At 34.7% G+C, this 124,390-nt stretch overlaps 2 protein-coding genes and 1 long non-coding RNA gene across 3 annotated transcripts; 1 reads left to right on the forward strand and 2 right to left on the reverse strand.

Moving 5' to 3' along the window:
- Positions 1-47,721: 47,721 nt before the first annotated feature.
- On the reverse strand, positions 47,722-50,949 carry LOC146730258 (uncharacterized). The gene is made up of 2 exons (XM_085494072.1): positions 50,392-50,949; positions 47,722-50,283 (listed from the first exon to the last, which is right to left on the reverse strand). The coding sequence occupies exon 2, from the start codon at positions 50,254-50,256 to the stop codon at positions 47,722-47,724; it is 2,535 nt and encodes an 844-aa protein (XP_085350198.1). The 5' UTR covers positions 50,257-50,283; positions 50,392-50,949.
- A 3,689-nt stretch (positions 50,950-54,638) lies between these two features.
- LOC100369034 (phenazine biosynthesis-like domain-containing protein) lies at positions 54,639-68,460 on the reverse strand. The gene is made up of 9 exons (XM_002735379.4): positions 68,300-68,460; positions 62,806-62,908; positions 61,924-62,022; positions 60,305-60,414; positions 59,316-59,345; positions 58,880-58,968; positions 56,360-56,556; positions 55,425-55,487; positions 54,639-55,024 (listed from the first exon to the last, which is right to left on the reverse strand). The coding sequence occupies exons 1-9, from the start codon at positions 68,408-68,410 to the stop codon at positions 54,912-54,914; spliced, it is 915 nt and encodes a 304-aa protein (XP_002735425.2). The 5' UTR covers positions 68,411-68,460; the 3' UTR covers positions 54,639-54,911.
- A 2,646-nt stretch (positions 68,461-71,106) lies between these two features.
- Positions 71,107-110,064, forward strand: LOC144353287 (uncharacterized). The gene is made up of 2 exons (XR_013420770.2): positions 71,107-71,241; positions 109,697-110,064. It is a non-coding gene; the product is annotated as an uncharacterized LOC144353287 (long non-coding RNA).
- Positions 110,065-124,390: the final 14,326 nt, after the last annotated feature.

The raw sequence follows: 124,390 nt of genomic DNA on the forward strand, positions 1-124,390 counted from the left end.
TAATATTGTTAGTGATTGATGTGAACCTCAATAATATTGTTAGTGATTGATGTGAAACTCAATAATGTTGTTAGTGATTGATGTGAATCTCAATAATATTGTTAGTGATTGATGTGAACCTCAATAATATAGTTGGGGATTGATGTGAACCTCAATAATATTGTTGGGGATTGATGTGCACCTCAATAATATTGTTAGTTGTTGATGTGAACCTCAATAATATTTTTGGGGATTGATGAGAACCTCAATAATATTGTTAGTGATTGATGTGAACCTCAATAATATTGTTAGTTGTTGATGTGAACCTCAATAGTATTGTTAGTGATTGATGTGATCCTCAATAATATTGTTAGTGATTGATGTGATCCTCAATAATATTGTTAGTGATTGATGTGAACCTCAATAATATTGTTAGTTGTTGATGTGAACCTCAATAATATTGTTAGTGATTGATGTGAACCTCAATAATATTGTTGGGGATTGATGTGAACCTCAATAATATTGTTAGTGGTGGATGTGAACCTCAATAATATTGTTAGTGATTGATGTGAATCTCAATAAAATTGTAAGTGATTGATGTGAACCCCAATAATATTGTTAGTGGTTGATGTGAACCTCAATAATATTGTAGGGATTGATGTGAACCTCAATAATATTGTTAGCGATTGATGTGAACCTCAATAATATTGTTGGGGATTGATGTGAACCTCAATAAAATTGTTAGTGATTGATGTGAACCTCAATAAAATTGTTAGTGATTGATGTGAACCTCAATATTATTGTTAGTGGTTGATGTGAACCTCAATAATATTGTTAGTTGTTGATGTGAACCTCAATAATATTGTTGGGGATTGATGTGAACCTCAATAAAATTGTTAGTGGTTGATGTGAACCTCAATAATAGTGTTAGTTGTTGATGTGAACCTCAATTATATTGTTGGGGATTGATGTGAACCTCAATAATAATGTTAGTGATTGATGTGAACCTCAATAATATTTTTGGGGATTGATGTGAACCTCAATAATATTGTTAGTGATTGATGTGAACCTGAATAATATTGTTAGTTGTTGATGTGAACCTCAATAGTATTGTTAGTTGTTGATGTGAACCTCAATAATATTGTAGGGATTGATGTGAACCTCAATAAAATTGTAAGTGATTGATGTGAACCCCAATAATATTGTTAGTGGTTGATGTGAACCTCAATAATATTGTAGGGATTGATGTGAACCTCAATAATATTGTTAGCGATTGATGAGAACCTCAATAATATTGTTAGTGGTGGATGTGAACCTCAATAATATTGTTGGGGATTGATGTGAACCTCAATAATATTGTTAGTGATTGATGTGAACCTCAATAATATTGTTAGTTGTTGATGTGAACCTCAATAAAATTGTTAGTGATTGATGTGAACCTCAATAATATTGTTAGTAGTTGATGTGAACCTCAATAATATTGTTGGGGATTGATGTGAACCTCAATAAAATTGTTAGTGATTGATGTGAACCTCAATAAAATTGTTAGTGATTGATGTGAACCTCAATATTATTGTTAGTGGTTGATGTGAACCTCAATAATATTGTTAGTTGTTGATGTGAACCTCAATAATATTGTTGGGGATTGATGTGAACCTCAATAAAATTGTTAGTGGTTGATGTGAACCTCAATAATAGTGTTAGTTGTTGATGTGAACCTCAATAATATTGTTGGGGATTGATGTGAACCTCAATAATAATGTTAGTGATTGATGTGAACCTCAATAATATTTTTGGGGATTGATGTGAACCTCAATAATATTGTTAGTGATTGATGTGCACCTCAATAATATTGTTAGTGATTGATGTGAACCTCAATAATATTGTTAGTTGTTGATGTGAACCTCAATAGTATTGTTAGTTGTTGATGTGAACCTCAATAATATTGTTAGTGATTGATGTGATCCTCAATAATATTGTTAGTGATTGATGTGAACCTCAATAATATTGTTGGGGATTGATGAGAACCTCAATAATATTGTTAGTGGTGGATGTGAACCTCAATAATATTGTTAGTGATTGATGTGAACCTCAATAATATTGTTAGTGATTGTTGTGAACCTCATTAACATTGTTAGTGATTGATGTGAACCTCAATAATATTGTTAGTGATTGATGGAAACCTCAATAATATTGTTAGTGGTTGATGTGAACCTCAATAATATTGTTAGTGGTTGAAGTGAACCTCAATAATATTGTGAGTGGTTGATGTGAACCTCAATAATATTGTTAGTGGTTGATGTGAACCTCAATAATATTGTTGATGATTCATGTGAACCTCAATAATATTGTTAGTGATTGATGTGATCCTCCATAATATTGATAGTGGTTGATGTGAACCTCAATAACATTGTTAGTGATTGATGTGAACCTCAATAATATTGTTAGTGATTGATGTAAACCTCAATAATATTGTTAGTGGTTGATGTGAACCTCAATAATATTGTTAGTGATTGATGTGAACCTCAATAATATTGTTGGGGATTGATGTGAACCTCAATAATATTGTTAGTGATTGATGTGAACCTCAATAATATTGTTAGTGATTGATGTGAACCTCAATAATATTGTTAGTGGTTGATGTGAACCTCAATATTATTGTTAGTGATTGATTTGAACCTCAATAATATTGTTAGTGGTTGATGTGAACTTCAATAATATTGTTAGTGATTGATGTGAACCTCAATAATATTGTTAGTGGTTGATGTGAACCTCAATAATATTATTAGTGATTGATGTGAACCTCAATAATATTGTTATTGGTTGATGTGAACTTCAATAATATTGTTAGTGATTGATGTGAACCTCAATAATATTGTTAGTGATTGATGTGAAACTCAATAATGTTGTTAGTGATTGATGTGAATCTCAATAATATTGTTAGTGATTGATGTGAACCTCAATAATATAGTTGGGGATTGATGTGAACCTCAATAATATTGTTGGGGATTGATGTGCACCTCAATAATATTGTTAGTTGTTGATGTGAACCTCAATAATATTTTTGGGGATTGATGAGAACCTCAATAATATTGTTAGTGATTGATGTGAACCTCAATAATATTGTTAGTTGTTGATGTGAACCTCAATAGTATTGTTAGTGATTGATGTGATCCTCAATAATATTGTTAGTGATTGATGTGATCCTCAATAATATTGTTAGTGATTGATGTGAACCTCAATAATATTGTTAGTTGTTGATGTGAACCTCAATAATATTGTTAGTGATTGATGTGAACCTCAATAATATTGTTGGGGATTGATGTGAACCTCAATAATATTGTTAGTGGTGGATGTGAACCTCAATAATATTGTTAGTGATTGATGTGAATCTCAATAAAATTGTAAGTGATTGATGTGAACCCCAATAATATTGTTAGTGGTTGATGTGAACCTCAATAATATTGTAGGGATTGATGTGAACCTCAATAATATTGTTAGCGATTGATGTGAACCTCAATAATATTGTTGGGGATTGATGAGAACCTCAATAATATTGTTAGTGGTGGATGTGAACCTCAATAATATTGTTAGTGATTGATGTGAACCTCAATAATATTGTTAGTGATTGTTGTGAACCTCAATAATATTGTTGGGGATTGATGTGAACCTCAATAATATTGTTAGTGATTAATGTGAACCTCAATAATATTGTTAGTTGTTGATGTGAACCTCAATAAAATTGTTAGTGATTGATGTGAACCTCAATAATATTGTTAGTAGTTGATGTGAACCTCAATAATATTGTTGGGGATTGATGTGAACCTCAATAAAATTGTTAGTGATTGATGTGAACCTCAATAAAATTGTTAGTGGTTGATGTGAACCTCAATAATATTGTTGGGGATTGATGTGAACCTCAATAAAATTGTTAGTGGTTGATGTGAACCTCAATAATAGTGTTAGTTGTTGATGTGAACCTCAATAATATTGTTGGGGATTGATGTGAACCTCAATAATAATGTTAGTGATTGATGTGAACCTCAATAATATTTTTGGGGATTGATGTGAACCTCAATAATATTGTTGGGGATTGATGAGAACCTCAATAATATTGTTAGTGGTAGATGTGAACCTCAATAATATTGTTAGTGATTGATGTGAACCTCAATAATATTGTTAGTGATTGTTGTGAACCTCAATAATATTGTTTGGGATTGATGTGAACCTCAATAATATTGTTAGTGATTGATGTGAACCTCAATAATATTGTTAGTTGTTGATGTGAACCTCAATAAAATTGTTAGTGATTGATGTGAACCTCAATAATATTGTTAGTGATTGATGTGAACCTCAATAATATTGTTAGTGATTGATGTGAACCTCAATAATATTGTTAGTTGTTGATGTGAACCTCAATAGTATTGTTAGTTGTTGCTGTGAACCTCAATAATATTGTTTGGGATTGATGTGAACCTCAATAATATTGTTAGTGATTGATGTGAACCTCAATAATATTGTTAGTTGTTGATGTGAACCTCAATAATATTGTTAGTGATTGATGTGAACCTCAATAATATTGTTAGTTGTTGATGTGAACCTCAATAATATTGTTAGTGATTGATGTGAACCTCAATAATATTGTTGGGGATTGATGTGAACCTCAATAATATTGTTAGTTGTTGATGTGAACCTCAATAGTATTGTTAGTTGTTGCTGTGAACCTCAATAATATTGTTAGTGATTGATGTGAACCTCAATAATATTGTTAGTTGTTGATGTGAACCTCAATAATATTGTTAGTGATTGATGTGAACCTCAATAATATTGTTGGGGATTGATGTGAACCTCAATAATATTGTTAGTGGTTGATGTGCACCTCAATAATATTGTTAGTGGTTGATGTGAACCTCAATAATATTGTTAGTGGTTGATGTGAACATCAATAATATTGTTAGTTGTTGATGTGAACCTCAATAATATTGTTAGTGGTGGATGTGAACCTCAATAATATTGTTAGTGATTGATGTGATCCTCAATAATATTGTTAGTGATTGATGTGAACCTCAATAATATTGTTAGTTGTTGATGTGAACCTCAATAATATTGTTAGTGATTGATGTGAACCTCAATAATATTGTTGGGGATTGATGTGAACCTCAATAATATTGTTAGTGGTGGATGTGAACCTCAATAATATTGTTAGTGATTGATGTGAATCTCAATAAAATTGTAAGTGATTGATGTGAACCCCAATAATATTGTTAGTGGTTGATGTGAACCTCAATAATATTGTAGGGATTGATGTGAACCTCAATAATATTGTTAGCGATTGATATGAACCTCAATAATATTGTTGGGGATTGATGAGAACCTCAATAATATTGTTAGTGGTGGATGTGAACCTCAATAATATTGTTAGTGATTGATGTGAACCTCAATAATATTGTTAGTGATTGTTGTGAACCTCAATAATATTGTTGGGGATTGATGTGAACCTCAATAATATTGTTAGTGATTGATGTGAACCTCAATAATATTGTTAGTTGTTGATGTGAACCTCAATAAAATTGTTAGTGATTGATGTGAACCTCAATAATATTGTTAGTTGTTGATGTGAACCTCAATAGTATTGTTAGTTGTTGCTGTGAACCTCAATAATATTGTTAGTGATTGATGTGAACCTCAATAATATTGTTAGTTGTTGATGTGAACCTCAATAATATTGTTAGTGATTGTTGTGAACCTCAATAATATTGTTAGTGATTGTTGTGAACCTCAATAATATTGTTGGGGATTGATGTGAACCTCAATAATATTGTTAGTGATTGATGTGAACCTCAATAATATTGTTAGTTGTTGATGTGAACCTCAATAAAATTGTTAGTGATTGATGTGAACCTCAATAATATTGTTAGTGGTGGATGTGAACCTCAATAATATTGTTAGTGATTGATGTGAATCTCAATAAAATTGTAAGTGATTGATGTGAACCTCAATAAAATTGTTAGTGGTTGATGTGAACCTCAATAATATTGTTGGGGATTGATGTGAACCTCAATAAAATTGTTAGTGGTTGATGTGAACCTCAATAATAGTGTTAGTTGTTGATGTGAACCTCAATAATATTGTTGGGGATTGATGTGAACCTCAATAATAATGTTAGTGATTGATGTGAACCTCAATAATATTTTTGGGGATTGATGTGAACCTCAATAATATTGTTGGGGATTGATGAGAACCTCAATAATATTGTTAGTGGTGGATGTGAACCTCAATAATATTGTTAGTGATTGATGTGAACCTCAATAATATTGTTAGTGATTGTTGTGAACCTCAATAATATTGTTTGGGATTGATGTGAACCTCAATAATATTGTTAGTGATTGATGTGAACCTCAATAATATTGTTAGTTGTTGATGTGAACCTCAATAAAATTGTTACTGATTGATGTGAACCTCAATAATATTGTTAGTTGTTGATGTGAACCTCAATAGTATTGTTAGTTGTTGCTGTGAACCTCAATAATATCGTTAGTGATTGATGTGAACCTCAATAATATTGTTAGTTGTAGATGTGAACCTCAATAATATTGTTAGTGATTGATGTGAACCTCAATAATATTGTTGGGGATTGATGTGAACCTCAATAATATTGTTAGCAAATAACACCGAATAAACGGCAAGGTAAAGACTATGTCTAATTATAGTAAATACGTACTGCGTGCGTGACTCGAACCGGCGCTCGCGTACGGCACCTAATCGCCTAGCTTCACGCCACTACACGTCTTCCCCTCGGCCACCGGGCATCCCCAAAAAAGGATGCTTAATAACCGAGCTTATTACGTGCAGAGAACGTGAAACCCGTCCACGCGATACGCGATACGCGCCACACAGCATGGCCAGAATGCGGCAAAGGCCTTCAGATCTGGCTGTAGTAGGATGGTGAAAGTAATGGTACAGCATTTTAACAGTGAATAAGTACTGAGAAATAATTTTTAAACTCATAGTTGCTGTCGACATAGGAAGTAAAGTAAGCAAATAACACCGAATAAACGGCAAGGTAAAGACTATGTCTAATTATAGTAAATACGTACTGCGTGCGTGACTCGAACCGGCGCTCGCGTACGGCACCTAATCGCCTAGCTTCACGCCACTACACGTCTTCCCCTCGGCCACCGGGCATCCCCAAAAAAGGATGCTTAATAACCGAGCTTATTACGTGCAGAGAACGTGAAACCCGTCCACGCGATACGCGATACGCGCCACACAGCATGGCCAGAATGCGGCAAAGGCCTTCAGATCTGGCTGTAGTAGGATGGTGAAAGTAATGGTACAGCATTTTAACAGTGAATAAGTACTGAGAAATAATTTTTAAACTCATAGTTGCTGTCGACATAGGAAGTAAAGTAAGCAAATAACACCGAATAAACGGCAAGGTAAAGACTATGTCTAATTATAGTAAATACGTACTGCGTGCGTGACTCGAACCGGCGCTCGCGTACGGCACCTAATCGCCTAGCTTCACGCCACTACACGTCTTCCCCTCGGCCACCGGGCATCCCCAAAAAAGGATGCTTAATAACCGAGCTTATTACGTGCAGAGAACGTGAAACCCGTCCACGCGATACGCGATACGCGCCACACAGCATGGCCAGAATGCGGCAAAGGCCTTCAGATCTGGCTGTAGTAGGATGGTGAAAGTAATGGTACAGCATTTTAACAGTGAATAAGTACTGAGAAATAATTTTTAAACTCATAGTTGCTGTCGACATAGGAAGTAAAGTAAGCAAATAACACCGAATAAACGGCAAGGTAAAGACTATGTCTAATTATAGTAAATACGTACTGCGTGCGTGACTCGAACCGGCGCTCGCGTACGGCACCTAATCGCCTAGCTTCACGCCACTACACGTCTTCCCCTCGGCCACCGGGCATCCCCAAAAAAGGATGCTTAATAACCGAGCTTATTACGTGCAGAGAACGTGAAACCTGTCCACGCGATACGCGATACGCGCCACACAGCATGGCCAGAATGCGGCAAAGGCCTTCAGATCTGGCTGTAGTAGGATGGTGAAAGTAATGGTACAGCATTTTAACAGTGAATAAGTACTGAGAAATAATTTTTAAACTCATAGTTGCTGTCGACATAGGAAGTAAAGTAAGCAAATAACACCGAATAAACGGCAAGGTAAAGACTATGTCTAATTATAGTAAATACGTACTGCGTGCGTGACTCGAACCGGCGCTCGCGTACGGCACCTAATCGCCTAGCTTCACGCCACTACACGTCTTCCCCTCGGCCACCGGGCATCCCCAAAAAAGGATGCTTAATAACCGAGCTTATTACGTGCAGAGAACGTGAAACCCGTCCACGCGATACGCGATACGCGCCACACAGCATGGCCAGAATGCGGCAAAGGCCTTCAGATCTGGCTGTAGTAGGATGGTGAAAGTAATGGTACAGCATTTTAACAGTGAATAAGTACTGAGAAATAATTTTTAAACTCATAGTTGCTGTCGACATAGGAAGTAAAGTAAGCAAATAACACCGAATAAACGGCAAGGTAAAGACTATGTCTAATTATAGTAAATACGTACTGCGTGCGTGACTCGAACCGGCGCTCGCGTACGGCACCTAATCGCCTAGCTTCACGCCACTACACGTCTTCCCCTCGGCCACCGGGCATCCCCAAAAAAGGATGCTTAATAACCGAGCTTATTACGTGCAGAGAACGTGAAACCCGTCCACGCGATACGCGATACGCGCCACACAGCATGGCCAGAATGCGGCAAAGGCCTTCAGATGTTGCTGTCGACATAGTCTTTACCTTGCCGTTTATTCGGTGTTATTTGCTTACTTTACTTCCTATGTCGACAGCAACTATGAGTTCAATAATATTGTTAGTTGTTGATGTGAACCTCAATAGTATTGTTAGTTGTTGCTGTGAACCTCAATAATATTGTTAGTGATTGATGTGAACCTCAATAATATTGTTAGTTGTTGATGTGAACCTCAATAATATTGTTAGTGATTGATGTGAACCTCAATAATATTGTTGGGGATTGATGTGAACCTCAATAATATTGTTAGTGGTTGATGTGTACCTCAATAATATTGTTAGTGGTTGATGTGAACCTCAATAATATTGTTAGTGGTTGATGTGAACATCAATAATATTGTTAGTTGTTGATGTGAACCTCAATAATATTGTTAGTGGTGGATGTGAACCTCAATAATATTGTTAGTGATTGATGTGATCCTCAATAATATTGTTAGTGATTGATGTGAACCTCAATAACATTGTTAGTTGTTGATGTGAACCTCAATAATATTGTTAGTGATTGATGTGAACCTCAATAATATTGTTGGGGATTGATGTGAACCTCAATAATATTGTTAGTGGTGGATGTGAACCTCAATAATATTGTTAGTGATTGATGTGAATCTCAATAAAATTGTAAGTGATTGATGTGAACCCCAATAATATTGTTAGTGGTTGATGTGAACCTCAATAATATTGTAGGGATTGATGTGAACCTCCATAATATTGTTAGCGATTGATGTGAACCTCAATAATATTTTTGGGGATTGATGTGAACCTCAATAATATTGTTGGGGATTGATGAGAACCTCAATAATATTGTTAGTGGTGGATGTGAACCTCAATAATATTGTTAGTGATTGATGTGAACCTCAATAATATTGTTAGTGATTGTTGTGAACCTCAATAATATTGTTGGGGATTGATGTGAACCTCAATAATATTGTTAGTGATTGATGTGAACCTCAATAATATTGTTAGTTGTTGATGTGAACCTCAATAAAATTGTTAGTGATTGATGTGAACCTCAATAATATTGTTAGTTGTTGATGTGAACCTCAATAGTATTGTTAGTTGTTGCTGTGAACCTCAATAATATTGTTAGTGATTGATGTGAACCTCAATAATATTGTTAGTGATTGATGTGAACCTCAATAATATTGTTAGTTGTTGATGTGAACCTCAATAATATTGTTAGTGATTGATGTGAACCTCAATAATATTGTTGGGGATTGATGTGAACCTCAATAATATTGTTAGTGGTTGATGTGCACCTCAATAATATTGTTAGTGGTTGATGTGAACCTCAATAATATTGTTAGTGGTTGATGTGAACATCAATAATATTGTTAGTTGTTGATGTGAACCTCAATAATATTGTTAGTGGTTGATGTGAACCTCAACAATATTGTTAGTGATTGATGTGAACCTCAATAATATTGTTAGTGGTTGATGTGAACCTCAATAATATGGTTTGTTGTTTATATAATATAATTATTCATGATTGATGTGAACCTCAAAAATATTGTTGGGGATTGATGTGAACCTCAATAATATTGTTAGTGATTGATGTGAACCTCAATAATATTGTTGATGATTCATGTGAACCTCAATAATATTGTTAGTGATTGATGTGATCCTCCATAATATTGTTAGTGGTTGATGTGAACCTCAATAACATTGTTAGTGATTGATGTGAACCTCAATAATATTGTTAGTGATTGATGGAAACCTCAATAATATTGTTAGTGGTTGATGTGAACCTCAATAATATTGTTAGTGATTGATGTGAACCTCAATAATATTGTTGGGGATTGATGTGAACCTCAATAATATTGTTAGTGGTGGATGTGAACCTCAATAATATTGTTAGTGATTGATGTGAATCTCAATAAAATTGTAAGTGATTGATGTGAACCCCAATAATATTGTTAGTGGTTGATGTGAACCTCAATAATATTGTAGGGATTGATGTGAACCTCAATAATATTGTTAGCGATTGATGTGAACCTCAATAATATTGTTGGGGATTGATGTGAACCTCAATAATATTGTTGGGGATTGATGAGAACCTCAATAATATTGTTAGTGGTGGATGTGAACCTCAATAATATTGTTAGTGATTGATGTGAACCTCAATAATATTGTTAGTGATTGTTGTGAACCTCAATAATATTGTTGGGGATTGATGTGAACCTCAATAATATTGTTAGTGATTGATGTGAACCTCAATAATATTGTTAGTTGTTGATGTGAACCTCAATAAAATTGTTAGTGATTGATGTGAACCTCAATAATATTGTTAGTTGTTGATGTGAACCTCAATAGTATTGTTAGTTGTTGCTGTGAACCTCAATAATATTGTTAGTGATTGATGTGAACCTCAATAATATTGTTAGTTGTTGATGTGAACCTCAATAATATTGTTAGTGATTGATGTGAACCTCAATAATATTGTTGGGGATTGATGTGAACCTCAATAATATTGTTAGTGGTTGATGTGCACCTCAATAATATTGTTAGTGGTTGATGTGAACCTCAATAATATTGTTAGTGGTTGATGTGAACATCAATAATATTGTTAGTTGTTGATGTGAACCTCAATAATATTGTTAGTGGTTGATGTGAACCTCAACAATATTGTTAGTGATTGATGTGAACCTCAATAATATTGTTAGTGGTTGATGTGAACCTCAATAATATGGTTTGTTGTTTATATAATATAATTATTCATGATTGATGTGAACCTCAAAAATATTGTTGGGGATTGATGTGAACCTCAATAATATTGTTAGTGATTGATGTGAACCTCAATAATATTGTTGATGATTCATGTGAACCTCAATAATATTGTTAGTGATTGATGTGATCCTCCATAATATTGTTAGTGGTTGATGTGAACCTCAATAACATTGTTAGTGATTGATGTGAACCTCAATAATATTGTTAGTGATTGATGGAAACCTCAATAATATTGTTAGTGGTTGATGTGAACCTCAATAATATTGTTAGTGATTGATGTGAACCTCAATAATATTGTTGGGGATTGATGTGAACCTCAATAATATTGTTAGTGGTGGATGTGAACCTCAATAATATTGTTAGTGATTGATGTGAATCTCAATAAAATTGTAAGTGATTGATGTGAACCCCAATAATATTGTTAGTGGTTGATGTGAACCTCAATAATATTGTAGGGATTGATGTGAACCTCAATAATATTGTTAGCGATTGATGTGAACCTCAATAATATTGTTGGGAATTGATGAGAACCTCAATAATATTGTTAGTGGTGGATGTGAACCTCAATAATATTGTTAGTGATTGATGTGAACCTCAATAATATTGTTAGTGATTGTTGTGAACCTCAATAATATTGTTGGGGATTGATGTGAACCTCAATAATATTGTTAGTGATTGATGTGAACCTCAATAATATTGTTAGTTGTTGATGTGAACCTCAATAAAATTGTTAGTGATTGATGTGAACCTCAATAATATTGTTAGTTGTTGATGTGAACCTCAATAGTATTGTTAGTTGTTGCTGTGAACCTCAATAATATTGTTAGTGATTGATGTGAACCTCAATAATATTGTTAGTTGTTGATGTGAACCTCAATAATATTGTTAGTGATTGATGTGAACCTCAATAATATTGTTGGGGATTGATGTGAACCTCAATAATATTGTTAGTGGTTGATGTGCACCTCAATAATATTGTTAGTGGTTGATGTGAACCTCAATAATATTGTTAGTGGTTGATGTTAACATCAATAATATTGTTAGTTGTTGATGTGAACCTCAATAATATTGTTAGTGGTTGATGTGAACCTCAACAATATTGTTAGTGATTGATGTGAACCTCAATAATATTGTTAGTGGTTGATGTGAACCTCAATAATATGGTTTGTTGTTTATATAATATAATTATTCATGATTGATGTGAACCTCAATAATATTGTTGGGGATTGATGTGAACCTCAATAATATTGTTAGTGATGGATGTGAACCTCAATAATATTGTTGATGATTGATGTGAACCTCAATAATATTGTTAGTGATTGATGGAAACCTCAATAATATTGTTAGTGGTTGATGTGAACCTCAATAATATTGTTAGTGATTGATGTGAACCTCAATAATATTGTTGGGGATTGATGTGAACCTCAATAATATTGTTAGTGGTGGATGTGAACCTCAATAATATTGTTAGTGATTGATGTGAATCTCAATAAAATTGTAAGTGATTGATGTGAACCCCAATAATATTGTTAGTGGTTGATGTGAACCTCAATAATATTGTAGGGATTGATGTGAACCTCAATAATATTGTTAGCGATTGATGTGAACCTCAATAATATTGTTGGGGATTGATGAGAACCTCAATAATATTGTTAGTGGTGGATGTGAACCTCAATAATATTGTTAGTGATTGATGTGAACCTCAATAATATTGTTAGTGATTGTTGTGAACCTCAATAATATTGTTGGGGATTGATGTGAACCTCAATAATATTGTTAGTGATTGATGTGAACCTCAATAATATTGTTGGGGATTGATGTGAACCTCAATAATATTGTTAGTGGTGGATGTGAACCTCAATAATATTGTTAGTGATTGATGTGAATCTCAATAAAATTGTAAGTGATTGATGTGAACCCCAATAATATTGTTAGTGGTTGATGTGAACCTCAATAATATTGTAGGGATTGATGTGAACCTCAATAATATTGTTAGCGATTGATGTGAACCTCAATAATATTGTTGGGGATTGATGAGAACCTCAATAATATTGTTAGTGGTGGATGTGAACCTCAATAATATTGTTAGTGATTGATGTGAACCTCAATAATATTGTTAGTGATTGTTGTGAACCTCAATAATATTGTTGGGGATTGATGTGAACCTCAATAAAATTGTTAGTGATTGATGTGAACCTCAATAATATTGTTAGTTGTTGATGTGAACCTCAATAAAATTGTTAGTGGTTGATGTGATCCTCAATAATATTGTTAGTGATTGATGTGAACCCAATAATATTATTAGTGATTGATGTGAACCCCAATAATATTGTTAGTGATTGATGTGAACCTCAATAATATTGTTAGTTGTTGATGTGAACCTCAATAAAATTGTTAGTGATTGATGTGAACCTCAATAATATTGTTAGTTGTTGATGTGAACCTCAATAGTATTGTTAGTTGTTGCTGTGAACCTCAATAATATTGTTAGTGATTGATGTGAACCTCAATAATATTGTTAGTTGTTGATGTGAACCTCAATAATATTGTTAGTGATTGATGTGAACCTCAATAATATTGTTGGGGATTGATGTGAACCTCAATAATATTGTTAGTGGTTGATGTGCACCTCAATAATATTGTTAGTGGTTGATGTGAACCTCAATAATATTGTTAGTGGTTGATGTTAACATCAATAATATTGTTAGTTGTTGATGTGAACCTCAATAATATTGTTAGTGGTTGATGTGAACCTCAACAATATTGTTAGTGATTGATGTGAACCTCAATAATATTGTTAGTGGTTGATGTGAACCTCAATAATATGGTTTGTTGTTTATATAATATAATTATTCATGATTGATGTGAACCTCAATAATATTGTTGGGGATTGATGTGAACCTCAATAATATTGTTAGTGATGGATGTGAACCTCAATAATATTGTTGATGATTGATGTGAACCTCAATAATATTGTTAGTGATTGATGGAAACCTCAATAATATTGTTAGTGGTTGATGTGAACCTCAATAATATTGTTAGTGATTGATGTGAACCTCAATAATATTGTTGGGGATTGATGTGAACCTCAATAATATTGTTAGTGGTGGATGTGAACCTCAATAATATTGTTAGTGATTGATGTGAATCTCAATAAAATTGTAAGTGATTGATGTGAACCCCAATAATATTGTTAGTGGTTGATGTGAACCTCAATAATATTGTAGGGATTGATGTGAACCTCAATAATATTGTTAGCGATTGATGTGAACCTCAATAATATTGTTGGGGATTGATGAGAACCTCAATAATATTGTTAGTGGTGGATGTGAACCTCAATAATATTGTTAGTGATTGATGTGAACCTCAATAATATTGTTAGTGATTGTTGTGAACCTCAATAATATTGTTGGGGATTGATGTGAACCTCAATAATATTGTTAGTGATTGATGTGAACCTCAATAATATTGTTGGGGATTGATGTGAACCTCAATAATATTGTTAGTGGTGGATGTGAACCTCAATAATATTGTTAGTGATTGATGTGAATCTCAATAAAATTGTAAGTGATTGATGTGAACCCCAATAATATTGTTAGTGGTTGATGTGAACCTCAATAATATTGTAGGGATTGATGTGAACCTCAATAATATTGTTAGCGATTGATGTGAACCTCAATAATATTGTTGGGGATTGATGAGAACCTCAATAATATTGTTAGTGGTGGATGTGAACCTCAATAATATTGTTAGTGATTGATGTGAACCTCAATAATATTGTTAGTGATTGTTGTGAACCTCAATAATATTGTTGGGGATTGATGTGAACCTCAATAAAATTGTTAGTGATTGATGTGAACCTCAATAATATTGTTAGTTGTTGATGTGAACCTCAATAAAATTGTTAGTGGTTGATGTGATCCTCAATAATATTGTTAGTGATTGATGTGAACCCAATAATATTATTAGTGATTGATGTGAACCTCAATAATATTGTTAGTTGTTGATGTGAACCTCAATAGTATTGTTAGTTGTTGCTGTGAACCTCAATAATATTGTTAGTGATTGATGTGAACCTCAATAATATTGTTAGTTGTTGATGTGAACCTCAATAATATTGTTAGTGATTGATGTGAACCTCAATAATATTGTTGGGGATTGATGTGAACCTCAATAATATTGTTAGTGGTTGATGTGCACCTCAATAATATTGTTAGTGGTTGATGTGAACCTCAATAATATTGTTAGTGGTTGATGTTAACATCAATAATATTGTTAGTTGTTGATGTGAACCTCAATAATATTGTTAGTGGTTGATGTGAACCTCAACAATATTGTTAGTGATTGATGTGAACCTCAATAATATTGTTAGTGGTTGATGTGAACCTCAATAATATGGTTTGTTGTTTATATAATATAATTATTCATGATTGATGTGAACCTCAATAATATTGTTGGGGATTGATGTGAACCTCAATAATATTGTTAGTGATGGATGTGAACCTCAATAATATTGTTGATGATTCATGTGAACCTCAATAATATTGTTAGTGATTGATGTGATCCTCCATAATATTGTTAGTGGTTGATGTGAACCTCAATAACATTGTTAGTGATTGATGTGAACCTCAATAATATTGTTGGTGATTGATGGAAACCTCAATAATATTGTTAGTGGTTGATGTGAACCTCAATAATATTGTTAGTGATTGATGTGAACCTCAATAATATTGTTGGGGATTGATGTGAACCTCAATAATATTGTTAGTGGTGGATGTGAACCTCAATAATATTGTTAGTGATTGATGTGAATCTCAATAAAATTGTAAGTGATTGATGTGAACCCCAATAATATTGTTAGTGGTTGATGTGAACCTCAATAATATTGTAGGGATTGATGTGAACCTCAATAATATTGTTAGCGATTGATGTGAACCTCAATAATATTGTTGGGGATTGATGAGAACCTCAATAATATTGTTAGTGGTGGATGTGAACCTCAATAATATTGTTAGTGATTGATGTGAACCTCAATAATATTGTTAGTGATTGTTGTGAACCTCAATAATATTGTTGGGGATTGATGTGAACCTCAATAATATTGTTAGTTGTTGATGTGAACCTCAATAAAATTGTTAGTGATTGATGTGAACCTCAATAATATTGTTAGTTGTTGATGTGAACCTCAATAGTATTGTTAGTTGTTGCTGTGAACCTCAATAATATTGTTAGTGATTGATGTGAACCTCAATAATATTGTTAGTTGTTGATGTGAACCTCAATAATATTGTTAGTGATTGATGTGAACCTCAATAATATTGTTGGGGATTGATGTGAACCTCAATAATATTGTTAGTGGTTGATGTGCACCTCAATAATATTGTTAGTGGTTGATGTGAACCTCAATAATATTGTTAGTGGTTGATGTGAACATCAATAATATTGTTAGTTGTTGATGTGAACCTCAATAATATTGTTAGTGGTTGATGTGAACCTCAACAATATTGTTAGTGATTGATGTGAACCTCAATAATATTGTTAGTGGTTGATGTGAACCTCAATAATATGGTTTGTTGTTTATATAATATAATTATTCATGATTGATGAGAACCTCAATAATATTGTTGGGGATTGATGTGAACCTCAATAATATTGTTAGTGATTGATGTGAACCTCAATAATATTGTTGATGATTCATGTGAACCTCAATAATATTGTTAGTGATTGATGTGATCCTCCATAATATTGTTAGTGGTTGATGTGAACCTCAATAACATTGTTAGTGATTGATGTGAACCTCAATAATATTGTTAGTGATTGATGGAAACCTCAATAATATTGTTAGTGGTTGATGTGAACCTCAATAATATTGTTAGTGGTTGAAGTGAACCTCAATAATATTGTGAGTGGTTGATGTGAACCTCAATAATATTGTTAGTGGTTGATGTGAACCTCAATAATATTGTTAGTGGTGGATGTGAACCTCAATAATATTGTTAGTTGTTGATGTGAACCTCAATAATATTGTTGGGGATTGATGTGAACCTCAATAAAATTGTTAGTGGTTGATGTGAACCTCAATAATAGTGTTAGTTGTTGATGTGAACCTCAATAATATTGTTGGGGATTGATGTGAACCTCAATAATAATGTTAGTGATTGATGTGAACCTCAATAATATTTTTGGGGATTGATGTGAACCTCAATAATATTGTTAGTGGTTGATGTGAACCTCAATAATATTGTAGGGATTGATGTGAACCTCAATAATATTGTTAGCGATTGATGTGAACCTCAATAATATTGTTGGGGATTGATGAGAACCTCAATAATATTGTTAGTGGTGGATGTGAACCTCAATAATATTGTTAGTGATTGATGTGAACCTCAATAATATTGTTAGTGATTGTTGTGAACCTCAATAATATTGTTGGGGATTGATGTGAACCTCAATAATATTGTTAGTGATTGATGTGAACCTCAATAATATTGTTAGTTGTTGATGTGAACCTCAATAAAATTGTTAGTGATTGATGTGAACCTCAATAATATTGTTAGTTGTTGATGTGAACCTCAATAGTATTGTTAGTTGTTGCTGTGAACCTCAATAATATTGTTAGTGATTGATGTGAACCTCAATAATATTGTTAGTTGTTGATGTGAACCTCAATAATATTGTTAGTGATTGATGTGAACCTCAATAATATTGTTGGGGATTGATGTGAACCTCAATAATATTGTTAGTGGTTGATGTGCACCTCAATAATATTGTTAGTGGTTGATGTGAACCTCAATAATATTGTTAGTGGTTGATGTGAACATCAATAATATTGTTAGTTGTTGATGTGAACCTCAATAATATTGTTAGTGGTTGATGTGAACCTCAACAATATTGTTAGTGGTTGATGTGAACCTCAATAATATTGTTAGTGGTTGATGTGAACATCAATAATATTGTTAGTTGTTGATGTGAACCTCAATAATATTGTTAGTGGTTGATGTGAACCTCAATAATATGGTTTGTTGTTTATATAATATAATTATTCATGATTGATGTGAACCTCAATAATATTGTTGGGGATTGATGTGAACCTCAATAATATTGTTAGTGATTGATGTGAACCTCAATAATATTGTTGATGATTCATGTGAACCTCAATAATATTGTTAGTGATTGATGTGATCCTCCATAATATTGTTAGTGGTTGATGTGAACCTCAATAACATTGTTAGTGATTGATGTGAACCTCAATAATATTGTAAGTGATTGATGGAAACCTCAATAATATTGTTAGTGGTTGATGTGAACCTCAATAATATTGTTAGTGGTTGAAGTGAACCTCAATAATATTGTGAGTGGTTGATGTGAACCTCAATAATATTGTTAGTGGTTGATGTGAACCTCAATAATATTGTTAGTGGTGGATGTGAACCTCAATAATATTGTTAGTGATTGATGTGAACCTCAATAATATTGTTAGTGATTGTTGTGAACCTCAATAATATTGTTGGGGATTGATGTGAACCTCAATAATATTGTTAGTGATTGATGTGAACCTCAATAATATTGTTAGTTGTTGATGTGAACCTCAATAAAATTGTTAGTGATTGATGTGAACCTCAATAATATTGTTAGTAGTTGATGTGAACCTCAATAATATTGTTGGGGATTGATGTGAACCTCAATAAAATTGTTAGTGATTGATGTGAACCTCAATAAAATTGTTAGTGGTTGATGTGAACCTCAATAATATTGTTAGTTGTTGATGTGAACCTCAATAATATTGTTGGGGATTGATGTGAACCTCAATAAAATTGTTAGTGGTTGATGTGAACCTCAATAATAGTGTTAGTTGTTGATGTGAACCTCAATAATATTGTTGGGGATTGATGTGAACCTCAATAATAATGTTAGTGATTGATGTGAACCTCAATAATATTTTTGGGGATTGATGTGAACCTCAATAATATTGTTAGTGATTGATGTGAACCTCAATAATATTGTTAGTTGTTGATGTGAACCTCAATAGTATTGTTAGTTGTTGATGTGAACCTCAATAATATTGTTAGTGATTGATGTGATCCTCAATAATATTGTTAGTGATTGATGTGAACCTCAACAATATTGTTAGTTGTTGATGTGAACCTCAATAATATTGTAGGGATTGATGTGAACCTCAATAATATTGTTAGCGATTGATGTGAACCTCAATAATATTGTTGGGGATTGATGAGAACCTCAATAATATTGTTAGTGGTGGATGTGAACCTCAATAATATTGTTAGTGATTGATGTGAACCTCAATAATATTGTTAGTGATTGTTGTGAACCTCAATAATATTGTTGGGGATTGATGTGAACCTCAATAATATTGTTAGTGATTGATGTGAACCTCAATAATATTGTTAGTTGTTGATGTGAACCTCAATAAAATTGTTAGTGATTGATGTGAACCTCAATAATATTGTTAGTTGTTGATGTGAACCTCAATAGTATTGATAGTTGTTGCTGTGAACCTCAATAATATTGTTAGTGATTGATGTGAACCTCAATAATATTGTTAGTTGTTGATGTGAACCTCAATAATATTGTTAGTGATTGATGTGAACCTCAATAATATTGTTGGGGATTGATGTGAACCTCAATAATATTGTTAGTGGTTGATGTGCACCTCAATAATATTGTTAGTGGTTGATGTGAACCTCAATAATATTGTTAGTGGTTGATGTGAACATCAATAATATTGTTAGTTGTTGATGTGAACCTCAATAATATTGTTAGTGGTTGATGTGAACCTCAACAATATTGTTAGTGAATGATGTGAACCTCAATAATATTGTTAGTGGTTGATGTGAACCTCAATAATATGGTTTGTTGTTTATATAATATAATTATTCATGATTGATGTGAACCTCAATAATATTGTTGGGGATTGATGTGAACCTCAATAATATTGTTAGTGATTGATGTGAACCTCAATAATAGTGTTGATGATTCATGTGAACCTCAATAATATTGTTAGCGATTGATGTGATCCTCCATAATATTGTTAGTGGTTGATGTGAACCTCAATTACATTGTTAGTGATTGATGTGAACCTCAATAATATTGTTAGTGATTGATGGAAACCTCAATAATATTGTTAGTGGTTGATGTGAACCTCAATAATATTGTTAGTGGTTGAAGTGAACCTCAATAATAATGTGAGTGGTTGATGTGAACCTCAATATTATTGTTAGTGGTTGATGTTAACCTCAATAATATTGTTAGTGGTTGATGTGAACCTCAATAATATTGTAGGGATTGATGTGAACCTCAATAATATTGTTAGCGATTGATGTGAACCTCAATAATATTGTTGGGGATTGATGAGATCCTCAATAATATTGTTAGTGGTGGATGTGAACCTCAATAATATTGTTAGTGATTGATGTGAACCTCAATAATATTGTTAGTGATTGTTGTGAACCTCAATAATAATGTTAGTGATTGATGTGAACCTCAATAAAATTGTTAGTGATTAATGTGAACCTCAATAATATTGATAGTGATTGATGTGAACCTCAATAATATTGTTAGTGGTTGATGTGAACCTCAATAATATTGTTAGTGGTTGAGGTGAACCTCAATAATATTGTTAGTGGTTGAAGTGAACCTCAATAATAATGTGAGTGGTTGATGTGAACCTCAATATTATTGTTAGTGATTGATGTGAACCCCAATAATATTGTTAGTGGTTGATGTGAACCTCAATAATATTGTAGGGATTGATGTGAACCTCAATAATATTGTTAGCGATTGATGTGAACCTCAATAATATTGTTGGGGATTGATGAGAACCTCAATAATATTGTTAGTGGTGGATGTGAACCTCAATAATATTGTTAGTGATTGATGTGAACATCAATAATATTGTTGGGGATTGATGTGAACCTCAATAATATTGTTAGTGATTGATGTGAACCTCAATAATATTGTTAGTTGTTGATGTGAACCTCAATAATATTGTTAGTGATTGATGTGAACCTCAATAATATTGTTGGGGATTGATGTGATCCTCAATAATATTGTTAGTGGTTGATGTGCACCTCAATAATATTGTTAGTGGTTGATGTGAACCTCAATAATATTGTTAGTGGTTGATGTGAACATCAATAATATTGTTAGTTGTTGATGTGAACCTCAATAATATTGTTAGTGGTTGATGTGAACCTCAACAATATTGTTAGTGATTGATGTGAACCTCAATAATATTGTTAGTGGTTGATGTGAACCTCAATAATATGGTTTGTTGTTTATATAATATAATTATTCATGATTGATGTGAACCTCAATAATATTGTTGGGGATTGATGTGAACCTCAATAATATTGTTAGTGATTGATGTGAACCTCAATAATATTGTTGATGATTCATGTGAACCTCAATAATATTGTTAGTGATTGATGTGATCCTCCATAATATTGTTAGTGGTTGATGTGAACCTCAATAACATTGTTAGTGATTGATGTGAACCTCAATAATATTGTTAGTGATTGATGGAAACCTCAATAATATTGTTAGTGGTTGATGTGAACCTCAATAATATTGTTAGTGGTTGAAGTGAACCTCAATAATATTGTGAGTGGTTGATGTGAACCTCAATAATATTGTTAGTGGTTGATGTGAACCTCAATAATATTGTTAGTGGTGGATGTGAACCTCAATAATATTGTTAGTGATTGATGTGAACCTCAATAATATTGTTAGTGATTGTTGTGAACCTCAATAATATTGTTGGGGATTGATGTGAACCTCAATAAAATTGTTAGTGATTGATGTGAACCTCAATAAAATTGTTAGTGGTTGATGTGAACCTCAATAATATTGTTAGTTGTTGATGTGAACCTCAATAATATTGTTGGGGATTGATGTGAACCTCAATAAAATTGTTAGTGGTTGATGTGAACCTCAATAATAGTGTTAGTTGTTGATGTGAACCTCAATAATATTGTTGGGGATTGATGTGAACCTCAATAATAATGTTAGTGATTGATGTGAACCTCAATAATATTTTTGGGGATTGATGTGAACCTCAATAATATTGTTAGTGATTGATGTGAACCTCAATAATATTGTTAGTTGTTGATGTGAACCTCAATAGTATTGTTAGTTGTTGATGTGAACCTCAATAATATTGTTAGTGATTGATGTGATCCTCAATAATATTGTTAGTGATTGATGTGAACCTCAACAATATTGTTAGTTGTTGATGTGAACCTCAATAATATTGTAGGGATTGATGTGAACCTCAATAATATTGTTAGCGATTGATGTGAACCTCAATAATATTGTTGGGGATTGATGAGAACCTCAATAATATTGTTAGTGATTGATGGAAACCTCAATAATATTGTTAGTGGTTGATGTGAACCTCAATAATATTGTTAGTGGTTGAAGTGAACCTCAATAATAATGTGAGTGGTTGATGTGAACCTCAATATTATTGTTAGTGGTTGATGTTAACCTCAATAATATTGTTAGTGGTTGATGTGAACCTCAATAATATTGTAGGGATTGATGTGAACCTCAATAATATTGTTAGCGATTGATGTGAACCTCAATAATATTGTTGGGGATTGATGAGAACCTCAATAATATTGTTAGTGGTGGATGTGAACCTCAATAATATTGTTAGTGATTGATGTGAACCTCAATAATATTGTTAGTGATTGTTGTGAACCTCAATAATAATGTTAGTGATTGATGTGAACCTCAATAAAATTGTTAGTGATTAATGTGAACCTCAATAATATTGATAGTGATTGATGTGAACCTCAATAATATTGTTAGTGGTTGATGTGAACCTCAATAATATTGTTAGTGGTTGAGGTGAACCTCAATAATATTGTTAGTGGTTGAAGTGAACCTCAATAATAATGTGAGTGGTTGATGTGAACCTCAATATTATTGTTAGTGATTGATGTGAACCCCAATAATATTGTTAGTGGTTGATGTGAACCTCAATAATATTGTAGGGATTGATGTGAACCTCAATAATATTGTTAGCGATTGATGTGAACCTCAATAATATTGTTGGGGATTGATGAGAACCTCAATAATATTGTTAGTGGTGGATGTGAACCTCAATAATATTGTTAGTGATTGATGTGAACATCAATAATATTGTTGGGGATTGATGTGAACCTCAATAATATTGTTAGTGATTGATGTGAACCTCAATAATATTGTTAGTTGTTGATGTGAACCTCAATAATATTGTTAGTGATTGATGTGAACCTCAATAATATTGTTGGGGATTGATGTGATCCTCAATAATATTGTTAGTGGTTGATGTGCACCTCAATAATATTGTTAGTGGTTGATGTGAACCTCAATAATATTGTTAGTGGTTGATGTGAACATCAATAATATTGTTAGTTGTTGATGTGAACCTCAATAATATTGTTAGTGGTTGATGTGAACCTCAACAATATTGTTAGTGATTGATGTGAACCTCAATAATATTGTTAGTGGTTGATGTGAACCTCAATAATATGGTTTGTTGTTTATATAATATAATTATTCATGATTGATGTGAACCTCAATAATATTGTTGGGGATTGATGTGAACCTCAATAATATTGTTAGTGATTGATGTGAACCTCAATAATATTGTTGATGATTCATGTGAACCTCAATAATATTGTTAGTGATTGATGTGATACTCCATAATATTGTTAGTGGTTGATGTGAACCTCAATAACATTGTTAGTGATTGATGTGAACCTCAATAATATTGTTAGTGATTGATGGAAACCTCAATAATATTGTTAGTGGTTGATGTGAACCTCAATAATATTGTTAGTGGTTGAAGTGAACCTCAATAATATTGTGAGTGGTTGATGTGAACCTCAATAATATTGTTAGTGGTTGATGTGAACCTCAATAATATTGTTAGTGGTGGATGTGAACCTCAATAATATTGTTAGTGATTGATGTGAACCTCAATAATATTGTTAGTGATTGTTGTGAACCTCAATAATATTGTTGGGGATTGATGTGAACCTCAATAATATTGTTAGTGATTGATGTGAACCTCAATAATATTGTTAGTTGTTGATGTGAACCTCAATAAAATTGTTAGTGATTGATGTGAACCTCAATAATATTGTTAGTAGTTGATGTGAACCTCAATAATATTGTTGGGGATTGATGTGAACCTCAATAAAATTGTTAGTGATTGATGTGAACCTCAATAAAATTGTTAGTGGTTGATGTGAACCTCAATAATATTGTTAGTTGTTGATGTGAACCTCAATAATATTGTTGGGGATTGATGTGAACCTCAATAAAATTGTTAGTGGTTGATGTGAACCTCAATAATAGTGTTAGTTGTTGATGTGAACCTCAATAATATTGTTGGGGATTGATGTGAACCTCAATAATAATGTTAGTGATTGATGTGAACCTCAATAATATTTTTGGGGATTGATGTGAACCTCAATAATATTGTTAGTGATTGATGTGAACCTCAATAATATTGTTAGTTGTTGATGTGAACCTCAATAGTATTGTTAGTTGTTGATGTGAACCTCAATAATATTGTTAGTGATTGATGTGATCCTCAATAATATTGTTAGTGATTGATGTGAACCTCAACAATATTGTTAGTTGTTGATGTGAACCTCAATAATATTGTAGGGATTGATGTGAACCTCAATAATATTGTTAGCGATTGATGTGAACCTCAATAATATTGTTGGGGATTGATGAGAACCTCAATAATATTGTTAGTGGTGGATGTGAACCTCAATAATATTGTTAGTGATTGATGTGAACCTCAATAATATTGTTAGTGATTGTTGTGAACCTCAATAATATTGTTGGGGATTGATGTGAACCTCAATAATATTGTTAGTGATTGATGTGAACCTCAATAATATTGTTAGTTGTTGATGTGAACCTCAATAAAATTGTTAGTGATTGATGTGAACCTCAATAATATTGTTAGTTGTTGATGTGAACCTCAATAGTATTGTTAGTTGTTGATGTGAACCTCAATAATATTGTTAGTGATTGATGTGAACCTCAATAATATTGTTGGGGATTGATGTGAACCTCAATAATATTGTTAGTGGTTGATGTGCACCTCAATAATATTGTTAGTGGTTGATGTGAACCTCAATAATATTGTTAGTGGTTGATGTGAACATCAATAATATTGTTAGTTGTTGATGTGAACCTCAATAATATTGTTAGTGGTTGATGTGAACCTCAACAATATTGTTAGTGATTGATGTAAACCTCAATAATATTGTTAGTGGTTGATGTGAACCTCAAGAATATGGTTTGTTGTTTATATAATATAATTATTCATGATTGATGTGAACCTCAATAATATTGTTGGGGATTGATGTGAACCTCAATAATATTGTTAGTGATTGATGTGAACCTCAATAATATTGTTGATGATTCATGTGAACCTCAATAATATTGTTAGTGATTGATGTGATCCTCCATAATATTGTTAGTGGTTGATGTGAACCTCAATAACATTGTTAGTGATTGATGTGAACCTCAATAATATTGTTAGTGATTGATGGAAACCTCAATAATATTGTTAGTGGTTGATGTGAACCTCAATAATATTGTTAGTGGTTGAAGTGAACCTCAATAATAATGTGAGTGGTTGATGTGAACCTCAATATTATTGTTAGTGGTTGATGTTAACCTCAATAATATTGTTAGTGGTTGATGTGAACCTCAATAATATTGTAGGGATTGATGTGAACCTCAATAATATTGTTAGTGGTTGATGTGAACATCAATAATATTGTTAGTTGTTGATGTGAACCTCAATAATATTGTTAGTGGTTGATGTGAACCTCAACAATATTGTTAGTGATTGATGTGAACCTCAATAATATTGTTAGTGGTTGATGTGAACCTCAATAATATTGTTGATGATTCATGTGAACCTCAATAATATTGTTAGTGATTGATGTGATCCTCCATAATATTGTTAGTGATTGATGTGAACCTCAATAACATTGTTAGTGATTGATGTGAACCTCAATAATATTGTTAGTGATTGATGGAAACCTCAATAATATTGTTAGTGGTTGATGTGAACCTCAATAATATTGTTAGTGGTTGAAGTGAACCTCAATAATATTGTGAGTGGTTGATGTGAACCTCAATAATATTGTTAGTGGTTGATGTGAACCTCAATAATATTGTTAGTGGTGGATGTGAACCTCAATAATATTGTTAGTGATTGATGTGAACCTCAATAATATTGTTAGTGATTGTTGTGAACCTCAATAATATTGTTGGGGATTGATGTGAACCTCAATAATATTGTTAGTGATTGATGTGAACCTCAATAATATTGTTAGTTGTTGATGTGAACCTCAATAAAATTGTTAGTGATTGATGTGAACCTCAATAATATTGTTAGTAGTTGATGTGAACCTCAATAATATTGTTGGGGATTGATGTGAACCTCAATAAAATTGTTAGTGATTGATGTGAACCTCAATAAAATTGTTAGTGGTTGATGTGAACCTCAATAATATTGTTAGTTGTTGATGTGAACCTCAATAATATTGTTGGGGATTGATGTGAACCTCAATAAAATTGTTAGTGGTTGATGTGAACCTCAATAATAGTGTTAGTTGTTGATGTGAACCTCAATAATATTGTTGGGGATTGATGTGAACCTCAATAATAATGTTAGTGATTGATGTGAACCTCAATAATATTTTTGGGGATTGATGTGAACCTCAATAATATTGTTAGTGATTGATGTGAACCTCAATAATATTGTTAGTTGTTGATGTGAACCTCAATAGTATTGTTAGTTGTTGATGTGAACCTCAATAATATTGTTAGTGATTGATGTGATCCTCAATAATATTGTTAGTGATTAATGTGAACCTCAACAATATTGTTAGTTGTTGATGTGAACCTCAATAATATTGTAGGGATTGATGTGAACCTCAATAATATTGTTAGCGATTGATGTGAACCTCAATAATATTGTTGGGGATTGATGAGAACCTCAATAATATTGTTAGTGGTGGATGTGAACCTCAATAATATTGTTAGTGATTGATGTGAACCTCAATAATATTGTTAGTGATTGTTGTGAACCTCAATAATATTGTTGGGGATTGATGTGAACCTCAATAATATTGTTAGTGATTGATGTGAACCTCAATAATATTGTTAGTTGTTGATGTGAACCTCAATAAAATTGTTAGTGATTGATGTGAACCTCAATAATATTGTTAGTTGTTGATGTGAACCTCAATAGTATTGTTAGTTGTTGCTGTGAACCTCAATAATATTGTTAGTGATTGATGTGAACCTCAATAATATTGTTAGTTGTTGATGTGAACCTCAATAATATTGTTAGTGATTGATGTGAACCTCAATAATATTGTTGGGGATTGATGTGAACCTCAATAATATTGTTAGTGGTTGATGTGCACCTCAATAATATTGTTAGTGGTTGATGTGAACCTCAATAATATTGTTAGTGGTTGATGTGAACATCAATAATATTGTTAGTTGTTGATGTGAACCTCAATAATATTGTTAGTGGTTGATGTGAACCTCAACAATATTGTTAGTGATTGATGTGAACCTCAATAATATTGTTAGTGGTTGATGTGAACCTCAATAATATGGTTTGTTGTTTATATAATATAATTATTCATGATTGATGTGAACCTCAATAATATTGTTGGGGATTGATGTGAACCTCAATAATATTGTTAGTGATTGATGTGAACCTCAATAATATTGTTGATGATTCATGTGAACCTCAATAATATTGTTAGTGATTGATGTGATCCTCCATAATATTGTTAGTGGTTGATGTGAACCTCAATAACATTGTTAGTGATTGATGTGAACCTCAATAATATTGTTAGTGATTGATGGAAACCTCAATAATATTGTTAGTGGTTGATGTGAACCTCAATAATATTGTTAGTGGTTGAAGTGAACCTCAATAATAATGTGAGTGGTTGATGTGAACCTCAATATTATTGTTAGTGGTTGATGTTAACCTCGATAATATTGTTGATGATTCATGTGAACCTCAATAATATTGTTAGTGATTGATGTGATCCTCCATAATATTGATAGTGGTTGATGTGAACCTCAATAACATTGTTAGTGATTGATGTGAACCTCAATAATATTGTTAGTGATTGATGTAAACCTCAATAATATTGTTAGTGGTTGATGTGAACCTCAATAATATTGTTGGTGATTGATGTGAACCTCAATAATATTGTTAGTGGTTGATGTGAACCTCAATAATATTGTAGGGATTGATGTGAACCTCAATAATATTGTTAGCGATTGATGTGAACCTCAATAATATTGTTGGGGATTGATGAGAACCTCAATAATATTGTTAATGGTGGATGTGAACCTCAATAATATTGTTAGTGATTGATGTGAACCTCAATAATATTGTTACTGATTGTTGTGAACCTCAATAATATTGTTGGGGATTGATGTGAACCTCAATAATATTGTTAGTGATTAATGTGAACCTCAATAATATTGTTAGTTGTTGATGTGAACCTCAATAAAATTGTTAGTGATTGATGTGAACCTCAATAATATTGTTAGTAGTTGATGTGAACCTCAATAATATTGTTGGGGATTGATGTGAACCTCAATAAAATTGTTAGTGATTGATGTGAACCTCAATAAAATTGTTAGTGGTTGATGTGAACCTCAATAATATTGTTGGGGATTGATGTGAACCTCAATAAAATTGTTAGTGGTTGATGTGAACCTCAATAATAGTGTTAGTTGTTGATGTGAACCTCAATAATATTGTTGGGGATTGATGTGAACCTCAATAATAATGTTAGTGATTGATGTGAACCTCAATAATATTTTGGGGATTGATGTGAACCTCAATAATATTGTTGGGGATTGATGAGAACCTCAATAATATTGTTAGTGGTGGATGTGAACCTCAATAATATTGTTAGTGATTGATGTGAACCTCAATAATATTTTTAGTGATTGTTGTGAACCTCAATAATATTGTTGGGGATTGATGTGAACCTCAATAATATTGTTAGTGATTGATGTGAACCTCAATAATATTGTTAGTTGTTGATGTGAACCTCAATAAAATTGTTAGTGATTGATGTGAACCTCAATAATATTGTTAGTTGTTGATGTGAACCTCAATAGTATTGTTAGTTGTTGATGTGAACCTCAATAATATTGTTAGTGATTGATGTGAACCTCAATAATATTGTTAGTTGTTGATGTGAACCTCAATAATATTGTTAGTGATTGATGTGAACCTCAATAATATTGTTAGTTGTTGATGTGAACCTCAATAGTATTGTTAGTTGTTGCTGTGAACCTCAATAATATTGTTAGTGATTGATGTGAACCTCAATAATATTGTTAGTTGTTGATGTGAACCTCAATAATATTGTTAGTGATTGATGTGAACCTCAATAATATTGTTGGGGATTGATGTGAACCTCAATAATATTGTTAGTGGTTGATGTGCACCTCAATAATATTGTTAGTGGTTGATGTGAACCTCAATAATATTGTTAGTGGTTGATGTGAACATCAATAATATTGTTAGTTGTTGATGTGAACCTCAATAATATTGTTAGTGGTGGATGTGAACCTCAATAATATTGTTAGTGATTGATGTGATCCTCAATAATATTGTTAGTGATTGATGTGAACCTCAATAATATTGTTAGTTGTTGATGTGAACCTCAATAATATTGTTAGTGATTGATGTGAACCTCAATAATATTGTTGGGGATTGATGTGAACCTCAATAATATTGTTAGTGGTGGATGTGAACCTCAATAATATTGTTAGTGATTGATGTGAATCTCAATAAAATTGTAAGTGATTGATGTGAACCCCAATAATATTGTTAGTGGTTGATGTGAACCTCAATAATATTGTAGGGATTGATGTGAACCTCAATAATATTGTTAGCGATTGATGTGAACCTCAATAATATTGTTGGGGATTGATGAGAACCTCAATAATATTGTTAGTGGTGGATGTGAACCTCAATAATATTGTTAGTGATTGATGTGAACCTCAATAATATTGTTAGTGATTGTTGTGAACCTCAATAATATTGTTGGGGATTGATGTGAACCTCAATAATATTGTTAGTGATTGATGTGAACCTCAATAATATTGTTAGTTGTTGATGTGAACCTCAATAAAATTGTTAGTGATTGATGTGAACCTCATTAATATTGTTAGTTGTTGATGTGAACCTCAATAATATTGTTAGTTGTTGATGTGAACCTCAATAATATTGTTAGTGATTGATGTGAACCTCAATAATATTGTTGGGGATTGATGTGAACCTCAATAATATTGTTAGTGGTTGATGTGCACCTCAATAATATTGTTAGTGGTTGATGTGAACCTCAATAATATTGTTAGTGGTTGATGTGAACATCAATAATATTGTTAGTTGTTGATGTGAACCTCAATAATATTGTTAGTGGTTGATGTGAACCTCAACAATATTGTTAGTGATTGATGTGAACCTCAATAATATTGTTAGTGGTTGATGTGAACCTCAATAATATGGTTTGTTGTTTATATAATATAATTATTCATGATTGATGTGAACCTCAATAATATTGTTGGGGATTGATGTGAACCTCAATAATATTGTTAGTGATTGATGTGAACCTCAATAATATTGTTGATGATTCATGTGAACCTCAATAATATTGTTAGTGATTGATGTGATCCTCCATAATATTGTTAGTGGTTGATGTGAACCTCAATAACATTGTTAGTGATTGATGTGAACCTCAATAATATTGTTAGTGATTGATGGAAACCTCAATAATATTGTTAGTGGTTGATGTGAACCTCAATAATATTGTTAGTGATTGATGTGCACCTCAATAATATTGTTGGGGATTGATGTGAACCTCAATAATATTGTTAGTGGTGGATGTGAACCTCAATAATATTGTTAGTGATTGATGTGAATCTCAATAAAATTGTAAGTGATTGATGTGAACCCCAATAATATTGTTAGTGGTTGATGTGAACCTCAATAATATTGTAGGGATTGATGTGAACCTCAATAATATTGTTAGCGATTGATGTGAACCTCAATAATATTGTTGGGGATTGATGAGAACCTCAATAATATTGTTAGTGGTGGATGTGAACCTCAATAATATTGTTAGTGATTGATGTGAACCTCAATAATATTGTTAGTGATTGTTGTGAACCTCAATAATATTGTTGGGGATTGATGTGAACCTCAATAATATTGTTAGTGATTGATGTGAACCTCAATAATATTGTTAGTTGTTGATGTGAACCTCAATAAAATTGTTAGTGATTGATGTGAACCTCAATAATATTGTTAGTTGTTGATGTGAACCTCAATAGTATTGTTAGTTGTTGCTGTGAACCTCAATAATATTGTTAGTGATTGATGTGAACCTCAATAATATTGTTACTGGTTGATGTGAACCTCAATAATATTGTTAGTTGTTGATGTGAACCTCAATAATATTGTTAGTGATTGATGTGAACCCCAATAATACTGTTAGTGGTTGATGTGAACTTCAATAATATTGTTAGTTGTTGATGTGAACCTCAATAATATTGTTAGTGATTGATGTGAACCTCAATAATATTGTTGGGGATTGATGTGAACCTCAATAATATTGTTAGTGGTTGATGTGCACCTCAATAATATTGTTAGTGGTTGATGTGAACCTCAATAATATTGTTAGTGGTTGATGTGAACATCAATAATATTGTTAGTTGTTGATGTGAACCTCAATAATATTGTTAGTGGTTGATGTGAACCTCAACAATATTGTTAGTGATTGATGTGAACCTCAATAATATAGTTAGTGGTTGATGTGAACCTCAATAATATGGTTTGTTGTTTATATAATATAATTATTCATGATTGATGTGAACCTCAATAATATTGTTGGGGATTGATGTGAACCTCAATAATATTGTTAGTGATTGATGTGAACCTCAATAATATTGTTGATGATTCATGTGAACCTCAATAATATTGTTAGTGATTGATGTGATCCTCCATAATATTGTTAGTGGTTGATGTGAACCTCAATAACATTGTTAGTGATTGATGTGAACCTCAATAATATTGTTAGTGATTGATGGAAACCTCAATAATATTGTTAGTGGTTGATGTGAACCTCAATAATATTGTTAGTGGTTGAAGTGAACCTCAATAATATTGTGAGTGGTTGATGTGAACCTCAATAATATTGTTAGTGGTTGATGTGAACCTCAATAATATTGTTAGTGGTGGATGTGAACCTCAATAATATTGTTAGTGATTGATGTGAACCTCAATAATATTGTTAGTGATTGTTGTGAACCTCAATAATATTGTTGGGGATTGATGTGAACCTCAATAATATTGTTAGTGATTGATGTGAACCTCAATAATATTGTTAGTTGTTGATGTGAACCTCAATAAAATTGTTAGTGATTGATGTGAACCTCAATAATATTGTTAGTAGTTGATGTGAACCTCAATAATATTGTTGGGGATTGATGTGAACCTCAATAAAATTGTTAGTGATTGATGTGAACCTCAAAAAAATTGTTAGTGGTTGATGTGAACCTCAATAATATTGTTAGTTGTTGATGTGAACCTCAATAATATTGTTGGGGATTGATGTGAACCTCAATAAAATTGTTAGTGGTTGATGTGAACCTCAATAATAGTGTTAGTTGTTGATGTTAACCTCAATAATATTGTTGGGGATTGATGTGAACCTCAATAATAATGTTAGTGATTGATGTGAACCTCAATAATATTTTTGGGGATTGATGTGAACCTCAATAATATTGTTAGTGATTGATGTGAACCTCAATAATATTGTTAGTTGTTGATGTGAACCTCAATAGTATTGTTAGTTGTTGATGTGAACCTCAATAATATTGTTAGTGATTGATGTGATCCTCAATAATATTGTTAGTGATTGATGTGAACCTCAACAATATTGTTAGTTGTTGATGTGAACCTCAATAATATTGTAGGGATTGATGTGAACCTCAATAATATTGTTAGCGATTGATGTGAACCTCAATAATATTGTTGGGGATTGATGAGAACCTCAATAATATTGTTAGTGGTGGATGTGAACCTCAATAATATTGTTAGTGATTGATGTGAACCTCAATAATATTGTTAGTGATTGTTGTGAACCTCAATAATATTGTTGGGGATTGATGTGAACCTCAATAATATTGTTAGTGATTGATGTGAACCTCAATAATATTGTTAGTTGTTGATGTGAACCTCAATAAAATTGTTAGTGATTGATGTGAACCTCAATAATATTGTTGATGATTCATGTGAACCTCAATAATATTGTTAGTGATTGATGTGATCCTCCATAATATTGTTAGTGGTTGATGTGAACCTCAATAACATTGTTAGTGATTGATGTGAACCTCAATAATATTGTTAGTGATTGATGGAAACCTCAATAATATTGTTAGTGGTTGATGTGAACCTCAATAATATTGTTAGTGGTTGAAGTGAACCTCAATAATATTGTGAGTGGTTGATGTGAACCTCAATAATATTGTTAGTGGTTGATGTGAACCTCAATAATATTGTTAGTGGTGGATGTGAACCTCAATAATATTGTTAGTGATTGATGTGAACCTCAATAATATTGTTAGTGATTGTTGTGAACCTCAATAATATTGTTGGGGATTGATGTGAACCTCAATAATATTGTTAGTGATTGATGTGAACCTCAATAATATTGTTAGTTGTTGATGTGAACCTCAATAAAATTGTTAGTGATTGATGTGAACCTCAATAATATTGTTAGTAGTTGATGTGAACCTCAATAATATTGTTGGGGATTGATGTGAACCTCAATAAAATTGTTAGTGATTGATGTGAACCTCAAAAAAATTGTTAGTGGTTGATGTGAACCTCAATAATATTGTTAGTTGTTGATGTGAACCTCAATAATATTGTTGGGGATTGATGTGAACCTCAATAAAATTGTTAGTGGTTGATGTGAACCTCAATAATAGTGTTAGTTGTTGATGTTAACCTCAATAATATTGTTGGGGATTGATGTGAACCTCAATAATAATGTTAGTGATTGATGTGAACCTCAATAATATTTTTGGGGATTGATGTGAACCTCAATAATATTGTTAGTGATTGATGTGAACCTCAATAATATTGTTAGTTGTTGATGTGAACCTCAATAGTATTGTTAGTTGTTGATGTGAACCTCAATAATATTGTTAGTGATTGATGTGATCCTCAATAATATTGTTAGTGATTGATGTGAACCTCAACAATATTGTTAGTTGTTGATGTGAACCTCAATAATATTGTAGGGATTGATGTGAACCTCAATAATATTGTTAGCGATTGATGTGAACCTCAATAATATTGTTGGGGATTGATGAGAACCTCAATAATATTGTTAGTGGTGGATGTGAACCTCAATAATATTGTTAGTGATTGATGTGAACCTCAATAATATTGTTAGTGATTGTTGTGAACCTCAATAATATTGTTGGGGATTGATGTGAACCTCAATAATATTGTTAGTGATTGATGTGAACCTCAATAATATTGTTAGTTGTTGATGTGAACCTCAATAAAATTGTTAGTGATTGATGTGAACCTCAATAATATTGTTAGTTGTTGATGTGAACCTCAATAGTATTGTTAGTTGTTGCTGTGAACCTCAATAATATTGTTAGTGATTGATGTGAACCTCAATAATATTGTTAGTGATTGTTGTGAACCTCAATAATATTGTTGGGGATTGATGTGAACCTCAATAATATTGTTAGTGGTTGATGTGCACCTCAATAATATTGTTAGTTGTTGATGCGAACCTCAATAATATTGTTAGTGATTGATGTGAACCTCAATAATATTGTTGGGGATTGATGTGAACCTCAATAATATTGTTAGTTGTTGCTGTGAACCTCAATAATATTGTTAGTGATTGATGTGAACCTCAATAATATTGTTGGGGATTGATGTGAACCTCAATAATATTGTTAGTTGTTGCTGTGAACCTCAATAATATTGTTAGTGATTGATGTGAACCTCAATAATATTGTTAGTTGTTGATGTGAACCTCAATAGTATTGTTAGTTGTTGCTGTGAACCTCAATAATATTGTTAGTGATTGATGTGAACCTCAATAATATTGTTAGTGATTGATGTGAACCTCAATAATATTGTTAGTTGTTGATGTGAACCTCAATAATATTGTTGGGGATTGATGTGAACCTCAATAATATTGTTAGTGATTGATGTGAACCTCAATAATATTGTTAGTTGTTGATGTGAACCTCAATAAAATTGTTAGTGATTGATGTGAACCTCAATAATATTGTTAGTTGTTGATGTGAACCTCAATAGTATTGTTAGTTGTTGCTGTGAACCTCAATAATATTGTTAGTGATTGATGTGAACCTCAATAATATTGTTAGTGATTGTTGTGAACCTCAATAATATTGTTGGGGATTGATGTGAACCTCAATAATATTGTTAGTGGTTGATGTGCACCTCAATAATATTGTTAGTTGTTGATGCGAACCTCAATAATATTGTTAGTGATTGATGTGAACCTCAATAATATTGTTGGGGATTGATGTGAACCTCAATAATATTGTTAGTTGTTGCTGTGAACCTCAATAATATTGTTAGTGATTGATGTGAACCTCAATAATATTGTTGGGGATTGATGTGAACCTCAATAATATTGTTAGTTGTTGCTGTGAACCTCAATAATATTGTTAGTGATTGATGTGAACCTCAATAATATTGTTAGTTGTTGATGTGAACCTCAATAGTATTGTTAGTTGTTGCTGTGAACCTCAATAATATTGTTAGTGATTGTTGTGAACCTCAATAATATTGTTAGTGATTGTTGTGAACCTCAATAATATTGTTAGTGATTGTTGTGAACCTCAATATTATTGTTAGTGATTGTTGTGAACCTCAATAATATTGTTAGTGATTGTTGTGAACCTCAATAATATTGTTAGTGATTGTTGTGAACCTCAATAATATTGTTAGTGATTGTTGTGAACCTCAATAATATTGTTAGTGATTGTTGTGAACCTCAATAATATTGTTGGGGATTGATGTGAACCTCAATAATATTGTTAGTGGTTGATGTGCACCTCAATAATATTGTTAGTTGTTGATGTGAACCTCAATAATATTGTTAGTGATTGATGTGAACCTCAATAAAATTGTAAGTGATTGATGTGAACCTCAATAATATTGTTGGGGATTGATGTGAACCTCAATAGTATTGTTAGTTGTTGCTGTGAACCTCAATAATATTGTTAGTTGTTGATGTGAACCTCAATAATATTGTTAGTGATTGATGTGAACCTCAATAATATTGTTAGTTGTTGATGTGAACCTCAATAATATTGTTAGTGATTGATGTGAACCTCAATAATATTGTTGGGGATTGATGTGAACCTCAATAGTATTGTTAGTTGTTGCTGTGAACCTCAATAATATTGTTAGTGATTGATGTGAACCTCAATAATATTGTTAGTGATTGATGTGAACCTCAATAATATTGTTGGGGATTGATGTGAACCTCAATAATATTGTTAGTGATTGATGTGAACCTCAATAATATTGTTAGTGATTGATGTGAACCTCAATAATATTGTTAGTGATTGATGTGAACCTCAATAATATTGTTGGGGATTGATGTGAACCTCAATAATATTGTTAGTGATTGATGTGAACCTCAATAATATTGTTGGTGATTGATGTGAACCTCAATAGTATTGTTAGTTGTTGCTGTGAACCTCAATAATATTGTTAGTTGTTGATGTGAACCTCAATAATATTGTTAGTGATTGATGTGAACCTCAATAATATTGTTAGTTGTTGATGTGAACCTCAATAATATTGTTAGTGATTGATGTGAACCTCAATAATATTGTTGGGGATTGATGTGAACCTCAATAGTATTGTTAGTTGTTGCTGTGAACCTCAATAATATTGTTAGTGATTGATGTGAACCTCAATAATATTGTTAGTTGTTGATGTGAACCTCAATAATATTGTTAGTGATTGATGTGAACCTCAATAATATTGTTGGGGATTGATGTGAACCTCAATAATATTGTTAGTGGTTGATGTGCACCTCAATAATATTGTTAGTGGTTGATGTGAACCTCAATAATATTGTTAGTGGTTGATGTGAACATCAATAATATTGTTAGTTGTTGATGTGAACCTCAATAATATTGTTAGTGGTTGATGTGAACCTCAACAATATTGTTAGTGATTGATGTGAACCTCAATAATATTGTTAGTGGTTGATGTGAACCTCAATAATATGGTTTGTTGTTTATATAATATAATTATTCATGATTGATGTGAACCTCAATAATATTGTTGGGGATTGATGTGAACCTCAATAATATTGTTAGTGATTGATGTGAACCTCAATAATATTGTTGATGATTCATGTGAACCTCAATAATATTGTTAGTGATTGATGTGATCCTCCATAATATTGTTAGTGGTTGATGTGAACCTCAATAACATTGTTAGTGATTGATGTGAACCTCAATAATATTGTTAGTGATTGATGGAAACCTCAATAATATTGTTAGTGGTTGATGTGAACCTCAATAATATTGTTAGTGGTTGAAGTGAACCTCAATAATAATGTGAGTGGTTGATGTGAACCTCAATATTATTGTTAGTGGTTGATGTTAACCTCAATAATATTGTTGATGATTCATGTGAACCTCAATAATATTGTTAGTGATTGATGTGATCCTCCATAATATTGATAGTGGTTGATGTGAACCTCAATAACATTGTTAGTGATTGATGTGAACCTCAATAATATTGTTAGTGATTGATGTAAACCTCAATAATATTGTTAGTGGTTGATGTGAACCTCAATAATATTGTTAGTGATTGATGTGAACCTCAATAATATTGTTGGGGATTGATGTGAACCTCAATAATATTGTTAGTGATTGATGTGAACCTCAATAATATTGTTAGTGATTGATGTGAACCTCAATAATATTGTTAGTGGTTGATGTGAACCTCAATATTATTGTTAGTGATTGATTTGAACCTCAATAATATTGTTAGTGGTTGATGTGAACTTCAATAATATTGTTAGTGATTGATGTGAACCTCAATAATATTGTTAGTGTTTGTTGTGAACCTCAATAATATTGTTGGGGATTGATGTGAACCTCAATAATATTGTTAGTGATTGATGTGAACCTCAATAATATTGTTAGTTGTTGATGTGAACCTCAATAAAATTGTTAGTGATTGATGTGAACCTCAATAATATTGTTAGTAGTTGATGTGAACCTCAATAATATTGTTGGGGATTGATGTGAACCTCAATAAAATTGTTAGTGATTGATGTGAACCTCAATAAAATTGTTAGTGGTTGATGTGAACCTCAATAATATTGTTAGTTGTTGATGTGAACCTCAATAATATTGTTGGGGATTGATGTGAACCTCAATAAAATTGTTAGTGGTTGATGTGAACCTCAATAATAGTGTTAGTTGTTGATGTGAACCTCAATTATATTGTTGGGGATTGATGTGAACCTCAATAATAATGTTAGTGATTGATGTGAACCTCAATAATATTTTTGGGGATTGATGTGAACCTCAATAATATTGTTAGTGATTGATGTGAACCTCAATAATATTGTTAGTGATTGATGTGAACCTCAATAATATTGATGGGGATTGATGTGAACCTCAATAATATTGTTAGTGATTGATGTGAACCTCGATAATATTGTTAGTTGTTGATGTGAACCTCAATAATATTGTTAGTGATTGATGTGAACCTCAATAATATTGTTGGGGATTGATGTGAACCTCAATAATATTGTTAGTGGTTGATGTGAACCTCAATAATATTGTTAGTGGTTGATGTGAACCTCAATAATATTGTTAGTGGTTGATGTGAACATCAATAATATTGTTAGTTGTTGATGTGAACCTCAATAATATTGTTAGTGGTTGATGTGAACCTCAACAATATTGTTAGTGATTGATGTGAACCTCAATAATATTGTTAGTGGTTGATGTGAACCTCAACAATATTGTTAGTGGTTGATGTGAACCTCAATAATATTGTTGATGATTCATGTGAACCTCAATAATATTGTTAGTGATTGATGTGATCCTCCATAATATTGATAGTGGTTGATGTGAACCTCAATAACATTGTTAGTGATTGATGTGAACCTCAATAATATTGTTAGTGATTGATGTGAACCTCAATAATATTGTTAGTGGTTGATGTGAACCTCGATATTATTGTTAGTGATTGATTTGAACCTCAATAATATTGTTAGTTGTTGATGTGAACTTCAATAATATTGTTAGTGATTGATGTGAACCTCAATAATATTGTTCGTGGTTGATGTGAACTTCAATAATACTGTTAGTGATTGATGTGAACCTCAATAATATTGTTAGTGGTTGATGTGAATTTCAATAATATTGTTAGTGATTGATGTGAACCTCAATAATATTGTTAGTGATTGATGTGAACCTCAATAATATAGTTGGGGATTGATGTAAACCCCAATAATATTGTTAGTGATTGAGGTGAACCCCAATAATATTGTTAGTGATTGATGTGAACCTCAATAATATTGTTAGTGATTGATGTGAATCTGAATAATATTGTTAGTGATTGATGTGAACCTCAATAATATTGTTGGGGATTGATGTGAACCCCAATAATATTGTTAGTGGTTGATGTGAACCTCAATAATATTGTTAGTGATTGATGTGAACCTCAATAATATTGTTGGGGATTGATGTGAACCTCAATAATATTGTTAGTTGTTGATGTGAACCTCAATAATATTTTTGGGGATTGATGAGAACCTCAATTATATTGTTAGTGATTGATGTGAACTTCAATATTATTGTTAGTTGTTGATGTGAACCTCAATAATATTGTTAGTGATTGATGTGATCCTCAATAATATTGTTAGTGATTGATGTGAACCTCAATAATATTGTTAGTTGTTGATGTGAACCTCAATAATATTGTTAGTGGTGGATGTGAACCTCAATAATATTGTTAGTGATTGATGTGAACCTCAATAAAATTGTAAGTGATTGATGTGAACCCCAATAATATTGTTAGTGGTTGATGTGAACCTCAATAATATTGTAGGGATTGATGTGAACCTCAATAATATTGTTAGCGATTGATGTGAACCTCAATAATATTGTTGGGGATTGATGAGAACCTCAATAATATTGTTAGTGGTGGATGTGAACCTCAATAATATTGTTAGTGATTGATGTGAACCTCAATAATATTGTTAGTGTTTGTTCTGAACCTCAATAATATTGTTGGGGATTGATGTGAACCTCAATAAAATTGTTAGTGATTGATGTGAACCTCAATAAAATTGTTAGTGATTGATGTGAACCTCAATATTATTGTTAGTGGTTGATGTGAACCTCAATAATATTGTTAGTTGTTGATGTGAACCTCAATAATATTGTTGGGGATTGATGAGAACCTCAATAATATTGTTAGTGGTGGATGTGAACCTCAATAAAATTTTTAGTGATTGATGTGAACCTCAATAATATTGTTAGTAGTTGATGTGAACCTCAATAATATTGTTGGGGATTGATGTGAACCTCAATAAAATTGTTAGTGATTGATGTGAACCTCAATAAAATTGTTAGTGATTGATGTGAACCTCAATATTATTGTTAGTGGTTGATGTGAACCTCAATAATATTGTTAGTTGTTGATGTGAACCTCAATAATATTGTTGGGGATTGATGTGAACCTCAATAAAATTGTTAGTGGTTGATGTGAACCTCAATAATAGTGTTAGTTGTTGATGTGAACCTCAATAATATTGTTGGGGATTGATGTGAACCTCAATAATAATGTTAGTGATTGATGTGAACCTCAATAATATTTTTGGGGATTGATGTGAACCTCAATAATATTGTTAGTGATTGGTGTGAACCTCAATAATATTGTTAGTTGTTGATGTGAACCTCAATAGTATTGTTAGTTGTTGATGTGATCCTCAATAATATTGTTAGTGATTGATGTGATCCTCAATAATATTGTAGGGATTGATGTGAACCTCAATAATATTGTTAGCGATTGATGTGAACCTCAATAATATTGTTGGGGATTGATGAGAACCTCAATAATATTGTTAGTGGTGGATGTGAACCTCAATAATATTGTTAGTGATTGATGTAAACCTCAATAATATTGTTAGTGATTGTTGTGAACCTCAATAATATTGTTGGGGATTGATGTGAACCTCAATAATATTGTTAGTGATTGATGTGAACCTCAATAATATTGTTAGTTGTTGATGTGAACCTCAATAAATTATTAGTGATTGATGTGAACCTCAATAATATTGTTAGTAGTTGATGTGAACCTTAATAATATTGCTGGGGATTGATGTGAACCTCAATAAAATTGTTAGTGATTGATGTGAACCTCAATAAAATTGTTAGTGATTGATGTGAACCTCAATATTATTGTTAGTGGTTGATGTGAACCTCAATAATATTGTTAGTTGTTGATGTGAACCTCAATAATATTGTTGGGGATTGATGTGAACCTCAATAAAATTGTTAGTGGTTGATGTGAACCTCAATAATAGTGTTAGTTGTTGATGTGAACCTCAATAATATTGTTGGGGATTGATGTGAACCTCAATAATAATGTTAGTGATTGATGTGAACCTCAATAATATTTTTGGGGATTGATGTGAACCTCAATAATATTGTTAGTGATTGATGTGAACCTCAATAATATTGTTAGTGATTGATGTGAACCTCAATAGTATTGTTAGTTGTTGATGTGAACCTCAATAATATTGTTAGTGATTGATGTGATCCTCAATAATATTGTTAGTGATTGATGTGAACCTCAATAATATTGTTAGTTGTTGATGTGAACCTCAATAATATTGTTAGTGATTGATGTGAACCTCAATAATATTGTTGGGGATTGATGTGAACCTCAATAATATTGTTAGCGATTGATGTGAACCTCAATAATATTGTTGGGGATTGATGAGAACCACAATAATATTGTTAGTGGTGGATGTGAACCTCAATAATATTGTTGGGGATTGATGTGAACCTCAATAATATTGTTAGTTGTTGATGTGAACCTCAATAATATTTTTGGGGATTGATGAGAACCTCAATTATATTGTTAGTGATTGATGTGAACCTCAATATTATTGTTAGTTGTTGATGTGAACCTCAATAATATTGTTAGTGATTGATGTGATCCTCAATAATATTGTTAGTGATTGATGTGAACCTCAATAATATTGTTAGTTGTTGATGTGAACCTCAATAATATTGTTAGTGGTGGATGTGAACCTCAATAATATTGTTAGTGATTGATGTGAACCTCAATAATATTGTTAGTGATTGATGTGAATCTGAATAATATTGTTAGTGATTGATGTGAACCTCAATAATATTGTTGGGGATTGATGTGAACCCCAATAATATTGTTAGTGGTTGATGTGAACCTCAATAATATTGTTAGTGATTGATGTGAACCTCAATAATATTGTTGGGGATTGATGTGAACCTCAATAATATTGTTAGTTGTTGATGTGAACCTCAAAAATATTTTTGGGGATTGATGAGAACCTCAATTATATTGTTAGTGATTGATGTGAACCTCAATATTATTGTTAGTTGTTGATGTGAACCTCAATAATATTGTTAGTGATTGATGTGATCCTCAATAATATTGTTAGTGATTGATGTGAACCTCAATAATATTGTTAGTTGTTGATGTGAACCTCAATAATATTGTTAGTGGTGGATGTGAACCTCAATAATATTGTTAGTGATTGATGTGAACCTCAATAAAATTGTAAGTGATTGATGTGAACCCCAATAATATTGTTAGTGGTTGATGTGAACCTCAATAATATTGTAGGGATTGATGTGAACCTCAATAATATTGTTAGCGATTGATGTGAACCTCAATAATATTGTTGGGGATTGATGAGAACCTCAATAATATTGTTAGTGGTGGATGTGAACCTCAATAATATTGTTAGTGATTGATGTGAACCTCAATAATATTGTTAGTGTTTGTTCTGAACCTCAATAATATTGTTGGGGATTGATGTGAACCTCAATAAAATTGTTAGTGATTGATGTGAACCTCAATAAAATTGTTAGTGATTGTTGTGAACCTCAATATTATTGTTAGTGGTTGATGTGAACCTCAATAATATTGTTAGTTGTTGATGTGAACCTCAATAATATTGTTGGGGATTGATGAGAACCTCAATAATATTGTTAGTGGTGGATGTGAACCTCAATAATATTGTTAGTAGTTGATGTGAACCTCAATAATATTGTTGGGGATTGATGTGAACCTCAATAAAATTGTTAGTGATTGATGTGAACCTCAATAAAATTGTTAGTGATTGATGTGAACCTCAATATTATTGTTAGTGGTTGATGTGAACCTCAATAATATTGTTAGTTGTTGATGTGAACCTCAATAATATTGTTGGGGATTGATGTGAACCTCAATAAAATTGTTAGTGGTTGATGTGAACCTCAATAATTGTGTTAGTTGTTGATGTGAACCTCAATAATATTGTTGGGGATTGATGTGAACCTCAATAATAATGTTAGTGATTGATGTGAACCTCAATAATATTTTTGGGGATTGATGTGAACCTCAATAATATTGTTAGTGATTGGTGTGAACCTCAATAATATTGTTAGTTGTTGATGTGAACCTCAATAGTATTGTTAGTTGTTGATGTGATCCTCAATAATATTGTTAGTGATTGATGTGATCCTCAATAATATTGTAGGGATTGATGTGAACCTCAATAATATTGTTAGCGATTGATGTGAACCTCAATAATATTGTTGGGAATTGATGAGAACCTCAATAATATTGTTAGTGGTGGATGTGAACCTCAATAATATTGTTAGTGATTGATGTAAACCTCAATAATATTGTTAGTGATTGTTGTGAACCTCAATAATATTGTTGGGGATTGATGTGAACCTCAATAATATTGTTAGTGATTGATGTGAACCTCAATAATATTGTTAGTTGTTGATGTGAACCTCAATAAATTATTAGTGATTGATGTGAACCTCAATAATATTGTTAGTAGTTGATGTGAACCTTAATAATATTGCTGGGGATTGATGTGAACCTCAATAAAATTGTTAGTGATTGATGTGAACCTCAATAAAATTGTTAGTGATTGATGTGAACCTCAATATTATTGTTAGTGGTTGATGTGAACCTCAATAATATTGTTAGTTGTTGATGTGAACCTCAATAATATTGTTGGGGATTGATGTGAACCTCAATAAAATTGTTAGTGGTTGATGTGAACCTCAATAATAGTGTTAGTTGTTGATGTGAACCTCAATAATATTGTTGGGGATTGATGTGAACCTCAATAATAATGTTAGTGATTGATGTGAACCTCAATAATATTTTTGGGGATTGATGTGTACCTCAATAATATTGTTAGTGATTGATGTGAACCTCAATAATATTGTTAGTGATTGATGTGAACCTCAATAGTATTGTTAGTTGTTGATGTGAACCTCAATAATATTGTTAGTGATTGATGTGAACCTCAATAATATTGTTGGGGATTGATGTGAACCTCAATAATATTGTTAGCGATTGATGTGAACCTCAATAATATTGTTGGGGATTGATGAGAACCACAATAATATTGTTAGTGGTGGATGTGAACCTCAATAATATTGTTAGTGATTGATGTGAACCTCAATAATATTGTTAGTGGTTGATGTGAACCTCAATATTATTGTTAGTGATTGATGTGAACCTCAATAATATTGTTAGTGGTTGATGTGAACTTCAATAATATTATTAGTGATTGATGTGAACCTCAATAATATTGTTAGTGGTTGATGTGAACCTCAATAATATTGTTAGTGATTGATGTGAACCTCAATAATATTGTTAGTGGTTGATGTGAACTTCAATAATATTGTTAGTGATGGATGTGAACCTCAATAATATTGTTAGTGGTTGATGTGAACCTCAATAATATTGTTAGTGATTGATGGGAACCTCAATAATATTGTTAGTGATTGATGTGAACCTCAATAATATTGTTAGTGATTGATGTGAATCTCAATAATATTGTTTGTTGTTTATATAATATAGTTGATGATTCATGTGAACCTCAATAATATTGTTGGGGATTGATGTGAACCTCAATAATATTGTTAGTGATTGATGTGAACCTCAATAATATTGTTAGTGATTGATGTGAATCTCAATAATATTGTTTGTTGTTTATATAATATTGTTGATGATTCATGTGAACCTCAATAATATTGTTGGGGATTGATGTGAACCTCAATAATATTGTTAGTGATTGATGTGAACCTCAATAATATTGTTAGTGATTGATGTGAACCTCAATAATATTGTTAGTGATTGATGTGAACCTCAATAATATTGTTAGTGATTGATGTGAATCTCAATAATATTGTTAGTTGTTGATGTGAACCTCAATAATATTGTTGGGGATTGATGTGAATCTCAATAATATTGTTGGGATTGATGTGAACTTCAATAATATTGTTAGTGATTGATGTGAACCTCAATAATATTGTTAGTGATTGATGTGAACCTCAATAATATTGTTAGTGACTGATGTGAATCTCAATAATATTGTTAGTTGTTGATGTGAATCTCAATAATATTGTTGGGGATTGATGTGAATCTCAATAATATTGTTGGGATTGATGTGAACTTCAATAATACTGTTAGTGAACCTATAAACCTATAACATCTTATCAATACACAATACTTTGATTTTTTATATAAAACCTAATCTAATTATTCGCCAATACGGACAAAAACAGAGATTGCAAACCGAGTGATTCTGGTACTTTTTACGCATTAGACCTCATAACTAACCACACTCTAAGACAATCGTTGTAAAACAATGACACAGTATTACTAAATAGCATGGAATATTGTACCCCTCCATCTGCAACTTTTTAACTTGTATTTCACACAATTAAAAAAAATATTGCAGCTAAGTAAATTAAATTAAATATACCGGAAATGTTGAAGGAAATTCAAGGCTAACAACAGAATACTGTGATAGGTATATTTGATGGTTAAAACCTTTCACTTAGGTAACCGGGATTCGGTCGTTTCCACGCTAGGCTGACAAAAGACACACACAAGCTTCGTTCATGTTCCCAAAACGATTCTCTGCCAAGTCCCTGGTTTTTCACCCGAGATAGCATTAAATCCATCTTTATTTCTTGTCACCCCTTAACCAATTACAATCAGTATAAGAGACTCCAAGGCCTTGCCTTCAAACAAACAACCAATCACATGAAAGTTTTACACATCATAATCAATTAATTACTCGTCAAGCTGTCTAGAGAAAACATTTCTATACATTGTCAACGCTAACTAATATTGATGGGGTAATAATCTCGCACTAACATTCCACCAAGATACTACCTTTTTTAAACTCGCAAACAACATTGGTTTAGAATTACAGCTACTGTCTTGTATCTTAAAAACTGCAGAGTCATAAGATGTTTTTGGTTGATTTCGACCAGCTCGCCATCTGGTCTTGTCATTAACCTTTATCAGTATATGTCATGACAACCACTGTCAAACTGACTGAAATATAAATCATGATACAACCCCCTGTTTTACATTCTGCATGTTCTCCGAACATACCGTTCCAATACCAAGGATGTCATCACCTTTATATTTCACACGTCAAATACATCAACAATTGTTAAGCAAGTAAAATACACTCTAATATAACAAAATACATAGTTTCAAATGAGTAAATACAATGATTACATATGGTAATTATAATTTCAAATAAAAAGCTATAAATTTAAACACTACTGTTATGATTCTAAAATACAATAGTTATATATATTTAAATAAAAAGATTATGAGGTTAAATACATTGGTTATATTTTCGAATATCCTACTCTATCAAGGAGAGGTGCCAGCACTTCACTTGCTATCCCAATTATTCAGTATTGGGTTCCCTATCTACTGCATACTAATAATATCCCTGGGAATCTCGGTATATACTTCAGATAGACCTACCAATAATCTATAATGATTCCCCACCCCTTCCACAGCCATGCACTTACTATCTTTCCACTTTGGTATCTTAACGGCTTTGGGCAAAGGAATTACACGTTCTACACCATGAAATTTGTATTTTAAATCACCCCATTCGATATTCAACACGGACGAAATTATACCACGTTCAACTGTTAAATTCTCGATCACGGGTCGCTTTGCAAAGGCCAAATGGCTCGGAGACACGTACAGGGTCATAACATTTACCAAGACATACAGCTTGTCATTGGATATCTCTAAAATTAACTTAGTACGGGGCAATTTAGGTGCACGATACATTATAGAGCGATTACGGTAACACTTGCACAATCGAATAACCGCCAATATTAATAAGAATCCTGAACACATTAAAATCAGAATTAACGTTTCATTTCGAAGTTGGATCATGGAACTCTTCAAATCTCGCAAGGGGTGGTCCGTAATTAACTCGTCTACTGGCAAATATAACGTTTTAGCCCGGGCCCTGGGAAGGGTTGCAATCAATATACTCAAAGTTCTCACCTTACAAACTGTATATACTGACAAAATCAGTGACCCTGTGCTTATAACAGCCAGAATGGTTTCAATTATAGTAATAGTTTTGACTTCCAAAAACGGTAAGGCAGGGGTTTCATCCGTAATGTCGCTAAATAATTTGTCTACTTTTGAATAATAAATTGGTTTATCTTTTCTTAATAAATCTGCCGTTCTGTTTAAATCTACCACCAAACGTGCATCAGAACGTACAATTTCCTCGAAATTCCCTCTGTTAATGGTGATGTTAGGGAGTTGTACTCGCCACGGGTTTTCATACATCGATTCCCCCGTAATTTCTGTCAAATCATCTGGGTCATAAAAGGGTATTAAGAATGGCAAATTTACCGGATGCAGAAACGTGGGGGCCTCGTCTTCTGTGCAACTGGTTAACAATGGCGATACATAGAGATTGTCGGATTTTATAGCGCATCCACAGGGCAATTTAATTATACACATTGTACAACCTTCAATAGGCTCAGGGCTTTTATCCCCGCATGCTATTAACCATTTAGTATCATTGCTATTTACCAAAATATTCCCCTGTCCGATTTCGAGAATCTTAGGGTCGTATACTGGGTTGAGTATTAAATCTATTTTACATGTGTTACGAATTTCCTCTTTATTATCATAGAACAAGGCCTTCGTACACGACGACTTACGCATATTTATCATGGTAATCACAGAGGGACAATCTTTTACTGTCAGACCAGTACAAGACGAAATTTGGTCTGCACTCATTTCAACGTAGTAAGTTTCATCTTCATTAACCCCAAAATACTCTGCAACTGACGTTACCTTCGTGCGCCCGTTCTTTGCTGTATTATTGTCGAAATGCTGAGGTTTATCACCTAAATCATAAGGGAGGGGCATAGGCATGACTATCACTTTATACACTTCGAATATGTCGTTTTTTATAGTAATGGGAATTCCAACCTTTATGTACACATTATTGTCTGTACGCCGAAATGTCACTCTCGCATTATGGTAATAATAATTCAAATTCGTGTATGCTATATCAAAATTAGGATATTTCTTTCGTAGTTTCTTTCGCACTGCCCTTAAAGCATCCCCTAACACTCTCGGTCCTATCAACTGCAAAGGTAACCTTTCTTGTAATAACACGTCAATCGAACTCACCCTACGTTGTGTCTCCCTTTCAAGTAACTGTAACGCTTGTAGGCGTTGAATAGCATATCGAAACATTAAATGTGTGGATCGCCGTTCATAATTTAATTCTTTTTCTAACGCCTCTTGATTTAGTTCCATTCTGTTCAAGCGCTTTCTCCATTGCGATAAATCAGATACGATCGAATAAATGGCCTCATGATTTTCCTTAATCCCATTCAGAGCATTCCCTATTCTTTTATTCGTTGTGAAAACATATGAGTTTAAATCATCTTCGTACGCAACAATTTGATCTGTCATAACCTCGGTGGAACTTTCCAATGCCGCTACATGCCGTCTCAAAATATTTACGTCGTTCGACGTGGCCGTTCCGAATAAAGATTTCGATACCTTCCCTACAAAGTCTAATAATCCCCTCTTCTGCCGTTCATTTCCCAACTTCCTTTTCTCTATCTTTGGAAATAACGCACGAATCGCTCGTTCATCTCTCGAAATATGATACATATAGAACTTATTCTGTTGTTCGACTAACTTCAAAGTTTCCCCGTATTCCTCACAAAACTTCGGAATGAGGTGAACTGTTTCGTTCGAACATAATGACTCATTCACACTCATCATAGGAATATCTAAATAAGGTATTGCGAACGTATGATGCCAGTACGTTAGGCTGTTATCGATGTTTGCTACCCGTTCAAACAATACTCCATAATTGGGGCGCAGAACATAATCTCTCATCTGCACAGACGGTTTCCATCGTACGACCAGTAATACACTAATAAATATCAACGCTATTCTCATCTTGACATCAATTTCTCGGGAGACGCACTATAAATTAGTAATGAAATGAAAAGAAAGGGGTATGACACATGATAAATGAAAAATTCGTGGCCAATTCTCAATTTGCGTGGTCGAATGGTAGAATTAAGTACCCACCTAAAGCGTTTCCTATGTTCTCATCAAATTGTCCCTGGCGTCACCGCCCGGCGTCTTCATGAAAGTGTGACCCCCAACACCAAACCCGTACGTAGCTATAGTGCGGACATAACACTTCCATGTAATTTAAACTTAGGCTTTATCATGGATTCTTTCCACGCTCCTTGAGAAATTATCTCGTATGAATGAATTCGTTAAGTATTGTCGTTAGTAATGAATGATGTGCGTCCCAGGGCCTAAATAACACTCGTCTTGTCACACACTAATCTCTTTTTAATATACTTCTAAACCATTAATCAACTTTTCCCGCCTTCTTTTATTCGCTCTTGTCGATCCCATAAGGGGTATCGGATGGTCTTCTAAAAATAATCTCGCCTGTTCGTTTAAATTCTCATAACATTCCCAAGAATTTTGATCTTTTGGGTACCCCACCCATTTAATAAGATACTCTTTTCTACCGTTCCTTAGCCTACCCTTAATAATCTTTTCGATACCAAAATATCCGCTATTCTTACTATTCATCTCTGTGTCTCTGGGCATACATACAATTCAATACCACAAAAAAAACCGGTAAAAAAAAGATAGAAAAGTAAGCAATACATTACATTACTGAGCAATAGGGTTAGGGTTCTGGAAAAGAGTTCAACGTCCTTATTGAGTTACACAGTGTCAGTTACAGTGTCCAGCGAGCAGTTCTCTAAGCAATACACAGATAGCTAAAGTTCTAATTCAAAGTCTATATAGCGTCTTCTTCTCTTGTCGTCGCGTTAGTCCGGGTCGTTATTTGTCATCTTCTTGTCTTTAATGTCGCTCAATTCTTAATTATACAGTCCTATCCGGTACTGGTCCTTCCGAAGGGGTTCTGAAATCTTCATCTCTTCAGCGTTGCACATCGGTGCCATACTGGTAACGGTGTTAGTCGTCGAGCGCGGTTTCTGAGTCGTCTCTGCCATGGAGCTGTTAGTTCGGTTCACAAGAAAGACACCTCTTCGTCATTTCACTTTTCTTCACAGGATGATTTTTGTGTTGAACACAATGCCCGGGTTCTCCACCACGTGTGATAGGTATATTTGATGGTTAAAACCTTTCACTTAGGTAACCGGGATTCGGTCGTTTCCACGCTAGGCTGACAAAAGACACACACAAGCTTCGTTCATGTTCCCAAAACGATTCTCTGCCAAGTCCCTGGTTTTTCACCCGAGATAGCATTAAATCCATCTTTATTTCTTGTCACCCCTTAACCAATTACAATCAGTATAAGAGACTCCAAGGCCTTGTCTTCAAACAAACAACCAATCACATGAAAGTTTTACACATCATAATCAATTAATTACTCGTCAAGCTGTCTAGAGAAAACATTTCTATACATTGTCAACGCTAACTAATATTGATGGGGTAATAATCTCGCACTAACATTCCACCAAGATACTACCTTTTTTAAACTCGCAAACAACATTGGTTTAGAATTACAGCTACTGTCTTGTATCTTAAAAACTGCAGAGTCATAAGATGTTTTTGGTTGATTTCGACCAGCTCGCCATCTGGTCTTGTCATTAACCTTTATCAGTATATGTCATGACAACCACTGTCAAACTGACTGAAATATAAATCATGATAATACTCTCAGATAAAAGAGCTCGGAAAAATGTACGAACATGTAATTTACAGTAATGTAATGTAATTTAATTCACTTTTCATCAAAATATGTAGTCCGACATCTTGTTTTTTAACAAAGGATTATGGGTAAAGTATGATATCATAGAATCTGTTGTTAGAAATTGAGAAAATTATTTCATTTGCCAGCTTGTTGTTGTTTTTTCGGTTCCCAGTTCAATTTATTACATTTATCGATATCATATGCAAGAAAAATACCTAGAACTTTAATGGTTTGGGTAGACTATTTTTATTAACAACATTTATGTTTCCACTTTCTACAGCTACCAAACCACACGGCTTCGGATTTTTCCTCCTTCACCTTCAACCCGAACAGCTCTCAAAATCCTTCTTAATATTCCGTACTTCAACAACTGCTTCAATTTACTGTTTTATACACAAAATTTTGTATCATCTGAAAGTTTATCGATACATGCTCCATTTACTGTATTTCTCGGCGGCAATTCTGAACTATGACGCATTTTGAATGTCAGTAATTCAACAAATAGAACAAACTGTGCATTGATGGGGGAAACCACTCGTCGTTATTAACACAACCACTATACATAACTTTAAAACACTTTTCAAACACTTCCCTAAAAATAATATACATACATTCATTTCGTATGTAACCCCCAAATCGACACGATTAAAAGATTTTTTTTAAATCAATGTATAAATTATACTGTAAAGTGTAATAAAAGGAATCTTGGATTAGTCTAACTACTTCAGCAACTCTGTCTTCTCCTATACCCAACCTAGTCTGGGTTTTTCAAGAATGTAGCACAAGTTTCACCCTATTTATCATTATAAAAGGTAATATATTTTAGTCTGTATATAGACGACTGATAGGCCGCCAGTTCTTCAACAACTGGGGTTCGTTTATCTCAACAAACAAGGTTATCGTATCCCTACGCTGTATATTATTAGTCTATGTTGTTGACAGTGCGCATGCGTTGAAACATTTAAATGAAAGTACGCCAAGCAATGGCCACAACAAGGTGATTTATACTTTCCACACTCCTCACTGAGTTCACGCACTCTAATTCAGATATTCGCTTATCTCATTTTGTCTTTTGTTCTTTGTTTAATCAAATTAATATTACCTTTAATGCATAAGCTTTCCTAGAAGTCTGAAATGTCATTGGAGAATGTCACACGACCCTGTACCATATAGGCCCGTGATTTGAGCACAATAAATTGATTTACCCGACTCCTTTTCCCATTTCTTTTCCTCAGCTGGCAAATTGCGTGTTTCACGTAGAAACAACATTGTCTACCCCATTAACTATCATTTCCATTATCTGTAATCCTTCAAACATTACCAGTCACACAAGCTAAACATTGACCAGTCACTGTCGTCCGAACCAGAGGAAGCAGATAACTCAATTGAACGTCTTCTCTTGTATAATCCCCGTTCCACAGAACTAGATATCACGCTTAACTTATTTGTATTCTTTTCAAGAATATGTCTGAGGCTAAAGTATTTCTTTAGATTATTTTTTGTGTTTTATTGCCGAAATGATTTCCTTCTATCACTTCTTCTTCGCCCAAACTTTGTATTCCACTATGCAAATCTTGTCGGGTCAATACTTGTTGGCGTACTTTGTTGACCTTTAGAAAAGCTGCTATAGTATACACCTCGATGTACATGATATCAACAAAGTGATCACCCAGATCGGTTAATGCTTTTGGACACTGTTATGCCATGTGACCTAACTGTCTAGCACCACTTTCCATTTTGACTCTCATGTTCCGATGTCCAACTATCTTTCAGTGATAACACGTGTATAGCGCTTTTTATGTGCTCGTTTATCTCTATCTCCAAAGGTATATCTCAATTGTGAAATGTGGGAATTAGTTTATTAACTTTTAGCATAAATTATCCATTGTTTACCTTTTGGCGGATATTGCAAGACAATTATACGACTTGTACCAACCACCTGTTTCATACTTCTTATAACTTCAAGCTCTTTCAAATTATTTAAACTTTTACTGACGGTTTCGGAATTTTACCATCAGACCTACGTCTTTTAAACACTTCTCTTCTCGCTAGTCCGACCTCCGTTTAAATCTACCCCATCGCTCTTCTTTTGGCGCAATTGCGTTATGGACTGGCCTTACATTTATCCATTGGTCAATTCCGGCTAAAGATAGCAACGTAGATCAAAAGCAGCTACGATATGTGCAGAAAAAGGACAATATTGTTGTCAAAATCCGGTAAAAACTTCCGAGCACCCAATATCGGCTTGTTACCACTTAGCCGGACATGGGTGAGAAGATGTACATTTTTCTTCTCCTGTTTGACACTTGTTTGTTGATGAACACATTGGATTATGTTTTATCATGAACTAAACGTTGTGTTTATAGCACACAATCGAGAATTTGGTTAGTGAAACAATGCTATTTCCAAAAATGCATACGCATGGCACGCAAACGAACCGTGCATGTGCATATTATTAATCTTTCAGTGAACGAGTATACAGTATGCTGTGGAAGTGTCAGTTTACGATAAATCATAATCCAACAATATTAAAAATCACATATACTTTAGGTCCAGGAAAACAGTTTCTGAAAAAAGCGAAGCGGAACCGTTTCATTTTAATTTTTTTAATTTTTTATTAAAATTGTTTTCTTAATTCTATGTTTGTGAAAATGTTTTCTTTTTTCTTTTATATTTTCTAAAACTAAAAAAATATATATAATGCTGTGACACGCTAATTTTTCATCGATGCAATAGAAACCGTTATATTCTTGTCTTGGCAAGATTGTGCAAGATGTATGGACGATAGCATTTCACTTCGCCTTTGACTGGTCACAAAGAAAAAGTCCTACAAAAGAGTGTATCTGTATATTTTCACTATCGGTTATAAAGTAAGTTGGGCTTTCATGACTATAACTGCATGTCCGCAGATATCAACACGGTTATCATCTCGGACGACGATACGTAGATCGCCACCACGCGGTGAACATTGGCGAGCTGCAACAGAATAAAATGGTAATGATTTAGAAATAAACATTGAGGATCGTCAACTACGAGAACTGAGTCGGAATAACGTGATCGTTGCTTGTACGCATCCTACTGTGGGGGCGCCTGCAATTCATCATGTGTCTCCTTCAACTGTGGTTGATGCATTGTACATTATGAAGCATCCTTGTTGTAGCCAGTTAGACAACACCCACAGATTAAGCATTAGGTGCAATATTTTAGTGGGTGAAATAACTAGATAGTTCGACATTTGAAACAAAATCACGCATCAAAAGTCACAAGTTGCAGAGTATGACTCAAAAAAACATAACTGGGAATAAATCGACGAAACAATGGAATTGCACCCACTTGGCGATTTGCTCAAGTAATAAGTACATTAACACGTACGTACCGTATAATTGTTTCTTCTCTAAAACGTTAGACCAATAACCAGCAAGAACGGCATGAGCGGAGCCTAGAACCAACCAAACACGCCATCCATTAGAGGGCTGTACAGGCTGAATGTATTTCGAGCAAGTTAATTTGAAAGACTTATGATTGCGTAGAATGGTAACACACCCCCTGGAATTTCTGGTCTCGAGTGGCAGACACTCCAAGCCTCAAAAGCTCGGGATCTGATAAAGTCTCAGCATTGTATCATTGGGCTTTCTGGACTTATTTGTTTATTGAAAACGTGCGTAGCCTAGTAGTTGTGTGTAAACATTATTCTACATCACTTCGTGAGTGAACTAAACGCTTCAACAAGAAGCATTTTTTCTTGTATTTTTTTTTTTCTGGTAGAGAAAATAGATGTTGTGTTTTGCAGTCACGTCACAGATTTAATGTGCTTTAATCAGTACGACGTTTTTAACAAGCTTTTTTGATTTGCCCAACACAAGTCTACTCTTCCTGATTTTTTGCCTGTTGCAAGTTGCACTTTCTGGCAACGAACAATTATCATGAATGGGCGTCGTTCGTTAAAGTCCATTAATAAAAACACTGTTTTTTAATAGATTGGTTATATCTATAATTTATTTTCTAGCTCACTCGAAACTTCGCTTAAAATGACGTAGTATTGCGATGCTGTTTAATTCAGGTGTAGCTAGGCCATTTCACTGGCGCATTTTTTCTGTACCTTCTGGGGTCACATTTTCTTCAGCTTGGACATGTGCAAACAACTCACAAACACTTTGACGTTGACAACAATACTTCTAACTTTTTGTTGTTTTATTTGATTGCCGTTACCATTGACTAAACAAGGCTCTCAATCAGAGAACTCTCGGAACGAGCAAAGTTAGCACACACCGGGTACCATAACTGGTCGGTGGTGGCGCACTTCAAGCGTACCTGTCACAGGATCTTCTGAAATTCCAGCCCATGGAGCGAAGTAGCGAGATATGAAGTCGTACACTTCACCTTCATCATCTACGCATCCACCTTGTTTTGTTCCCCGCAGCGTTACCATGACACCACGCACGTGACTTCCATCTTCAATATTCAGTAAAGAATTGCTGTCAGGCCGCTTCATACTTTCTAGGTCGTTTCTGAAAATAATAATATTGTTGGGTCATCCCAAAAAAAGACTATGCCTGATGATCAATGACGCCGTTACTGTAAACTCATTAATTAATCACCAGTTTTTAATTTCGATATTTTCGCTGATGAGTAAAATTCGCTAATTAAGTCCAGGTCAATACGTAAAATACCAATAGATGTTTCTGTTTCCCTGCCAAATACGGAACTGAGAACCCAGTTGAAAAAATATGGTTTTACAGTATTGTCTTATTGTTTATGTTATTGTTGTTTGCTGTTGTTCTTGTGCTTATATACACCAAATTGAGGAGTCACGTGATAGTAAACAGGAAAACAGAAATTTACACATTTGTTTGCGTCTATATGTTCTTGGTATGTTGATAGTTAAGTATCGTACTTAATGTATGTTATGCTGCGTTTCGTGTGTGGATTAGTGAACACTAGTACGTGAATTGGTGAACACTAGTACGTGAATGGTGAACACTAGTACGTGAATTGGTGAACACTATTACGTGGATTGGTGAACACTAGTACGTGAATTGGGGAACACTAGTACGTGAATGGTGAACACTAGTACGTGAATTGATGAACACTATTACGTGGATTGGTGAACACTAGTACGTGAATTGGTGAACACTAGTACGTGAATTGGTGAACACTAGTACGTGGATTGGTGAACACTAGTACGTGAATTGGTGAACACCAGTACGTGAATTGGTGAACACTAGTACGTGAATTGGTGAACACTAGTACGTGGATTGGTGAACACTAGTACGTGAATTGGTGAACACTAGTACGTGGATTGGTAAACACTAGTACGTGGATTGGTGAACACTAGTACGTGAATTAGTGAACACTAGTACGTGAATTGGTGAACACTAGTACGTGAATTGGTGAACACTAGTACGTGAATTGGTGAACACTAGTACGTGAATTGGTGAACACTAGTACGTGAATTGGTGAACACTAGTAGGTTGATTGGTGAACACTAGTACGTGAATTGGTGAATACCAGTACGTGGATTGGTGATCACTAGTACGTGAATTGGTGAACACTAGTACGTGAATTGGTGAACACTAGTACGTGGATTGGTGAACACTAGTACGTGAATTGGTGAACACTAGTACGTGGATTGGTGAACACTAGTACGTGAATTGGTGAACACTAATGCGTGGATTGGTGAACACTAGTACGTGAATTGGTGAACACTAGTACGTGAATGGTGAACACTAGTACGTGAATGGTGAACACTAGTACGTGAATTGGTGAACACTAGTACGTGGATTGGTGAACACTAGTACGTGAATTGGGGAACACTAGTACGTGAATGGTGAACACTAGTACGTGGATTGGTGAACACTAGTACGTGGATTGGTGAACACTAGTACGTGAATTAGTAAACACTTGTGCGTGCATTGGTGAACACTAGTACGTGGATTGGTGAACACTAGTACGTGGATTGGTGAACACTCGTACGGGGATCAGTAAACACTAGTACGTGGATTGGTTAATACTAGTATGAGGATTGGTAAACACTCGTACGAGGATTGGTAAACACTTGTACGTGGATTGGTTAACACTTGTACGTGGATTGGTTAACACTAGTACGAGGATTGGTGAACACTCGTACAAGGATTGGTAAACACTAGTACATGGATTGGGTTCACCAGATAATTTGAGAAATAACTATCTTTGCCAAATTATAGACTTGTACAAAAATGTTCAGTCTATTAACGTTGTTTGCGCCCTCCAGGGATGAAACGCGTCTGAGAAGTGAATGGATGTTGGTGGCGTCGTCGACAGCGTACATCTTGTTTTTATCTGCAGTCATCCGCCAATAAAAGTATTATTTTTGAGAGATTGTAAAAGCGCTCACAATATCGACATTATTATGATCTGTGAACTTCTGACGATAAAAATAGTTTTGTTTTAAATGTTCTCTATACTAAATGATTGATGACTACACAACAAATCACCTTCATTCCTTTCACCCGTCATGGTAGGGCTTTGGTGGGCAATACATCATTTCTATAATTCGCGCCCTGGAACGTCAAAATGAATCGCAAACTGGTTTTATAATCTTTCATCACTCAGAATATAGTAAAATTTCTCAAAAACCACATTGATTGGTGAACGATTACAGATAAAAACTATAGCGACGATTTGAACGGCTTTCGTGTTACCCTTTCACGTTGAAAAGGTGTGTGGGAATCATGGTGTATTGGCGTAGAATCACAAAACAATATAACTTGAAATGGCAGCGGGAAAAGTAAATAAATGAGAAGTAAAAGAATTTGGAAGGCAAACTCTGTAAGGATGGGAGGACGACATTACCTGGTAACAGTGTTATCCAGTCTCACTAATAGTTTTTTCATGTCAGGATTATAATGAATTTCACTGACCAGCAAAGAACCGACAGTTGCCTGAGAAACGGTATAATGTGAGAGTTAATGGGCGATGACGTGACGTGAATTTAAAAAAAAATGAACATAAATGGTTCTACAAAAACAACTCAAAAGTCAGGTGTGCAGACAAAATCTTAAATGGAAAATACTTCAAATCGAATATTAATTTTGTTATATAGTACGTCGTGTGATTTGGTAATTCGATGCTAAGATTCGCAAAACATAATTACAACGGAATCTTCGAAACTACTCGGTGATGTATCTTGCGAAAGACCTTTATGCAAATTACGCGTTTAGAATACAAGCACAATGTTGACAATAACACAACTTGAATTCCAATTACATAGATGTTCAGTTTTACCTACCTTGACAACTGACAATACTTCTTTTTCGTCCTACAAATATTAACCAGATTGCCTATTATAGCCAGTCACGTGGCATTGGAAAAGCATCGATGGATTCGTACATGTACTCAGAAATAAGCACTCTAAGCGCCCTCCAGCGACAACGCGCTTCTATGACGCAAATGGGAGACTCGAAGGTCGTCATTTTTGTGATTTGTAGCCTTAGTCAATGACAAATATTGTTTTGGAGGGAATCACTATATTTTAAATACTGAATGGTTACACAACCAAACACAATTGTCACTTTGAATAACATTGGCTTTTCAAGACATAAGCGACATTTTGCCTCCACAGAAACACATCATCGCTAGGAGCGCGACTCATAAGAAAGATGTGTTGATAAGATGTTATTCCATATTGCTAATTCTCTGAAGTTTAACCTATAGAAATTGCTTACCGCCAAATGTTTGTGCAACATTTATCATATTTTAACTGATTTTTCTATAATTTCTTTGTTCATTTTTAGACCACCATCGTGTACATGCCTTGGTGATTTTTTGTTAATGGAACAAGAGAAAATATGACAAACAAATATTCAAGTTTATTTAGTGAAATTCGATAACAAGGGAATTTGGGTGCCAGAGTTGCACAGTTAGCCCAGTACACTTGGGACTTTCATGAACGTCAATTTTGATTAACACTACGAGGTTATTTGACGATTTGATAATGACGTCATCTGACTTTCCGTATTCTGATCAAGATATCACAAACTGACAATAACCTTATTCATAAATGGCCGTCAAGATCTCGTTGAGAACGATAGAGCAACGAGACTTGTTCCACAGATAGTGATCTATGCTTAGCCGCCATCGTGACACCGGTTACGTTGGCGCGGTCTGCGGAACAGTGAACGTGGTGACGACAAAGTATGAAACACAATTTTGTGGGAGCGAAAAAAATCTCGCAGCTCTCCCGCACTCAGCGAGATCTCGAAGACTTTTAACAGATACCTGAACGACAGTTGCGTATAATGGCAAATCTAGAACTATACCCTGATCTTCTTTTCGTGCAAGTAACGTACCACTCAGCGTTTTGAAATGTAAAGTTGTGTTCACGTTACCTGAAATAGAATAGATAACGTGTATAAATAATTAGGACCCGACGACTATAACTATATTTGCAAACATTGGACGTTGGCGGCGTTTTCGTGATTTGTTAAAATTTGAGTTCTACGTACCAGATTTGCGCAAGGTCTTTGTATACAAAAAAAATCGAATATTGATATGCTTTACAAACTATTAAGATACCGCAAAGTATGTACTCAGACAGAGTGTCATGATTGGTCGATGTAATCGTGTAATCCCCGAGTGCACATATCACATTTATCATAAATAATCTCAATCCAATTGCTTGGTGATCCCCAGAACCGAGCAAGTTGTTGAAAATAAATCACAATTTCTACTGAAATAATTATTCATAAAAGTAAAATACAAATTCATAATTAATATTGCCAGTCATTGTTAACAAAGAATGGCTAAAATGGACATTTTTTCAAAATCCAAATGTCGATGTTTCACATTCCAATTTAAATAGAATACAATCTAATAATATTCATATTCTTATTTAGATATTCAAGAGATAATATTTCGATTTTTCGTAAAAATGAAAAATATAACATTACAACTTATCATTGCTTTCTCTAGCTAACGAATTTTATCAATTATGTACATTTTGCTCGGTGAAAATCATATCCTGTTTAATGACGAATTTTTCAAACTATATTTCTTTTGAGTAAAATAATACAAAACAGTCCAGTGTACACCAGGGTACAGGCAGACTGAACTAGTGTAGGGGTTCGTACATTACAAAACATCGTCCGATTCACACGGCTTCGCTTGAGCCGACCTTCTATAGCCGTCCTTGCGAATGGGGAGGCGACGACCGAATGAGTAAACCTTGGTTGGCGAAGACAATTTCAACATTCAAGATACTTTCGTTACTGGCGAGTAGGGGAGGGGAGAGTCATTATCAGTTAGAGGTCATCGACCATTGAAACTGTCGCATAGGAAAAATAAATCATTCGAAACTGGTATCTGAGAGGAGTTTTTAATAGTATATATATATATATATATATATATATATATATGATATATATGTATAATAATTAGCTAATTTGCATACGAATAATTCGAAACTTGGTACTTACATACTGCATACTGAATTGTGTAGTTAATTGTCTTGTAATATTTTTCAATATTAGTAGGGTATGCTTATTAATTAGATAATTTGCATACACGTATTTGACTATTTTATCATTTTGCATCCTATTCAATAGTTTGAAATCATTCTATGCACTCTATGTTAAATTTACTTTGGAGCACTTTTTGTTGTCTTTAGTTATTATTTCAAGTTTACATATGGTGAGTTTTCTTTTGATTTTGGGGGTAAATTAATTTTTATTTTGTTTTGTTTATAATCCTGACAGAAGCGTTGATGATACAGATTTAACTGACGCGAGCAATGAGTAATGCATTGAAGATTGTTGGGGACATTGTTATTTGTCGGTACAACGTAACGTGGGGACTGCAACGAGAGTTGTACACATTCAGTAAGCAACAAGGAATCTCACCTTTACAGTGGAACAGGACAGCTGCCGAAGCCAAGGTTGCATGACCACAGAGAACAACTTCGTTGGTCGGAGTGAACCATCGTAAATTAAACCAACTGCCTATTTAAGCGAAAACAAACCGTCAAGTTCATTAAATGGACATCAGGTTTCAGGCAATATCATGACCAGTCATCGCCACGAGCAACGCAAATTTGGAACACAAATCGAGGGCCACTAACAATAAAGGCGTTTGAGTTCGAATCCCAGTGGAATCGTTCGCGGGGAAACTTCAGATTGTTTGGTTTCGCGTATTGTATTATGTGGTGACGTTCACGTACAAAGGGCTGATGGAGTGGTTAACGTACTTGTGTGCTAGGGTAATAAATAAGGTAACACAGTTCTCATGGTAACTGTCCTTGCGATTTATCATCACCGGATGAGGGCTTTTAGAAATAAAAATACAATTCAAGAATGTACAATTTATTACCATAGATACCATATGTACTTTATAGAAATGTATAACACGGGGTCCGCCATTGCCACACTTACAAAAGCACATTTAGAAAGTAATGACAATGCTCATACCACACGACAGAACTACTGTAACCTACGCTAGATCACTATAATAGCCATGCACGAGCAGTTTGATTTAGAAGACAATCCAAGAGAAATCGCCGATGTTCCTCGAAATGATGGGCATGGGATATATCCTAGTAAGACCGTGATCGTGATAAAAAAAGTCTCTCACGCGTGTTAAGTTTAAAGGGGTGGTGGTCGCCGCGCCATGTGTTCGAACTTCGCGTAAACAAACAAAGCGCTTCACAAATCACGTATATGGGCTTATCGAACAGGACACGGCGCGACGACAATCGCCTTTTAAGACATGTGTTTGCTGATACATACTTTCTTTAAATGAGTCTCCATTACTAGAAATTTTCTGGATATAAGCAGTTTCTGATAGATTCATTTCAGATGCAATCTTCTGTCTTTCGATGTCAGGAATATCCTGGAACAATAATGCGTAAATACTATGGGCAACATAAAAAAATATATGCAGGGAGTTCAAAGTTCGTGTACACATACAATGTTTTACATGCGGTGCATATGTCACGGAGGAACACAACAAATACGCGGAGAGACGATGGGGAATATTTTTCATGCGTATGTACAAATTCATTTAATTTTGTATTCTCTTACGCATCATTATATGAAAAAGTAACATCATTGCCAATAAGTGTGCTGTAATGTCGATTTCACCTCGGTTAGCACATGTCTACGTGTACTACGCTGAAATGAATTACAGTAGTGATAATTGTTGAGTCTCCAATCTTGATCTAAATATGACATTGTTTCCGTAGATCATTAGCAATTACAAATGTAATGCATTGTGGGATAGTGTTGCCAGGTTACAAGAGCAGATGCGCTTTGTGATTTGCGGAGTTGTGTTTGATCACCAAAACTATCCCACAATTTACTATGATTTGGAATTGCGATAATTGTCTATTCGAGCCGTAAAAACATAATGTTGTTGTTCATTTTTCGCAAGGATTCAGTCTTTCATTCATTAATGATATTGTGCGGTGTATTTCCAAGACACATTTTAAACAATAAAACGCGATATTTTCGGTGGGATGATGATTTGATTTTCGGGATTCGTAAATAATTATGCGTTAAATTCGAAGCATCGCAGTATACGTTGCCATGGTTACATAGTTTGTTTTGTACACGCTCCCGCGTTAACGGATGTGAGTAAAACAAGTACTATAAACACATTAATTATTCACTGGGTTTTAATTTAGCTGGTAAGTAAAATCCGCTAAATTAAATCCAAGTGAACATGTAAATTAACAATAAAATTCATTGTTTCCTTGACAAATTCATGAAATTAAAACGCAGTGAATATGTTCAAAAGATCAAAGTAGTGAAATTAAATGACAGTAAAAATAAATGGTTTTACAGTATTTAAACACGCGGTAAGGGGTATATATCTGAAGATATTACAATAAAATTAGCATAATAAACCGAATGCCAAGGTAACTGAGAACACATTACAGATGCCCAGTCGGCCTGTGCGTAAGTGTATTTAAAAAAACAGATCAGTAAAGAGGATTGTCGGATAATCAGTATACAAGTTCTTTTTTTTCTAGTACCTGAGATCACAGCAAATAACGTGTTTTTATTTTCAAGTAGAATTTACCACCTCGGTGATGCACATGCACAAAGACGCATTGAGAGATTCGATATGACTTTGTCGGTTGACTGATCGGTTTTATCACGCCTTTTTGCAATATATCCGGTGAGGTATTGTCAAGGTTTGCCAAAAATCATGAACGGTTCAGCGATTTTGAATTTGGCATGACTAGGTAGAATTCAATGATTCTGCAACACTGAGTTAACTGAATAACCGCCCAATTACATGGCGAAAACCGTAGACTTGCGTTCATTATGTTCCATTCCATGGGGGGGGTGCGCTTCTCGAGGTGCGCTATGTAATCATACACCACGATTTCTGAAATGAACATACAAGTTGTTTCATTTGAAACAAAAATAGGACGGATTGCGCGCGTTGCGCTGATCGACTTTCAGGAAAAAAACTGCATCACCGCATCGTTTTTTAAAAGAAACGTTGGACCAATCTTGGAGCTATTACTTCAAAGGAGGGCATCAAATTTTATCTGAAAAATGTTACAGAGATTATAATTTACAGGTCGAAAAATGTGTTCGGAAAACACGGCGTTTAGTAAGAGTTCGATGGTTATAATGACACGGTACACTGATTTTCAATTGAAAATGCAATAAAAAACGATCTAAATATTTTGAAATAGTCTATTCATTTATAAATAAACAACATTAATCTCAAATTCGGTTCATCCGTCGAAAAACTTGATAGTGATAGCTCTTTAAGTATTTCTATATACATTTCTATCTGTAGAGAATATGTTATTATACTACATTTACAAATATTACAAATTTCAGAGCTTATGTTCACAACCACCTGTTGAACACAAAATATATTGTGCAATAAGCAAGCGGAGTTGAACAGTACTTAAAATAGAACTAGGCTGACGTCACGAAACGATGACTGTACGTGAAACGAGTTGATAGTGCACGTGAATTGTTGAAAGCTGACTGTATACGACCAACATACATGACTACTTTGAATTATATTTTTGTACAGTTTCCCTAAAATGATAATTTCTCATCTTAACAGTTGTTAAACGTATTTGTGTATGCATACTACATGCAGTCTACATTGTTAGAAACAAAGTGCGCATGCTCCGTGGATACAATTCATCATCATATGCTCTGTCATATTGAATGATTGTTACTTTCTTCCTTCCTCCACTTATTCCAAGGTTTAATAGATATAACAAGATAATCCCTGGGTATACCGAACAAGCGTGACATCATCGCTGACGAGTGACTCCCCGTTTGGTAGTGGTCGTATCCCTACGGGCCGAGCCGCAGGCGGAGACAAATACAGCTATACAGGGAGAAACGAGTCAAGGTGATAACGTCACAAGCGAGAAATACCGGAGTTTATTTATTTGCCACATGGATAGAATCTGATGTTTTAAAATTACGTCCCGAGTTTCAAGGGGTCTATTTTGCGCAAACAATGCATAGAAGGTTATGGAGGTCAAAGCTGATTTCTGCGAATGACTGGTTGCGCTAAACTCTATCATGTTGCGTTATGGTTCATTACAAAAAGTTGATGAACGCCATAGTTTTGATCGCAAAAGGATCTCAATCATTGAAGGTAAACTTGGAGAAACATCACAAAATGAACATTCGTGTGCATCTTCGCATTGCCACTCGTCGGCATTTTCTTAATTTATCAATGCAAAATGTGGTATGAAAATCATGAATAAAAATAAAAAATATTCCTGAAACTCGTTCTGAAAAAAATACTCCTGTGAACTGTTACTGTGCTGTATCGCTATTTGGAGTCATTCGTTCACGTATTGGCCAGTACATCAGACGTGCCGGTGGGCTGTGGTAGCTTTCCGTGCGCATACCGCTAGCCCTGACCACAGCAGCGACGCGCCGGTGAAAAATTCTTGGAGAAGTCGTTGTTTTTCGACAGCAGTACTTTGGCATTCAGTGTAGTTCTGTCGGAATTGGTTGATATATTCGAACGTATTCGCCTTTTCATGAAATTATCGATTGAGGTTGTCATTTCGTCTAACGACACCCATACATACCACGTGACAAACATACAGAATATGTTATTTGTACACAAAATAGAATTTCTACATGCTATTTTAAAAAATAAAGCATCAGCTTTATCGATTTGACACGCGACCTACACAACGCTTGTAAAATACATTGTTTGTTTGCATTACATTTTAGCACGCGCTGCGCGACGACTATCTCCCTTTAACTGATTTTCGTTTACAATCCGAAAGTACTAGTATTACTATATAGTTCAGGAAAGTGGTAATATTGTATTTGAGAAATGTATATATTCCATATGTGATAATCGAACTTATCTGGGACTCAAGACTCAATCAAAGTTACATTTTCTGTCTAATATCGATCTAAAATTGAACTTCTAACGTTATTTGATAATTCTGTGCCAAAAAACCTAAAGTGGGACACCTTTACAATACTGATCTATATTGGACACAAAGAAAACTAAAGTTTGACTTCAATACCCATATAAAAATTCGATGATTATCAGTCTCATAATTATCTGAGAATTCTGTTTCTAAGACGAAGGCTCATCCCTTCTGTCTAATAACGGTCTAAAACTTCAATAATTATCTGGTTGCTCCTGGCAACAATTACAAAAAATATAATAACATAAAAAAGTATTCTCACATAAAGAAAACACAGATTTCTTTTAAAAACATGTAAGGACCATGAGCTTAACAAAACTTGCTGTAATTTCCCCAACCGTCAGGCGTGTTTAACACAACTGGCAATATTTAGTACTGTAAAATGACTAAGTTGCACTGGGTTTAAAATACGCTGATTTACCATTTCAGGCATATTCAGTGGGTTTTAAATTAACGGTTTTATCATTTAGATAATGTGTTCTATGCTAAATTTTACATATTCACGGGGTTTTATTTTAGCGCATTTTCCAGTCAGCGAAATAAGCAAAATTAAAACCAGTGAATAATTAACCCTTTTACAGTATTAAGGCTTTGACAGAGTCTGGAGCCGTGCCGTGCCAACATCAAATCCCACGATGATATTATCAAACAAAGTCGGGAGAAAAGTGATAGATGTTATGATGGCTGGTGGTGTTCGTTTTACAACCTGTTAAGCTAAAGAGCGGCGGTCGTCGTGCCGCGTCCTGTTCGATAAGGGACTCATAGCGACGTATACAACGCCTGTAAAATAAATTGTTTGTTTACATGAAATTCGAAAACGCGCAGCGCGACGACCACGGCCCTTTAAGAAGACGGACATGTCTAATAACACAATCATGTTAATCTTTTTAATAATTAACGTCAATGTGAACACCCATACTCTCTCGTCGATTTCGCGATTCACCTGTCACAGCGGTAAAAATTTCTCTGAACAATATTTATCAGTAAAAAACGTTCTGTCCTATGCCATCTATGGCATGCCACCCCGCGAACCAAGTAAACATGTTTAGTACATGGCCACCGACGATAACACACGTTACAAACCTTTCAAAGTGGTCGTCCGTCGTTATTGCGGGATTGACTCGAACGGTCGTGGCGTGTGATCATCCAAACCTGCTTATAGGAGACAGAGTATAATGTCCAGCAATGTGAGTCAATTTGGGTAGGCACTGGCTCAACCAATCAAAAGTGAGCCGATAACTCAATATACACATTTTGTTCCAACATTAGTATACACCAAAGATTTATGGCATGCGGATATGCAAATGTTTGATACGCGATGAAGATTTCACGCAAATTGCGAGACGATCCCAAAATTGCGAGACAAACGCACATACTAATTGCAGACGAATGAGTCTGTGTTAGTATTCGTCTCGGGCTGCTTAGCTAATGTTCTTGCTTATTCGCAAGTCGTGTATCACGTCAGTAATTACGTTGAATTTGCGTGTTTGTATAGGGCGATAATTTCTCTCGCTTCGTTCTACGCAATCGAGCTGGTAATAACAAGCGTCCGCTGGGTTCTGCGATTCTATTGAATATGATACGTTATAACCAGCATGGAACTCGCGAGATCATAAGATCTCACGTGATGTTCATCGCATGCGAGTATCACCGTACACAGGTATCAATATTGTATACTCATGTCTTAAACATTATTGTGCACACTCACACGCCATAAAACTGTCACCACCTCCCATATCAAGTAACACCCATGACCACAAGTTTACTCGTTGCACGTACAAGCCATTCATGCATCGATTCACATCGGTATCGGTATCGGTATTTGACTGCGTTACCTTTTCAAGAAGACATACCGCAGCCGGATTCCCCGCAAACCGCTTTGCCGTGAACGCATCTACGATAAATACGTCCAGACTTCCAGTTTCTGACGCTTCCAAAGTAGCCATTATTATGTATATGATTTTGCAACGTGCGAATACTATAACATGTCTACATGTCGTTAATATCGTACTGCGCATGTCTCGTGATCCCCCACCAAAAGGTCGTTAAGTGCAAACGTTCAGTGAATAGACGTGTGATGTGTGCAAAAGGTCGAGTTCGTTGAATATCCATTGAAAGCATTGCCATTAGTTGCATTGATCCACAGTTGTGGTATGCATATGAAAATAGGAGCGGCAACCGATTTAGAAAAAAAACCGCTGTGTGCGTATCGTTTGCCATTTCGTGACTCCAGGAGTAAGTGTGAAAATACAGTTTAAAAAGAGAGCGTATGATGGAGCGTATGCATGGGCAAGAAAGTGAATGGACGCTATCGCTATTTTCCAACGTCTCCAGTTATATTACCTGAAAAAGCGTGGACGAATTCCGAGTTGCTCGGCGTGATTATACATACAATAGAACACGCGGTATTTCCTGTGCACAACGTGCTATTCGGATTAGATCTTGACTAAACGAAGACAATATTCGCAGAGACGAGATCAGAAACAGAGGAACGGTCTGGTTTCAATATAGTAAGTAAAAAGCAATGTTTTCCCCACCGTTTATTTTTCATTAATTTTGAATTATTTTCCTGAAACTCAAACAATGATGTGGACGTAAAGACGAGATGGCATTGTGCACACTGAAGGGGGTACTCTGACACTGAGAAGCCCTGCGGAATGTTTTTGAGGAATGATTACTCTTATATGTAATGGTAATACCTGGGGGCAGGGGCGAAAATTCTCCCAATACAAGTGACTTCGGGAAAGTATGTCAGCGACCCACCTCGCGACTAATTCAAGAATCATACTCGTCGCTTTAAGTGCCTCCAAATTAATACGTTCAAAAGTGTCGTTGCCTTTTATCATTAATAATAATAATAATATAAAATAAATGAGTTGGTAGAGTGGTTGCTAGAAAACCAGGAAATTTCCCCCAACTTAACTGCGCACATCAATTGCCATGGTAAATAGAACACACGTAGAGGCAGGCAGCCTGGGTTTTCTAGAGTGTTCGATTAATTATAGTACACGATATACTCTATATAAACGATTTTATGAACGCATGGTGGCCTTTATCATTACAAATGCCTTGTACGACATATGTGACCTCCGAGACATGATGAAATACCGCCGCATGCCTGCATACAGGTTATAGTAATTGCAGGTCTCAACTAAGAGGTTAAAAGGATTCGTTAGATTTATTGGGGTTCGCAATTTAAGAGCTGCTTGCCATATATGCAGACACAAGTTAGTGTGAAAACGGCGCATTACTCAAGCCTCGCCCCTTACCTCTACTTGTCATAATGTCAACTAACGCGAATATTCCAATAAGGAAAATGTCATGATCGTGAAACATCATTCAACTTATTCGGCCTGCTTTTATAAGTATAATTTACACTGATCAACTCTATTTCGAATTATTGCCATAGAAACAAAACATATATTTGATTCTATAAGCATGGTCATGTTTTGTTTCTGTTATACAAATCATCGGGATTCGCACTAACCTTCTATGGGTATTGTCAACCTATTCATAAAGTGCATAATACTGTATACATACGTACACAGGCATTCCGTTGCAGAATTGGCGCTCGTTGACAATTTTGAAGTATATCTCATCTGACATTCTGTGACATATTGGTGAAAGCTAAATCATGTCGTACACCATCATAGGGAATTCATCTTTCACCAGACCTGATTAATGAGATTGGCTAATTTATGGAAACACTGGATGGGTGATTCTAGTGAGTTGAGTGCTTAATCATTATTGTTTACTCGGTGAGAATTATGCCGATTAGATTGGGTTGGGCGTGTGTTTAATCGCAAAAGTAATGCCATAATAGGCGGAGCGATGTTTCATCACTCCGATAACACAAAGATGTTAATAATATTGTATCCAATCTCACTCTGCCAGTTTGTTTTGTTTTTTTACAAATTAAAACAAATCGCGTCGTGTATATAATGTTTGCGATCATGCTGAATTTGGCGTTCTTAAATCAAAAATGCCAAAATTGTGACAAATATTGATATTAAAATATAGTATCATCACATTATGATATGTCTATATATAACGGGGGATGTGCTGATATTAATTTATTATTTAAAATATGACATGGGATGTGTTGAATTTAGGCAACAATATTGGTATATAAGTTGTTTAAACACCGGTGCCATGCTGCCATACCACGACAATGTATCGTCGCATTTCACCAGAACTACACGGTGGGTAGGTTCGACGTTGCAATGTGATGTGTGTGGGAGCGTTTAATCGGTTATTACTTTCGCCGAAATGTTTATAATACTCGTCGTTGCAAAGTTGGTCACTGATATCCTTGTTGCTCTGTTGTACCAGCAACGTCTGTTCGGGTGCTACCATTAACGACTGTCTCAAATGATCGTTTTATTTTTGCGGCGTATATGCAATTTAGTAATATGTAGTGATCGCTGAATTCAATGCCCATACCATGCGGACCCAGCAATAACTCCCGCGTTCTTCTTACTCATTCCTTCCGTCCAGGGAAAAGGACAACAATTTTGTAATTGGCGCCATTTTGGGAGTCTTATCGTACATGGTACCTACATCGATGTGCCAAAACTCCGGCTTGAGAGCTTTAAAATGTGGTCATGTGACGAAATTGAGCATATAATTGACCAATAACAAAGCATCTTGGACACAAAGCCAGGACAAAGAAGTGTGGCAAGCATGGCGGTTTGGAAACTCATATGTTAGCTGAATCCTGTTGGAATCAAACTGGTAAATCTCACTTGGAAAACACCGTACCAATGCACTGAGCACGGTAAGCAATATTTCCTGCTTCCAGTTACATTTTGGAGAAGAAATTTAGTGACTGAACGGATAATGGATTCTTAATCAATGTCTTTGTTAATATCGCGTGCCCACGAGGGCGAAGATAGGGCTCGCAAATTTTAGTTTTTTTCCTTCTCAGTCGTCGACAAATTGCTTGAATCAACTCGCATTCCATTGGGGGTGTGGCACTTTCAACGTTATAAGTCACGTGAAGCTCGGAAAATGTATATTTCAAGCATATAACGCTCATTCAGAGTCGTAAATTGTGTCCGGAAAACATCGCAGGAAAGGTTCCTTATTGTTCAGAGATTTCTACGATGCGATATGTCGCCTATCGCTTTTGCTGTCTAGCCTAGCTTAACCACGGTTCTCACGGATCGATCCGAGTTGTTTTTTTATTGCCCTGCTTCTCGTCTGTCCGCCTCTATGTGTTCTCAATGGTGGTATACATGGCTGGGTTATTACTTGCACTCAGATACGGCGTCTGGGTTTCATTGTGCAACTCATTTGCTCAAGTACTCTTCGTCGTTTTTCCGTTATCCATGCTCGAAGACATTTCGTCTTGTTCAATGGTATACCTTTGCCAAATACAAGAAAATCCTATTTGTTGGACTATCATAGACGGCGAGTGTATCAGTTCAGGACGTTTATGCGTTGACTTAGTGTCCCTGAATCAAGGCTTATCGGTAAATCGTAGCTTCAAGAAAAAAAATACTCCTTTTAACATCGCACAACTATAGGAGCTGTGAACAGGGGAATGTATTAAGACTCAAAGAGCTTACTTTATGTTGCAATATCAGTATAATCACTGAAGATATTCGACTCTTCCGTCGCTTATGTGAAACGTTCAATTTGAGCAAACACATCGAGTATTCTACAGACAGAGCTTGGAAATCGATGCCAGGTACTCAGGGTAGTGTTTACAAACACTCGAGAAAAGTGCTTATCTTCATGTTCGGAGCGTAATCTTACCCACGACTGTATGCGAAAATTGATTTTTTGGAAGCACAATTCTTTCCGTTCTCCGTTTAAGGTGTTAGAGAGAACCTTAAATTGAAATTGTCATATTGTTTTTGGTAATCGAACTGCTGTTCTCATTGGGAAAACTAAAGGCTCATATTTTCACATTTAAACGTGTTCTTGGCATTCATTTGTCAATGTCTTGGTATCTTTTCGACCACGTACTTCTCAGTCAAGTTTAAAAACCTACAGAGAAGAGATCGTTTTGCTATTATTCAAATATCTGAAAATATTCTAGAGACGGAGAACAAAAAACTAGCGCAGTGTATTCTAGTTGGTGCTTTCTTTAACCAACCATTTGCATACAGCTGGTCTAGACTTGGATGCTGCTTGACAATAAAAACAGGTTGGACCTTATTCTGACCCCGCAGTTTAACAGGCGTTTCCCCGCAATGTTTCGTATATAATCACCCCCTGAAATTAGTTATTTGTGTGCAATGCACATGATATCGACAGTGCGTCTGGCAACACTTTTGTTAGCCTGCGTGGGAAGAGAGAGCCCAAGCCAACACGAGTCTCTCGGTAGAACATGTAAATTAATTATGTATATAATAATTGTTTCAGCGCACGAAGCGTGCAAGTAGGCTGTTTATAAACGAATTTTGTTCAATGAAAATTTGGTGAACGTAACAAGCAACTCGATTCTGTATATTGATTGCATCTATTTGATTCGTATTAAGCTACTACTAGAACATAATGAACTATTGATATCTTTTGTTGATAGTTTTTGCTCACAGTGTCATTGCGATCTGGTGACGTCCACTACTCTGGTATTGTAAATCCCTTGAATCGCGTCATAAGTTAAAAATGTTGAAGCCGAATGTCCACTTTTGTAGCACGTGGCGTTATAGTTTTGTTATTCCCTTATTTTGCGTCATTTTGATAATTCGGTGAACACCTGGACTAGTAATTAGTAAACTGGTAATGTGTCAACATCTCCAATTCTAATGTTTTAATTGTACGGGTTGTTTTTCGTTAGCGGAGCGCACCGTGTATTTGATGGTATTATAGGAGTTTAGAGTTTGTTTCGTGCTGTGTAAGGTATGAATGACTACCGCCGCTAAACGCACTAAAATGCACCCGCCCCCACCAGAATGTTGTTTCTATGTTTAACACCGTAATAGGGGATATTTTGTCTTCGTCGAAAACTCAAGCATATTTCAATGAACTGTACACCAAAGTTTCGTCGTAGTGGGATAGCAATTGTTTTGCAGTAACCTTGTTATGTAATAACAATAATAATAATAATAATAATAATAATAATAATAATAATAATAATAATAATAATGATAATAATGTTTAGTGAAAGTCTTCTTGTGAGGGGCTTCCGTAACGGTTCCATACATATATATCATAGCTACCGGACAGTATTCTGTTCGATGATATTAGATCGCCTCTGCTATCGGTTAACTTAAGGGGAGTGTCGTTGATTTTAGAAAATTAAGAGCGTTTCGTAAACAACAGACTGGCAATCAAAATTATAATTCCTATATTTATTCACGTATTTAAAATCGTTAACATGGTGAGCAATAATAATTGATATTCCCAACAAAACTTTGCATAATGATAGAAACATCGACGCACGAACATGGGGGTGGATTGCGATGTTCAGCCAACTAGTGAAGCATGGAACGAGATCAGACTGACTTGTATTACTACTAAAACCATCCAAGCATGCATTAGTAAAACAGAACCTATGCCCCTTTGACTTCCAAATCTCGCGGGTGTACTTAATAAACCTCCTATCGCACGTCAGATATATGTTGTATTGGTATTTCGAAGTCTCGCTCGCTATCATTTTCTGCCCGTAACCAACTGCATGGCCATTCGTTCACCTGTAATCCAAACACTGGCCAAAACAGTATTCGATCTCCACCACACTGTCAATATATAAATAACCATGCTGGCCTCTTAGTTCGTTGCTTAGTTTAATGTTATACATTACACGATAAACAGTTACAGTATATGTGTTCAACTACATTATGTATTTACAGGTTCATGTCATTGACCTTTGTGACAAAACCAAGGTCACGCACAAGGAAATACATTGAGTCATTTAACATAGAAATCAATATTTTACAAACCACATAATAACAAAAAAATGAGGTATAATAATTGATGTAATAAGTGGTGTCAAAGGTCAAAGTTGAATCAATTCCCGATTAACCTTTTTAAGAATTATGTAACCATGCTGGAGTTGAACTGCGTATACCATGACCTTGCATCAAGGGTGTTTAGAGAGACAATACTCATCCTTGTCATGTGGGATGCTGACAATTTAACGTGAGAATATCCAACACTTGTTTGAGGGACCCGTAATTTTTTTAATACCATTGACATTGTTGTGTGCATTGATTTTAATTGTCAAAGTACGTATACATACCGTAAAATCAAAACTGGTATGATTTTATTGTCTTATTGTTATTTTACATGTTCACATGGATTTAATTTTGGAGGATTTATTTATCAGTAGAAATAGCGATATTAAAACGCAGTGAATAATTAATACGTTCACAGTACCTTGAAATAATTCACAGAACAAAAAATGCATATTCTGAAATGTTCATTAATAACGTATTTAGCGAGTTTTCAAACTGTCGATTGCCTCCCATAATGCGTTTGCTTCCAAATCCCTTATAATGTAACGTATATAACAGCCCCCCTCCGTTCTTTTCATTGACACGTCAACGCAAGTCTGTTATTGCCATGGTAACATATTCAGCTGTGTTCCGCCTTGTGTCGCCATTGTAGTGATGCAGGTAACCAAGCTTACTAGTGGAGAAAAACGGTCGTTGTTGTGACGTCGAAAGAAAAAAAATATCTTGAAATCATACAGACGTCTCACATTTTGATTTTTTTATGTGAAGACGTTGCGTTTAGCGTTGTGTTTTGACATACTCGACAATCAATTTAAACATGCATGTTCATCTCACGAAGACGCCAGTATTTAATATGAAGGTCGACATGCAGGTCATTTAAATTAGACTCAATTAAATCCACCATTTTTTTTTTTTACTAAAGCCAAAAAAAACTTTCTAACTCCACATTATGATTGGTATCACTAATACAGTGGCTATTCCTGAACTGTTTTAATTGTGGTTATAGTTCAACCGCGGAGAAAAAAAATACAACGTGACTTAATTAGAGCGACATCATCATAAGACCTTCTGAACACGAACAGAGTCTTATGTATTATTTGTGTGTATCCTTTCTCCCCTCTGTAGTAACACCGCCATTCACACTCGTGTTTGCGTTCTCACGTACAATTGGAGATGAATATAATATCGATCGCCTCCAATTTTCATAGGTCACCGGTGACGTTTTATCTTAGTCTCAAGTTGTCACTCAAAAAAACAAAAGCAACCCTATAAGTTACAAGCATTTTAGGAGCAACAACCTATAACACAACACGGTCGCTGGAATTTCTCGTTTTAAATTGACATAACGTATTGCTTCGATTAGAATAAAAATGGATTTCCATGTACACAAGAAACAAAAACTAAAGTAACTGTGCAGGTGGAGTTTCTGAAGTTGTACGTGATCGAAATGCCAAGTACAGTAGCGTGTTGTTCCTTCCTCAAGTACCGAAACCAGATCACATGCGTGGAATTCAATAAATGCCCCCTCTCTCCGCGCCAGAAAAACCTGTTGAATATGCTTTAAATGTATACGTGCGCAACACTATAATTTCTGTGCTTAGTTTGTTGTAATTGAGTTTTTAATTGTGACTAATACGAGGACAATTACGTCGATTTCCTAAATGCTGCACTCTTAATGGGTTCGTTTTCTGAAACGTAAAAGCACGGACATCAATCACAACATCAAATTGGTGAGCAGTCCGTATGGGAGACACATGAACATACCTACAACATTTAGAGAAAATGCTATAACAAATTATGTAAATGACTAATCATAACAATTATATCAATAACACGAGAAAAAAAAGGTTGCCCAGGAATTGCAATTCGGGAAGCGTTTAGCAAATTTTTCGCCAATCCGGATATGACATTGTTTCGCACTATGCGTGGGCTTCTTTATTTATTTTTTCTTTAACTGGGGCTATGATCAGAGTTTTGACTACACTTTATAAGAACAATGCAATTATCGTGTAGCTTTTTTTCCTTCTTTAAATCCCACATGTGTTTTGATTCCACGCTTTCGCGACGATGTGATCACCTATGTTGTATTGACCTGGGATGTCACGCAGTCGTATGCAGAACTGGGGCGTCGACCTTCCCTGGCCATCAGTATGTTTCGGTCTTCCTTTGCCATCATCTGTTTCGATCTCGTTTTTCTATTACCTATTACGACCTCTCCTTGTAATCACCTGTTTGCTGTCTTTATTTTCTTCTTTTTTTTTTATTTTCTTTTTTCTTTTTTTTTTTGCGTAACGATAGTTTGGGTGAAATATTTTAACGTAAGTGTCGAGTAAATGGAGTAAGAACGCGCTGTCATGTTGATGTGTTTATATTAGTTGTTTAGTTTCATCTAATCTTGTAAGGACGGTGTCTTATTGTTGCCATGATACACAACACTTAATTCAACCTTGCTTAGGTTTAATATTTTTTCCGTTCTTTATATTTTTTCTTCTGTCGATATTATTCAGTGTTTTGCATTTCCGTAATGTCGGGTGGCAAATCCATTTAGCCCCGATGTGATGTTTGTAGCACTGTGGGATTGGGGTTTGGGTGTTCCATTATGCCGCTGGCCTTAATGTGATTGGTCCACACTGCATTCAAATGACGAATGCTTTAACTTTGCTCACGCTTTTTTTTTAAATGAACGTATACTGAAAGCCGTGCAGGTCTTTGCCCCAGAACCGATCTCCAAGAACTAGTATTAGCGTGATTTGCTGGTGTTTGTGTTTGCCTGCACCAGAAGCCCCTCAATATGCAATCCACTCGCCTGCATCAAAGAGTTGTCATAAAAAGCATCAGTGATACGGCCTCGGCACGTAACCTGGCTTTTCCCACTGCCTGGCTGGAGGAACAGGGCGAAACGTCGTATGTGAAGTCCTCGCTGGCAACACGTGCGGGTACTGAGCAACAAAGAAAGTCGTGCAGATCTAAGCCTGGAAATTCCACGTTTGCTACCAAGGAAAAAACTCCAGTATCTGTCCTGAAGAGGAGGCGGCTTGCAGCCAATGCTAGGGAAAGACGCAGAATGCATGGACTCAATGACGCGTTCGACCAACTGAGGCAGGTTATCCCATCTCTGAGCGATGACCGTAAACTTTCCAAATACGAAACGTTGCAGATGGCCCAAAGCTACATAACCGCACTCTCAGAACTGTTGCACAACGAAGACGAAGACTGCGACATACAGGAAGATGGTGATGACCTTGCGCCCGCAGAACAACTTTGCAACGCTGATTCTCCGTAACCATCTGAGGGACACCCATGCATGACGGATGTTCGGAATCCATAGATGTAAGCACCTATTGAGAACAAAACTGTCTGCACATTACAGAACTGCTGCCTGCATTGTCCAAGATTACGCCTTTGTCGATTGTTCTTTTCCAACCTCTTGAGACGCAGAACTCTATTCCAAGACTATTTCAAGAAAGAAACCGTCATCATATGTACGACATTCTTTCCATTCGATTTCTTGTAAATGACAACAAAAAGGAATGGGCGTCATCGCAACAACAACAACACGTCGAATGGGACGAATTTATTTACCTAATTCAACTGACGAGACTGGTATATTGTACTTAATTTATTCTTACTTACATTAGGATGTGATCATCTCTGCCTTTGTCTGAGTTTGATGCTTTGGCTGAGACGCTTGTATGGACTATTTAGACGGGGGACGTTCTGTACCCCGTCGTCTCCATACTAGGAGGCGGTAGATGTAGAATGGTATTGTGTTTGTTTAGCTCTCACATCGCAATTACTCTGCAATCATTGATTACTTCTGATTTGATGCTAATTATAATGCAACTCTGTAACTTGAGAAATATGTGAACTAATTTATTCTGAAATTAAATCTTTCCTTTTTATGTTGTAAAGAGTTGGGTTACTATTGACTATGATCGTGATCTTTCCCTCTTGTACGTGAATAGCCAGCACTCTGCCCCGTGCTTAATGACCCTCACTTACGGACGAGATTATCGCTGTTTAGCGATTCATGGCGGGACGCAACTCGAGAGTCACCCATATTACGACACGTGGTTCGATAGTTCCCACGTTGTTAAGCACCATGTGACTATAATGTCAAGCACCGACAAAATACATTGGTAGGTGCACTGTATTTGTCTTCATCCTTTTTTTTATGACATGTGGTTGCTTTCGCCAACTTCAACACTAAGTTATTTCAGCCAACTTGTTTTTCTCATTATTCGTATATGCCACGTGATTCGAACGTCATAGTTTCGTTCATCGGACGTTGTCAGTTTTCATCAAACGTCACGAAATAATGAGTATACCACTTTATGTCAGTTATTAATGTTGTACACTGGGAGCACGAAGCTTTATCTTATGTGACATATTTGAAAGTCTGAATTTTCGCGAATTGTGGGTAATATATAATAAAAGTTCATACTTCAATGATTTCCAGGGCACCCGATTACTTGGAACTGGCGTATCAGCGTCTCATTAATTGTGCCTTCAGATTTTCTTTACTATCACGCGTTTGGATAGAGTTCCAACGCCAGTCACAGTAATTCGAAACAATTTACAGGAATTGGACCTTAAACTTTATAAATACCACTGAACTAACATTGGCAATATGTCCGAGTTAATATGTTCGTTACAGAAAAGCCCTCATAATGCCACCACCCGATCATTAATTTATCAACATTTGATAGAACGCCACGAAATAGCGAATGGTGTCAACTTAGGTTAGGTTTCCAGTATCCCGTAACTGTTGCCCGACAATCGAAATTAATGAAGGTATTTGTATGTTATTTGCAAAACCATTGGATTGTGCATAAGACACCAATGAGATATGCAACATACTCTTAGTGTATGGATTGTAATACACCATAGAAATATGCATCATACTCTTAGTGCATGGATGGTAATACACCATAGAGATATGCAACATACTCGTAGTGTATGAATTGTAACACACCATGAAAATATACAACATACTCGTAGTGTATAAATTGTAACACACCATGAAAATATACAACATACTCGTAGTGTATGAATTGTAACACACCATAAATATATGCAACATACTCATAGTGTATGAATCGTAATACACCATGAAAATATACAACATACTCGTAGTGTATTAATTGTAACACAACAAGAAGATATACAACATACTCGTAGTGTATCAATTGTAACACGCCATAAATATATGCAACATACTCATAGTGTATGAATCGTAATACACCATGAAGATATGCAACATACTCGGAGTGTATGAATCGTAATACACCATGACGATATGCAGCATACTCCTTTTTTATGGATGGTAATATACCTTGGATATATGCAACATACACTTAGCGTACGGATTGTAATATACCATGGAAATATGCCATATATACTCTTAGTGTATTGATTGCAATACACCATGGAGATATGCAACATACTCGTAGTGTATGAATTGTAACACACCATGAAAATATACAACATACTCGTAGTGTATGAATTGTAACACACCATAAATATATGCAACATACTCATAGTGTATGAATCGTAATACACCATGAAAATATACAACATACTCGTAGTGTATTAATTGTAACACAACAAGAAGATATACAACATACTCGTAGTGTAGCAATTGTAACACACCATGAAAATATACAACATACTCGTAGTGTATGAATTGTAACACACCATAAATATATGCAACATACTCATAGTGTATGAATCGTAATACACCATGAAAATATACAACATACTCGTAGTGTATTAATTGTAACACAACAAGAAGATATACAACATACTCGTAGTGTAGCAATTGTAACACACCATGAAAATATACAACATACTCGTAGTGTATGAATTGTAACACACCATGAAAATATACAACATACTCGTAGTGTATGAATTGTAACACACCATAAATATATGCAACATACTCATAGTGTATGAATCGTAATACACCATGAAAATATACAACATACTCGTAGTGTATTAATTGTAACACAACAAGAAGATATACAACATACTCGTAGTGTAGCAATTGTAACACACCATGAAAATATACAACATACTCGTAGTGTATGAATTGTAACACACCATAAATATATGCAACATACTCATAGTGTATGAATCGTAATACACCATGAAAATATACAACATACTCGTAGTGTATTAATTGTAACACAACAAGAAGATATACAACATACTCGTAGTGTATCAATTGTAACACGCCATAAATATATGCAACATACTCATAGTGTATGAATCGTAATACACCATGAAGATATGCAACATACTCGGAGTGTATGAATCGTAATACACCATGACGATATGCAGCATACTCCTTTTTTATGGATGGTAATATACCTTGGATATATGCAACATACTCTTAGCGTACGGATTGTAATATACCATGGAAATATGCCATATATACTCTTAGTGTATTGATTGCAATACACCATGGAGATATGCAACATACTCGTAGTGTATGAATTGTAACACACCATGAAAATATACAACATACTCGTAGTGTATGAATTGTAACACACCATAAATATATGCAACATACTCATAGTGTATGAATCGTAATACACCATGAAAATATACAACATACTCGTAGTGTATTAATTGTAACACAACAAGAAGATATACAACATACTCGTAGTGTATCAATTGTAACACGCCATAAATATATGCAATATACTCATAGTGTATGAATCGTAATACACCATGAAGATATGCAACATACTCGTAGTGTATGAATCGTAATACACCATGACGATATGCAGCATACTCTTTTTTTATGGATGGTAATATACCTTGGATATATGCAACCTACTCTTAGCGTACGGATTGTAATATACCATGGAAATATGCCATATATACTCTTAGTGTATTGATTGCAATACACCATGGAGATATGCAACATACTCGTAGTGTATGAATTGTAACACACCATGAAAATATACAACACACTCGTAGTGTATGAATTGTAACACACCATGGAGATATACAACATACTCGTAGTGTATGAATGGTAAAACACCATGAAAATATACAACATGCTCGTTGTGTATGAACTGTAACACACCATGAAAATATACAACATACTCGTAGTGTATTAATTGTAACACACCAAGAAGATATACAACATACTCGTAGTGTATGACTTGTAACACACCATGAAGATATGCAACATACTCGTAGTGTATGAACCGTAATACACCATGACGATATGCAGCATATTCTTTTTGTATGGATGGTAATATACCTTGGATATATGCAACATAATCTTAGCGTACGGATTGTAATATACCATGGAAATATGCCATATATACTCTTAGTGTATTGATTGCAATACACCATGGAGATATGCAACATACTCGTAGTGTATGAATTGTAACACACCATGGAGATATGCAACATACTCGTAGTGTATGAATTGTAACACACCATGAAAATATGCAACATATTCGTAGTGTATGAATTGTAACACACCATGAAAATATGCATCATACTCTTAGTGTATAGATTGTAATACACAATGAAAATATACAACAAACTCGTAGTCTATGAATTGTAACACACCATGGAAATATGCAATATACTCTTAGTGTATTGATTGCAATACACCATGAATATATGCAACATATTCGTAGGTCGTGGGTGGTAAAATACCATAAAGATATACAACATACTCGTAGTGCATCAATTGTAACACGCCATGAAAATATACAACATACTCGTAGTGTATGAATTGTAACACACCATGAAAATATACAACAGACTCATAGTGTATGAATGGTAATACACCATGAATATATGTAACATACTCGTAGTGTATGAATTGTAACACGCCATGAAAATATACAACATACTCGTAGTGTATGAATTGTAACACACCATGAAAATATACAACATACTCGTAGTGTATGAATGGTAATACACCATGAAGATATGCAACATACTCGTAGTGTATCAATTGTAACACGCCATTAAAATATACAACATACTCGTAGTGTATGAATTGTAACACGCCATGAAAATATACAACATACTCGTAGTGTATGAATCGTAATACATCATGAAGATATGCAACATACTCGTAGTGTATCAATTGTAACACGCCATGAAAATATACAACATACTCGTAGTGTATGAATTGTAACACACCATGAAAATATACAACATACTCGTAGTGTATAAATTGTAACACACCATGAAAATATACAACATACTCGTAGTGTATGAATTGTAACACACCATAAATATATGCAACATACTCATAGTGTATGAATCGTAATACACCATGAAAATATACAACATACTCGTAGTGTATTAATTGTAACACAACAAGAAGATATACAACATACTCGTAGTGTATCAATTGTAACACGCCATAAATATATGCAACATACTCATAGTGTATGAATCGTAATACACCATGAAGATATGCAACATACTCGGAGTGTATGAATCGTAATACACCATGACGATATGCAGCATACTCCTTTTTTATGGATGGTAATATACCTTGGATATATGCAACATACACTTAGCGTACGGATTGTAATATACCATGGAAATATGCCATATATACTCTTAGTGTATTGATTGCAATACACCATGGAGATATGCAACATACTCGTAGTGTATGAATTGTAACACACCATGAAAATATACAACATACTCGTAGTGTATGAATTGTAACACACCATAAATATATGCAACATACTCATAGTGTATGAATCGTAATACACCATGAAAATATACAACATACTCGTAGTGTATTAATTGTAACACAACAAGAAGATATACAACATACTCGTAGTGTAGCAATTGTAACACACCATGAAAATATACAACATACTCGTAGTGTATGAATTGTAACACACCATAAATATATGCAACATACTCATAGTGTATGAATCGTAATACACCATGAAAATATACAACATACTCGTAGTGTATTAATTGTAACACAACAAGAAGATATACAACATACTCGTAGTGTAGCAATTGTAACACACCATGAAAATATACAACATACTCGTAGTGTATGAATTGTAACACACCATGAAAATATACAACATACTCGTAGTGTATGAATTGTAACACACCATAAATATATGCAACATACTCATAGTGTATGAATCGTAATACACCATGAAAATATACAACATACTCGTAGTGTATTAATTGTAACACAACAAGAAGATATACAACATACTCGTAGTGTAGCAATTGTAACACACCATGAAAATATACAACATACTCGTAGTGTATGAATTGTAACACACCATAAATATATGCAACATACTCATAGTGTATGAATCGTAATACACCATGAAAATATACAACATACTCGTAGTGTATTAATTGTAACACAACAAGAAGATATACAACATACTCGTAGTGTATCAATTGTAACACGCCATAAATATATGCAACATACTCATAGTGTATGAATCGTAATACACCATGAAGATATGCAACATACTCGGAGTGTATGAATCGTAATACACCATGACGATATGCAGCATACTCCTTTTTTATGGATGGTAATATACCTTGGATATATGCAACATACTCTTAGCGTACGGATTGTAATATACCATGGAAATATGCCATATATACTCTTAGTGTATTGATTGCAATACACCATGGAGATATGCAACATACTCGTAGTGTATGAATTGTAACACACCATGAAAATATACAACATACTCGTAGTGTATGAATTGTAACACACCATAAATATATGCAACATACTCATAGTGTATGAATCGTAATACACCATGAAAATATACAACATACTCGTAGTGTATTAATTGTAACACAACAAGAAGATATACAACATACTCGTAGTGTATCAATTGTAACACGCCATAAATATATGCAATATACTCATAGTGTATGAATCGTAATACACCATGAAGATATGCAACATACTCGTAGTGTATGAATCGTAATACACCATGACGATATGCAGCATACTCTTTTTTTATGGATGGTAATATACCTTGGATATATGCAACCTACTCTTAGCGTACGGATTGTAATATACCATGGAAATATGCCATATATACTCTTAGTGTATTGATTGCAATACACCATGGAGATATGCAACATACTCGTAGTGTATGAATTGTAACACACCATGAAAATATACAACACACTCGTAGTGTATGAATTGTAACACACCATGGAGATATACAACATACTCGTAGTGTATGAATGGTAAAACACCATGAAAATATACAACATGCTCGTTGTGTATGAACTGTAACACACCATGAAAATATACAACATACTCGTAGTGTATTAATTGTAACACACCAAGAAGATATACAACATACTCGTAGTGTATGACTTGTAACACACCATGAAGATATGCAACATACTCGTAGTGTATGAACCGTAATACACCATGACGATATGCAGCATATTCTTTTTGTATGGATGGTAATATACCTTGGATATATGCAACATAATCTTAGCGTACGGATTGTAATATACCATGGAAATATGCCATATATACTCTTAGTGTATTGATTGCAATACACCATGGAGATATGCAACATACTCGTAGTGTATGAATTGTAACACACCATGGAGATATGCAACATACTCGTAGTGTATGAATTGTAACACACCATGAAAATATGCAACATATTCGTAGTGTATGAATTGTAACACACCATGAAAATATGCATCATACTCTTAGTGTATAGATTGTAATACACAATGAAAATATACAACAAACTCGTAGTCTATGAATTGTAACACACCATGGAAATATGCAATATACTCTTAGTGTATTGATTGCAATACACCATGAATATATGCAACATATTCGTAGGTCGTGGGTGGTAAAATACCATAAAGATATACAACATACTCGTAGTGCATCAATTGTAACACGCCATGAAAATATACAACATACTCGTAGTGTATGAATTGTAACACACCATGAAAATATACAACAGACTCATAGTGTATGAATGGTAATACACCATGAATATATGTAACATACTCGTAGTGTATGAATTGTAACACGCCATGAAAATATACAACATACTCGTAGTGTATGAATTGTAACACACCATGAAAATATACAACATACTCGTAGTGTATGAATGGTAATACACCATGAAGATATGCAACATACTCGTAGTGTATCAATTGTAACACGCCATTAAAATATACAACATACTCGTAGTGTATGAATTGTAACACGCCATGAAAATATACAACATACTCGTAGTGTATGAATCGTAATACATCATGAAGATATGCAACATACTCGTAGTGTATCAATTGTAACACGCCATGAAAATATACAACATACTCGTAGTGTATGAATTGTAACACACCATGAAAATATACAACATACTCATAGTGTATGAGTGGTAATACACCATGAAGATATGCAACATACTCGTGGTGTATTGATTGTAACACGCCATGAAAATATACAACATACTCGTAGTGTATGAATCGTAATACATCATGAAGATATGCAACATACTCGTAGTGTATCAATTGTAACACGCCATGAAAATATACAACATACTCGTAGTGTATGAATTGTAACACACCATGAAAATATACAACATACTCATAGTGTATGAGTGGTAATACACCATGAAGATATGCAACATACTCGTGGTGTATTGATTGTAACACACCATGGAAATATGCAATATACTCTTAGTATATTGATTGCAATACACCATGAAGATATGCAATATATTCGTAGTGTATGAATTGTAACACACCATGAAGATATGCCGCATACTCGTAGTGTTTGAATTGTAACACACCGTGAAGATATGCAACATACTAGTTGTGTGTGAATTGTAACACACCATGGAGATATGCAACATATTCGTAGTGTATCAATTGTAACACGCTATGAAAATATACAACATACTCGTAGTGTATGAATTGTAACACACCATGAAAATATACAACATAATCATAGTGTATGAATGGTAATACACCATGAAGATATGCAACATACACGTAGTGTATTAATGGTACTACACCATGAAGATATGCATCATACTCGTAGTGTATGAATCGTAATACATCATAAAAATATGCTCTTAGTGTATAGACTGTAATACATCATATAGATATGCAACATACTCTTCGTGTATGGATTGCAATACACTATGGAAATATGCAACATACTTTTAGTGTATAGACTGGAATACATCATGGGGATATTCAACATACTCTTTGTGTATAGATTGTAATACACCATGGGGATGTGCAACATGCTCTTAGTGTATAGATTGAAATACATCATACAGATATGCAACATACTCTTAGTGTATGGATTGCAATACACTATGGAAATATGCAACATACTTTTAGTGTATAGACTGGAATACATCATGGGGATATTCAACATACTCTTTGTGTATAGATTGTAACACACCATGGGGACGTGCAACATGCTCTTAGTGTATAGATTGAAATACATCATACAAATATGCAACATACAATTAGTGTATTGATTGCAATACACTATGGGGATGTGCAACATACTTTTAGTGTATAGACTGGAACACATCATGGGGACATTAATATACTCTTTGTGTATAGATTGTAATACACCATGGGGATGTGCAACATGCTCTTAGTGTATAGATTGAAATACATCATACAGATATGCAACATACTCTTAGTGTATGGATTGCACTATACACTATGGAAATATGCAACATACTTTTAGTGTATAGACTGGAATACATCATGGGGATATTCAACATACTCTTTGTGTATAGATTGTAACACACCATGGGGACGTGCAACATGCTCTTAGTGTATAGATTGAAATACATCATACAAATATGCAACATACACTTAGTGTATGGGGATGTGCAACATACTTTTAGTGTATAGACTGGAACACATCATGGGGACATTCAATATACTCTTTGTGTATAGATTGTAATACACCATGGGGATGTGCAACATGCTCTTAGTGTATAGATTGAAATACATCATACAGATATGCAACATACTCTTAGTGTATGGATTGCAATACACTATGGAAATATGCAACATAATTTTAGTGTATAGACTGGAATACATCATGGGGATATTCAACATACTCTTTGTGTATAGATTGTAATACACCATGGGGATGTGCAACATGCTCTTAGTGTATAGATTGAAATACATCATACAGATATGCAACATACTCTTAGTGCATGGATTGCAATACACTATGGAAATATGCAACATACTTTTAGTGTATAGACTGGAATACATCATGGTGATATGCAACATACTCTTAGTGTATGGATTGCAATACACTATGGAAATATGCAACATACTTTTAGTGTATAGACTGGAATACATCATGGGGATATTCAACATACTCTTTGTGTATAGATCGTAATACACCATGGGGATGTGCAACATGCTCTTAGTGTATAGATTGAAATACATCATACAGATATGCAACATACTCTTAGTGTATGGATTGCAATACACTATGGAAATATGCAACATACTTTTAGTGTATAGACTGGAATACATCATGGGGATATTCAACATACTCTTTGTGTATAGATTGTAACACACCATGGGGACGTGCAACATGCTCTTAGTGTATAGATTGAAATACATCATACAGATATGCAACATACACTTAGTGTGTGGATTGCAATACACTATGGAAATATGCAACATACTTTTAGTGTATAGACTGGAATACATCATGGTGATATTCAACATACTCTTTGTGTATAGATTGTAATATACCATGGGGATGTGCAACATACTCTTTGTGTATAGATTGCAACGCACCATGGAGATATGCAACATACTCTTAGTGTACGGATTGTAATACACCATAGAAATATGCCTCGTACTCTTAGTGTATAGATTGTAATACATCATAGAGATATGCAACATACTCGTAGTGTATGAATCGTAATACACCATGAAGATATGCAACATACTCGTAGTGTATGAATTGTAACACACCATGAGAATATACATCATACTCATAGTGTATGAATGGTAATACACCATGAAGATATGCACCATACTCGTAGTGTATAAATCGTAAAACACCATGAAGATATGCAACATACTCGTAGTGTAGCAATTGTAACACGCCATAAAAATATACAACATACTCGTAGTGTATGAATTGTAACACACCATGAAAATATACAACATACTCATAGTGTATGAATGGTAATACACCATGAAGATATGCAACATACTCGTAGTGTAGCAATTGTAACACGCCATGAAAATATACAACATACTCGTAGTGTATGAATTGTAACACACCATGAAAATATACAACATACTCATAGTGTATGAATGGTAATACACCATGAAGATATGCAACATACTCGTAGTGTATCAATTGTAACACGCCATGAAAATATACAACAAACTCGTAGTGTATGAATTGTAACACGCCATGAAAATATACAACATACTCGTAGTGTATGAATCGTAATACACCATGAAGATATGCAACATACTCGTAGTGTATCAATTGTAACACGCCATGAAAATATACAACATACTCGTAGTGTATGAATTGTATCACACCATGAAAATATACAACATACTTATAGTGTATGAATGGTAATACACCATGAAGATATGCAACATAGTCGTAGTGTATCAATTGTAACACGCCATGAAAATATACAACATACTCGTAGTGTATGAATTGTAACACACCATGAAGATATGCAACGTATTCGTAGTGTTTGATTGCAATACACCATGAAGATATACAATATATTCGTAGTGTTTGAATTGTAACACACCATGAAGATATGCAACAAACTAGTTGTGTATGAATTGTAACACACCATGGAGATATGCAACATATTCGTAGTGTATCAATTGTAACATACTTTGAAAATATACAACATACTCGTAGTGTATGAATTGTAACACACCATGAAAATATACAACATAATCATAGTGTATGAATGGTAATACACCATAAAAATATGCTATTAGTGTATAGATTGTAATACATCATATAGATATGCAACATACTCTTTATGTATGGATTGCAATACACTCTGGAAATATGCAACATGCTATTTGTGTATAGATGGTAATACACCATATAATATGTATCATAATCTTAGTTTATAGATTTCAATACACCATAAAGATATGCAACATACTCTTTGTGTATAGATTGCATTACACCATAGAAACATGCATCATACTCTTAGTGTATAGATTGTAATACACCATGGGGATATGCAACATACTCGTAGTGTATGAATTGTAACACACCATGTATATATGCAATATGAGCTTAGTTTATTGATTGCAATACACCATGAAGATATGCAACATATTCGTAGGTCGTGGATGGTAAAATACCATGAAGATATGCAACATACTCGTAGTGTATCAATTGTAACACGCCATGAAAATATACAACATACTCGTAGTGTGTGAATTGTAACACATCATGACAATATATAACATACTCATAGTGTATGAATGGTAATACACCATGGAAATATATAACATACTCGTAGTGTATGAATTGTAACACACCATAAAGATATGCAACATACTCTTAGTGTATCAATTGTAACACGCCATGAAAATATACAACATACTCGTAGTGTATGAATTGTAACACGCCATGAAAATATACAACATACTCGTATTGTATGAATCGTAAAACACCATGAAGATATGCAACATACTCGGTAGTGTATCAATTGTAACACGCCATGAAAATATGCAACATGCTCTTAGTGTATAGATTGTTATACATCATGGTGATATGCAACATGCTCTTAGTGTATAAATTATAATACATCATACAGATATGCAACATACTCTTAGTGTATGGATTGCAATACACTTTGGAAATATGCAACATACTTTTAGTGTATAGACTGGAATACATCATGGGGACATTCAATATACTCTTTGTGTATAGATTGTAATACACCGTGGAGATGTGCAACATGCTCTTAGTGTATAGATTGAAATACATCATACAGATATGCAACATACTCTTAGTGTATGGATTGCAATACACTATTGGAAATATGCAACATTATCTTAGTGTATTGATTGCGATACACTATGAAGATATGCAACATAATCGTAGTGTATGACTTGTAACGCACCATGGAGATATGCAACATACTCGTAGTGTATGAATGGTAACACACCATGAAGATATGCAACATGCTCTTAGTGTATAGATTGTTATACATCATACAGATATGCAACATACTCTTAGTGTATGGATTGCAATACACTTTGGAAATATGCAACATACTTTTAGTGGAAAGACTGGAATACATCATGGGGATATTCAACATACTCTTTGTGTATAGATTGTAATACACCATGGGGATGTGCAACATGCTCTTAGTGTATAGATTGAAATACATCATACAGATATGCAACATACTCTTAGTGTATGGATTGCAATACACTATGGAAATATGCAACATAATTTTAGTGTATAGACTGGAATACATCATGGGGATATTCAACATACTCTTTGTGGATAGATTGTAATACACCATGGGGATGTTCAACATGCTCTTAGTGTATAGATTGAAATACATCATACAGGTATGCAAATTACTCTTAGTGTATGGATTGCAATACACTATGGAAATATGCAACTTACTTTTAGTGTATAGACTGGAATACATCATGGGGATATTCAACATACTCTTTGTGTATAGATTGTAACGCACCATGGAGATATGCAACATACTCTTAGTGTACGGATTGTAATACACCATAGAAATATGCCTCGTACTCTTAGTGTATAGATTGTAATACATCATAGAGATATGCAACATACTCGTAGTGTATAAATCGTAAAACACCATGAAGATATGCAACATACTCGTAGTGTAGCAATTGTAACACGCCATGAAAATATACAACATACTCGTAGTGTGTGAATTGTAACACACCATGAAACTATACAACATACTCATAGTGTATGAATGGTAATACACCATGGAAATATATAACATACTCGTAGTGTATGAATTGTAACACACCATAAAGATATGCAACATACTCTTAGTGTATCAATTGTAACACGCCATGAAAATATACAACATACTCGTAGTGTATGAATTGTAACACGCCATGAAAATATACAATATACTCGTATTGTATGAATCGTAAAACACCATGAAGATATGCAACATACTCGTAGTGTATCAATTGTAACACGCCATGAAAATATGCAACATGCTCTTAGTGTATAGATTGTTATACATCATGGTGATATGCAACATGCTCTTAGTGTATAAATTATAATACATCATACAGATATGCAACATACTCTTAGTGTATGGATTGCAATACACTTTGGAAATATGCAACATACTTTTAGTGTATAGACTGGAATACATCATGGGGACATTCAATATACTCTTTGTGTATAGATTGTAATACACCATGGAGATGTGCAACATGCTCTTAGTGTATAGATTGAAATACATCATACAGATATGCAACATACTCTTAGTGTATGGATTGCAATACACTATTGGAAATATGCAACATTATCTTAGTGTATTGATTGCGATACACTATGAAGATATGCAACATAATCGTAGTGTATGACTTGTAACGCGCCATGGAGATATGCAACATACTCGTAGTGTATGAATGGTAACACACCATGAAGATATGCAACATGCTCTTAGTGTATAGATTGTTATACATCATACAGATATGCAACATACTCTTAGTGTATGGATTGCAATACACTTTGGAAATATGCAACATACTTTTAGTGGAAAGACTGGAATACATCATGGGGATATTCAACATAATCTTTGTGTATAGATTGTAATACACCATGGGGATGTGCAACATGCTCTTAGTGTATAGATTGAAATACATCATACAGATATGCAACATACTCTTAGTGTATGGATTGCAATACACTATGGAAATATGCAACATAATTTTAGTGTATAGACTGGAATACATCATGGGGATATTCAACATACTCTTTGTGTATAGATTGTAATACACCATGGGGATGTTCAACATGCTCTTAGTGTATAGATTGAAATACATCATACAGATATGCAACATACTCTTAGTGTATGGATTGCAATACACTATGGAAATATGCAACATACTTTTAGTGTATAGACTGGAATACATCATGGGGATATTCAACATACTCTTTGTGTATAGATTGTAACGCACCATGGAGATATGCAACATAGTCTTAGTGTACGGATTGTAATACACCATAGAAATATGCCTCGTACTCTTAGTGTATAGATTGTAATACATCATAGAGATATGCAACATACTCGTAGTGTATAAATCGTAAAACACCATGAAGATATGCAACATACTCGTAGTGTAGCAATTGTAACACGCCATGAAAATATACAACATACTCGTAGTGTGTGAATTGTAACACACCATGAAACTATACAACATACTCATAGTGTATGAATGGTAATACACCATGAAGATATGCAACATACTCGTAGTGTAGCAATTGTAACACGCCATAAAAATATACAACATACTCGTAGTGTATCAATTGTAACACACCATGAAGATATGCAACGTATTCGTAATGTTTGAATTGTAACACACCATGAAGATATGCAACTAACTCGTAGTGTATTAATTGCAATACACCATGAAGATATACAATATATTCGTAGTGTATGAATTGTAACACACCATGAAGATATGCCACATACTCGTAGTGTTTAAATTGTAACACACCATGAAGATATGCAACATACTAGTTGTGTATGAATTGTAACACACCATGGAGATATGCAACATATTCGTAGTGTATCAATTGTAACATACCTTGAAAATATACAACATACTCGTAGTGTATGAATTGTAACACGCCATGAAAATATACAACATACTCGTAGTGTATGAATCGTAATACACCATGAAGATATGCAACATACTCGTAGTGTATCATTTGTAACACGCCATGAAAATATACAACATACTCGTAGTGTATGAATTGTAACACACCATGAAAATATACAACATACTTATAGTGTATGAATGGTAATACACCATGAAGATATGCAACATAGTCGTAGTGTATCAATTGTAACACGCCATGAAAATATACAACATACTCGTAGTGTATGAATTGTAACACACCATGAAGATATGCAACATATTCGTAGTGTTTGAATTGTAACACACCATGAAGATATGCAACTAACTCGTAGTGTATTGATTGCAATACACCATGAAGATATACAATATATTCGTAGTGTATGAATTGTAACACACCATGAAGATATGTCACATACTCGTAGTGTTTGAATTGTAACACACCATGAAGATATGCAACATACTAGTTGTGTATGAATTGTAACACACCATGGAGATATGCAACATATTCGTAGTGTATCAATTGTAACATACCTTGAAAATATACAACATACTCGTAGTGTATGAATTGTAACACACCATGAAAATATACAACATAATCATAGTGTATGAATGGTAATACACCATGAAGATATGCATCATACTCGTAGTGTATGAATCGTAATACACCATAAAAATATGCTATTAGTGTATAGATTGTAATACATCATATAGACATGCAACATACTCTTTGTGTATGGATTGCAATACACTCTGGAAATATGCAACATGCTCTTTGTGTATAGATGGTAATACACCATATAATATGTATCATAATCTTAGTTTATAGATTTCAATACACCATAAAGATATGCAACATACTCTTTGTGTATAGATTGCAATACACCATAGAAACATGCATCATACTCTTAGTGTATAGATTGTAATACACCATGGGGATATGCAATATGTTCGTAGTGTATGAATTGTAACACACCATGAAGATATGCAACATACTCGTAGTGTATGAATTGTAACACACCATGTATATATGCAATATGAGCTTAGTTTATTGATTGCAATACACCATGAAGATAAGCAACATATTCGTAGGTCGTGGATGGTAAAATACCATGAAGATATGCAACATACTCGTAGTGTATCAATTGTAACACGCCATGAAAATATACAACATACTCGTAGTGTATGAATTGTAACACATCATGACAATATATAACATACTCATAGTGTATGAATGGTAATACACCATGAAAATATATAACATACTCGTAGTGTATGAATTGTAACACACCATGAAGATATGCAACATACTCTTAGTGTATCAATTGTAACACGCCATGAAAATATACAACATACTCGTAGTGTATGAATTGTAACACGCCATGAAAATATCCAACATACTCGTATTGTATGAATCGTAAAACACCATGAAGATATGCAACATACTCGTAGTGTATCAATTGTAACACGCCATGAAAATATACAACATACTCGTAGTGTATCAATTGTAACACACCATGGAAATATAGAACATACTCATAGTGTATGAATGGTAATACACAATGAAGATATGCAACATACTCGTAGTGTATGAATCGTAATACACCATGAAAATATGCTACACACTCGTAGTGTATGAATTGTAGCACATCATGAAGATATACAACATACTCGTAGTGTATGAATTGTAACACACCATGAAGATATGCAACATACTCGTAGTGTATGACTTGTAACGCACCATGGAGATATGCAACATACTCGTAGTGTATGAATGGTAACACACCTTGAAAATATACAACATACTCATAGTGTATGAATTGTAACACATCATGAAGATATGCAGCATGCTCTTAGTGTATAGATTGTAACACCCCATGGGGACGTGCAATATGCTCTTAGTGTATAGATTGAAATACATCATACAGATATGCAACATACAATTAGTGTATTGATTGCAATACACTATGGAAATATGCAACATACTTTTAGTGTATAGACTGGAATACATCATGGGGATATTCAACATACTCTTTGTGTATAGATTGTAATACACCATGGGGATGTGCAACATGCTCTTAGTGTATGGATTGAAATATATCATACACATATGCAACATACTCTTAGTGTATGGATTGCAATACACTATGGAACTATGCAACATACTTTTAGTGTATAGACTGGAATACATCATGGGGATATTCAACATACTCTTTGTGTATAGACTGGAATACATCATGGGGATATTCAACATACTCTTTGTGTATAGATTGTAATACATCATAGAGATATGCAACATACTCTTAGTGTATAGATTGTAATACATCATAGAGATATGCAACATACTCTTAGTGTATAGATTGTAATACATCATAGAGATATGCAACATACTCTTTGTGTATAGATTGTAATACATCATAGAGATATGCAACATACTCGTAGTGTATGAATCGTAATACACCATGAAGATATGCAACATACTCGTAGTGTATGAATCGTAATACACCATGAAGATATGCAACATACTCGTAGTGTATGAATCGTAATACACCATGAAGATATGCAACATACTCGTAGTGTATGAATCGTAATACACCATGAAGATATGCAACATACTCGTAGTGTATGAATCGTAATACACCATGAAGATATGCAACATACTCGTAGTGTATGAATCGTAATACACCATGAAGATATGCAACATACTCGTAGTGTATGAATCGTAATACACCATGAAGATATGCAACATACTCGTAGTGTATGAATCGTAATACACCATGAAGATATACAACATACTCGTTGTGTATGACTTGTAACACACCATGAAAATATGCAACATACTCGTAGTGTATGAATCGTAATACACCATGAAGATATGCAACATACTCGTAGTGTATGAATCGTAATACACCATGAAGATATGCAACATACTCGTAGTGTATGAATCGTAATACACCATGAAGATATGCAACATACTCGTAGTGTATGAATCGTAATACACCATGAAGATATGCAACATACTCGTAGTGTATGAATCGTAATACACCATGAAGATATACAACATACTCGTTGTGTATGACTTGTAACACACCATGAAAATATGCAACATACTCGTAGTGTATGAATCGTAATACACCATGAAGATATGCAACATACTCGTAGTGTATGAATCGTAATACACCATGAAGATATACAACATACTCGTTGTGTATGACTTGTAACACACCATGAAAATATGCAACATACTCGTAGTGTATGAATCGTAATACACCATGAAGATATGCAACATACTCGTTGTGTATGAATTGTAACACACCATGAAAATATGCAACATACTCGTAGTGTATGAATCGTAATACACCATGAAGATATGCAACATACTCGTTGTGTATGAATCGTAATACACCATGAAAATATGCTACACACTCGTAGTGTATGAATTGTAACACATCATGAAGATATACAACATACTCGTAGTGTATGAATTGTAACACACCATGAAGATATGCAACATACTCGTAGTGTATGACTTGTAACGCACCATGGAGATATGCAACATACTCGTAGTGTATGAATGGTAACACACCTTGAAAATATACAACATACTCATAGTGTATGAATTGTAACACATCATGAAGATATGCAATATGCTCTTAGTGTATAGATTGTAACACCCCATGGGGACGTGCAATATGCTCTTAGTGTATAGATTGAAATACATCATACAGATATGCAACATACAATTAGTGTATTGATTGCAATACACTATGGAAATATGCAACATACTTTTAGTGTATAGACTGGAATACATCATGGGGATATTCAACATACTCTTTGTGTATAGATTGTAATACACCATGGGGATGTGCAACATGCTCTTAGTGTATGGATTGAAATATATCATACACATATGCAACATACTCTTAGTGTATGGATTGCAATACACTATGGAACTATGCAACATACTTTTAGTGTATAGACTGGAATACATCATGGGGATATTCAACATACTCTTTGTGTATAGATTGTAATACACCATGGGGATGTGCAACATGCTCTTAGTGTATAGATTGAAATACATCATACAGATATGCAACATACTCTTAGTGTATGGATTGCAATACACTATGGAAATATGCAACATACTTTTAGTGTATAGACTGGAATACATCATGGGGATATTCAACATACTCTTTGTGTATAGATTGTAATACACCATGGGGATGTGCAACATGCTCTTAGTGTATAGATTGAAATACATCATACAGATATGCAACATACTCTTAGTGTATGGATTGCAGTACACTATGGAAATATGCAACATACTTTTAGTGTATAGACTGGAATACATCATGGGGATATTCAACATACTCTTTTTGTATAGATTGTAATACATCATAGAGATATGCAACATACTCGTAGTGTATGAATCGTAATACCCCATGAAGATATGCAACATACTCGTAGTGTATGAATCGTAATACCCCATGAAGATATGCAACATACTCGTAGTGTATGAATCGTAATACCCCATGAAGATATGCAACATACTCGTTGTGTATGACTTGTAATACACCATGAAGATATGCAACATACTCGTTGTGTATGACTTGTAACACACCATGAAAATATGCAACATACTCGTAGTGTATGAATCGTAATACACCATGAAGATATGCAACATACTCGTAGTGTATGAATCGTAATACACCATGAAGATATGCAACATACTCGTAGTGTATGAATCGTAATACACCATGAAGATATGCAACATACTCGTAGTGTATGAATCGTAATACACCATGAAGATATGCAACATACTCGTAGTGTATGAATCGTAATACACCATGAAGATATACAACATACTCGTTGTGTATGACTTGTAACACACCATGAAAATATGCAACATACTCGTAGTGTATGAATCGTAATACACCATGAAGATATGCAACATACTCGTAGTGTATGAATCGTAATACACCATGAAGATATACAACATACTCGTTGTGTATGACTTGTAACACACCATGAAAATATGCAACATACTCGTAGTGTATGAATCGTAATACACCATGAAGATATGCAACATACTCGTTGTGTATGAATTGTAACACACCATGAAAATATGCAACATACTCGTAGTGTATGAATCGTAATACACCATGAAGATATGCAACATACTCGTTGTGTATGAATCGTAATACACCATGAAAATATGCTACACACTCGTAGTGTATGAATTGTAACACATCATGAAGATATACAACATACTCGTAGTGTATGAATTGTAACACACCATGAAGATATGCAACATACTCGTAGTGTATGACTTGTAACGCACCATGGAGATATGCAACATACTCGTAGTGTATGAATGGTAACACACCTTGAAAATATACAACATACTCATAGTGTATGAATTGTAACACATCATGAAGATATGCAATATGCTCTTAGTGTATAGATTGTAACACCCCATGGGGACGTGCAATATGCTCTTAGTGTATAGATTGAAATACATCATACAGATATGCAACATACAATTAGTGTATTGATTGCAATACACTATGGAAATATGCAACATACTTTTAGTGTATAGACTGGAATACATCATGGGGATATTCAACATACTCTTTGTGTATAGATTGTAATACACCATGGGGATGTGCAACATGCTCTTAGTGTATGGATTGAAATATATCATACACATATGCAACATACTCTTAGTGTATGGATTGCAATACACTATGGAACTATGCAACATACTTTTAGTGTATAGACTGGAATACATCATGGGGATATTCAACATACTCTTTGTGTATAGATTGTAATACACCATGGGGATGTGCAACATGCTCTTAGTGTATAGATTGAAATACATCATACAGATATGCAACATACTCTTAGTGTATGGATTGCAATACACTATGGAAATATGCAACATACTTTTAGTGTATAGACTGGAATACATCATGGGGATATTCAACATACTCTTTGTGTATAGATTGTAATACACCATGGGGATGTGCAACATGCTCTTAGTGTATAGATTGAAATACATCATACAGATATGCAACATACTCTTAGTGTATGGATTGCAGTACACTATGGAAATATGCAACATACTTTTAGTGTATAGACTGGAATACATCATGGGGATATTCAACATACTCTTTTTGTATAGATTGTAATACATCATAGAGATATGCAACATACTCGTAGTGTATGAATCGTAATACCCCATGAAGATATGCAACATACTCGTAGTGTATGAATCGTAATACCCCATGAAGATATGCAACATACTCGTAGTGTATGAATCGTAATACCCCATGAAGATATGCAACATACTCGTAGTGTATGAATCGTAATACCCCATGAAGATATGCAACATACTCATAGTGTATGAATCGTAATACACCATAGGGATATGCAACATACTCATAGTGTATGAATCGTAATACCCCATGAAGATATGCAACATACTCGTAGTGTATGAATCGTAATACCCCATGAAGATATGCAACATACTCATAGTGTATGAATCGTAATACACCATAGGGATATGCAACATACTCATAGTGTATGAATCGTAATACCCCATGAAGATATGCAACATACTCATAGTGTATGAATCGTAATACCCCATGAAGATATGCAACATACTCGTAGTGTTTGAATTGTAATACACCATAGGGATATACAACATACTCATAGTGTATGAATCGTAATACCCCATGAAGATATGCAACATACTCATAGTGTATGAATCGTAATACACCATAGGGATATGCAACATACTCATAGTGTATGAATCGTAATACCCCATGAAGATATGCAACATACTCATAGTGTATGAATCGTAATACCCCATGAAGATATGCAACATACTCGTAGTGTTTGAATTGTAATACACCATAGGGATATGCAACATACTCGTAGTGTTTGAATTGTAATACCCCATGAAGATATGCAACATACTCATAGTGTATGACTTGTAACACACCATGAAGATATGCAACATACTCGTAGTGTATGAATTGTAACACACCATGAAAATATACAACATACTCGTAGTGTATGAATTGTAACACACCATGAAAATATACAACATACTCGTAGTGTATGACTTGTAACACACCATGAAAATATACAACATACTCGTAGTGTATGAATTGTAACACACCATGAAAATATACAACATACTCGTAGTGTATGACTTGTAACACACCATGAAAATATACAACATACTCGTAGTGTATGACTTGTAACACACCATGAAAATATACAACATACTCGTAGTGTATGAATTGTAACACACCATGAAGATATGCAACATACTCGTAGTGTATGAATTGTAACACACCATGAAGATATTCAACATACTCGTAGTGTATGACTTGTAACACACCATGAAGATATTCAACATACTCGTAGTGTATGAATTGTAACACACCATGAAGATACTCTTTGTAGATGGATGGTAATAAATCATGGAGATTTAAATAATTAAATATCTGTCTCGTTCCGGTCACTAAAGTTTCTTCAAATGCTTGAAAACAACAACAGAAGGGACAGGGACAGTACAGTGTGCGTGTGTTATGCGCGGTATCATTGCGCAGTAGTTTCATTCATCCTTGTGATATACCATGTAATATCCATTTGTTCGGCGATATACCATGTAATATACATTTGGCAGGAGATATACAATGTAATATCCATGTGTATTCAATATGACTGAGTTTCAACCAATCACAGCATGCGTAACAACATTGAGATGTGATAAAAGCCTACTATTTGAGATGCGGCATAATATCTTGAACATGTGAATCAATGTTAAAATCGTAATACTCTTATTATGCTATGGTAATATTAACAAAATGGTCACTATTCACTAAAAAATATAACCATTCCTATTTGGAAAAATTAAACTGGGGACAGTCAACAACCATATATTGACGAGAATATTTAAAAAATAACAAATTCTGTGTATTTTTATTCATAAACAGGCTCCCTTAATCCATGAAATTAAACCACTGTTCCCGCGAGATTATCGCGAGATGCCTAGCTCCTTCCATATACTCCATATATTTGTATATCTCAGAGGTTGACTAAATTGATTTTTTTTTCAATATTTTCAAAGTTTTCTTTTCCTCCGAAATGAGAATTCATAGACGTTAAACGGCAGCGGACATAAAACGTATCAGTTGTATGTAGTGTAAAGTGGGTGATATTTTCGAAGCAAGAATTAAAAAGAGCTAGATTCCATTGAATCTTTATAGGTAGCAATAAAAATGCTATTAAGCATTATATGCCACTTTAGTGGTATAAACCTCTTGATGGGCAGTATTTTTTATTATAGTTAATTTATGTATTTATGTATTATTGTTTTCAAGAAATGTAAACTTAAGATTGTGATGGGCCGGTGGCCTAGTATGACAATAAAGTTTATTATTAGTAGTAGTAGCGAGATTCTTTGAGAAAAACTGTATGAGTAGATTGTTAGAAAACACTATCTTCTAAACCATGTCAAAATCACGTGGTTTTCAGATGGAAACACGAGACGTTCTGTAGTAGTATGCATGTTAATAACAAAAGTATAGACCATGTGACCGCAACATTACCAAGGATGTTTTAGAGAGTATTACTTGAATTAAGAAACGTTATGTAAGCCACCTATGTCAGTTTAGCAAGTTAGAAGGCCGAGTGAGTGTTTTTCAGTGAAGAAAATAATGAAGGCAGGTTATAGTCGTAATCGTATCTGTCTTGCGTCGTCTTTAACAGTTGTCTATGTCCATGATAATTCAAGTCATTTTTGTCCAATCTTTCTAAAACCTGAGTTTAATCGATCTACAGTTCAATGTGGACAAGTCTAGTTTATAAGCACTCATTCAAACGCTCGAAATTGTCCTTGTTCTTGGAGCGGACATCCGGGCATTTTCACCGGCTGGCAACCATCACAGTGAAAACAAAGGAAAATTGTGCTTTGGAATAGTTGTTGAGATTCCCCTGAACAGTGTAACAAGATTACCCCCTACATGTGGAAAATATGTAAATTTGGTTGTTCGGGATTGTCTTCATAGAAATACATGATACAGTGGTGCGCATCCTAGAAACACAGAACGTTCTGTGACGTAGTTCCGCCCCGAGAATTCGGGGGAAATGTCGCACCAACATTTACGCCTTCCACGTTATTGACGTCATATTCGAAAACTTTCCACCGGAAAATAGAATCCCATCCCTCATGCAAACGTTCGCAAAGCGCTAAAAGTCGGTTGTTCGTTGTCATTTCGACCTATAATCAATAAATTATTACTACACGCATGAATATTAAGGTTATCACGAGAATACTGCAAAGTATGCACTCAGGCAGTAAAGGATTGCATCGACCTCCACTACGCGTACAGCGTACAGCCTTCGTACATACCGTGCGGTATTCTCGCAATAGCCTCATAGAATTATGACTACTAAGGTATGCTGACAAAATTGGTCATAAATCGCATAACAATGTTTATTAGTTTATTATGTACAACCATGAAGCTAATGCCCCATGGTATAATGAAACAGCATTATTTTTCGTGTTACAGTTGTGCTTTTTGATAAACGTGTCCCAATATTTATTAAAAATTGTTATTTTTAGACCAATTTCATAGAACATAATGTTAAAGAAAAATTGCATTTTTTGACACTTTTTAAAACCCTGATTTTTTTAATAATTCAGCAAACAACAAAACAACAAAAGGTACTCCATCATTAACAATATATGATTTTTTTCAGCGTATGTCACCAGGCTAGATTTTGAGATATTGCATAATATCTCTGCCATAGAAACCTGTGGTAAAAGTGTTATAATAGTGTCAAAATGGCGACTTTCCACTAAAATACAATCATCCATTTCTCGAAAAAAAGGCTGGTGACCCCCAACTTTTTTAGGTCAATATATATTGCCTTGGAGTACAATTTATTGCAAAATGAATAAATTCTGTGTTTTTTTTTTATTTATTGTTAGGCTTCTACCTTAAGACACCACACTGGTATTGCCAATATTAGGAACATTAAAGCGCGGTAGTCGTCACGCAGCGCGTGTTCGAATTTCATGTAATCAAACAACGTATTTTACACGCGTTGTATACGTCGTTATCAAACACTTCGCGGTGAGACGACCACCGCCCTTTAACTTTAACACGATTACAAAAAACTACATCAATTTTCACACACAAAAAAAACACAAAATAAAAGGCTTGGTTGTTTTGGTAATATACACAATGAAACTAAAATGAAATAAATTAAGAATGAAAGATTGATGTTTTAATAATAGGGGTATTGCAATTGTGGTGTGATACCTTTATATATGGCAATGTTACAGTGACCTAATTATCATCTCAATTGACACTTCGCTACCTTGTACCTATTATAATTTTAAAATAGTGGGTCATCCTATTATAAGAAAAAACACTGGTGGGTGTGAGTGGGTGCGGTTTTCATGTTGGTTAAAAAACAAATATTTAAAAACTAGTCTTAAACAATATGTTTATGTACAGTTCATATATATAAATATATATATTACATTTACTTTTGAGTCTTTTAAAAGTGATTTGATATATGGACTTACATCTGCACTCATCACAATGTAGTAGGATGGGTTCGAATATTTATTTAGGGCTGTAACTTGAAACAGTTCCACAATCACAAAATCACTTTGCATGACACTGCTACATTTTTGTCAGTAAAATAAAAATATAATCAGCATACTCATTTTTAGTTATTAATTCACAGTTATCATTAATGCATTTTGTGAATGACAATATTAATTGTTTTTTTTGTACTTGAACTATTGTAAGAGGTCATCGGTCATAACACGAAAGTTGAATATAGAAAATATGGTACAGTGTATTATATCACGATCGACTGACGAAAACATGTCGCAAGAATATTATAGACTTGTATGGTTTAAATGAGTGCACTATATATGTATATATATACTGGTATATTATACCAGTGTATTAGCATGTTGAATTCGTCGTTGTGATTGGTAAAAAGGCCTTTCGTGAACAAAGCTAAGTCAAACGTGTGCCTGCATTGGTGACATGGTATTTAGGTAATTAATACGAAATGAAAATGGAAAGCTGGGTATCCAGTTAATCGACTTACGGTCGCACGCGGTTGTTCGAGTGAGCGTTACAAAGTAAAACAAGTCGGCGGTGTCTGTGCTGTATTTGTTAAATGAACAAATGAACAAATAATATGCACAAAATTACAAACTTATTAACTGCAGTTTCCCTAAGTACACAATATGGACAAGAACATATAAATTTGAATATCGTTGTTTGATGCAGTGTGTTGATGAATACATGGGACATTGGTTTACCATAAAATGATACAAGACACCTCGGAGTATTCATTCGATGCCACAATGAAATTATCTAATGCGCATGTGCACTGGTTGGTGATCAAAATGTACTTAAGAACCACACAACTGTCTACATTCAATACTGTACACATACTCCATTGCAGGATGGGTATCGAATATTTAGAAATCATTGCGTTAAGCGTCGTACCTCCTTAACCTTTTCCGCCAAAAAATGTGGTGAGAAATTGCAACGTCTTAGATAATCAGTTAGAATCAACTATTCATTAAAAGTTGAAGGATACTCAACTTATTGATTTTCCCCAGCCCGTATTTGCTTGACGGGTTTAGTTATACATTTCTATAAGAGCCCGTCAACATGTATTTGATTTGATTTTTGTTGACAATGTATGATTGATTAAAGTGGTAAACGATCATGATTTGGCGCATAGGAAAAGAAGTGAGTAGTACTGATCGCACATAACTTATTAATTATCTAAAATGAATTTAGTTAGCAGCATTTTCTTTTCAATAATTTAATAACAATATTGTATACTTAACATATTAATTGAAACTCGCTATTTGAACATGATTAAAAAAAATATTTATTAATTTTAAGCTATTTTAAACTCCAAAAAATAATGTAAAACGACAACACATCTCTGTCAGTCGTTAGTCACTCTGACGTCATACAATAGTTATAGAGATCGGGTAAATGTATATGTCAAGAAAACAGTAATAGTTATGTGTATGACCTTCAGTTTTGAACTCTTATAGTATATAGTTTGTGTCAAAACCTGTTATAAATACTATTTTCAGTAATAGTCAAAAGTGTGTAGTTTTGCAGATTGTTTTTCTTGTAAAAGATCTTAATAATATTAAAAAAAATACATTTTTAAAACAGTCTCGATTAACTCAAAAAAAAGACTTAATTACTAAATAATACTTGAAATACTTTAATTCTTATAAGAAAACAATGTTAAAATGCCGTAATACCAACAAAATTGATATTTTCAAATACGTTTTGGAGAACACCTTTCTCCGAACTTCATACGGCAATTCAATATTTTCATTCAATTTGTTTCATACTTATAATATTAAATGACATACATGTCACAATAAAAGAAGTTACACTGTGTTCTAAAAGATCCAAATAAAGTATATTATCTAATATGCCATTTGGATGTCAAAATAAGTTTACGATGTGATACATTCCTTTTCGGGGTTGTTATGAAAGTGACAAATAAAACACTTAAACACAGGTTGTTTGGTACCAGGAGAAGTTCGATTGAGAAATTCAACTTGAACATAAATGGCATTATATTTTATGTGTTTTGGGGTTGACGCGAATAAGAAATACTAGTGTATAACTTTAAACAACGCATACAACTTGTCTGGACGGATTTATCTTTAAAAAGGAATAAAGCTTAATTGGGCATCCTGTTAGAATCCTTGAGGGGTCCTTTCTTATTGGTGTATGATAGACGTTAAAACTCGCTACTTCTGGTCATACTCGATCACTGTAAATCCTCGCTACAACAGACTCCTTCTAATCCTCTTTCGAAACCTTATCCCGTTTTACGGTTAAAGTGCAATATCAGCGTGCCGTCTTTAAACTTCCACTTTCAGTCAGATCATCGCCTGTCGGACGTGGGAGTTACACAAACTAACTAACTAACAAACAAACTTCTCGACTCTCTGTCAATCCCAGACGCCGCGTGACCTACAATCCACTCTTGTTTTAAAAATAAATCAGAAAACAAAATTCAACCTAAATAAGAAGGAGTGTAACACGCAAAGTCATTGTCAAATGTTGTCGTGCGTCGAGGCAATATTAGGTGAACGGGGTAGTAGTCACGGGGCGAAACGAGATATTGTCACTTTTGTTTCACGCTATAGGATGGTTATTTCACTGCTTGCAAGGTTACTCTATGCAATTGTACTGAATTGTTTGCATACACACGTAAACGTTTTGCATCACCCACAATAAAGAAACCCTTCACCCCTAAAGGCGGGGATTGATTCCTCCTACAACAGAAGCGACGGGTGCTTCCTTGGAATTGTACAGCTGTAATTAAGCACAATTCACGATGATTTCTCGGCACCAATAAATTCGATTCATTTAGGGTTTAGGACGTTGGATTAAGACGTAGTCAGTGAATGGACCAGGTGGGTTATTAATGTGCCCCAAAACATTTTGATCTTAACTTAAATGAACCCGAAACAGCTATAATATAATTTCACGCTTTCCGTCAGACTGGTACGCCTAACAATAACTTCTTTTCAGGCAGTATATTACCGTGACGAGTGCAATTATATAGCGGTAAAACATTGAGCGTTTTATTTATAATAAGATTTTGATACCGTAACTCAATCTTGTGCATTTGGCTATTATCGCCAGTGTTCGCGATAAGCCCAAAATGACGCAGATAGCTGCTAATTCAAATTTGCTAAGAAGACTTTATTTTCATTGCATATATAACAATATGTAGGACTGAACGAGTAAGCAAAACGCCAGGAGAAACATATATTCGAAATATTTTGTGGTAAACACAGTATGACATCATCGTGAAGGCAACGTACACTCAGTATGTGTATAATGCTTGACATGGATTGATTCGAGGAGATGGGGCTTTTTTTAACTATCAATAGATGACTATTTTTACGTAAGCCACACGAAGATAAAACAAATCTAAGTCTACTATTATTGTTTACTCTCGCCTAATTTGCGGTTCTGATATCGGAATATAGTCGGACATACTACACATGTAAAACTTGAGTAGTCTGTATATAGTAAATGCCCCGGGCAGTGGTGGACAAAAATAACGCTAATCCGAGACGTATTTTCGAACGATACAGTCTTTGTTAGGTCGTGTTTACAGATACAGATACAATAAAACTACCGACGCCCAGCCAGTCGTTTATTTACTCTTAAAGACGATTTCTCGCCAAATAGGTTTCTCAAATTAAATCGAGTGCTTTATATGTACATACAATAGTGTGCTTGGCAATGACTGACGTCCTTTCAAATTATTCTTGTGTGAAACAGATACAGTGGAGTATCGCCAGCCGTAAAAGCCAACTTGAAGAAAACCTTGAAAAGGCCGAACGAAAATCCACTATTTACAAGATACTAGGTGAACGAAGTAAAAAAAAGTCCCACTGACATGAAACAAAATTGTGGGAAAAAAGTTACAATATAAAAGCATCACAACTAACACTGTACAGTGTGAGAAATTGAAATTAACTGTATTATAATGTGAGCTTGTCCTAATCTCGAAAAATATGACGTGCACCTGTGATCCAATATGCATGTTCATGATACAAAGTGTAAATATAATCGCCCAGTCTATTTCTGAGAAATGGTTCAAGATACGTTTACAGTCAGAGATTTTTTATTTTATACACGATGGCCGTCAATTCGACAAATTGGATCAACTAAAAAATTCTAACACATTACGACCTAAGTTTGAAAACGATCGGTCAAAGTATGTCTGAGAAATGGTTCTGGGTGGACGTTCAGACAAATTCTAGTTTAAATGGCAAAATACATTATACTTGGAAAATAGTACGACATGGAATAAAAAATACATGACACTACATGGAAACGTTAGAGGAGTATGTATAAAACGTAGTAATCCCCTCAACATGCATGCGATTTGTTAAGTATATTGTTTGTGTTTTGAAATCTGGATATATAAATACACAAGCAAAGAGTCCGGACACAGAAAATACACCATGCCACTTTTTTCCACGAAAAATCAAACAAATTAAAAGCTTACATTCGTAATAAAATACTTGACAAAATTATATACGATACCCAATTCTAAGTCTCCATCTATTATCCGTAATTATCTACAAACACTAGAAGTCTAATATTATATATTACTGACCGAATATGTGCGTTTGTGCCCGAGCGCAGGTGATTATTTGCCCGACGTCAGGTCGGATGAAGGCACGTAATAAAGCTGCAATTGCATAACTACAAATTCTGAACAGTCGGCACTCAAGCCCACTTGCACTGCATTTGCGCCTTGTGTTATAGTGTTCGGGGACTTTTACAGCATATTTCACAGGGACAAGTATTAATCAAATGCCCTCAAAAGTATTTTATGCAGTGTTAGGGCGATGGGTTTTTAGTCGGATAAAAACCTCGTACTTGTACTCTTGAAGTACGTCTACCTGTAGAGAGTAATTTAATTTAACGTGACATTTGTGTCCGAGTAAGTCAAGAATTAGGCTCGTTCGAAGATGATTCATTGGAGTTTGCGTTCATTTCATACCAAATATTAGCATTCATAATTCTTGATAGGAAAAAAAAGACCACCACCGGTCACGAAATATTATTGTTTCACTTTATGGTATAATATCTCAATGGTAGAACCAATGGCAAAATGAATCAATTGACGCAGCGTGATATACTAGTAGTCGCTATGCCGCGCACGCACGAATTTCGGTTGTTTTTTTTGCACGCGCTGTATACGATTTATGTACGGATATGGAAAATGGCGCATCAAGACGACTACGGCGTTTTAAAATAATTCATGTATGCTTGCATAGTTTTGGCACCACTATCACTATGACGTAGTAATACAATGTATTATTGTTCTGGTTGAAAATTGCGGTGGAGGGGGAGCGGGTAATGTCTTAGCGTGAAATCATGTCTACTTAGAATGTGTTACGTTTATTATTATAATGAATATAAAGTTATTATGAAGATACCTCAAAGTATGCACGAAAACAGTACAGCGGTAGTATCGACCGACGCGCAGATACATCATGGGAATGCCGAAATCCAAAAAGTTTAGAACAGAATCAGCGAACTTCTTTGTATGGAGCCCGGTCAAACTCTGGTCATGTTTGTTTTTATTATTAAAGGACGCTTACGCGCGGAATCATTCCATATTTGGAATTCGCATTTCCTAATATGATAGGATGAAAATACCCCGTAAAATACCGCAAAATTATATGGCGTTACGGTGACAGATGTATAATAATAATAAAACATTATTCTCACATGTCCTATTTATCGTTCATAACTCTTTTGTTTAATTCCACAGGTATTTTCAAGCCGGCTCTGACCATAATATTCAAATATGAAGGCGAAGCATGACTATCGGTGGACACTCTGAGATACGTTAAGACAGGGGAACATTCCGATCTGGATTATGATTTCATAATGGAATTACACGCAAAGGAATTACTACACTCGCTGTTGGAGCTTTTTGTTTAATATATCTACAATTTTGACATAGTTAAGGATACCGGATGTTTGTTCGTCGTAACATACAGATGTGGAGCGCCATCACAGTTTAACCTAGAGGGAATTTGTCACAATCGATTTGTGCAGTTTGGGATTTAAATTCTGCTCAGCTAAAATGTTAATTTATTCATTGTGTATTGATATAAATGAATAATAACTAAACAACCAATGTGACTGCAAATATAAAATACAGAGAGGTCATTCGTAAACGTTGGTCTGGAAAGTAGAAATGACCCCATATCTGGTATACAAATTCACGACCCGATAGGAGCATTTACAAGTCCAAGGAAACATGCAACGTACAGAAAACAAACCGACGGTTGACGAACAAATTACATATCTGGAAGAGGTTGAATTGCAAGATTGATAGGCATCATCCTTCACTTTGTCGTGACTGAAAACACACGAGAAGGGGGTAGAAATAATTGAGACGTTATTAGTTCAGTGGGCGTAACCTGTCAGCATATGTTGTCGATAAGCCGCCTTGTTTGTTGATACCTAGTTTAACTACTAACCCAACAACGAAACTACGCACACACTGAGGTTTTCATTAGAAAGTACGTTTTGCCGTTAACTGTGTTTGGTTTTTCTTGTGAAGTGAAATAAAATGGAACGAATTGAGGTGGAGTGGAGTGGAGTGGAGTGGAGTGGAGTGGAGTTGAGTTGAGTGGAGTGTAAGTGGATGGCCAATTCAATTTAAGACTAATAACACAATACCGATTTTGTTGTCGAACCTTTTATATCAAAATATATTTTTTTATGTTCAGTTCACTGAATTACTGCTTAACGCGTCTTTTTTAGCTAGCATGTCATTTTAGCTAATTTAGCTAACCTGTTATTTCGCTATTTCAAAATGTCGCCAATTTAGAATAAAGTATATTCTAACAATGACATTATTGGCATTTTAGCTAAATTAAGATTTTGTTAATTCGTGTATTGAGTCAAATTTGCTAAAATGGCATGGCTATTTCAATGTGTTTTACAGTATAGTTAGATACAGTATTTTTGTCAGCATTGATTAATTTTCATTTCTCATGCAGTACCATTCATATGCGCATACTATTATCTGACTTGTTGCTGTGGGTAAATACTGTATAAATCATAGTTTTCGGAACAGTATCTACTACACGTCTCGCACTACAAGTGAACTTCCAGAGACGACAATGTTGGAACTTGAAATCAGAGTTGTTTTACCCGTAGAAAAATCAAAAGAGTGAATCAAATAGCGAACTCCGCCATCAAGTATGTTGGAAATCCCAATAAATGAAGTTAAGTCAACTTGTAGTGGCTGTAATATAAGAGTAGAACCAGCCGACTACTCACTCTAAATGTATCAGTCTGCCATTTTGCTAAACTTAGACTCGCAAATCAAAGTTTCTCACTATTGTGATATCACGATGTTAGCGAGTTTTAAACCGAAGATACATGTCAAGTTCGTCATCATTTTATCTCAAAATTTTGCACGGCGACCTGGGATGAAAAAATCATATATAAATATTAATATTGGTTTAAATCCTAATCTTGTGAACACATTACAAAAATACATATGATTTAATAGGTTTCAAGAGTGATAATAATTCTCAAACAATGAGAGGTCATCTTCCATCATGCATTTGGTCATATACCGAAAATTGTATTTCCTTGGCGATTAGTTTTACCCCTAGCCTTAGTAGAAGTGAGTGATCCAGCGTTTTCAAACGTGCTAACATCGTGCCTATTTTCAAATCAGCTGACCGATGTAAAGCCAACAACTATAGACATATTTGCTTTACTTTTTAGCAAAGTTTTTCATGGATTCTGTCTCATATGAAATACTCCATCAGATATAGATTTTATTTCAAAATATATCAATTCGAGGCACCAGGTGGACGCAGTATATTTAGACTTTAGCTAAAGAGGAGGGGTCGTCACCTGCACATGCGCTGGGATTAAGTCCTAAGCCACGATAACAACGCGCGCTAAAACCGCAAAAACTGATGGGTAGACGCTTATAAACAACATCGTTTGCCGCGTGCGCAGGTGACGACTCCCCTAATCTAAGATTTTGACTTTGTCAGTCACTCGCTTTTATGTTATAAACTTCAATTGAATTGTATTTATGCCAATCATAACAGTTAGTTATAATGGTATATCCCTGACCGTGGGCAAAAGATCGCCATCATTGACCATAGGGTTCTCTTCTGAGCCCTGTGATGTTTTTTTATGTACACCAATGACATTGCCAGATGTGTTATGGATGTCAATATCTCTCTTTACGCGGACGATTTAAAATTATTCAATTATATTCTAAGTAAGACTACAATCACATGCAAACCGACCTTGAAGGGCGGTGGTCGTCGCGCTGCGTCCTGTTCGATATGGGACTAATAACGACGTACACAACGCGTGTAAAATACGTTGTTTGTTTACATGAAATTCGAACACGCGCTGCACGACGACAACCCCCCCCCCCCCTTCATCATTGTACTCGTTGATTTCACCGATCAAAACTGAAAAGTAACATGGAGAAATTTCATTACTTTTACTAATAAGAAATCGCGAATCGCCGATAGAGATCTTGGTATCATGCTATCTTAGAATCTCAATTTAAGTATGCAAATCGGTATTATTGTCACTGTACTTTATACTGTGCGTAGTAACCTGGTGAACTTCTCTCATGTCTGTCTACCGTGGTAGAAATACGAAATTGTCGAAATCGAACGGATGGAAATTAAATTTATCAAATATTTATGCTACAAAGTTGTAAAAAGTTCATAACTTACCATTCTAATATTTAAATCGATTTACCCAAACTTTTAGCATTCCTACACTTGAATCTCGTAGACATCATCTAGACGTAATATTATTTATTCACATTTATCGAAATCATATACGACTCATTATATATTCATAGAAATTCCTGTTCTATATTTCTGAGCGGGTTCTAAGATAAGAACTTAAAATCGGGCATTTCCCATGTAATACACGTTCTTTTTTACCACGTGCGTGAGGATTTTTTTATTAGCATTGTTGGTTATTTCAGCAATTTATTTGATTTTACGAATACTCTTTTTATTTAGAAAAAAAAATGTTTAACTTATGTTATGACTTTTATGTAGTATTTTTTTTTTTTCATTTCATGTATCGTCTCGTTGTTTTAGATATTTTTTCGATTGGGTGTTTTGCATGTTGAAACAGTTATGATTAAAATTTAAAAAAATATGTGCAGTAACATGCTTAGTATTGCAACGTTCACATTCGACTAGAACTGCCTGAAGTGATGTCGCGCCTTGATTCAATAAAGTAGAACAGTAATTAAATAACCATTTTGGATATTCAATTTCGCCTAATTATTTAAAAGTCTATTAAAAGCTACACTCGTTTTAGTGGCCAGTATATAGTCGTGTATAAAGATTAATGTTGTTCATCCTAGTTTCGTTGGACGAATGTGCAAGCAAAGGGAAAGAGTCATTCTCTCATGTATAACAAACTTATAAAAGGTGAAAAAGTCGTTGACAGTTCATACTTGGGCTGCCGGAGGGCGAGTAGACAATGGTTTGCTTGTGAAAGCCTGGGTACAGCGTTTTCAATTGGCGTGTAAAGGAATATATGGCCAACATACGTTTTCTGTCTGATACCAACTACTTACAAAAACAGGTGGCTTAATAATTACGGAGAAATTGTTATTCGATATTGGAAATAATGTTGAATCTACGTCAGATTTGAGCATTTTTCGTACGTTCACCATCTGGCCTAATGAAACGTGTGGCATGGAAGAACACAATGAATCGAACACAAGTTAATTGTTGTCGAAGTCATTGTTCGGGTTTCTGTGTGCCGCTGATCAGTTGTGTCGGTCCCAAGTTTATGATCAACTGAGAGTGATGCATGAGGAGCCGATTCCTGCCAAGGATGGATGACCACAGTGTGAACGGTTTAGAAATCCTTGACCAGCGTGCGACTGAGAGGCTGTGAACTGTGCAATTTGTTTTACACACTATTTAGGCCTAATTTTTATTACGCACTATCAAACCTACAGAACGAACTCTACTAAAGTGAACACAAAGACGTAAGAATCTGGAAATAACTCTTCGTTTGTTTTAACATTACTGTTAAAGTTGCAATATGAAAGAGACCATTTCTTTGTTTAATGCACGTTGATGATCGCATTGAACTATTTTAATCATGGCTTGAACAACTTGCGTAGTACACATCAGAGAACTCGTTCGATGAAACATTAATATCGAAGATTGGTTTGGTGCACACAGCATCTGCATATATGTATTAGTGCTTGTGATTTTTCATCTAAAGAATACTATTGTGCGAGCTGCAAAAACAACTTGTTATTAATTTCTGACTAATCATAATTCGATTTGGCCTACATTATGGAATACCAAACAACAATATTAAAAAGAATTCGCCTCGTTATTTTTTTTTCTCTTTGAAAGTACTGACATGTGTCTTTACTCGTGCTACATGACCACTTATAGTAACTTCACTAACCATAATTACAATGACCCAGCCCCGATTACTTTGACAGAAATGATACTTTAATGAAAAAAAAAGTGTTTTATTACACATCGTTCGCGTATTCTTGTCTTCTTAACTCAATTGCAATAACGTGTGGAGTTTTATTTGTGATTTGCCGCTCGGTAAAAATTAATCACGAAAAAGAAAGTGCCCAGGTATGTAATAACATTTCAAGACGATGTAAGTAATGTAAATAATGTATTTATGCTCATTCCAACTTTTTAATTAATTAATTAATTTATGTAATTATTAATTTATTATTAATGTGATTTGATTGTAATTGAAATGTATCAATAATGGCCGTGTATGTCGACACAATATATCTTAATTATAAATGGCCGCCGAAATCTCGTTTAGTGCGAGAGAGCCAAGTGACTTGTTTTGCCCGCAAATAGTGATCAATTCTCCCCCGTCATCGCACTTACTGTTCACCGGAGATAACTATGTAATCATAGCATTTAGGTATTTAGAACACGGCGGTAAATGGAAAAAAAAACTATTTTGGAGGGGAAAAAGAGACACGTGACGCGTCCGCTCACAGCGAGATCTTGTCGGCCATTTGCAATAAGGTAAACAATACCTATATATATGTTGAAGATTAACTTTTTTTCACGAGAAATCTCCAAGTACCTGTATGTTACTACTACTATATGTCATGTGATATGTAACCCCATGTTTTACTCATGGGACACTTCAAAAGTAAGTTTTGCATCGTAACAAATTGATTACGGTGTAAAAATGTGGGGAGAAAGGGTGAACGTGGTTCAACGGTAACATGGTAATAACATTGCCTACGAATGGGATGCAATTGTTCAGATATTGGAACGACACGAGGATAGCAGACCCCATGAAATTCAATATCTCAACGCTTGCATGACCACGAGTACATTATGCGGCTTACTACATGTCAACCATAGGCGTATGCATTTGGTTCGTACGAACCCACTGAAATCTTGGGATTTCAAAAATGTTTTTCTTTTTACGTAGAAACGAACCGGGGAAAATAATATTCTGAATCTGCCCCCTGTCAACTGCACCTGGAGTTTGTATTGACCAATCACGTTCGGGTATTTGCGTCGGTGTCAATGTTTACACGTGTTTCGGGCTTTGTTTCAACTGGCCTCGTACATTTACACATTAGTCATCGCAGGTTGGCGCGTAGCACTACGCCTTGACAATCGCATCTTATGAATGTTTGTTACACTGGGATTGTGACACGGCACGGAATCCGGCCATTTATGCCGAATTATTGGTGCCGCTGTTTCTATATAGTACCATCACTTCAAAAGGGCATATTTTCTGAAATTATATAATGAGAGTGAACGTTTCTAAAAACAAAAATCATGATTTTGTATTTGGGTGGCTTCTGGCGGTGCAATATCTAGATACTGCACTGGTAAAGGGCTTAGTCTTTTCTACGAAACGAAACGAAACGAAACCCAAACCCAAACCCTAACCCTAACCCTAACTCGCATTTTTTTTTCATTGGCCCAATAATATCTGAGAAAATTTCACACTGTGAAATACGGACGTGACGATGTTTGAGGTCGTTCAAAATCTAAAGTTAGGGTTAGGGTTAGGGTTTCGTTTCGTTTCGTTTCGTTTTATTTTGTTTCATTTCGTTTCGTGGAAAAGACTAAGCCCTGGTAAAGCTGCAATCCCACAGATAATGTCCTGTAAGATAAATGACGTCAGTGTGTTGTAATGGTGACCATTGATTTTGTAGGTTGGACCATAGAAGGTACTAGCGTTAGTACTTTCGATGGTTGGACTGTGGTTGGAGACTTGGCGCGTGCTAGAAAATCAGCCGTGCTCTTTTTTCCGACAAAATGTTTTCTCTATACCAGTCAATACGGGTCTGTAGAATTACCATCATTGTAAACAATACCCAGTGCCGCAGAAATCTCCAGACCATGTTTTTCGGATAATGAATGAAGCAATAACTACAAGTCGCTCACAGTGGTCTAACAGGTCGGGGAGTGGTATGCAACTACGCCGATATAGTGGTACACGACAACACTAATTACAGCACAACGACAAAACAAATGCAATAAAATTCAGCACATTTGGGGAAATTTGGAAAAAAAAACACCTTGTTTAGCATCGTTCCCACGCGACTGGCTCTATTTACCTTCTGTTTGGTGAACATAGAATGATTACTCGTGAATGGGGTCGCTCGACCATAGCCTGCCCATCCAAAGTCTTTCAAACCAACCAACTATAATTAAAAATATTGATATCTTGCTGGAGTGGGTGAGTAAAGGTTTATAAATGTATTAGATCATCTGTGACCAAATTCAGTTCTAGTTGTTGTTCCCTGTTTTGTGTTCAATTACTTTTTGGGGTATTTAGATTTATGTGGTCTTCGCATACTTCAGCAATTTTGTTCATTTTTAGAGGACACCACTTATACTGCTATTGACTGCGATGAAACCGCAAATTAGGATAACAAAACCCGGTTTGTAAGCGTCAACGGGTTTGGGTTAAATAGGTTCGCTCATCCGGACTGATTTGTTTTCAATAACTGGAGTGACTTGGCCAAGTTACCCGTGCATGTCAGTCACCCCAACACTCATCTCTATAACAAAGGCAATTAAAATACATTGTTCCTTTCGTCGGGCGTCTTAGTTGAGTGATTGTTGATTGGCAGCTGCAGACAATGAGGACGAAATAAAGGCGGCGCGCGTGCCAGAGCTCATTTTTGTTAATCGCGATTTACATATGGCTTTTTAACTGATGGTTACTGAAGTGAAGACCAAAACCACGATCAATTGTGATACCAATGTTAACGACGCGACCTCAATGAGGCAACGGTAGCACGATCAGAGTGGGAACCCACTGCCATACGATACAAACTTGAAAACGGCCATAATCCAGTTTTATTGAGACGATAATATTGTCGACCATGTGTGCGATTGCCATCCCCATTGCACGTTTAAAGGGCGATGGTCGTGTTCAATTTCCTGTACAATATGTATTTTACACCTGTTGTTACACTTCGCTATGTGTCCCATATCGAACACTGCGCGGCGCGGCGACCATCGCCCTTTATGAACGGAGGCAAGTAGCGAAGTTCCGCCGGATGATTCGCTGATTGTCCTCATATCCACTCTAGGTACACATTGCAGTTCCGGATATGTAATTGAACTACATGTACGAGTATTTCCATATGTTGAACTGAGTAACGAACATACCAACAAATAAACGGAAAGTGCATCGCGTGTAAAATACATTGTTTGTTTTCGCCAAGTTATTAGGCGCAGCAAACTCTTTATTGGTTATGCGTTACACTCGTCACGGCGCTTCTAGACTTCTTACAATGACTAAAATACAAAATAGTGCCTTGTTTGCAGTAATGAAGAATGATTGCAAAAACAAACAGCTTGTGTCTCTTGGGAAGTTTTAGTTGTTATTAATATTCATGCATAGTATCTCGTTACCCGCAGTCCGTTCGCGTCACCGCTTCTGGTGGCCCGAGTGACGTGACAGTAGTAACCTGTACCGTGGCTATAATGAAAGACTCCCCAGGATGTCGTGTAAGGGAACGTTAAGGTAATCAAAGAAATTAGTGTATTGGTCCGCTGTCATGCAAGCGAAACTCGTGTAATTAACCTAAACAACTTTTTATTTGAAATGTTTCGTCAGCCATATTTTCCCCCAAGCTTCCCTGGCACTGTGAGAGGACTCGGTCCACCATTTCCTACTACAATACCAGTCGGTCGACGGAGGGCGCTTCCAGGGAGCATAAGTCTATTGTTTTTCGCCTTCGCATTGTTTTTCGCAATAAATAATTGGATTATTTATTAAATATTTATTAACACAAATAAAGACTGTATGTCTTAGATTACATAATGTCGTGATCGTGGCCCATGCGATGTAAACAGCGCAAGAATATATAAATATATTGTTGGCATGGAAACTAACGCGGACATTCAATCTAATAATAATACGCGTGAAGTGTATTATAAATGTTTGTTTCAAAGATGTGTAATAATTGACATGAACACGAGTCAACAAGTCAACAACCAAGTGCGAAATATGAAAAAAATGAATTGATTGAAATAAATGCAACGGTGCACAAGTTCCACGGGAAGCTATGATGTTCAAGTATTACTTAATAAAAGATAAAGTTAGCTATCAAAATTTCAGAATAATTTGTGTATTCTGCGAATGACAGCATAAACAATAAATATTATAACAATTTGAAAATATTAAGTTTCATTTATTGTTGTTTATTATTATACGCCTATCTACCTAACCTATGAACTGGACACAGAGTTAGCTGTATTAATGATGTTACTTTAACGAGTATCTTCAGAAAATACCATAGTATGTAATACTGACCGCGAGATTAGCCCAGAAGATCAGTAGTGGAAATACTGCCACTTTAAAGGAACTTTTTGATGACAGCTGTCGCAATATCATCGTATATAAATCGGCGAACATTTTTGACAGTACAACACAATAAAGTTCGAAGTGTCGGTAACCCTGAGCTTCACATACAAACTTGAACTTGGGGTATAGAGGAATATTCTTTTTTTTTTTTTTCATTTCGCATTTTCATGTTTTTTATGTATACAGTTTAAAAGTATAAATTGTCTGTGAAAGGTGACGAACTGTCCATTTAATTTACCATTATTAATACATGTATTTTACAAAACACTCATCTGTCTGTTTGTGTGACAGTTTTAGCGACTGCATTATTAGTATTTGTAGAATTCGCACTAAATAATTTTGCAGAATAACAACCCGGTCATATTATGAACACGTGAACATGTAAAATAACAATTGAAAATTCGTGAACTTAAAACTCGGTAAATATGATCAGAATATAATAACTTACAGCGAAATTAAAAGGTAGTATGACAAGAAGGCCTTGCTAGCAAGTAGTTTGTCTGTCATGATGAAAAGAACACATGTAAAACTACGCTTTATTGTTGATACACTGAGAACTTGAATAGATGATGATTTTCCGAAATTTCACGTAATGCGTAAGACGCTGATCGAACATCTACCGCAAAATCGAATATTTTAATTTTGAACGTGAATTTCTGTTTTTGAAGTTTAATGTCGTAATGTCGATCCTTCAGAGGGAAATTGCCGCCGAATTGCCCGCAATTAATTAAAATTCAGTTGACTATCTTAAAAAAAGCTGTGTATAGAACGTGACTTGAATACGTTCGCGTTTATAGTTTATCGAATCTCAATGTTTTGAAGCCACTGTGACCTTTGTTTGTCCTGTTTCTGCGTTTGATTTCACGTATAACGTGACATCTCGCGTGAACGGAAAATCATCATCCGACGCCTAAACTTGAGAGTGCGTACGTCCCCAAACAACCAGCATTGCATACCAACAGAGCATCGTATTGAGGGCGCTGTATTCAAATTAACCAGCCAACTTGAAACATACAACTTCACTTATACCAACAAGTGTTACTGATCATATGGGATATGGAAAGTTTCTGTTGCGTATTTTCGAAAACAAAATCTTTACTGGACATGTAAAAGTAGTCTTATTGATTATGTCTTTCAATTTACGGGCATAACTATTCTACCAGATGCCTTGAACATTTTACAATAAAAAAGAAAATAATAATTAACACACACCTATATGTTGATCCAATTTAAACATATATGCAAACAATGTTGTATTTTGTCTTTACTTCAAAACACATTCCTTCTATCCTAAATACTACCCATTGTCAACAGTTTATTCGCTACGAGCGTCATACAATATATAATAATATTTCGTTTCTAGACAGGGATAGAGGGACTGTGTTTAAAACAATGTCCCCGATCTTAATAAAAAAAAAGCTTAAAGCGGGGGAGTCGTCACCTGCGCATGCGTCAGATGGCCATAGCGTGTCATTGCGTTGTGTCGTCACAGGAAGCGCTGTCCCAGCACAGACAGAAGACGCCGACCTGCAGCGTCAATGGTGTCATTGTTTACAAACAAGCGTCTGCCCATGAGCCTTTGCGTTTTTAGCGTGTGTGTCATCGTCTCTTATATCGTTATCGTGTGTTATAGACCCTCTTATATCATGATGTTTGTTATTGTCTGTGGTATTGTTTTTTAAGCCACAGACTCTAGTGAAATCAATATGTGCGAAGAATTTTCTGACTGTTACAGGGGTACATATTAAGGGGCAACTCATTTAATAACTAAGGGGTGTTTTAGAAGGAGGGGAACATAACAAGAATAATTAAAGCGGGGGAGTCGTCACCTGCGCAGATGGTCATAGCGTGTCATTGTTTGCAAACAAGCCTTCGCGTTTTTAACGTGTGTTGTTATCGTCGCTTGTGAGAGTCAATTTTCGCGCGTGCGCAGGTGACGACCCTCCCGCTTTCAAGATTTGCGCACGGAGATGAGCACACGGGAATCAATGTATGAATACATATTGCTGCAGGCAATCGACAAGCACTGACATGACCGAATTTGGCAAAACGTGGTGCAATGTTGCAATTGATTTCTCTAATTTTTCTATATTTCTGAAATATTTTTCAGTTTACATGTAATAGGTATAATGAGAGATATTGTAAATGTCCTTATATCTAAAGAATACAGCAACATTTTTTGACGATTAAGAAGTACATTTTTTGCCAACAAGCAGGCGAATGTGTGGTAACAAATTTCTCTCGCTTTAGATGATTTTTTTATCAAGAATTCACATTAAAAATATATTCTTTCCTCTATAGTACATATTTTATCACCAAGAATGAAAACGAACATTACCCTTACAACCAATTATGCAAACGTCACAAATGGAATCCCAAAATAAGTATGGTGTAATATTGCATGGGTGTTATACCCACAGCCTTTATTTGCGAGATAGCACGCCCTCTTAATACTACGACTGTAACAATAAACAAATACTTTTTCCTTCATGCGTTGAGCGCGGTAAAGCGTTGATACTCGATTTTGACATAGTCGTTAAGCGATCTTTCATTACGGTTGGATTTTCCAAAATCTCTCATGCACTGGCATTATGCAAACGACGGGTGTTACTGTTTGCCGAGTCGCCAGTGATTTGAGTCGCCCGTGATCGCGAAGTCGCTGTAGAGTTGTTCGTCGTATAATAAGTTCATAATGGCGAAATATTTGTTTACTTACGAGGCATACCGGTGATTGGGGTTTGTTAAAGGGTGGTGGTCGTCGCTCTGCGCATGTGCGACATTCATGTTGATAATTTTTTGGTTTTCCACAATCCAATGCGCTCTTCAAATGGAAAGTATGAGGTTTGACCTGGGCGCGACTTGCACTGAATTTCCGGGCGCCGCTGACTCCTTCAATATTTTTCAATCACCTAAAAATACCTAATTAAAGCTTGGTAACGTCTAAGTTTGTACTTGTCGATCTGCGCAACAGTCAAAGTCGCAATCTTTGTTTATATGAGACCTATATATCTCGCGACGACTGCCGCCCTTTAAGACCAGACACTCGTTGTCAGTCTGCTTTTTCGACGATCCGAATAATCGAGTCGACACGCGTAACTGATATCTTGAGAGTCATTTGCGATTGGACTACGAATCCTCTGCGACGAGCACAAATACAACAACATTACATTGGAAACTAACATTAGTTAAATGAATACAGACAATCCGTCTCAATACAGACATTTCCTAATGTCAATTCTAGTTTAGAGATATATTTTGATAATTGTTGTCTAAAACATCGAAACCTACATTGGTGACATCGGGTCATATTTCGCTTTGTCTTTGTAGTGTTCATTTCAAGGGAATCATCACCTTTCATTGACGGATATTTCATATAGTGCAAGTATAACCAACGTAATGTATTTTTAATCACGTGACTGTATACATTTTTTCAGATTTTTTCAAAATATATTTATATTCAAGTTGATAATATTTGTTTACTGTATGCTTATCTGAAATAGCTTTCATTGCATACAAATAACAGACATATTAATATTAAGAGATGTCATTCATTTAGTTAATGCGTACACTAACGGTATAAGTTATGAAGTGCATTTGCTTAGTATACATGTGACTTCGTGATTTATGCTTAAAAGTGTATTTGAAAAAGAAAAATTGAAATAAATGTTAGTATTACTTTTTCATTTGCTTAATTTAAAAAAAAAAAAAGTCGCTTGACACACTGATATATGCGACATCGTACAAATACTTGCGATTTACATGTTAATTAGAGAGACGGCCTAGAATCTCGGCCTGGAATTGAACATTAATAATGTCGCTAAAAGTTTGTTACGTTTGTAATATGACGTATATTTCAAATCAAGGTATATATTACTCTCACGTGTTCAATAACAAAAACTTAGCCATCAAGCGAATTTGAACTTGATTGTTGCGCGATAACATCTTGCGATGGCGCCCTGTTTAACAGTACTGACGGCAGCTGTACAACATGAATGACACAATGGACGGCAAAACCCCGTTTTTGAAAGTTATTTTTGTTCATAACAAATACAAATTTTCGAATTTGATGCACCACCGCAAGGTGTGAAGTTTACAGTATCGGCGAAATCAGAAATTAATTAAAGTGTACTGATATGAGAGAATGTGGTAAGATGAAGGGAGAGTGAAACATAAAATGAAAAACAAAGACATTGTTGATTTTCATAGAAAGATGTTTTGAACGTTATTCATCAGATAAATCCAACTGATGAACGCACTTAATCCAGTCAATCTCCTCACGTCCCATTAAAGCGCGGTGGTCGAATTTCATGTAAATAAACAATGTATTTTCACACGCGTTGTATACGTCGCTATGAGTCCCATATCGAACAGGACGTGGCACGACGACTGCCGCCCTTTAAACTATAGCACAAGTTGACAGACACCATATTACTACGAAGTAGTGTCTATTTACTAGAAGACGTATTCTGGGTTGCTTGGTAGAGACACAAATAAATAAGTCGCACACAGCAATTCTGCAATACGAAGCCCGTATGCCCTTACAACTAAATACATTGTACAACTAATATGAACACACCGCCGATACGTCTTCAAAACTTCACTGCGTCACGTGTTTATGTCCCGAAATCCACCACGATATACAAGATAGCCAAGGTGTATATACTGGATATCCTTGTAACTATCACTTGTCTAGCGCGGTGGCCCCCGGGATCGAATACCCATCCTCAAAGCACTGCCGAGCAGTGATAGCGAGGTCGCTATAGAGTTATTCGCCCCTAGAACCGGTAGTGAGTTCGTAATGGCGAAACATTACGAGTTTACGAAGTAAGCGGTACATTTTGATGGATTATCCGGAATATGAGACAACACCCATTTCCAGTCTGCCATTTCTACAAATGTAACACACTGAAAAAAGGAGGAGACGAATCATGATTGGTGGTCAGAAGATGTCTGAGTGTTGTGGGAAAACGGCCCATATTTATAGCCGCAATGACGTAGTGTTTATTGCAGTAAATACGACGAAATGACGGTGTAAGCAATTCTGATCAAATAATAGAAATTGCTGACTTAATCATTCAAGGGGGGTCATGACCTCTGCTTCGGTAAGCAGTAATTCGTCAATACAGCTCACAATGGACATGAATTCAAACAATAAAACAGTAAAAAAGAAACGGCCAAATAAATCACAAAAACTCGAAAAGTATAGTATGTTGAGGTCACGATCTGCCTAGGTAAACAAAAATTCGCAAATACATTACAATCAACACAATGAAAGAAACGAGGGCATCTGAAGCCAAATAAATGCAGAAACTTGCAAAATTTTAATAAACCACAATTTCTGTCCAAATTATAGAGGCGCATTGAATGTATGATAATAAATTTATGTGGTGATGTTTATTTCCATCCTTTTTAAGAGATGCAATTGAACTAACCCAAAATATCTAAATTTCGACAACATTCACAAACAAACGTCACAATCGTGTCAAGAAAATAAGATTTCACTTAGAATATAAAACCATCCCAATATTACTCATCGCAACATCGAGTATGTCAATAATAGGAAATATATATTTAATACGCTTTATCC

This window comes from Saccoglossus kowalevskii, chromosome 19, assembly GCF_978046115.1.
Source record: "Saccoglossus kowalevskii chromosome 19, keSacKowa6.1, whole genome shotgun sequence".
Classification (NCBI taxonomy): Eukaryota; Metazoa; Hemichordata; class Enteropneusta; family Harrimaniidae; genus Saccoglossus; species Saccoglossus kowalevskii.

Coding starts and splice junctions, on each gene's coding strand:
- LOC146730258 (XM_085494072.1), bottom strand. CDS start 50,256: ATGAGAATAGCGTTGATATTTATTAGTGTATTACTGGTCGTACGATGG.
- LOC100369034 (XM_002735379.4), bottom strand. CDS start 68,410: ATGGCTACTTTGGAAGCGTCAGAAACTGGAAGTCTGGACGTATTTATC. Junction 62,023..62,805: donor TGGAGACTCATTTAAAGAAA/GTATGTATCAGC, acceptor TCGCTTAAATAG/GCAGTTGGTTTAATTTACGA. Junction 55,488..56,359: donor TTCAGAAGATCCTGTGACAG/GTACGCTTGAAG, acceptor GGTTGGTTCTAG/GCTCCGCTCATGCCGTTCTT.